General features: G+C 41.9%; 1 protein-coding gene across 1 annotated transcript; it reads right to left on the bottom strand.

Annotated features, from left to right (window-relative positions):
- Positions 1-48,869: 48,869 nt before the first annotated feature.
- basp1 (brain abundant, membrane attached signal protein 1) lies at positions 48,870-122,750 on the bottom strand. Its single transcript, XM_041841463.2, has 2 exons — positions 122,241-122,750; positions 48,870-51,355 (listed from the first exon to the last, which is right to left on the bottom strand). Exon 2 carries the CDS (start codon positions 51,345-51,347, stop codon positions 50,661-50,663), a length of 687 nt encoding a protein of 228 aa, XP_041697397.1. The 5' UTR covers positions 51,348-51,355; positions 122,241-122,750; the 3' UTR covers positions 48,870-50,660.
- Positions 122,751-144,179: the final 21,429 nt, after the last annotated feature.

Genomic DNA, 144,179 nt, shown 5'->3' with positions numbered 1-144,179 from the left:
TCAGTGGCAGGGACTGGGAGATTAGTCAGGATAGAGGGAAAGATGAACGAAGCAAAGTACAGAGAGATCCTTAATGAAAACCTGCTCCAGAGCGCTCAGGACCTCAGACTGGGGCAAAGGTTCACCTTCCAACATGACAACGACCCTAAGCACATAGCCAAGACACCGCAGGAGTGGCTTCGGGACAAGTCTCTGAATGTCCTTGAGTGGCCCAGCCAGAGCCTGGACTTGAACCCGATTGAACATCTCTGGAGAGACCTGAAAATAGCTGTGCAGCGACGCTCCCCATTCAACCTGACAGAGCTTGAGAGGATCAGTAGAGAATGGGAGAACATCCCCAAATACAGGTGTGCCAAGCTTGCAGCGTCATACCCAAGAAGACTCAATACTATAATTGCTGCCAAAGGTGCTTCAGCAAAGTACTGAGTAAAGGGTCTGCATACTTATGTAAATGTGATATCTGTTTTTTACTTTTGATAAATTAGAAAAAAATTCATTGTGTGTAGATTGATGAGGAAAAATAACAATGTAATCCATTTTAGAATAAGGCTGTAACGTAACAAAATGTGGAAAAAGTCAAGGGGTCTGAATACTTTCCGAAGGCACTGTATATATACACTGAAAAAAAATATAAACACAACATGTAATGTTTTGGTCGCAAGTTTCATGAGCTGAAATTAAATATCCCAGAAATCTTCCATACGCACAAAAACCTTATTTTTCTCCAATTATGAGCACATACTTGTTTACATCCCTGTTATTGAGCATTTCTCCTTTGCCAATGTAATCCATCCACCTTGACAGGTGTGGCATATCAAGATGTTGATTAAACAGCATAATCATTATACAGGCTCACCTTGTGCTGGGGACAATTAAAGGCCACTCTAAAAGGTGCAGTTTTGTCACACAACACAATGCCAAGTTTTGAGGGAGTGTGCAATTGGCATGCTGACTGCAGGAATGTCCACCTGAGGTGTTGCCAAAGAATGTAATGTTCATTTCTCTACCATAAGCCGTTGTTTTAGAGAATTTGGCTGTACGTCCAACCGGACTCACAACAGCAGACCACGTGCATGGTGTAGTGTGGCCGAGCAGTTTGCTGATGTCAATGTTGTGAACATAGTGCCCCATGGTGGCTTTGGGGTTATGGTATGGGCAGGCATAAGTTACGGACAACGAACACAATTGCATTTTATAGATGGCCATTTGAATGCACAGAGATACCGTGACGAGATCCTGAGGCCCATTGTCGTGCCATTCATCCGCCGCCATCACCTCATGTGTCAGCAAGGATCTGTACACACTTCCTGGAAAGCTGAAAATGTCCCAGTTCTTCAATGGCCTGCATTCTCACCAGACATGTCACCCATTGAGCATGTTTGGGATGCTCTGGATCGACGAATATGACAGCGTGTTTCAGTTCCTGCCAATATCCTGCTACTTCACACAGCCGTTGAAGAGGAGTGGGACAACATTCCACAGGCCACAATCAACAGCCTGATCAACTCTATGCGAAGGAGATGTGTCGCGCTGCATGAGGCAAATGGTGGTCACTGACTGGTTTTCTGATCCACACCCTTACAGATGCATATCTGTATTCCTAGTCATGTGAAATCCATAGACTGATTAATACATTTCAATTAACTGATTTCCTTATGTGATCTGTAACTCAGTAAAATATTTGAAATTGTTGCATGTTGCATTCATATTTTTGTTCAGTATATATAAAGTACGTCTTTTTTTTAATACATATTTTAACAGGCTACATATAGCCTACCATTTGTATTTTATAGTTATACCTTTGCCTAACATAGGCCTACAGCATTACACCAAATTCTTGTCTCAGGAACCTCTAATTTGTGCTTCAGAAGCATTATGAATCTTGTTCTGGTCACTAGCTGGCACAGCCACAAAGTCATAAAATCTGATTTTAAACCTAACCCTAACTTTAACCCTAACCTGAACCACACTGCTAACCCTTATGCCTAACCCTAACCTTAAATTAAGACCAAAATGCAAATTTTAGTTTTCATGACTTTTTACCAAATGTAGACAATATTGACTTTGCAGCTGGCCTATTTAAGGGGAAATCGCTCAGTTCTGCCTCCATGACAAGACTCATGACAATAAACGTCAACCTCTCTTATCGAAAAAACTGGCTTCTGGTAAACAGTTGTGGCAAGCTCATATTTTCACATGCAAATAAGTTTTGTGGCAAACTGTTGCTGTAAAGTTGCGGCAACTTGTAATCTGGCAAACAATTCCTGGAAACTTGTGGCGAACATTCTACTGTTTACCTGCAAATTTGCGGCAATATCATATTTTCACATGCAAATTGATTTTGTGGCAAACTGTTGCAGTAAATTTGAAGCAACTTGTGAACTTCTGGCAAACAATTCTGGGAAACTTGTGGTGAACATTCTGTTTGCTGCAAACTCAGCATGAATATGCAAATTAGATCATGTTTTTGGTTACTGTGTGTTAAACAACATTGAAATGTATCTACATAAACCAAATAACATAACTTTAAATGAACATACTTCACAGAGAAAAAAACTAAACATAATAAATGTAGTAAAAAAAAAATCCAATACAACTTTAAATCATCAGCATGGTAATGTAGAAAATAGTAAAGACTGGATATTTCCTAAATAAATTATTTAATCTTTTTATGTAGCTACAACATTTACATGAGAGAAATGTGAACACTATGGGGATGTTGACCTTAGGATGTTTAAAGGGAAAACTACATAATTATTTACATGAGCCAAGTGATAACTGAGCAATAGATTAACCAATGGAAGTTTAAAAGATAATTAACAAAAAATGTATAGTTCAAACAAAAACTAAATCAAACCCAGTTCAGAACTATTGCCTTTTTGAGTGAACTTTGGAGATGGCGGCCCTGTGGAAGTCCTTCGTCCAAAGCTTGTTGAATGCATGCACTGAAACAATCAGAAAACTAAATAAAATTAGGATACTGAAAACGACTTCTATTTTGGCATCTTAAAAATATATAAATTGAGTTATGCCTAATATGGCAATTTACTTTATTTTTCCACAAATATTTATTGTTACTCAAAAAAATGCTTTGTTATAAATAACCCAATTTGGGAAATTTCGACAACCCAGTGTGGGTCAATATTGGTCAAACACAGCATTGGGTTAATTCAACCCAGCAGGTTAGGGTTGTGCTTCTATGCTAGTGCCTTGGGTTGAGCGCTTGACCCAACTATACTGCTGGGTTAAAACAACCCAGTGTGTTGGGTTGTGACATAAACCCAGCACATTGGGTTGGGGGATTGACCCAGCAGATGGGAAATTTTTTACGTAATCCTTGGGTTATTTTCAGTGTCATCCTCATTTCAATTTTGCTTGCCTTCTCTACCATCCCACCCCCTCCCTTTCCTACACACACAATCAAGATACAATGTTGAATTTATAATAACTAATTTCCATTGCCTGCATTTCAGAACATAGTGGGGAAAAAAAGTATTTAGTCAGCCACCAATTATGCAAGTTCTCCCACTTAAAAAGATGAGAGAGGCCTGTAATTTTCATCATAGGTACACGTCAACTATGACAGACAAAATGAGGAAAAAAAATCCAGAAAATCACATTGTAGGATTTTTTATGAATTTATTGGCATATGATGATGGAAAATAAGTATTTGGCCAATATCAAAAGTTTCTCAATACTTTGTTATATACCCTTTGTTGGCAATGACACAGGTCAAACGTTTTCTGTAAGTCTTCACAAGGTTTTCACACACTGTTGCTGGTATTTTGGCCCATTCCTCCATGCAGATCTCCTCTAGAGCAGTGATGTTTTGGGGCTGTCGCTGGGCAACACGGACTTTCAACTCCCTCCAAAGATTTTCTATGGGGTTGAGATCTGGAGACTGGCTAGGCCACTCCAGGACCTTGAAATGCTTCTTACGAAGCCACTCCTTCGTTGCCCGGGCGGTGTGTTTGGGATCATTGTCATGCTGAAAGACCCAGCCACGTTTCATCTTCAATGCCCTTGCTGATGGAAGGAGGGTTTCACTCAAAATCTCACGATACATGGCCCCATTCATTCTTTCCTTTACACGGATCAGTCGTCCTGGTCCCTTTGCAGAAAAAACAGCCCCAAAGCATGATGTTTCCAACCCCATGCTTCACAGTAGGTATGGTGTTCTTTGGATGCAACTCAGCATTCTTTGTCCTCCAAACATGACGAGTTGAGTTTTTACCAAAAAGTTATATTTTGGTTTCATCTGACCATATGACATTCTCCCAATCCTCTTCTGGATCATCCAAATGCACTTCAGACGGGCCTGGACATGTACTGGCTTAAGCAGGGGGACACGTCTGGCACTGCAGGATTTGAGTCCCTGGCGGCGTAGTGTGTTACTGATGGTTGGCTTTGTTACTTTGGTCCCAGCTCTCTGCAGGTCATTCACTAGGTCCCCCCGTGTGGTTCTGGGATTTTTGCTCACCGTTCTTGTGATCATTTTGACCCCACGGGGTGAGATCTTGCGTGGAGCCCCAGATCGAGGGAGATTATCAGTGGTCTTGTATGTCTTCCATTTCCTAATAATTGCTCCCACAGTTGATTTCTTCAAACCAAGCTGCTTACCTATTGCAGATTCAGTCTTCCCAGCCTGGTGCAGGTCTACAATTTTGTTTTTGGTGTCCTTTGACAGCTCTTTGGTCTTGGCCATTGTGAAGTTTGGAGTGTGACTGTTTGAGGTTGTGGACAGGTGTATTTTTTTTTCTCAATTTGTCTGTCATTAGTTGACGTGTACCTATGATGAAAATTACAGGCCTCTCTCATCTTTTTAAGTGGGAGAAATTGCACAATTGGTGGCTGACTAAACAATTTTTTTCCCCACTGTACATCACGTCAGAGAATTGTCCACAATGTACAAGAATATATACATTTTTTAAATAGCACATTGAAACAAAGCCCTATTGTCTAAATATGTATTATTTCACAAGATAGGATTGATTATTATAATTTATTTATATTATTTCATGAACCAAACAGTCCAAGCATCAGACTAAAGCCTCAGCTGACCTTGATGTACACACTCAGATTGCAATCTGAGAAAAACAAAGCATGCGTGCGTGTGACATCATTTATAATAGAAAGTCTCACTGCCTCCTCCTCACAAATGATCCAAAAAATATAAAAATAAAATAAAAGTTGGTTCAACACAGTGGCGGGTCATTTTGACCGGAGGACAGCGGGAGTGTTAAGTGGGATTAACACAGATCTGTCTATCAGACAGTGCCAGAGCAAATCAATAGATATTGGCCCTCCAGTAGCTCAGTTGGTAGAGCATGGCGCTTGAAACGCAAGGGTTGTGAGTTTGATTCCCACGGGCGGCCAGTATGAAAAATATATGCACTAACTAATTGTAAGTCGCTCTGGATAAGAGCGTCTGCTAAATGACTAAAATGTCAATTGGATCACTAAAAAATACAACTTTGGGCCCCGTGTAGCTCAGTTGGTAGAGCATGGCGCTTGCAACGCCAGGGTTGTGGGTTTGTTTCCCACGGGGGAATATTCACATTCATTGACACATTTCGGCTATCTTAGATGACAGCACACACACACCATTATGTTTTGCCATACAATATTGGTCTACATTTGGGTCGAGTTAAAACACTGTTACACAGAACAAGTGTAAAATATTACATTTGAAGGTCACTTTACTAAGGACATGGACTAATGACTCATTACTTAATAACTGTAGTTCGTTCATAAAGCACTTTTCACAATCCCCAAAATGTAACATTTGTATATAAAGTAAATTGCTGTGATAGAATGAAAGCGTACCAGAACGCGCTTCAGTAGTTGAACTAAAGGCAAACGAGCCACATACCGTACTGTAGGCAAAAAGCAGGCACAAATGCATTAAAAACCTAAATTAAAGTCAATATAACAGAGCTATAAATAGTGCCTTAAGAGCATATTAGCATTGGAATGAGACACTCATTGCTCATCCATCCATTGATCTATTAATTCACAAGAACACATCAGCCGGAGGGCTGTGCTTCCTCCTGTCACTTCTCACACTACATACAAGAGCAGATACTCATCCACTATTGTTCATTGGATAAAAGACATGCTCGCAACAGTCTTACTGAGGGGGATTTTGTTCCTGGCTGCTGATACACTGTGGTCTGTAGGAATTCCCATGCTGGGGCACAGTGGGAAAGTTAATATCAAACACATAACAGGACTTAAAGTACACATCCAGTGCCACGAGCAGTGTACCTTGCTTCAATGCCGGTCCACTAATGACTGTAAACACCTGTGAGCAGTCCCCAAGAGCCAACACAAATGGGTAGGGTCTGGTCACCTCCGCCTGGTGCAGGTACTCAACCATGTTGGTCCCAACCTGTTAGAGAAATCATATGATATTAGAGTATGAGGACTTGTGCAAAGCATGGAGGCACAATGACAATGCCATCACACACAATTTATTTTGTATATATTATAGCCATTTACATCAATCAACACCAAGTCCCTTTTTGATGCCTACATTTTCCATTCATTTGGGGCTGGAGCTCATAGGTTCATTTAAACACTAACCACGTTTCCATCCAACCATTTCATGTGGCTGAATTAACTGACACATGAAAAAAGTCACGACCGGGCTGATGGAAACAGGAAATGCCGGTACAATTTTATAAATGCCTACAGACAATTTGTTCGTTTGACATGGTGGGATCTTTTTGTGTCGTTAAAATTAATTCTGCGAGAAATAGTAGTGGAAACCCCATTATGCCCAAATACTGATATAATAACCATCATATCGAAGTAAACTTGGAGTCACGCGATAATATGTTTTGTGGTCCTCCCACTACGACTCGGGAAAGTATGCAGTTTATTAGGCTACAGATTAAATAAATGATTATGAACTTCATAGGATGGTGAATGTGCAAGGTGATGAGCTTGATGCTCCTTTCCAATAAATATTGAGGGTCTTATTCTGGTGACATGATGATCGATGCTTGGCTGCCATTTGACAAATACAAATAATATCGCTCTTATCCATAATAATCTCATAATGTAGATAGCCTACCACCACTGTATGTGCTAGCTGTTGGCTAGAGCGTATGTGCCAAGACCACAGTGGGCAAATTTGATATGTAACGCAACAGTTTGTGACAAAACCATCAGTAGAGTAGAGTTACAAGTGAAATGGGTTTCCATCGCGTTTTTTTTATTCGGTACATGGGAATTTAACGGCAAAAGTTATTTTTATGTGCACTACGTCATCACTTACAGCACAGCCTTTTATCCGCAAAAAATATGTCTGCTGGAAACATCTCCTGTGGGAAAATGTGCATATTGTTTTATACAGATTTTAGAATATTCTCATGAAAATCTGGTGCAAATTGGATGGAAACATACCTAATGTCTTGGAGTGTGCAGTTATGCAAAACAGATTATGGAATGCTGTTTCTTTCATTCAAGGTTTACAAAATGCCATCATCTAATTTCCCCATCAATCTCCTTATGCCTATCCACTATTTAAATTTACAGGCTGCAAGTCAATGAAGGACTTTCTGGTCATTGAAGCTGGGTCAGAATGTCTTCCTGCCAATCTTGTAGACTGGTGTTGGGAGGACCACTGGCAGAAGTGCAAAAGCGATGCCACCTTGTTTATCTAGAGAGAAAAATGTTAAGTGAATAACTTGGTTGTTTCAACCTAAACATAAATGAACATCTGAAGCACCACCAGCAGGGTCATTTCAAACTATACCTGCACTTCGAAGAGAAGATCTTGGGCCTGCTTCTCTCTGGGCTCGCGAAGTGAAGTTTTTTGTCCTTGAAGACCACACCACTTATCAGTGAGTTTCCCTGAGCAGTCCGGGTTTAAAATGTAGAAGCCCTGAGTAATCTGTAGTAAAGGAGTCTACTACCAGTCAAAAGTTTGGACACGCCTACTCCATTTAAGGGTTATTCTTTTTTTACATTGTAGAATAATAGTGAAGATATCAAAAGTATGAAATAACACATATGGAATCATATAGTAACCAAAAAAGTGTTAAACAAATCAAAATATATTTGAGATTTGAGATTCTTCAAAGTAACCACCCTTTGCCTTGATGACAGCTTTGCACACTCTTGGCATTCTCTCAACCAGCTTCACCTGGAATGCTTTTCCGACAGTCTTGAAGGAGTTCCCAAATTTTCTGACCACTTGTTGGCTGCTTTTCCTTCACTCTGCGGTCCGACTCATCCCAAACCATCTCAATTGGGTTGAGGTCGGGGGATTGTGGAGACCAGCTCATCTGATGCATCACTCCATCACTCTCCTTCTTGGTCAAATAGCCCTTACACAGCCTGGAGGTGTGTTGGGTCATTGTCCTGTTGAAAAACAAATGATAGTCCCACTAAGCGCAAACCAGATGGGATGGCGTACCACTGCAGAATGCTGTGGTAGCCATGCTGGTTACAGTGAGGGAAAAAAGTGTTTGATCACCTGCTGATTTTGTACGTTTGCCCACTGACAAAGACATGATCAGTCTATAATTTTAATGGTAGGTTTATTTGAACAGTGAGAGACAGAATAACAACAACAAAAATCCAGAAAAACTTATGTCAAAAATGTTATAAATTGATTTGCATTTTAATGAGGGAAATAAGTATTTGACCCCCTCTCAATCAGAAAGATTTCTGGCTCCCAGGTGTCTTTTATACAGGTAACGAGTTGAGATTAGGAGCACACTCTTAAAGGGAGTGCTCCTAATCTCAGCTTGTTACCTGTATAAAAGACACCTGTCCACAGAAGCAATCAATCAATCAGATTCCAAACTCTCCACCATGGCCAAGACAAATGAGCTCTCCAAGGATGTCAGGGACAAGGTTGTAGACCTACACAAGGCTGGAATGGGCTACAAGACCATCACCAAGCAGCTTGGTGAGAAGGTGACAACAGTTGGTGTGAATAGTAAAGCCCCCTTTACTGGCTCAAATAGCCGACCAATCAGCCTGTTACCAACCCTTAGTAAACTTTTGGAAAAAATTGTGTTTGACCAGATACAATGCTATTTTACAGTAAACAAATTGACAACAGACTTTCAGCACGCTTATAGGGAAGGACATTCAACAAGCACTTACACAAATGACTGACGATTGGCTGAGAGAAATTTATGATAAAAATAATGTGGGGGCTGTTTTGTTAGACTTCAGTGACGCTTTTGACATTATCGATCACAGTCTGCTGCTGGAAAAACTCATGTGTTATGGCTTTACACCCCCTGCTATATTACCAGTCTAACAGAGAGGGTGTTTTTTAATGGAAGCCTCTCCAACATAATCCAGGTAGAATCAGGAATTCCCCAGGGCAGCTGTCTATGCCCCTTACTTTTTTCAATCTTTACTAACAACATGCCATTGGCTTTGAGTAAAGCCAGTGTGTCTCTGTACAGTGCATTCAGAAAGTATTTAGACCCCTTGACTTTTTCCACATTTTGTTACTTTACAGCCTTATTCTAAAATTGATTAAATCGTTTTTTTCCCTCATCAGTCTACACACAATAACCCATGATGTTAAAGCAAAAACAGGTATTTCAAAAATTTTGCAATTTACCATTTACATAAGTATTCTGACCCTTTACTCAGTACATTGTTGAAGCACCTTTGGCAGCGATTACAGCCTCGAGTCTTCTTGAGCATGACGCTAAAAGCTTGGCACACCTGTATTTGGGGAGTTTCTCCCATTCCTCTCTGCATATCCTCTCAAGCTCTGTCAGGTTGGATGGGGAGCGTTAATGCACAGCTATTTTCAAGTCTCTCCAGAGATGTTCCATCGGGTTCTTGTCCGGGCTCTGGCTGGGACACTCAAGGACATTCAGAGACATGTCCCGAAGCCACTCCTGCTGTGTCTTGGCTGTGTGCTTAGGGTCGTTGTCCTGTTGGAAGGTGAACCTTCACCCCAGTCTGAAGTCCTGAGTGCTCTGGAGCAGGTTTTCATCAAGGATCTCTATGTACTTTGCTCCATTCATCTTTCCCTCGATCCTGACTAGTCTCCCAGTCTATGCTGCTGAAAAACATCCCCACATCATGATGCTGCCACCATCATGCATCACCGTAGGGATGGTGCCAGGTTTCCTCCAGACGTGACTCTTGGCATTCAGGCCAAAGAGTTCAATCTTGGTTTCATCAGACCAGAGAATCTTGTTTCTTATGGTCTGAGAGTCTTTAGGTGCCTTTTGGCAAACTCCAAGCGGGCTGTCATGTGCCTTTTAACAGAGGAGTGTCTTCCGTCTGGCCACTCTACCATAAAGGCCTGATTGGTGGAGTGCTGCAGAGATGGTTGTCCTTCTGGAAGGTTCTCCAATATCCACAGAGGAACTCTGGAGCTCTGTCAGAGTCACCATCGGGTTCTTGGTCACCTCCCTGACCAAGGCCCTTCTCCCCCGATTGCTCAGTTTGGCCAGGTTGCCAGCTCTAGGAAGAGTCTTGGTGGTTCCAATCATCTTCCAGTTAAGAATAATAGGCACCTTCAATGCTGCAGAAACGTTTTGGGAACACTTCCCCAGATCTGTACCTTGACACAATCCTGTCTCGGAGCTCTACGGACAATTCCTTTGACCTCATGGCTTGTTTTTGCTCTGACATGCACTGTCAAGTGTGGGACCTTATATAGAGAGGTGTGTGCCTTTCCAAATCATGTCCAATCAATTGAATTTACCACAGGTGGACTCCAATTTAAGTTGTAGAAACATCTCAAGGATGATCAATGGAAACAGGATGCACCTGAGCTCAATTTCGAGTCTCATAGCAAAGGGTCTGAATACTTATGTAAATAAGGTATTTCTGTTGTTTAAAAAAAAACATTTGCATAAATGTCTAAAAACCTACTTCTAAAAACCTATTTCCGAATGCACTGTATACACGTCAGCTACTCCAACGACTGAAATGAATGCAACACTTAAAGAGCTGCAGTTAGTTTCAGAATGGGTGGCAAGGAATAAGACTCAACCCATTGAGACCCAGCTTTTGGTAACACAACCTTAACTTGCCCTTAAACCACATTCTCTTCAGCCTGGAGAGACCTGCTCGCCATACCTTGCTCCACGTCTATACTAACCTATGCCACGGAACACTAAATAACATGTCATTACTTAGCAGAGAGCCCCACACTCACCAGTACCTTGTGTATGGTTGCTATGTTAAAAAATTTTGGGCTGAAAGAGCATGGACTTTCTGTGGGTGACAACTATTAACAAACAAAGTGATCTAAATTATGTATTTTCTGACCTTCGCAGGTCTACCACTACCCCAACTATTTAATAATCAATGAAGCATGCCATTCCAGTGTAAAAAAAACCCCAAAAATGTTAGGGATTTTTGGAAGCCTTTTGGGATGCAGCCCCTGACTGTGAAGCACTTTCTAAAAATGTAATTATCCAAAACGTTCTTAGTGAGTCAAATTCATTAACCTACCGATGAAGAAATGTTACCCAATCCGTAAGTGGAACCCGAAAAATTTCTAAACATTGAATTGTTCCGGATGTAGCAGGACGGAGTCAATGATGCCTCCTCTTGTTTCGACAAATCCTGTAAGGAAACCTGCACATTTAACTCAGACACAGGTGCGTGATTTAGAGAATGACACTAAGTGATAATTGAAATGGAACATAGGCTAAGTAATTATATTACATTCAATTCCATTCTACTATGATTATTAATGAACTTTTTCAGTAGCAGTAGGAATACATCCACATTGTTAGAAATAGGAGAACAAAAGCTTTCCAGACAGACATGAAACATCTTGAGTGACAGGCTGCAGGCCAAAGGTAGACCAGAAGGGTGTGCGTCTCCTAAGCTCTTCACTGGCTCTACATGGGCTTGCAGTCCAGAGTGTCCAGAGTTGGAATGTAGCCTGGACACAGAGGAGTGCGAGCCCTAAAAGCACATACACAATTATGAAGGACACTGGCCACTGGAAAGCTTAGATTATTCTCTTCAATGGCTGGTGATATAATATATGGGTCAATGTCAGAGGAGGCTGGTGGGAGGAGCTATAGGAGGACGAGCTCATTGTAATGACTGGAATGGAATAAATGGAACAGTATCAAACATATAGAAACCACATTTTTGACTCCGTTCCATTTATTCCTTTCCAGTAGTCTGTTTCCATATCTGTCTGGGTTTTTGCCAACTTAATTGCTGTGAAGCCAACCCAATTTGTCATTAAAGAAATCAACAAAAGTTAGACATTTTGTAATTGTATAAAAGGTAAGCTAGCACAGTCAAGCTGTCATATGGCATGTCTCTCAATACTACCACAGAGTAGAAATTCAACAATATTTGCCCACACGTCCATTTAAATTACAGGTTGTAATGCAACAAAATAGGAAAAATGCCAAGGGGGATGAATACTTTTGCAAGGCACTGTATGTCAACACACATTCCTGTTAATTTACTCAAATCAGTTTGAAGTTCAGCTAGCTCACTCCTGCACAGGCTAGCCGGCAAAATGGGATTAGATGGTCAACTTTGAGCTAGCATGAGTTAGCCTTGTTTAGTTGCTTGGGTCTACCCTACTGTCATAAAATAGTGCATTATGGGTAGAGTTCTGAAACAAGGTCCAGATGCAGTAGAAAAATATGAGGGACAATCAAAATGTTACCTTTAAAACACAAAAATAAATGTGTACTTTTGGGAACATTCAACTGCTTAGGGGTTCTGTAAATAACTTATGTTGTTACTTTTGTGGATATTTTAGCGTGGAACCTTGTCTTTAAGAGCAAGTTTTAGGCATAATGCAAATAGAAATGTGTCACTTTAAGGCTAAAACGCACCAACCGGACGGTTGACTGACTGCTCCTCACCCCACATAGGATAGAGCAGACCAGAGTTAACCACAAAATCATTATATAAACACGGTGTTCACACAGCCCCAATGTTGAGTTATCACATCATTTGAACAGCTTGTTCTGCGCCTGCACACGAGTGGAGCCAGCTGGCAATTTACATTACTACTACCTATCGGTTTTCCAACACCTTAATTAAGGTTACTCTACACTATAATTTTGGGCCCAAAAGCCCCCTGGCAAAAGCCATATGGCATATTTGATATAGCTTAAAGTATAAAATGAGCAAATTACCTGAGTAGCAATAGTAACTACTTAGTATTAAGTAGCTCAGTTGGTAGAGCATGGCGCTTGCAACACCAGGGTTGTAGGTTCGATTCCCACAGGGGACCAGTATGAAAAAATTTATGCACTCACTAACTGTAAGTCGCTCTGGATAAGAGCGTCTGCTAAATGACTAAAATGTCAAATGTAATTACTAGAGAGTAATAAGGTTATTAATAACATTTTAGTTTTATTGGAATTGCAACTATGTAATTACATGGTAATATTATTTAGAGCCATAGTGGAACAAGGTATGGGGGAGGGAGGACTCAGGGGGAGGCGTCCTGTAATAACATGTGTCAAACTGCAATTACATTGCACTTACTATTTACCCACATTGTTGTTACTAAGAGCATTACTATGTAGTTACTATATAACATCAATTGAAGAATTAGTGTTATCGTGTTTTCTAACTAAACGTGTTTTCTAGCTTAAGCTTTAATTGAGTTTATGGCAGAAGGAACGTTTGGAACGTTTTAAGAAACAAGCATTCTGCAGCGATACGTCATCCCATCTGGTTTGGGCTTAGTGGGACTATCATTAGTTTTTCAACAGGACAATGACAACACAACTCCAGGCTGTGTAAGGGCTATTTTACCAAGAAGGAGAGTGATGGAGTGCTGGATCAGATGACCTGGCCTCCACAATCCCCCAACCTCAACCCAATTGAGATGGTTTGGGAGGAGTCAGACCGCAGAGGGAAGGAAAAGCAGCCAACAAGTGAAGCTGGTTGAGAGAATGCCAAGAGTGTGCAAAGCTGTCATCAAGGCAAAGGGTGGCTATTTGAAGAATCTCAAATTAGTTTAGCACTTTTATGGTTACTACAAGATTCCATTTGTGTTATTTCATAGTTTTGATGTCTTCAATATTATTCTACAATGTAGAAAATAGTACAAATAAAGAAAAACCCTGGAATGAGTCGGTGTTCTAAATCTTTTGACTGGTAGCGTATGTTTAGAATAAATACTGTTGTGTTCAGATTTCAGCAAGCACATTAATAAATTGCTTTATGGTGTATATGTTAACAGCCAAAACCCCGGACGACATATCAAAAAGGTACAAGAAGGTCCTGGCGACCTACAAAAAGAAGGGAAGCATATCCACTGCTTTCCACAGCGTGGGTGTGGATCGCAACACTGTGGCGATGAGTGCCCCTCTGGCAGAGATCATGCTAGTGGTGCCGGAGGTCCTTTGTTTGACAGCTCTAAAGAGACGCTCAACCAATATGCAAGAAGGATCACCAAAAATGCAACAGCAGAGATGAGCGACGCTTTGAAAGAGAAGAGGCGTAATGAACTGCTCCCTATCACTTATAAGTTAAAATAAACACTGATTATGCACACTCATTCACACACACACACACACACACACACACACCACATCACACACACTAGGTAGAGATAATGTGAGAGAAAGTAAGAGTAAGATGCAGTGTGTTCCCCCCCAAAAAAACTTTAGAAATGTGTCAGTCTGTTTTGGAAAATGAGGTGCATGGTACATTTATGTTTAACTGTTAAGGATACAGCATGTTCTGGCTGTAAATGTTTATAAAAAATAAACAAAATATAGTAAGTGGTTGATGCTTGCACCAGATGTGCAGTGGAGAGAGCAGTCTATACACTTCCACAAAAGATAATCACAGAATTTACATTAAGTTGCTTGTGTACAAACATTGTGATTACAATATTTTCTTTATAACGACATTGTAATAACTGACATTTTGATATACCCTGGAAAATATTTAACAATATTGAAAGTACATAGTAATTACACTTAAAGGTGCTGTAACAACGTTTTTCCTAGATTGAGATGCATTCCCATTGATCACAACTACAAGTACTATATTGGGTGTCTGCATATATTGTAACAGTAATAGTTAATACATAGTAATTACATGAGTAATTCATGATGTGTTTCACTTTACATTAAGTTGCTATGTAGAAACATTGTAATTACAATACTTGTCTTTATAAGGACATTGTAATAACACATTTTGATATACCATGCAAAATATTGAAAGTACATAGTAATTACACTTAAAGGTGCTGTAACAACGATTTTCCTAGATTGAGATGCATTCCCATTGATCACAACTACAAGTACTATATTGGGTGTCTGCCTAAATTGTAACATAGTAACTACATTCACTATGCGTTTCACTTTACATCAAGTTGCTTGTTCCTGTGTAGAAACATTGTAGTTACGATACTTTTCTTCATAACAACATTGTAATAACTGTGAAATATGTAATTGCATTGAAAGTACATTATAATTACACGTATAGGTGCTGTAACAAGTTATTCCACATTGAAGTGTATTTTCCCAATGATTGTAATAAAATGGTTTACCGTACTGTTTTTCACTTTACTTGAAGCTATTTGCTCTCGAGTACCTACATTAACAATATACATTATATTATTTTGAACAACATTTCACTTCCATTACACCTTTGAAACCCTTAAATCCCTTTTCAAAGGCAGGTACATAGTATTTACAAAGGTTATGCCATTATGTGTTTCACTTTACATTAAGTTGCTTGCTTCTGGGTAGGTAGATTATAGTTACATACATACAGTGGATATAAAAAGTCTACACACCCCTGTTAAAATGCCAGGTTTTTGTGATGTAAAAGTACGAGACAAAGATAAATCATGTCAGAACTTTTTCCACCTTTAATGTGACCTATAATGTGAGCGATTCAATTGAAAAACAAACTGAAATCTTTGAGGGGGAAAAATAAAAAATAAAAAACTCACAATAACCTGGTTGCATAAGTGTGCACACCCTTAAACTAATACTTTTTGATTTTATTACAGCACTCAGTCTTTTTGGGTAGGAGTCTATTAGCATGGCCTACTTGAAGTGGCAATATTTGCCCACTCTTCTTTGCAAAAGCGCTCCAAATCTGTCAGATTGCGAGGACATCTCCTGTGCACAGCCCTCTTCAGATCACCCCAGAAATGTTCAATTGGATTCAGGTCTGGGCTCTGGCTGGGCCATTCCAAAACGTTAATCTTCTTCTGGTGAAGCCATGCTTTTGTGAATTTGGACGTGTGCTTTGGGTCGTTGTCGTGCTGAAAGGGGAACTTCCTCTTCATCTTCAGCTTTCTAACGGACGCCTGAAGGTTTTGTGCCAAAATTGCCTGGTATTTGGAACTGTTCATAATTCCCTCCACCCTGATTAAGGCCCCGGTTCCAGCTGAAGAAAAACAGCCCCAAAGCATGATGCTGCCACCACCATGCTTCACTGTGGGTATGGTGTTATTTGGGTGATGTGCAGTGTTGTTTTTGCGCCAAACATACCTTTTGGAATTATGGCCAAAAAGTTCAACCTTGGTTTCATCAGACCATAACACATTTTCCCACGTGCTTTTGGGGGACTTGATGTTTGTTTTTGCAAACTTCAGCCGGGCTTGGATGTTTTTCTTTGTAAGAAAAGGCTTCCGTCTTGCCACCCTACCCCATAGCCCATTCAGATGAAGAACACGGGAGATTGTTGTCACATGTAGCACACAGCCAGTACTTGTCAGAAATTCCTGCAGTTCCTTTAATGTTGCTGTAGGCCTCTTGGAAGCCTCCCTGACCAGTTTTCTTCTCGTCTTTTCATAAATTTTGGAGGGACGTCCAGTTCTTGGTAATGTCTCTGCTGTGCCATATTTTCTCCACTTGATGATGACTGTCTTCACTGTGTTCCATGGTATATGTAATGCTTTGGAAATTATTTTGTACCCTTCTCCTGACTGATATCTTTCAACAATGAGATCCCTCTGATGCTTTGGAAGCTCTCTCGGACCATGGTTTTTGCTCTGAGATGCAACTAAGAAAATGTCAGGAAAGTCCTACTAGAACAGCTGAACTTTATTTGTGATTAATCAGAGTCACTTTAAATGATGGCAGGTGCGTAATGACTTCTATTTAACATGAGTTTGAATGTGATTGGTTAATTCTGAACACAGCCACATCCCCAGTTATAAGAGGGTGTGCACACTTATCCAACCAGGTTATTGTAAGGTTTTTATTTTTCATTTTCCCCCCTCTAAGATTTCAGTTAGTTTTTCAATTGAATTGTTCACATTATAGGTCACATTAACAGTGGAAAAAGTTCTGACATGATTTATCTTTGTCTCGTACTTTTACATCACAAAAACCTGGCATTTTAACAGGGGTGTGTAGACTTTTTATATCCACTGTATCCATTGTAAATACATTGCTCTTACATTTAATTCAGTACATCCATTAATTTAGCCAAATAAGATAGAAATAAGATAACTGAAGCTGTAGTTAATGATAGGGTGTGCATTGTTACAACAGCTGACGGAGTCCTAGCCTAGCTTATTTAGGTGGTAGTGACTTATGCAGTTACATGTAACAAGGTTCCATAATAGGATGCATTGTTAACATGATGCTACACAGGAGACTGCAAAAGTCATTACAGAACATGTTAGTTACATTTGGAACAAGACATCTTGTAATTACACGTGGAATAACCTCCGACAAGCTGATTTGGAATTACATATCCTTGTTCCACTTGTGTAATAACCTATACTGCTAAACCCTTATTACAGTGTAATTACATAGTATTTACATATAATTACTATGTTATAAATACATGTGTTACTATTTATGTGACATATTAATGAATGTACACTTAAGGGAAAGGTGCTTTGACAAAGTATTGTCTCTGGGGTGTGAATACTTATGTAAATTAGATATTTCTGTATTTCATTTTCAAGAAATGTGCAAACATTTCTAAAAACATGTTTTCACTTTGTCATTATGGGGTATTGTGTGAGAAAAAATTTTTTTAATCCATTTTGAATTCAGGCTGTAACACAACAACATTTTGAATAAGTCAAGGCGTATGAATACCTTCTAAAGGCACTGTATGTTTCACATGTTTGGCACAGTACAGTAAAAAAAAAAGTAGAGTCTAGTGCAGTACAAGTACAGTACAATACAGTCGAGCACACTAGATACAGCAAAAAAATTGTACTGCACCCTACTTTACTCTAATGTACTCAACTGAACTGAACTGTACTCACTAAGGCTACTGAATAAAACTATTGTCCTGTACCGTACCATATTGTAATGTACTCGTCTGTGTTCTACTGTGCTCTAATGTACTAAACTGTACCGTACTGTACTGTGATGTTCAAATTTGTGAAACATAGCCTAGATGTCTATGATTCGTTCAGATTTGGATCTAGGTCAGTGCTGACTATACTTGTTTGGGGGAGGAGCTCATTAGAATAATACCTAGCATGCTTTGCAAGCGTTTGTTTTTACATTTACATTTTGGTCATTCAGCAGACGCTGCTATCAACTAAGGTAGATAAACAACAACATATCACAGTCATAGCAAGAAATAAAAAAATCTGTAACCGCCACTCAGAATGTTATTGTAGTTGAAGTGGTCTGTTGGTTTGTTCTATAATTTGGACTGTTTTCAACATCATCGCTGTTAGTATTTAAAGATTAATGAAACGCAAACATAAGTAGATGTGATAGATGGGAGCAATAATAAATATTTAGTTGCAATCTTCAGTTGGCACCTCTTTCCTATTAAGAGGTGAAAACAATTATTGTGGCGGAAATTCAACACCAGGGACACCTGGAGTCAATATTAAATGAATTACTCTTTATTATCAGTTAACTGGAGAGGTTACAACAAACACACGTACAAAGTACAAGTCTGCCACAAGCTCTGCCAGGGCGGTCCCTTCAGTCCTCTTATATACTGCTACACAAAAAGCTACATAGGCATGGTTCATAGGGTTGGTTCCTGCAGGTGACTGGCTCTTATCGCGCAGGCTCAGTTTCCCGAGAAACTGAGCAATGTCTCCTATCTTAACTTCCAGAACATATTCTGGGCATTCTGCCAATTGGACTGAGGAGGAGGTCACAGTCACCTGTACGAACCAAGACAGAGTGAGAGAAGATGCATACTATGTACAATTCAAGGCTATCTCTTCAGACAATACCATTTTCCCTTACAATATAATGCTTACTTAATTGATCATGTATAGCAGTTGAAATTTGACCCAAAAATCAATGACCCGAATAAGACGTATTTTCATTGTCTGCAAATGACATTTTCAAAGTCCAGAAAATACTTATTTTTGACGTCCTTCTAACCTTTCATTCAGCACCTGAAATGAACGTGATGTCAACATCTGGAAAAGATGCCTAAAATACATATATTTTCATTATCATTATGCTTAATGGGCAATGTTTCCATTCTTACAAATCACCTCAGTACAACCTACAGTACAATTCGTATACAATCAAAAAACGGATCCCGTTACCCACAGTGACTGGAGATAACTCTTGGATGGATACTTGCTTTGGTGTCAAACACATAACAACCCCATTGAGAAATCAATCGAAATTACATGAGAAACTAAGCAACAGCCACCTCATTGGTGCAAAATCTTCATGCATCATCATAATTGGCTGTATAGGTAGCCACGGTGCAGATTCTTGCCTAGCAACAGCCACTAGTGTAGCCACTGCAGAGCTCCGCCGACTGACTGGAAGAACAGCTGATAGATGAGGCAGAAGGGAGGGCAAGCATGTGGCGAGAGAACAGCACAGACTGACACACATGTACACACAGAGAGAGACCGAGAGAGAGAGAGAGAGAGAGAGAGAGAGAGAGAGAGAGAGAGAGAGAGAGAGAGAGAGAGAGCGAGTGAGAGCAGCAAGGACTGGCATGTACATACACACACAAAGAAAGAGCAAGTGAGAGAGAGAGAGAGAAAGCGAGAGGGGAGGGAGAAGCACAGACAGTGACACACATGTATTTACAGAGTGCACACACAAAAAAGGGGACAAAATTGAGCATAATGTAGCTAATGATACCTCTCGCCAAGTCACCTAACATGTAACCAAGCGCCTAAGAAACCGTCGTGAATTAACATTGACTGTCAATAGAGACACATTTTCTTCTTTCTGCCCACATTAACACGTCAAGACATTACATTTAGAAATTAACACGTCCACATGTTAAAAAGAGATATACAGTCAGGTCCAGAAATATTTGGACATTTACCAATGTTATTATTATTTTAGCTGTCTACCACAGCATATTGGAGTTGAAATTAAATAATGAATATGAGCTGAAAGTGCAGACTTTCAGCTTTAATTTTAGGGTATTTACATCCAAATTGGGTTAACGGTGTAGGAATTACAGCACTTTTTATATGTGGTCCTCCCCCTTTTTAAGGGACCAAAAGTAATTGGACAATTGGCTGCTCAGCTGTTCCATGGCCAGGTGCGTGTTATTCCCTCATTAGTTCATTTACAAGGAAGCAGATAAAAGGTCTAGAGTTGATTTCAAGTGTGGTGTTTGCATTTGGAATCTGTTGCTGTTAACCCTCAATATGAAGTCCAAAGAGCTGTCACTGCCAGGGAAGCAAGCCATCATTAGGCAGAAAAATCTAAACAAACCCGTCAGAGAGATAGCAAAAACATTAGGTGTGGCCAAATCAACTATTTGGTACATTCTTAAAAAGAAAGAACACACTGGTGAGCTCAGGAACACCAAAAGGCCCGGAAGACCACGAAAAACAACTGTGGTGAATGACAGAAGAATTATTTCCCTGGTGGAGAAAAACCCCTTCACAACAGTTGGCCAGATCAAGAACACCCTCCAGGAGGTAGGCGTATCTGTGTTAAAGTCAACAATCAAGAGAAGACTTCACCAGAGTAAATACAGAGGGTTTACCACATGATGTAAACCATTGGTAAGCCTCAAAAACAGGAAGACCAGATTAGAGTTTGCCAAAAAACATCTTAAAAAGCCTGTACAGTTCTAGAACAACATCCTATGGACAGATTAGACAAAGATCAACTTGTACCAGAATGATGGGAAGAGAAGAGTATGGAGAAGGGAAGGAACTGCTCATGATCCGAAGCATACCACCTCATCTCTGAAGCATGGTGGAGGTAGTGTTATGGCGTGGGCATGTATGGCTGCCAATGGAACTGGTTCCCTTGTATTTATTGATGATGTGACTGCTGACAAAAGCAGCAGGATGAATTCTGAAGTGTTTAGGGCTGTATTATCTGCTCAGATTCAGCCAAATGCTTCAAAACTCATTGGACGGCTTTTCATGGTGCAGATGGACAATGACCTGAAGTATACTGCGAAAGCAACCCAATACTTCTTTAAGGCAAAGAAGTGGAATATTCTGCAATGGCCAAGTCAATCACCTGACCTGAATCCAATTGAGCATGCATTTCACTTGCTGAAGGCAAAACTGAAGGCAAAACGCCCCAATAACAAGCAGGAACTGAAGACAGATGCAGTAAAGGAAGAGCATCACCAGGGAAGAAACCCAGCATCTGGTGATGTCTATGGGTTCCAGACTTCAGGCAGTCATTGACTGCAAAGGATTTGCAACCAAGTATTAAAACTCACAATTTAATTTATGATTATGTTAGTTTGTGCAATTACTTTTGAGCCTGTAAAATTGGGGGGCTATGTATAAAAATGGTTGTAATTCCTACACAGTTCATACAATAATTTTGACAAAACCCTTAAATTAAAGATGAAAGTCTACACTTAAAGCACATCTTGATTATTTCCTTTAAAATCCATTGTGGTGGCGTACAGAGCCAAAATGATGCAACTTGTGTCACTGTCCAAATACTTATGGACCGGACTGTATTTAGATATAGAACACTAATGAACACATATACGTGACAGGTACGTGTAAAATATGTGACCATAAATTAAAACATATTTCTGTTAGAATTGCCTCCGGCTTGTGTTTTTCATGTCCCAGTTACCAGGGGCAGGTTAACTCTGTGGTGCTGAATTGACAACACCGCTGTCTAGCCAGCTGTAATTCTTACTGTTTTTGTACAGGCCAGGAGACGGTTTGTGGGCACAGTTCGTTACACACACCCTGATTATGATGTATCCGAAAACACGGTGTTAGAATTGCATTTCTTAGACATTTTGATGGTTTAAATATGGATATTTTGTTAGAACACTTGTAAATATTATTTGTAAATATCTTTATTTATCGTCAAAATGCCCATACATTTTTGTGGAACAGTTACATTTCAATATCGGCATTTTGAATGATAGCGCAATTCAAATCTGCCGCACAAATGGATATGTTGACATCCTGCACGGTCACACTTGCTAGGACACACAAAATGGCTGAAAAATAACACATCACGCACACCAGTATCTACAGCAGGAGTCTGTCCTGTATGTTTGAAATGCATCAGTTCAGCCATTTAGGCTATTAGCCAATCACATATCACACCAGAGCTACTTCTCGCGACTCAAACTTTGCGGCAGTTCATTTCCAACGCTGCAGCCTAGTTTATACTCTGCTTCTCTCCTTGAATATTAGTTTTATTCCTATGACTTGCATTGCGATATAGGCTACTCGTTCGGTACAAGAGCTATTAGCAATAGAGAGAGAAGAGGGGAAGAGAGAGGCCAGTGGAGCTGAGATGCCAGTGGAGCTGATGCCAGCTGAGATATGTGAATTGTGCAAGACGAGAACAGTGAAGACAGAGAGATGTGCCAATTCAAAATTAGGGTAATTTGTATATTAATCTATCATTCGTAGGGCTATGCTGCATTCCACCTGAACATGTGCTATGCAAGATAGTTTTTGTCTCTATCTGCCGGAGACATATTTAGATCAGCCTATCTTACACACTAATTAAAACGTGGTGTCAGCAATCAGCATAACCACACTAAAATGTCTAGTGGTTGTACATTTCATCTTCATCATATGCCTACTATCGCATAGCTGTCTCTCTATCCCCCTTCAAACTTTCCTTGTCAATTAATTTGATAGGCTACATTGTTTTAGCATTATTCTATAGGCCTAAGTTTTTAATAGCCAACGTTTTTAGGAAAGGAGAAATGTGATTTGCTGTTGTGTGTTTGAGATGCGCTGGTGGCTTTGATTGATGGGTTCGCTAATTCTCTCAATGTCCATTCAGAAAGGTTCCTAAAGTAAATTCATTTCTGTTGTTGCATTGTGATGAGACTGTCGTGTTATCAATTTGGCCGAGCCCTCTGCCACTGGCCATGGTCCTGATATTGTCATTCCCCGCCGTGGAGACTCACAAAACAGCCCAGCGCTGGGCCTGCACTTCGTCTGGATAACACAGGTTAGCCTTTACCGTAACAATAGTATTGTTATGCGTTGCAGTGGGGACACTAATGTGAGCAACACTCATTGCTACTGCAGTGACCTGCTGGTCACTGTATTGATGCGGAGATGCTGACCGCAGGTGAAATGCTTTAACCGTCCATTTTGTATAGGGGTATAATCTATAGACAGCATAGATATGAAACATGGTGACAGCGGAGACAATCTTGTCGGCAGAAAAATAACTTTTGCCATTGAGAGACTGAGTAGCAAACATGGAAGTGGCTAGCCAACAGTGAGCTATGTAGCTAGCTAGAAAGAAGGCCACTGAAGCAGCTGACGGCAGAGAGAGAAACCGCGTTGCAAGATGGAGAGCGCACTTGGATTAAAACCACCATCGACGTTATGCTTGATTACAAACAACCTGGCGAAGACATGGAAATCGTGGAAAGAGGAGTTTACAATCTACCTGGATCTTCCATCGTGAAAGTGAAAATGTTCTACTATCTCATTGGAGAGAGTGGTAGGGAGCTGTGTGAGACATTGATGTGTTCAACTTCGGCGAGGAGGACAGTGAACTCAGAGGCATTTGATGCACATTGCAACCCAAAATTGAATGAGACTGTTGAGGTATCTTTTCTTTGTAAGAAATCAATGAACTGATATAGATATTGATAAATATGTGACAGGTCTTAGAGTGCTAGCCAGTGCATGTAATTTCAGTGATATTAATGACTCATTGATCTGTGATAGAACGGTTTGTGGCAGATGCAACTCCCATCTCAGAGAAAGACTGCTAAGAGAAGAAAACTTGACAGACAAATGTATGCAGATATGTATCGGTCTGCCTGGGTGTCCAAGGGGCCAGGGCCGGCTGGTACCCCAGGACGAATTGGAAGGGAGTGAGCCCTGTGGAGGAGTGAACAAAGGAGTTCTGGGCATATTCTGCCCAGGGAAGAAACCTCGCCCCCTCACCCTGCCGGTCCTGACAGTGGCAACGAAGAAACCTTCCCAGCTCCTGGTTCATGCGCTCCACCTGCCCATTTGACTGAGGTCTATACCCGGAAGTGAGGCTGGCCGAGAAGATGTCCTCCGGAAGTCCATAGTGTCGGAAGACCTGTTGGATCAGGACCTCAGCGACCTGGAGATCAGAAGGAAGACCAGTTAGTGGCAAAAAACTGCATGATTTCGAGAACCGATTTATGACCACCATGACTGTGGTGAAGCCGTCAGAACGTGGGAGGTCGGTGACAAAGTCTATGGACAGGTGTGACCAAGGTCGCTGAGGCACTGGTAGAGGAACTAGTTTGCCTGCCGGGGTGTTCCGAGGTGTCTTCGTTTGGGCACATACAGAGCAGGAGTTGACATAGCGAGAGACATCAGTAGCCAAGGTGGGCCACCAGTATTTTTGTGATAGAGAATGCAGGGTGCGCGTAATACCGGAGTGCCCTGCCGTAAGGGTGGTGTGCATCCAGATCAGCAGGCGGTCACGGACACTGGAGGGGCGTTGGCAGGCGCTGGGTCCTCCTGAGCCGCCAGGCAGATGTCTTCGTCCACATCCCAAACAACAGGTGCAACGATGAGAGACGGGGCCAGATCCTTCCTTTCTCCGGTATGGTGCATCCTGGAGAGTGCGTTTCAGCGAGTAAGAAATTGGGCCCACCTGGCTTGACGACAGTTCATCCGTTTCGCTGCCCGTATGTGCACCAAATTCCGGTGGTCAGTAAGAATCCGGAATGGATGGACTGCGCCCTCCAGCCAGTGTCTCCATTCCTCCAGAACGAGGACTACCGCCAACAGCTCCCTGTCTCCAAATCCGTAGTTCCTCTCTGCAGGGGTAAGCTTTTTTGAGAAAAAGGCACAGGGATACATTTGCTCTGGCTTACCTTGCTGCTGGGAGAGGATCGCACCCACGCCCTCCTCAGATGCGTCCACCTCCAGGATGAAAGGACAAGATGGATCTGGGTGTTTTAGGATGGGCGCTGTGGTGAACCTCTCCTTCAGCCTCTTGAAGGCAGCGTCAGTCTCAGGGTTCCAGGCCAGCATCTGAGGCCCACCCTTAATGAGAGAGGTGAGCGGGGCGGCTATGGAGCTGAAGGACCTGATGAAACGCTGGTAGAAATTGGCGAAGCCCAGGAAGCTCTGTAGGCCCTTGATGGTGGTGGGGACTGGCCATGACCTAATGGCGTCCATCTTCTCTCTTTCCATGAATACCCCTGAGGACTGATCCTGTATCCCAGGAAGGAGATGGCCTGTTGGTGGAATTCGCATTTCTCCCCCTTCACCAACAGGCTGTGTTTCCGGAGGCGGAGTAGCCGAGTAGATCAGGATATCGTCGATGTACATCACCACCTGTCTAGTCAGCATGTCTCGGAACACGTCATTGACGAAGGACTGGAACACAGAAGGTGTGACACAGTATTCATAGTGGCCTGAGGTAGTGCTGAATGCAGTCTTCCACTCGTCTCCTTCTCGGATTCTGATCAGGTTGTAGGCACTCCTCAGGTTCAACTTGGTAAAGTACCGGGCCCCTCGTAGCTGCTCGATGGCCGACGGAACCAGAGGGAGGGGGTACCGATACTTGGGGGTGACTGCGTTCAGCCCCTGTAGTCAATGCACGGCCTCAGTCCTCCGTCTTTTTTGGCCACGAAGAAGAAGCTGGCGGAGGCAGGAGAGGTAGAGCGTATGATGAACCCCTGTTTCAGGGTCTCCGCCACATACTTCTCCATGGCCTCAGTCTCCGCCATGGAAAGGGAGTAAATGCGTCTCTTTGGGGGGTGTTGTCCCTCCAGCAGGTCAATGGCACAGTCCCAGGGCCTGTGAGGAGGGAGATACATAGCCTTTGATGAAGAGAAGACATTGGAGAGATCTGCGTACTCACGTGGAATGTTGGGCTGGAGGGTGGAATCCGGACTCTCCACTGATGTGGAACAACAAACCACCGGCAGGCAGGTCTTCCGGCATGAGGTGGACCAGGCTGTGATCCTCTTGGTGATCCAATTGATGGTGGGGTTGTGTAGTCTGAGCCAGGGCAATCCCAAGACGATCCGTTGAAGGGGTGACGTGATGATGTGGAATGACAGCTCCTCGTGGTGCTCCGGTAGTGTGGGAATGGTGATGGTGATGGTGAGGACTTGGAGGCAGGGCGGCTTCCATAGCTCAGATGGGGTGAGCGTTGAGGCTCCGGGAGGTTTTGGGAACGCTGTCTGTCTCTCAACATGTCATCAAGACGGATGGATGTGCGCTATCCTGGCTTGGTCGGATGGATATGCTCCAGGCTGATGCGCCAGCTAAAGTGAAACCTGTAGCAGGAAGCCGCTACATTTAGTAGTTTTACCGTCATAGCGCTCCGGTAGGGCGAGGGGTCCCTCAGAAGTTGGTGAGAGCACGGGAACAGGTGGACTGGGTGCACTCGCCACTCCCTGAGGTGGAACCGGAGCACTGGGCAGATTATGCAGAGTTTGGAGCACTTCCTGCATGCGGCGTTCAACTGGGCAAGCTGCTGTTGGTGCTGGTCGAGGCGCTGGGAAACTCCAAGAGGATTAACTGCTGCATCCATTTTCGTGAGAGGTGTGTAATTCTGTGACGAGTACTGAGGATACAAAGAGGCATGATGCAGACGCAGGAATCAACAAGGTAAAGGTTTACTTAACAATGAGAAAGAGAATAAGAAGGAGCGAGTAAACGACACAACGCTAACAATTACACACAACAATTACTGAACAGTCCAGGGCTATATAGTGGTGGTGATGAGATGATGAGGTGCAGGTGCGCTGGAGGTGCTTTGGGTTTCCATTCCTGTGTTGCCGAGGTGGTGCGCTCAGACCGGTGGCTCAGTAGACCGGCGAATCAGAGCGCCGGAGGGGAGCAACGAGAGGAGACATGACACAATGAAAACAACTTTCTGACAAAATTAGAAACGTATAATATCTGAAAATGTAGCTAGCTAGACTCTTACCCGTATACATGGATGAACGCTTCTCCCTCTCTGTCACGGATGCCATGGTTGCCCTTAGTTTGAAGAGGTAATCTGGAGAAAAGTGTTTTATTCAACAGCCTTCTGTGTTCTCTTTCCAACTCCCTCCGCATATTTGCAATCAAACGCCAGAATTAACTCCATAGCTACCATACTCTGCTTCCACCGGGCATTCCACGGATTTCAAAACTTGGTCAACTTCTTCCGTGACAACAACACTGTTGATCACCGTTTCTTCCCCATCACTGTCATCAGATACCTCTACAATGTCTAGTTCAATGAAAATGATTTTACCTAAACAGGGATTTCCTCATCGTCTGATTATTTTTCAGAGTCAGAGAGTCAGTATTGCACGCTCATCCTCCAGAATGTGGAGAGCAGTGGCAACACCTTTGCAGTTCTTCATGATATCGTTTAAAAAGCTGTGGTAGAAATAATTATCTACACATACTCAGCAGCTCATGTTATAGACAGAAGCACGCTACATGGCAGACCAATCTGAACTAATCTCTCGGCATTCATCTCTTGGCATGTCCAGCCCATCCATTATCTCAGCCAGTCATGGGTAGCGGGAAGGTTCCTATCTTTTTACGTGGCTAAACCAATTAGGCTCGTAATTTTAAGAAAGTATTAGTATTTACAGAGGGCATACACGTTTGTAATTAAGGCACATGAAAGTTCACATGTTCCAGATGGCATTTCTGCCCCAAAATGCATTTTGATAAAAAATTAATGTTTACTTTCAAATGCCTCACCTGTGAAGTAGTGACGTGTGATACGGCTAGTTTCCTGGAACGAGTCACAAATATCCACCTTTACAGTTACCAAACTATGTACGTTAGCTAGCCACTACATCATTTTGGTTCAGTAGTTAGTAGTTTTGAGCAGTTTGATTAAGTGATAGAATTTTCTATCAAAAGTAAGGTGAATATTGCATTTTGAAAAGCGGATACTTATAGTGAATACTTTACCCCAGTCCTCAGCAGTACAATCCCTGTACCTTTTGCAGAATATCAGTCTGTCCCTGATGTCTTTCCTGGAGAGAAGTGGCTTCCTCGCTGCCCTTCTTGACACCAGGCCATCCTCCAAAAGTCTTCGCCTCACTGTGCGTGCAGATGCACTCACACCTGCCTGCTGCCATTCCTGAGCAAGCTCTGCACTGGTGGTGCCCCGATCCCGCAGCTGAATCAACTTTAGGAGACGGTCCTGGCGCTTGCTGGACTTTCTTGGGCGCCCTGAAGCCTTCTTCACAACAATTGAACCTCTCTCCTTGAAGTTCTTGATCCGATAAATGGTTGATTTAGGTGCAATCTTACTAGCAGCAATATCCTTGCCTGTGAAGCCCTTTTTGTGCAAAGCAATGATGACGGCGCGTGTTTCCTTGCAGGTAACCATGGTTAACAGAGGAAGAACAATGATTTCAAGCACCACCCTCCTTTTAAAGCTTCCAGTCTGTTATTCTAACTCAATCAGCATGACAGAGTGATCTCCAGCCTTGTCCTTGTTTGATTAAGTGATAGAATTTTCTATCAAAAGTAAGGTGAATATTGCATTTTGAAAAGCGGATACTTATAGTGAATACTTTACCCCAGTCCTCAGCAGTACAATCCCTGTACCTTTTGCAGAATATCAGTCTGTCCCTGATGTCTTTCCTGGAGAGAAGTGGCTTCCTCGCTGCCCTTCTTGACACCAGGCCATCCTCCAAAAGTCTTCGCCTCACTGTGCGTGCAGATGCACTCACACCTGCCTGCTGCCATTCCTGAGCAAGCTCTGCACTGGTGGTGCCCCGATCCCGCAGCTGAATCAACTTTAGGAGACGGTCCTGGCGCTTGCTGGACTTTCTTGGGCGCCCTGAAGCCTTCTTCACAACAATTGAACCTCTCTCCTTGAAGGTCTCCTGAGTGGCGCAGTGGTCTAAGGCACTGCATCGCAGTGCTAACTGTGCCACTAGATCCTGGTTCGAATCCAGGCTCTGTCGCAGCCGGCCGTGACCGGGAGACTCATGGGCGGCGCACAATTGGCCCAGCGTCGTCCAGGGTAGGGGAGGGAATGGCCGGCAGGGATGTAGCTCAGTTGATAGAGCATGGCGTTTGCAACGCCAGGGTTGTGGGTTTGATTCCCACGGGGGGACAGTATAAAAAAATAAAATATGTATTCACTAACTGTAAGTCGCTCTGGATAAGAGCGTCTGCTAAATGACTAAAAAAATAAAAATAAATTTAAAAAAATAAAAAAAATAAAAAAAAACACTCTCACCTGTGTTAACGAGAGAATCACTGACATGTCAGCTGGTCCTTTTGTGGCAGGGCTGAAATGCAGTGGAAATGTTTTTTGGGGGGGGATTAAGTTAATTTTCATGGCAAAGAGGGATTTTGCAATTAATTGCAATTCATCTGATCACTCTTCATAACATTCTGGAGTATATGCAAATTGCCATCATAAAAACTGAGGCAGCAGACTTTGTGAAAATGTATATTTGTGTCATTCTCAAAACTTTTGACCACGACTGTAGGCTTAGATTGAAGATGTGGCAAATAGGAGTCACAATGTATTCCGCTACCAACCTTTTATCATCCAGGTTTTCGGTTCCAGGTGGTTTGTCCTTATTTATAGATAGCAATATTTTTTTCACCTCTTCCACACTAACTTTGCAGAATTCAAAGCTACTGTGCTTGTCTTTCATTATTTGGTCCGTTATGCATGAATATGAAGGCTCAGCATTTGTTGTTTCATGTCATGCCTAAATTTGCTAATCTTGTCAACAAAAAAGTTATTAAAGTGGTTGGCAATGAACCATCAGCCTCATTGAAGGATGTAGCCGAGTTTGCTTTTCTGCCTAGAATTTCATTTAAGGAACTACAAAGGTTTTAACTATCATTCTTTAAATCATTTATCGTTGTTGCATAGTATAGTTTCTTCTTGTTTAGTTTAGTTACGTGATTTCTCAATTTACTATACATTTGCCAATCTGCTGTGTTGCCAGACTTATTTGCCATGCCCTTAGCCTCATCCCTCTCAGCCATAAAGTTTTCCAACTCACCATCTATCCATGGGGATTTTGAAGTTTTAACAGTCAGTGTCTTTATAGGTGCATGCCTGTCAGTAACCAGAAGAAGCAATTTCATAAATCCTTCAAGTGCAGCATCAGGATGTTCCTCATTACACACATTTGACCAACAAATATTTTTCACATTTTCAACATAGGAATCATTGCAAAACCTCTTGTATGATTGCTTATACATAATTTTTGGTCCATCTTTGGAACTTTGGTTTTCCTAGATATGGCTATTATATTATGATCACTACATCCGATGGGTGTGGATACTGCTTTAGAACAGAATTCTGCAGCGTTAGTAAAAATTTGGTCAATACAGGTGGATGATTTAGTTCCTGTTCTGTTTGTAAATACCCTGGTAGGTTGACTGATATCCTGAACCAGGTTGCAGGCGCTGGTTACAGTTTTAAGCTTTTTCTTGAGTGGACAGCTTGATGAAAGCCAGTCAATATTTAGGTCACCCAGAAAATATACCTCTGTTGATATCACATACTTTAGCAAGCATTTCACACATACAGTGCATTTGGAAAGTATTCAGACCATTTAACTTTTTCCACATTTTGTTACATTACAGCCTTATTCTAAAATTGATTAAATTGTTTTTCCCCCTCATCAATCTACACACAATACCCCATAATGAGAAAGCAAAAACAGGGTTTTAGAAATGTTTGCAAATGTATAAAAAAACTGAAATATTACATTTATATAAGTATTCAGACACTTTACTCAGTACTACAAGTTTGGCACATCTGTATTTCGGGAGTGTCTCCCATTCTTCTCTGCAGATCTTCTCAAGCTCTGTCAGGTTGGATGGGGAGCGTCGCTGCACAGCTATTTTCAGAAATCTCTTCAAGTCCAGGCTCGGGCTGGGCCACTCAAGGACATTCAGAGACTTGTCCCGAAGCCACTCCTGCATTGTCTTGGCTGTGTGCTTAGGGTCGTCGTCCTGTTGGAAGGTGAACCTTCCTCCCAGTCTAAGGTCCTAAGCGCCCCGAGCGCTCTGGAGCAGGTTTTCATCAAGGATCTCTCTGTACTTTGCTCCGTTCATTTTTCCCTCGATCCTGACTAGTCTCCCAGTCCCTGCCGCTGAAAAACATCCCCACAGCATGATGCTGCCACCCCCATGATTCACCGCAGGGATGGTGCCAGGTTTCCTCCAGACGTGAGGCTTGGCATTCAGGCCAAATAGTTCAATTTTGGTTTCATCAGACCGAAAATGTTGTTTCTCGTGGTCTGAGAGTCTTTAGGTGCCTTTTGGCAAACTCCAAGCGGGCTGTCATATGCCTTTTACTGAGGAGTGGCTTCCGTCTGGCAGTGTGTAGGAGGGAGATTCCAAGATGTGGGAAGTGTGCAGGAGGACGTGTCAGAGGATTGTGTAGTTTCGGTGGATAAAGTTGTGTGTGTCAACTGTAGGGGTGCCAATGTTGCTGGGGATTGGAAGTGTCCAGTGCGAGAGGGGCAGGTTGAAGTGGCCAGAGCCAGAGTAGTGCAGAACGTGTCATATACTGAGGCAGTGAATAAAGTAAAGGAGGATGGGTCAAGGGTGAGGGATCCTGAGAGGATTCCAGTGAGTAGTATATTTGTGCCAGCACAGAGGGATAGGCCAACAAGTGATTTATCCTTCAGTAAGGTTGGCTTCTTAGCGTTCATAGCAATGGTTATCATCTGTACCACAGAAATGGAACGTAAATCACCGTAATTAGATGTTGTGGTGGCAGCTGCAGAGAAGTATTTGGGTATACAAGATTTGACTTCAGAAGAGTTACAGGGTGTGTTGAGTGGTGGTGTCCCGTCCTCCCAGGCCGATGGCATGGTGCAGGAGCAGATAGGGTCAGGGTAGTGGGTTTTTAATGAGTGTACTGTAGGTGGCAGCTGCAGAGAAGTACCTGGGTGTACGAGATTTTACTGCAGAAGAGTTATAAGATATTTCTGAGATATTTATTTTATGAAATAGTGGTATATAGGTGTAGGGTTGGTTGCTGGTGCAATTTCTTATTTTTCCCCCTTCCTTTTTATTTTTGTTTCACAAATGTAACGTGATTGAACAAACACTTCCGCACAGTAGGTGGCGGCATGCACAAACAAAATGTATGAATGCCATGATACCAAAGAAGAATGCCATTAGTGAACTTTGATTTTAACAGGTGTATGGAGCCTGCTAGATAGACACCGAGTTATGATTTTTCCAACCGTTCTTTTAACATTCTCTTTACCGTTTAATTTCATCCTTTTTACCTTGATAATTCTTTACCTTTTACCATCAATATCAATTGGAACCTGTCTATGCATACTTGGAAACCATTCTTCCTTTAACCACTCATCAACAAAGAACCGTGACAAACCTCGACATTCTTTTTGTGAGTAGCATACAATAAATTTGATTTTGTTGACACCAATACATTATACAGGTATATCATGCCTTTTCTTGGACATACAGTATAGATAAATAGGTTGGAACCAAACCTGTAAAGTGTCTAAAAGAAATGGTCCTTTTAGAACGTTGGGACATTGTTCGCTGCCACTACAGCCACCGTCGCTCTCCATATAGTGACTTTATGTCCCTTTTCCAGTATTCAACACGTTGCTGAATAAGAACATATGCAAGAAAAGTAACCCAGCAAGTTAATTATATGGGAATGGTAAATGAATATATTCCACACAAGATGTTACTACATATACAATATGTATCATTAACATATCTCTATATCTTATTAAAGGATAAGGATCTCATTAATTACAATTGCAAGGTTCACTACAATTTAAAGACACACACAAACGCTCCTACACCTACCCACCCCCTTAGCGCCCTTTATCCTCCTGCTATGGTATCAGTCATGGATGTGTATGTGTCAACTGTTTCCTTTTTTCTAGTATGGTGGATGTGCATTCACTTTCACAGTGAGAGAATGGGTTAGTGATTGTGATTAAAGCGTCTGCACAGAGCAGTAAATACAGTGGGGAAAAAAGTATTTAGTCAGCCACCAATTGTGCAAGTTCTCCCACTTAAAAAGATGAGAGAGGCCTGTAATTTTCATCATAGGTACACATCAACTATGACAGACAAATTGAGATTTTTTTTCTCCAGAAAATCACATTGTAGGATTTTTAATGAATTTATTTGCAAATTATGGTGGAAAATAAGTATTTGGTCACCTACAAACAAGCAGGATTTCTGGCTCTCACAGACCTGTAACTTCTTCTTTAAGAGGCTCCTCTGTCCTCCACTCGTTACCTGTATTAATGGCACCTGTTTGAACTTGTTATCAGTATAAAAGACACCTGTCCACAACCTCAAAAGTCACACTCCAAACTCCACTATGGCCAAGACCAAAGAGCTGTCAAAAGACACCAGAAACAAAATTGTAGACCTGCACCAGGCTGGGAAGACTGAATCTGCAATAGGTAAGCAGCTTGGTTTGAATAAATCAACTGTGGGAGCAATTATTAGGAAATGGAAGACATACAAGACCACTGATAATCTCCCTCGATCTGGGGCTCCACACAAGAACTCACCCTGTGGGGTCAAAATGATCACAAGAACGGTGAGCAAAAATCCCAGAACCACACGGGGGGACCTAGTGAATGACCTGCAGAGAGCTGAGACCAAAGTAACAAAGCCTACCATCAGTAACACACTACGCCGCCAGGGACTCAAATCCTGCAGTGCCAGTTGTGTCCCCCTGCTTAAGCCAGTACATGTCCAGGCCCGTCTGAAGTTTGCTAGAGTGCATTTGGATGATCCAGAAGAGGATTGGGAGAATGTCATATGGTCAGATGAAACCAAAATATAACTTTTTGGTAAAAACTCAACTCGTCGTGTTTGGAGGACAAAGAATGCTGAGTTGCATCCAAAGAACACCATACCTACTGTGAAGCATGGGGGTGGAAACATCATGCTTTGGGGCTGTTTTTCTGCAAAGGGACCAGGACGACTGATCCGTGTAAAGGAAAGAATGAATGGGGCCATGTATCGTGAGATTTTGAGTGAAAACCTCCTTCCATCAGCAAGGGCATTGAAGATGAAATGTGGCTGGGTCTTTCAGCATGACAATGATCCCAAACACACCGCCCGGGCAATGAAGGAGTGGCTTTGTAAGAAGCATTTCAAGGTCCTGGAGTGGCCTAGCCAGTCTCCAGATCTCAACCCCATAGAAAATCTTTGGAGGGAGTTGAAAGTCCGTGTTGCCCAGCGACAGCCCCAAAACATCACTGCTCTAGAGGAGATCTGCACAGTGTGTGAAAACGTTGTGAAGACTTAGAGAAAACGTTTGACCTGTGTCATTGCCAACAAAGGGTATATAACAAAGTATTGAGAAACTTTTGTTATTGACCAAATACTTATTTTCCACCATAATTTGCAAATAAATTCATAAAAAATCCTACAATGTGATTTTCTGGATTTTTTTTCCTCATTTTGTCTGTCATAGTTGACGTGTACCTATGATGAAAATTACAGGCCTCTCTCATCTTTTTAAGTGGGAGAACTTGCACAATTGGTGGCTGACTAAATACTTTTTTCCCCCACTGTATGTGGAAGTAGCCTAACCCAGTGGTTCTCAAACCTCTCCTCTGAGATCCACAGACGTTTCACAATTTTGTTGGAGCCTTGAACTAGTTCACCTGATTCACCTAGTCATGGGCTTGATGACAAGTTGAATCAGGTGTGCTATCTTTGGACTAGATCAAATACATGGAACGGCTGGGGGTTTCAGCGGAGAGGTTTGAGAACCACTTGCCTAACCTATCGGAACTATTCTGAGTCTCTTCAGAATTTAGTGGGTGACATTATGACAACAAATGAAAAGGCTCAGCTGTTGTCCAAATAGACCTTCAAAAGGTGTTTGGATTGGAATAATTTTGTGATTACATTACGTTTCGGTTTAATTCTAAAGCATAAATGATCCGGTCTGCTAAGTAAACGCTAACATAAGTCCCTTCTGATATTAAAATCAGTGAATATCTATCATACTTTAGTTTTGAAGAGTCCCTATTACTCTATGGGTCGGTTTCCAGGCACAGATTAGGCCTACATTGAGAATTATGTTTAGTCCAGGACTAGGCTTAATCTGCGTCTGGGTTACCGGCCTTATAATGTGAGCATATCTATGTGATTTACCTGGTGTTTCATAGGAAATTGTTTGGTAAGAGCCACTTTCTGGTACTTGAAAGAATTCAACATTGGTAGCTACCTGTTGCCAAAATGGTGCCTAGTGGTGTTTTCAATTAATCAGACTGAAACAAACAAGTAAATCATAGATTATTACTGTATAAATACTATTTTACATTACATTTTTTCAGAAATAAAAGATTATTCCTCAGAAAATACCTAGTAATATATGTTATGTTACATAAAGTACTTCTACAATATGAGAAAGTCTTAATTTATTGTATACAGTTCTCTAGATGGGTGATTAGTGACAGTACAGTTAAGAGCGCCATATGTATCAAATACACATTCAGTGTCTTTAATACAGTAAGTCTTTCCACTCTCATAGATGGTTAGAGAATCTCTATGGCAGTATGGATGTTTAGAGAGAATTTCTCCTCCTTGCAGTACTGCCTCGCAGTGACAGCCTATCACGCCAGTTTACCATCACCACATCACTATGGCAACACCATCTCGCAACAGGCCGAGGGGGGTGAGTGTGTGCTCAGATCAGTTGTCAGGGAATGAACTCACTCACCCCATCAAGTATCCACAGGTCCGTAATAGACCCTAAATGTGGATCCGCATCCACTGATCTCGGATCCGCTCGTTCTGGTAGACAGGATTGGAGGTGCACCTCTGACGCTGGTTCAAAGTCAGTGCTCGGGGTCGTGGATGAATGGGAATTGGCACGGATTCCCGGTCTTCGTGTACGGCTGCACAGCTGGGCCTTACTTTTATGTCAAAGATGGTCTGTCATTACGTGGCTAAGCTTAGGTCATTCCTGTCCATGTAAATAAATCAAATGTATTATGCTTTATGAACACCGGCCCAGGACTTCACTTTCCTCAGTGCGTGTGTTTAGAGATGGAGGTGTATTTCATGTACAGATAGGACACATATGGACGACAAAGGGATCGCTCTATTGTTACGTATCAGGTGTGAAAGACGTGTGTGTGAAAAGCGTTTTAAAGCAGAAAGTCAACGCTCACACACTCTCTCGTCTTTGCTGTTTGCGTCCTTTGACTCCTAAGCAGCCACTGAACACATACACAATTCTTTCTCGGCTGCCATTTTGATCAATAGCCAATTCCAGCTAAGGAGTTTGCCCCAGCTCTGTCAATTTGGGAATTGACCCACTAAATACCAATAAAGTGTGTGTGTGTGTGTGTGTGGCACTGAGGGTATGTTTCATAGGAGGCAGCTGTTGGTGTAGTGGCAAGGCCTTGAGTGAAGTTCAGTGGAGTGCCCTGCAGTTATTGTTTCAGAGACATGTTCAGTACACAAATCCCCCCCACGATAGCACACACACACTCAGATGCCATATCTTGTTGGTGTCTTTGCAGTAGTCAATAATTTAATCTTGTGTATTTTTCATGACCTTATTGTTGTTTTAACATATTATAGATAGCTACATGTATTACAACACATACCCAATTCTTGCCAGGTTGATAAGCTTAGATACAGTATATGGCTGTGGCAATATGAGAGATTCAGTTCCCCACCATAGTCTTCATTCAAACTCATATTTTAACCATGTTCTAAAGCTCATTTGCTTCCTTCAGTGTCATAAAATACTGCTTGGTCAGTGTGAAATGCATCACCTAACTGTGATTGCGCCCAGGTGCGTCTCATTATTGGGGGGATTGGGGTTTGCCTTATAAAATGCCAGTGTTTTACTGTGCCAGCAGATCTCTTTTACATGTGTACAGGTAGGCATGTTTGGGGAGGACGAGAGCGGTAAATGTGACTTTAGTCCAAATTCCAGTGTGGCAGCCTGGTTGCCTAATCGTAAGTATGTGCCGTTCAGCCAGGATTCAAGGGTTGTTCTTTATTTTTACTATTTTCTACATTGTAGAATAATAGTGAAGACATCAAAACTATGAAATAACACATATGGAATCATGTAGTAGCCAAAAAAGTGTTAAACAAATCAAAATATCCTTTGCCTTGATGACAGCTTTGCACACTCTTGGCATTCCCTCAACCAGCTTCACCTGGAATGCATTTCCAACAGTCTTGAAGTAGTTACCACATATGCTGAGGACTGCTTTTCCTTCACTCTGCAGTCCAACTCATCCCAAACCATCTCAATTGGGTTGAGGTCGGGTGATTGTGGAGGCCAGGCCATCTGAGGCAGTACTCTCCTTCTTAGTTAAATAGCCGTTACACAGCCTGGAGGTGTGTTGGGTCATTGTCCTGTTGAAATACAAATGATGGTCCCACTAAGCGCAAACCAGATGGGATGGCGTATTGCTGCAGAATTCTGTGGTAGCCATCCTGGATAAGTGTGCCTTGAATTCTAAATAAATCACTGACAGTGTCACCATCAAAGCACCCCCACACCTCCTCCTCCATGCTTCACGGTGAGAACCACACATGCGGAGATCATCCGTTCACCTACTCTGCGTTTCACAAAGACACGGCGGTTGGAACCAAAAATCTCAAATTTGGACAGATTTCCACCGGTCTAATGTCCATTGCTCGTGTTTCTTGGCCCAAGCAAGTATTTTCTTCTTATTGGTGTCCTTTAGTAGTGGTTTATTTGCAGCAATTAGGCCTGATTCAAGCAGTCTACTCTGAACAGTTGATGTTGAAATGTGTCTGTTACTTGAACTCTGTGAAGCATTTATTTGGGCTGCAATTTCTGAGGTGCAGTTATTCTAATAAACTTATCCTCTGCAGCAGAGGTAACTCTGGGTCTTCCTTTCCTGTGGCGGTCCTCATGAGAGACAGTTTCATCATAGCACTTGATGGTTTTTGTGACTGCACTTGAAGAAAATTTCAAAGTTCTTGAAATTTTCCGGATTGACTGACCTTCCATGTATTAAAGTAATGATGGACTGTCGTTTCTCTTTGCTTATTTGAGCTGTTCTTGACATAATATGGACTTGGTCTTACCAAATAGGGCTATCTTCTGTATACCACCCATACCTTGTCACAACACAACTGATTGGCTCAAACACATTAAGAAGGAAAGAAATTCCACAAAATAACTTTTAAGAAGGCACACCTGTTAATTGAAATGCATTCAAGGTGACTACCTTATGAAGCTGGTTGAGAGAATGCCAAGAGTGTGCAAAGCTGTCATCAAGGCAAAGGGTGGCTACTTTGAAAAATATAAAATATATTTTGATTTGTTTAACACTTTTTTGGTTACTACATGTTTCCATATGTGTTATTTCATAGTGTTGATGTCTTCACTATTACTCTACAATGTAGAAAATAGTACAAATAAAGAAAAACCCTTGAATGAGTAGGTGTGTCCAAACTTTTGACTGGTACTGTATATTATCAAGGCTCAGGATAAGACCCAGATGCAGACAGTTCGAAATAGCAAAAGTTTATTTACAAAAACAGGGGGCAGGCAAATGACAGGTCAGCGGCAGGCAGATGTCAGTAATCCAGAGCAGAGTCTGAAAGGTACAGAAACGGCAAGCAGACTCAGGGTCGGGGCAGGCAGAATGGTCAAAACTGGAAAACATGGACTACAAGAAAAACAGGAGTACGGGCAAACGCTGGTAAGCTTGACGAGACAAGTGAACTGGCAACAGACAAACAGAAAACACTGGTATAAATACACAGGGGATAATGGGAACAAATGGGAGACACCTGGTGGGTGGTGGAGACAAGCACAAGACAGGTGAAACCGATCAGGGTGTGACAGTATATGGGTGTTTTTGGAACCTTTGGTCATGTTTATCAGTGGCGCCATCCTGCAGAACGAACAATGAGGAAGTCTATTGCTGGTGCGGTAAGTTTCCGGTCTAAATCAGTCTGTGATAGGCGGGATGAAAGAACCTTGGGCCATATGTATCAAGCGTCTTATAGTTAGCGAGCTGATCTAGGATCGGCTCCCCGCTGTCCATTTGATCTAAAAGACAAAACTGATCCTAAATCAACACTACTCTGAGATGTTTGATACCCAGGTTTGGGTAGGTTACTTTCTAAATGTAACCTGTTACAGTTACTAGTTACCTGTCTGAAATTGTAACCAGTGAAGTAACTTTTGGATTACCCAAACTCAGTAACGTAAATTACTTTCAGTTACTTTTAGATTACTATCCCCTTAAGAGGCATTAGAAGACAAAAATGAATATTACCAACTGAACGACATCTATTGCAGGATAAATTAGCGTTAGTTTACATAGCTGGCCATAAATAGATGTTGCATTTTACTTCATGGGTTGGTTATGTAGGCTTCTTCTAACCCATTGCTTTCTACTACAGATAATATGATTAGGTTATATATTTACATTAAAAACCAATGTCTTTCAGATTTCCAGTCATTCCAATTCATTTAATATCCCTTGATCTTCAAGAATAGGACTTGGAAATATGGAAGTATAGATTAGCCAAATTGTTTTACCTGAGCATAACCCCAAAACTAAGGATTTATTTGCCTACTCTGTTGTTTATGATTTTGTTATCATGCTTCGAGTTGAAAAATAAATGCTGCCCTCTTGGAATGGCTTACTTTGAGCACTACAGAAAAGTGCTATTTGCATGTGAAAACATGATGCCATATGCTGCATTTGCTATAGGCCTATTTTTTGTTTTTGTTGGTGACACTTTGATATCTCGATAATTTGCAACAGTTGAACAGTTGAAACAATAACAAAGTGGCTTACCCCGCCTCTGTTCTGGTAAAAAGCTGAGGGATGGGCCTGGAGAAATGTAACCACTCTCAGATTAGTAGACAGAGATATGAATGCAAGGACTGAACATCAATGATATCAACATTATTGTTTTAACCGTGATTTGAGGCTATACAGTGTTTGTTTACATTTATAATGTTTACAAACATTGGAGAAAAACAAGCTTATATTTTGCATTCTCATGGGTTGTGACAGTTGAACTATGATCATGAGGAATTTTAAGCTATATTCTTCAAGTTATATTCATCCATGATATCAACAGTAATGTTGCAAGAGCGCATTTATCACTGGCTGTCCACTGGTAGCAAAAACAATGATTGATAGGCAGCTTAAACTTAAAAATACACATGTACACTTGTGAACAGCCATCCACAACAACCACAATCCATAAATCGCAAATTGCTAAATGAGAGAGCAGCAGTGTGATTCACATAAATGCTCTATGTAGCTATCAATAACAAGTGATATCCATATCAGCGTAGGCTACACCATTGCTGTTGTCCTTACCTCCAAGCGTTTATTCAGGTTGGATAATCTTTGGATGCCGACAGCAGTCGCACAATTGGAAGACATCTCTTGGACTGTAGCCTACAAAAGCCTATTCCTGCTCTTTTCCCGCTATCAATTAAACACATTTGGTGTGTCATCATAGTGGTCTCTGACTTGTGGTCAGACTTGCTCAGGCGGAACTTAAACTTGCACCTTTTTTAAATGCTGATTTGAATGTCGTTAAGAAAACAGATTTTTTTTCTGCACACATCCTTTCTGAATTTAAAAGTAATCCTAGAAGTAATGATCTAGTTTTTCAAAAGTATCTGTAATCTGATTGCAATATTTTTGCTGGTAACGTAACAGATTACAGTTAAAGTTTTTTTGTAATCTGTTACCTGTAATCCGTTACTCCCCAACCCTGTTGATACCTATGGCTCTAGAAGTATAGCTGGATTCAAGGGCCAGATTTCAGTAGCCTTAGTAGTCTAGAGTATCCTATAACATCAAGTACCTATACTGATCTCTAGCAGAGCTGTTGCCTGGTGTGTGGGTCTTCCTCTCTGATACTTTCCCCTACGCTTTGAAGCTGAGAGAAAGCCTCAGTAAGGACCTGCTCAGTCAGTCAGTCAGCTAAATGACATGGCTGCTTTGAAACTGCTCTCAACAGTCGCTCACGTTGCCTTCAAAGCACAGACACATCAGGGAGAAAAAAGGAACCAACTCCTCTGTGAACAAGAAAAGAAGAGACTGAAGAAGGGGTCCTCGGGAAGAGAAAGGAGAGAGAAGAAAATAGCCTGTTTCTCCAGCTGGTTTTGAGATCTGTGTATTTGCCGTTCCGTTGAGGTCTTTGATTGCATTTTCAGACACTACAAGGGCTTCTGCCATGGGGGTTTGAGGCTTGTAGTCTGTGTAAAGGTCAATACCCGCTGTCTCGTAGCATTTCGGCATTTGTATTTCTGGCTGTTTATAGTCAGGTTGAGCTGCAGTTATTTTGAACAACGGAATAACTGAACAGGAATTATTTGTATCGTACCATTTGTACCGCAATGAGTCAGGCAGTACTGATGGTTTGGGAAATTATTCTCAAGATTCCTTCAGAAAGTGGGTCAGGATAAGAGGATTCAAACCGCGGCAAACGGAACAGTGTTGAACGGGCAGGTATGGTTTGCAAGTCCACCAGGAGTGATTACAAGAGTGATTCAGACTGGAGAAATTCAGGCATGTGTGGAGGGGTGTAACAGTGCGTGCGTGTGTGCGTGCATATGTTTAGGATCTAGATAAGGATACGCTTCAGCTACAGCCTATAGACAGTGAGTGGCGGAAAATCTGCATACTATCAATGAACATTGTACATTTTGAATCAGACATCACATAGGTTGTCTCCCAAATGGCTCCTTATACCCTATTTAGTGCAGTACTTTTGACCAGGGCTCATAGCCTAAACGGATGTTAACTGCTCCGTGATTAAGACCTTGATTTACTGTCTTCCTTTCCTGAGAGACAGAGGGAGAGAAAGAGATGGAGATGGAGAGAGAGAGAGATGGAGAGAGAGAGATGGCGAGAGAGAGAGGTAGAAAGAGTTGTCAGTAATCTACCTCCTGCTTTTTCGCCATCCCTCCTGCATCCTCTCTTTTATGCGACAAGGAAATAGTCATTATTGCTGGAATGCCTCATGCTAAGAAATGGTTTCTAGGGGCTTGGAATCTCTGGGACTATTTCTGAGAGCCAAGGGGAGTCAAATCTGACCTCCTTCGTAAACTAGGCAACCCGCTCATCCCAGTGCCGATGACATATACGACGGGGGCGAGATGTGTTCCATAACACTAGCAGAGACATAGGGTTTGTTGACACAGACTAGTGTGTTATACAGTGCATTCGGAAAGTATTCACACCCTTTGACTTAAAAAAATATAAATAAATACGTTACAGCCTTATGCTAAAATTGATTAAATTGTTTTTTTCCCCTCATGAATCTACACACGATACCATATAATGACAAAGCAAAAACAGTTGTTTTTATACTGTACCAGTCAAAAGTTTGGACACACCTACTCATTCAAGGGTTTTTCTTTATTTGTACTATTTTCTACATTGTAGAATAATAATGAAGAAATCAAAACCATGAAATAACACAAATGGAATCATGTAGTAACCAAATCAATATATATTTGAGATTTTTCAAATAGCCACCCTTTGCCTTGATGAAAGCTTTGCACACTCTTGGCATTCTCTCAACCAGCTTCACCTGGAACGCTTTTCCAACAGTCTTGAAGGAGTTCCCACATATGCTGAGCACTTGTTGGTTGCTTTTCCTTCACTCTGCCGTCCGACTCATCCCAAACCATATAAATTGGGTTGAGGTCGGGGGATTGTGGAGGCCAGGTCATCTGATGCAGCACTCTATCACTCTCCTTCTTGGTAACATAGCCCTTTCACAGCTTGGAGCCCAAACCAGATGGGATGGCGTATCGCTGCAGAATGCTGTGGTAGCCATGCTGGTTAAGTGTGCCTTGAATTCTAAATAAATCACAGACAGTGTCACCAGCAAAGCACCCCCACACCATAACACCTCCTCCTCCATGCTTTACGGTGGAAACTACACATGCAGAGATCAGCCGTTCATCCACACCGCGTCTCAAAAATCTCAAATTTGGACTCCAGACCAAAGGACAAATTTCCACCAGTCTAATGTCCATTGCGCGTGTTTCTTGGCCCAACAGGACTCTTCTTATTATTGGTGTCCTTTTGTAGTGGTTTCTTTGCAGCAATTCAACCATGAAGGCCTGATTCACACAGTCCCCTCTGAACAGTTGATGTTGAGATGTGTCTGTGACTTGAATTCTGTGAAGCATTTATTTGGGCTGCAATTTCGGAGTGTATTAACTCTAATGAACTTATCCTCTGCAGCAGAGGTAACACTCTGGGTCTTCCATTCCATTCGTTTCCCTTTGCTTATTTGAGCTGTTCTTGCCATAATATGGACTTTACCAAATATAACTATGTCCTGTATAACCCCCCCCCACACACACACACCTTGTCACAACACAACTGATTGGCTCAAACACATTAAGAGGGAAATAAATTCCACAAATTACCTTTTAAGAAGGCACACCTGTTAATTGAAATGCATTCCAGGTGACTACCTCATGAAGCTGGTTGAGAGAATGCCAAGAGTGTGCAAAGTTGTCATCAAGGCAAATTCTGTCTATTTGAAGAAACTCAACTATAAAATATATTTGTTTAACACTTTTTTGGTTACTACATGATTCCATATGTGTTATTTCATAGTTTTGATGTCTAAACTATTATTCTACAATATAGAAAATAGTAAAAAATAAAGAAAAACCCTTGAATGAGTAGGTGTGTCCAAACTTTTGATTGGTAGTGTATATATATATATATATATATATATATATATTTTATATATTTATATACGTATTCAGACCTTTTACTCAGTACTTTATTGAAGCACCTTTGGCAGCGATTACAGCCTCGTGTCTTCTTGGGTATGATGCTACAAGCTTGACACAGCTGTATTTGGGGTTTTTCTCCCATTCTTCTCTGCAGATCCTCTCAAGCTCTGCCAGGTTGGATGGGGAGCGTTGCTGCACAACTATTTTCAGGTCTCTCCAGAGATGTTAGATCGGGTTCAAGTCCGGGCTCTGGATGGGCCACTCAAGGACATTCAGAGACTTGTACCAAAACCACTCCTGCCTTGTCTTGGCTGTGTGCTTAGGGTTGTTGTCCTGTTGGAAGGTGAACCTTCGCCCTTGTCTGAGGACCTGAGCACACTGGAGCAGGTTTTCATCAAGGATCTTTCTGTACTTTGCTCCATTAATCTTTGCCTCGATCCTGACTAGTCTCCTAGTCCCTGCCGCTGAAAAACATCCCCAAAGCATGATGCTGCCACCACCATGCTTCACCGTAGGGATGGTGCCAGGTTTCCTCCAGACGTGACGCTTGGCATTCAGGCCAAAGAGTTCAGTCTTGGTTTCATCTGACCAGATAATCTTGTTTCTCAAGGTCTGAGAGTCCTTTAGGTGCCTTCTGGCAAACTCCAAGCGGGCTGTTATGTGCCTTTTACTGAGGAGTGGCTTCCGTCTGGTTGGTGGAGTGCTGCAGAGATGGTTGTCCTTCTGGAAGGTTATCCCATCTCCACAGAGGAACTCTGGAGCTCTGTCAGAGTGACCATCGGGTTCTTGGTCACCTCCCTGACCAAGGCCCTTCTCCCCGGATTGCTCAGTTTGGCCAGGCGGCCAGCTCTAGGAAGAGTCTTGGTGGTTCCAAACTTCTTCCATTTAAGAATGACGGAGGCCACTGTGTCCTTGGAGACCTTCATTGCTGCAGACATTTTTTTGTACCCTTCCCCAGATCTGTGCCTCGACACAATCCTGTCTCGGAGCTCTACGGACAATTCCATCGACCTCATGGCTTGGTTTTTGCTATGACATGCACTGTCAACTGTGGGACCTTTTACTGTATAGACAGGTGTGTGCCTTTCCAAATCATGTCCAATCAATTGAATTTACCACAGGCGGACTCCAAGTTGTAGAAACATCTCAAGGATGATCAATGGAAACAGGATGCACCTGAGCTCAATTTCCAGTCTCATAGCAAAGGGTCTGAATACTTATGTAAATACGTTTTTTTTTTATACATTTGCAAAACAAAATCAAGAAACCTGTTTTCGCTTTGTCATTATGGAGTATGATGTAGATTGATGAGGAATTTTTTTTATTTAATCCATTTTAGAATAAGGCTAATGTAACAAAATGTGGAAAAAGTCAAGGGGTTTGAATTACTTTCCGAACGTCGAGGCCGATATAGCACTTTCTCACACCACGTGTGAATTCATTGTCACGTGTGAATACCATGGTCCTCTAACATAATTATCGAATTAGTAAAACACTTATTCCCAACCATGTGGATTGATTTAAAATTAAATGTTTTCCGACACTTTTTATTTAATCTTTATTTAACTAGGCAAGTCAGTTAAGAACAAATTCTTATTTTACAATGACAGCCTATCCCGACCAAACCCTCCCCTAACCCGGACAATGCTGGGCCAATTGTGAGCCGCCCTATTGGACTCCCGATCACGGCCGGTTGTGATACAGCCCAGGATTGAACCCGGGTCTGTAGTGACGCCTCTAGAGTCAATTAAATTAGGCTAGCCATTTATGTTCTGAAAATAGTCTACATTTCCCCTTCTACATTTTCTGATATAAAAATGCCTATCATACCAATATTTTAATAACAGACAACGAATACATTGTGAAATATTTTTGTTGATCGATGTTGTCTTGTTACTTAAGGATGACTGTTTCACTATATCCTCCACAACCTTCTATGGTAGAAGCATTCTTCTGAGACAGCATAATATTTTCTTTTCAGATGGCTGTCTATCCTGTCTTTCTTATAAAAATCTGCAGGTTTTGCAGAATATATTGTTGTCTACAAAGAGCGTCCGAGCGGGGTATTGCCCCATTTTTATAACCTTGGATGATCAGGGATAGAGTCTGTTGGAGGATCAGCTTGAGCAAAGTGAGGTGTAGAGTCACTGATCTACAAATAGTATTCACCATCAAATCATAGGCTTTGTGCAATTAAGATTCTCATGCCAAGCCTCCCCTAGTTTAGGCGATCCCCCCACCAAACACTTATGCACAACCAGACATTAATTGACACAAGATGGCTCCAATCAATAATTTAAAGAGCATTTCCTAGGATTTTCTGCCTGCAGCAAACCCAGTGGATAATGCTGGAAATACTGGTCAAAGAACACCCGTCTGGCTCTAGTTATACCTTAATATGGGTCTCTCACAAAGCCACCAGTCAGCAAAAAAATAGATGGTTGTGTTTCGAGTAAAACAATGTGTTGATTGAAATTATTATTATGTTGATGCATCTTAGGCAACATCATCTACCTGGGGGCTGAAGGTTATGACACTCAAATGGTACTTCATAAAAACATAGACCAATTTAAAAGACACACAAGATGGTACGCATTAGCTTGCTCCAAGATGGCAAGTCAAAAGCCTATTTTCATATCTGTAATTAATCAATACATACAGTGCCTAGTGAAAGTCTACACACCTCTTGCAGTCGTCACATTTTGCTGCCTTAAAATGTTATCTAAAAAGGAATTGTATTATTTTCCTATAGATCTACACAACCTAGTCCACATTTTCAAGGTGAACATTATAGAAAATGTTCCTAATTAATACAAAATAAATAAGTATTGATTGTGTATGTCTTCACACCCCAGAGTTAATACTTGGTGGAAGCACTTTTGCAGCCATTACAGCTGTGTATCATTTTGAATAAGATTCTACCAACTTTGCACAACTCCTAGGGCAACATACACTCAGTGGACAGTGTATTAGGTACACCCATCTAGTACCAGGTTGGACCCCCCTTTGTGTCCAGAACAGCCTGAATTCTCTGGGCATGGATTCTACAAGGTGTGGCATTCAAACATTGCTCAATTGTTATCAAGGGACCTAACGTGTGCCAGGAAAATATTCCCCACACCATTACACCACCGCAACGAGCCTGTACCGTTGACACCAGACAGGATGGGGCCATGGATTCATGCTTCTTACACCAAATCCTGACTTTGCCATCAGCATGACACAACATGAACCGGGATTTGTCGGACCAGGCAATGTTTTTCCACTCCTCAATTGTCCAATGTTGGTGATCGCGTGACCAATGGAGCTGCTTCTTCTTGTTTTTAGCTGATAGGAGTGGAACCCGGTGTGGGCGTCTGCTGCAATAGCCCATCCGTGACAAGGACAGACGAGTTGTGCGTTCCGAGCTGCCGTTCTGCACACCACAGTTGTACTGCGCCGTTATTTGCTTGTGGCCCGCCTGTTAGCTTGCACGATTCTTGCCATTCTCCTAGGACCTCTCTCATCAACGAGCTGTTTTCGCCCACAGGACTGCCGCTGACTGAATGTTTGTTGTTTGTCGCACAATTCTTGGTAAACCCTAGACTCTGTCATGCATGATAAGCCCAGGAGGCCGGACGTTTCTGAGATACTTGAACCGGCTTATTGATAGAAAGCAATATTCAAACCTAAGTCAAATTGAAGTCAGGACTGAAACTGGACCACTCAGGAACACTTAACACCTCTTGGAAAGCCATTATGGTGTGTCTTTGGCATGAAACTTTTTGTAATTGTCCCGGTGAAAAGTATAAACTCTATCCCACACTCAAAAAAAAAGGTGCTAGTTAGTACCAAAAAAGGGTTCTTAATTTTGTCCCTGGAAGGGAACACTTTTTTGGGCTGTGGAGAACCTTTTAATATTGGTTCTTCGAATAACCATCCGTGTAGGGTTCTTCATTACACTCTAAAACATTTCCCGGCAACTGGTTGCAGTGAATATGTGACTCGTTTCAGGAAACTAGCCCTATGTCGCGCATCACTACTTCACAGGAGATCCATTTGAACGTAAACTTTTTTTTAATCATCTGCCATCTGTAAATACGAATACAATTGTTAAATTATGAGCCTAGTTGGTTTAGCCACGGAAAAAGACAGCAACCTTCCCGATAGCCATGATTGGCTGAGATAATGAATGGGCTGGAAATGTCGAGAGATGAGTTCGGATTGGTCTGCCATGTAGCACGCTTCTGCCTATAACATGAGCTGGTCAGTATGTGTAGGTAATCCTTTCTAACGCAGCTTTTTTGAAAGATATCACGTAGTATAACTGCATAAGTGTTGCTCTCCACTTTCTGGAGGTCCGAGTTTTGAAATCAGTGGAATTAGAGTATGATAGCTAAGGAGATGGAGAAAATTCTGGCATTTGATAATTTTTCTGCTGATGTCTACCAATGTACACCTAGACAAGGGAACGTTTTTAATGTTTTGGCAATTGAATGTTCACCATTTCTGGCTTTGGAATTTCCATGGAAAAAGCTCATAATGCATTTCATGTTTTAAAAAATTATCGAAGACCATGCTTATTTTTTTTAGGACCGAACCGAAACCGAACCAACCTCAAAAAGCACTAATCGCTCAGCATTAAAGGACAGTGTACCCAGATAGGGAAGGAAGCAAAGCTGCTAAGCAAACACAGTGACGTCAGTCATATCTACAGCACTTGAGCTTGAATGCAGGTCTCGAGCTCTCTCTTTCCAAGCCCAATGCCAAATGCTGTTCAGACAGAGACAGTTCAAAAGGTGAAGGCAGGCCTGATAGTTTTTTGATGTGTGTGACAAAGCTGGAAAACAAAATATGGTCTTGCTAGAGGCCTGAAGTTTCAATCAATTTCTTAAATTTTATTACTGTTGCACCATTTATACAAGTACATATAATTTGAATGCTTACATTTTTATTTTATTTTGTTTGAATGAGAGGTGGTGTGGAGATAGCGGTAAGACATGGAATGAAATATCAACTGTAATTGCCATGAATGCAGACTTGAAAAAAGCTATTTTCCACTTCACCGAAAGACAGGACTACACAGGTTTACCCAACCACGGACATGCAATTACTTTGTCAAGAGAGGAAGAGACAATCCCCCAAGTGACACACAACATTCCTCGCAACGTTTCTACATTGTTGGGCAAAAATAAATGTTGTGTGTCAACTGGGAGAAACTGACCGAAAGGTACTCAATGAACGAATGACAATGAATGAATGGGGTGAATAAATCTACATATATACCTACATATATTTTCATATATGTAACATATATGAGCAGAAAGTAGAGGAAAATGCATGGTAGGTGGAGATGACAAGATTAGAGGCTCCCTTCCTTGTGCGAGTTTCTTCCATCTTACTACTCGAACATGTCACATGGTAGCCATGGTTACAAGGACCATGGCAGCTTGAGTAGGCTGCAGATGCCTCATGCAGTACCATTCATTTAGAACCCCCATCCCCAGACAACACTACTACTGTTGTCAGCTGGGCACTATCCCTTTTTTGAGTGTAAATGTATTGCACCTTTGTGCTATAGGCTGAGAGCCATTGAGCTAAATTGATTAAAACACAGTAGATATGTCTTACTTTTCAACTGAAATAAGATAACAACCACCCCCCCACTGTAAGGAAGAGAAACAGACTATGCTGCAGTCAGAATGGCCCAGAAGAACTGAGAATTCCCGATGTCTACGAATTCAGAGCTGGAACGTCTGAGAACAATCTACAAAGCTTTTCAGGATTTCTAGGAACATTTAAGAAATGCTTCAAAAACCATCCAGATCATCTACAACTACTGTTTTTCTTAGAAAAACTAAGAAGGTATAAGAGTGTTGTAAAAAAAACTTCTTAGGACATCTTCATATGCCTAAGAATGCGTAGACAGATATTGTACCTCTGGGAAAGTCTCAGAATTTCAAAGTACCTCCTCTCAACTCAGAGTCTGAGCGAGGTGGCATGAACCTGTCGGGAAACAGGCGGCAAGAAACTGAGTGACCACATATAGCGCGAACAACCCAAAAATACCAAATAAGCTGCAGACTATGAGGACAGCAAAGGGAACTCACTTGGCGCCAAAACAGAGGTGACAGGTACGGTAGCAGAGAACACGGCACTCTGGAGAGGAGCGAGTTTGGGGAATGGGGGAGGGGGTGAGTCGAGGATGGGACAGACAGAGTGCATGTCCAGCTGGTAAACCCCTTTTTTTCCACTTCGTTTTAAGACATCCGCAGCACACTGTCCAGGGGAATGTACGTGTATGGTCCCAGACCACAGAGGTCTCTGAGAGGACTGTGAGCGAGATGAAGGCGGAGAATGCTGAATCCCAGAAATGGATGGAGGAAGGATGGTGTGAAATGGAGGGGCATATGGTTGACACAGACTTGTATCAAAGTTCAAATACTACAGCAGAAAAAATAGAATAACCATAACAATAATAATCGGCAGCAGCAGCATCATCCTTCTCAAGGTTGTTGTCACAATCCTCCTCCTCCAACAAATCATTATTATTATTATAATTATTATAATATTAATATGGGTGGGCTATTTAATTTCATTTTTTCTCTCTTTTACTTCATTTTTGTTGTTTAACGTAATTTATTTTCTTAAAAGAAGCGTCCATTAATCTTGAACTGCTACGGTTTGATCCTTGCTTGGAACTGGTGCCTCTGTTGCATTGGCCTCCTTGACCAGTGCGGCGGGCTCAGCGGAAGCCGGCGGTGCTGCTGATGAACTAGGGGCTGGGGCCTCCTTGGCCGGGGCTGCCACTGCTGCTTCTGTGGGCTTGGCTTGGGGGACAGCGGCAACAGGGGCCACCTCGGCTTTAGCTGCTGGTGTTGCGGGGTCCTCAGTCTTTTTAGCGTCGGCCTCGTCTTTGTTTTCAGCCTGGGCTGCGGGTGGTGCAGGTGCCTGGGCCTTGACCTCTGGAGCTTGGGCGGCTTCCTTAGCGGCGGGGGCTGGCTCTTTCGCAGGGTCGGCTGGTTTCTCCTTGGCTTTGGGGGCAGGGTCGGCGACTTCCGCAGCCTTAGACACCTCCGCTTTGGGCTCCGCTGCAGGTTTTTCCGGCTCCTTGGCGGGAGGGGAGGCACCCTTTTCTTCCTCCTTGGTCGTCGTGGCATCGGCTGCGGGCGCGTCCTTTGCGTCGTTGGCTACCTCGGTGGTCTCGGCGGGAGCAGGGGCCTCATCCTTTTTGTCGCTCTGGGCTTCGCTCTCCTCGGCTGACGCGCCCTCTGGTTTGGCATCCTTGTCTTTGGCCTTCTCATCGTTTACATTGTATCCCTTCTTCTTTTTGCTGAGCTTGCCTCCCATTTTAGCCTCTGAAAGATAAAAAAGAGAGGAATTAATTTAGACTTTGGAAAAGCTGGTGGTGATATATCCCCAGTGGATACTGATGCACTGCACTCTGGTAATCAACATTGATATACCAAGGAGGATGTACAGTGGGGAAAAAAAGTATTTAGTCAGCCACCAATTGTGCAAGTTCTCCCACTTAAAAAGATGAGAGGCGCCTGTAAATTTCATCATCAACTATGACTGACAAAATGAGATTTTTTTTCTCCAGAAAATCACATTGTAGGATTTTTAATGAATGTATTTGCAAATTATGGTGGAAAATAAGTATTTGGTCAATAACAAAAGTTTCTCAATACTTTGTTATATACCCTTTGTTGGCAATGACACAGGTCAAACGTTTTCTGTAAGTCTTCACAAGGTTTTCACACACTGTTGCTGGTATTTTGGCCCATTCCTCCATGCAGATCTCCTCTAGAGCAGTGATGTTTTGGGGCTGTCGCTGGGCAACACGGACTTTCAACTCCCTCCAAAGATTTTCTATGGGGTTGAGATCTGGAGACTGGCTAGGCCACTGCAGGACCTTGAAATGCTTCTTACGAAGCCACTCCTTCATTGCCCGGGCGGTGTGTTTGGGATCATTGTCATGCTGAAAGACCCAGCCACGTTTCATCTTCAATGCCCTTGCTGATGGAAGGAGGTTTTCACTCAAAATCTCACGATACATGGCCCCATTCATTCTTTCCTTTACACGGATCAGTCGTCCTGGTCCCTTTGCAGAAAAACAGCCCCAAAGCATGATGTTTCCACCCCCATGCTTCACAGTAGGTATGGTGTTCTTTGGATGCAACTCAGCATTCTTTGTCCTCCAAACACGACTGAGTTGAGTTTTTACCAAAAAGTTATATTTTGGTTTCATCTGACCATATGACATTCTCCCAATCCTCTTCTGGATCATCCAAATGCATTCTAGCAAACTTCAGACGGGCCTGGACATGTACTGGCTTAAGCAGGGGGACACGTCTGGCACTGCAGGATTTGAGTCCCTTGCGGCGTAGTGTGTTACTGATGGTAGGCTTTGTTACTTTGGTCCCAGCTCTCTGCAGGTCATTCACTAGGTCCCCCCGTGTGGATCTGGGATATTTGCTCACCGTTCTTGTGATCATTTTGACCCCACGGGGTCAGATCTTGCGTGGAGCCCCAGATCGAGGGAGATTATCAGTGGTCTTGTATGTCTTCCATTTCCTAATAATTGCTCCCACAGCTGATTTCTTCAAACCAAGCTGCTTACCTATTGCAGATTCAGTCTTCCCAGCCTGGTGCAGGTCTACAATTTTGTTTCTGGTGTCCTTTGACAGCTCTTTGGTCTTGGCCATAGTGGAGTTTGGAGTGTGACTGTTTGAGGTTGTGGACAGGTGTCTTTTATACTGATAACAAGTTCAAACAGGTGCCATTAATACAGGTAATGAATGGAGGACAGAGGAGCCTCTTAAAGAAGAAGTTACAGGTCTGTGAGAGCCAGAAATCTTGCTTGTTTTGTAGGTGACCAAATACTTATTTTCCACCATAATTTGCAAATAAATTCATAAAAAATCCTACAATGTGATTTTCTGGATTTTTTTCCTCAATTTGTCTGTCATAGTTGACGTGTACCTATGATGAAAATTACAGGCCTCTCTCATCTTTTTAAGTGGGAGAACTTGCACAATTGGTGGCTGACTAAATACTTTTTTCCCCACTGTATGCTACTGCCTATAAACACAAAGGTCGTTTAGTGTCGACTGTTGATCTAGGATCAGGTCCCCCCAGTCCCGGTCATCTTATTTATTGAGATCTGAAAGGCAAAACTGATCTTAAAATCAGCACTCTTACTCTGAGACCCTTGATAAATATACGCCCCCCCTCGTGTGCTAGTTACTTCCCTCTCAAAAGATCGCTGTCCCTTCATTGAGTATGCAATAAGCACTCCCACTGCTCAGACGCCAAGAGCGAGTGGAAATTAAAATATCTGTTACTCCTATCAACATGCACTCCTATCAATTAGCCTCTTAAAGTCCCTCTGAAGATTATTGCAGCCAGCTAATGGAATTCTCAGCAACAAGAGATGATGCAAAGCTATACATTCCTCATGCACACATTCAACCCTTCGTTCATATTGGTGAAACACTGATTCAGATGACTGGGGAGCGAGGGAGACATTTCTACTACAAATATTAATACAAATCTTGCCAAGGTGTCAAGTTGATGACCAACCTTCTGTAGTACCAATGGACTTGAAACTCCTGTCATAAAACTGCAATTACACTGTAATAAGCATGATGTAATAGTTGTCATGAGCAGCCACGGAGGCTTAAGTCTATATTTTTTAAATAATATTGTACAATATTGCATGTGGCTTCCATGGCAACTTCATCAGCTAACAACCTTGCTAGACTTAGTGATGAGTGACATTGGCATGACTGTTTGAAGCCAGTTGTCATATCTTGACTAGGAATATTTCTGACGTCATGCTAACGGCTTTATGGTGGATGGTCCAAATAAAGGGTTATTAATAACTTTCCATTGAACAATGAGTCTGATTTGGGATCAGTGACAGGGATAGGAGGGCGCTTCAGGTATCTCCTCTTCCAACAATTGAATTATATAGTGTCTGACTTGGCTTCTGCTGAACACATACCTGCAGGCTCTTGGCTCTCGTCATCTGCTATAACTCAATTGAACCTGAGTGACCATCTGCCTTCGCTATGGGGAAGAGGATTTTCAATACCTAAAACTGATCCAAATAGTGTACATCCATATGCACATCTAATAGACCTTACAGGTGCCGAGTACTATATATGACAGCATATTATATATACAGCAGAGTATTACATATTCTCCACATTGTCAAATTTCACGTAGCGAGAAACTAAGACACTTTATGATGAAGTCAAAATGTTTAAAAGCCAGAAGGTTGCTGAGAATCAATCGATATATCAATCAATATATTTTTCATCTCAGTAGGGCACTTCATTGTGCAGCCAAGAGGTTTCAAACACTATACATACTCTTGACTTTGTAACGTATTTCATAGTGTATTTGTGGGAAATTCAATTGAATGGACCCAAAACAAGTATGTGCATTGTGCTTTACATAAAAACTGAAGACGTTGAGAGGTGCAGACAGATGTTTAAGATATTTGTGGCCCATTCGTTAAAGGCCCATGAATTGTGATGTAACCTCATGTTGATCAATACTCCTATCCACCTGGCATCCGTAATATTCCACTGTCATGTGAATTGCTCTGAATGTCTACAAACTCCATACCGTTCCTATCACGGGTTATTACAGATGACAATAGGGACTCTTTTCTACCCTGTACCATTTGACTGGCAGCCTGTGTGGCCACAATCCCTGACAAACATCCTCACACACAATGAGTTCTCTTCACAAAGACACAGTGTCTTTCTCTGCAGTACATGTGGTTTAGTGTATGCAGGGACTGGAGCCGGACCAAGGGAACCTGGAGGAAACGCTCCAATTCAAACACAAAAGAGTCCATTTAACCTGCAAACAGCAGCCAAAACATACAGATCCAAGAGAGATCGGACTTGTTCTGATATGAAGTCACTGTACATGACTGTTCCTTTATTTTGTCATGGAGCCATAGAAAATGCAAGCTTCGTCTTTAAACTACAGGACTCTGCCCATTCTATTTCCTTTGAAATGAAAACAGTATTTATATAATAATAATAATAATGCCATTTAGCAGACGCTTTTATCCAAAGCGACTTACAGTCATGCGTGCATACATTTTTGTGTATGGGTGGTCCCGGGGATCGAACCCACTACCTTGGCGTTACAAGCGCCGTGCTCTACCAGCAGAGCTACAGAGGACCACAGAGTCACCATTGGCCTCATGGTGAAATCCCTGAGCGGTTTCCTTCCTTTCCGGCAACTGAGTTAGCCTGTATCTTTGTAGTGACTGGGTGTATTGATACACCATCCAAAGTGTAATTAATAACTTCACCATGCGCAAAGGGATATTCAATGTCAGCTTCTTCTTTTTTTACCCATCTACCAATAGGTGCCCTTCTTTGATGGTTATTTTTTCTTGAAAGCATACTACTTTGTACTACATACATTGCCCTGATATATATATACAGTACCTTTGGAAAGTATTCAGACCCCTTGACTTTTTCCACATTTTGTTACAGCCTTAACCTGAAATTGATTAATTTGCTTTTTTTCCTCATCAATCTACACACAATACCCAATAATGAGAAAGCAAAAATAGTTTTGCAAATGTATTAAAAATAGAAAACTGAAATATAACATTTACATAAGTATTCAGACCCTTTACTCAGTACTTTGTTGAAGCACCTTTGGCAGCAATTACCGCAACGACTCTTCTTGGGTATGACGCTACAAGCTTGGAACACCTGTATTTGGGGAGTTTCTCCCATTCTTCTCTGCAGATCCTCTCAAGCTCTGCCAGGTTGGATGGGGAGCGTTGCTGCACAGCTTTTTTCAGGTCTCTCCAGAGTTGTTCGTTTGGGTTCAAGTCCGGGCTCTGGCTGGGCCACTCAAGGACATACAGAGACTTGTCCCGTAGCCACTCCTGCGTTGGCTTGGCTGTGTGCTTAGTGTTGTTGTCCTGTTGGAAGGTGAACCTTCGCCCCAGTCTGAGGTCCTGAGCAGGTTTTCATCAAGGATCTCTCTGTACTTTCCTCCGTTCATCTTTCCCTCGATCCTGACGAGTCTCCCAGTCCTTGCCGCTGAAAAACAAACCCACAGAATGATGCTGCCACCACCATGCTTCACCGTAGGGATGGTGGCAAGTTTCCTCCAGACATGACGCTTGGCATTCAGGCCAAAGAGTTCAGTCTTGGTTTCATCATGGTCAGAGTATTTAGGTTCTCCCCCGATTGCTCAGTTTGGCCGGGTGGCCAGCTCTAGAAAGAGTCTTGGTGGTTCCAAAATTCTTCCATTTAAGAATGATGGAGGTCACTGTGTTCTTGGGGACCTTCAATGCTGCAGAAATGTTTTGGTACCCTTCCCCCAGATCTCTGCCTCGACACAATCCTGTCTCAGAGCTCTACGGACAATTCCTTTGACTTCATGGCTTGGATTTTGCTCTGACATGTACTGTCAACTGTGGGAACTTATATAGACAGGTGTGTGCCTTTCCAAATCATGTCCAATCAATTAAATGTACCACAGCTGGACTCCAATCAAGTTGTAGAAACGTCACAAGGACGATCAATAGAAACAGGATGCACCTGAGCTCTATTTCGAGTCTCATAGCAAAGGGTATTTACTTATGTAAATAAGGGGATTTCTTTTTTTTTTACATTTTCGCAAATTTCTAAAAAACCTGTTTTTGCTTTGTCATTATGGGGTTTTGTGTGTAGATTGCTGAGAATTTTTATTTATTTATTCCATTTTAGAATAAGGCTGTAACGTAACAAAATGTGGAAAAAGTCAAGGGGTCTGAATACTTTCCGAAGCCACTGTATGTATCTCTCTCTCTCTCACACACACACACACACACACACACACACAGTTCCAGTCAGAAGTTTGGACACACCTACTCATTCAAGGGTTTTTCTTTATTTTTACTATTTTCTACATTGTAGAATAATAGTTTAGACATCAAAACTATGAAATAACACATATGGAATCATGTAGTAACCAAAAAAGTGTTAAACAAATCAAAATATATTTTGCACACTCTTGGCATTCTGTCAACCAGCTTCATGAGGTAGTCACCTGGAATGCATTTCAATTAACAGGTGTGCCTTCTTAAAAGTTAATTTATGGAATTTCTTTCCTTCTTAATGTGTTTGAGCCAATCAGTTGTGTTGTGACAAGGTAGGGGTGGTATACAGAAGATAGCCCTATTTGATAAGTCCATATAAAGTCAAGAACAGCTCAAATAAGCAAAGAGAAATGACTGTCCATCATTACTTTAATACATGGAGGTCAGTCAATCCATAACATTTCAAGAACTTTTAAAGTATCTTCAAGTGCAGTCACAAAAACCATCAAGTGCTATGATGAAACTGGCTCTCATGAGGACCGCCACAGGAAAGGAAGACCAAGAGTTACCTCTGCTGCAGAGGATAAGTTCATTAGAATAACTGCCCCTCAGATTGCAGCCCAAATAAATGCTTCACAGAGTTCAAGTAACAGACACATCTCAACATCAACTGTTCAGAGGAGACTGCTTGAATCAGGCCTTCATGGTCGAATTGCTGCAAAGAAACCACTACTAAAGGACACCAATAAGAAGAAAATACTTGCTTGGGCCAAGAAACACGAGCAATGGACATTAGACCGGTGGAAATCTGTCCTTTGGTCTGATAAGTCAAAATTTGAGATTTTTGGTTCCAACCGCCGTGTCTTTGTGAGACGTAGAGTAGGTGAATGGATGATCTACGCATGTGTTGTTCCCCCCGTGAAGCATAGAGGAGGAGGTGTGATGGTGTGTGGGTGCTTTGCTGGTGACACTGAATTCAAGGTACACTTAACCATAATGGCTACCAGCATTCTGCAGCGATACGCTATCCCATCTGGTTTGCGCTTAGTGGGACTATCACTTGTTTTTCAACAGGACAATCACCCAAAACACACCTCCAATCTGTGTAAGGGCTATTGGACTAAGGTGAGTGATGGAGTGCTGCATCAGATGACCTGGCCTCCACAATCACCCGACCTCAACCCAATTGAGATGGTTTGGGATGAGTTGGACCGCAGAGTGAAGGAAAAGCAGCCAACAAGTGCTCAGCATATGTGGGAACTCCTTCAAGACTGTTGGAAAAGCATTCCTCATGAATCTGGTTGAGAGAATACCAAGAGTGTGCAAAGCTGTCATCAAGGCAAAGGGTGGCGACTTTGAAGAATCTAAAATCTCAAATATATTTTGATTTGTTTAACACTTTTATGGTTACTACATGATTCCATATGTGTTATTTCATAGTTTTGATGTCTTCACTATTACTCTACAATGTAGAAAATAGTAAAAATAAAGAAAAACCCTTGAATGAGTAGGTGTGTCCAATCTTTTGACTGGTACTGTAGCTAGTTGTGCACTTAACTGTTGTATTCCAAACGTGTATTGAAAATAAATGCAGTGCCGAGTACTTGGAAGTGAGTTGATGTGTTTCGACATAGCGTCCTGTTTCATGCTATCACAGGGAACTTGAAAAGATTGCATACTTTATAGCAAGAACTAAAATGTTGACAATAAAACATTTCCTAATGGATATTAACATATTTACTTTTTATTATATCCTTCTCAATGTCAAACCTGAAAAGTCATTTATACATGACAAGTAACTTCTTACACTTATTAATTCCTTATTAATGTCTTGTTAATGCCTTATAATGCATTATAAACCTTTTTTTTTATTAAGGAATAAATGCATTGTTGGTTAAGGGCTGTAAGTAAGCATTTCACGGTAATGTTGTATTCGGTGCATCTTGCAAATAAAATTTGATTTGATTTGTTGGCATGGAACCATGCCTTGTACTGTGCCTTTCGCTGTTTTTAACTGGTAACTTCTTAACACTCATAAATACCTTGTTAATGGATTATTATGGGCTTATTAAAGCTTATAAAGATCTTATAAACCCTTGTTAGCATGGAACCTTATAGTGCCTCTTTGTGTCTGTGCCTATTGTATTTCCCACAGCACTGCAACATGGCTGGCTCGTGGTCATGACAGTAGTGAAGCCAGACAGGGAGGGCGTCTCAGGATGGCACCTAGACCACCGGTGAAAGGAGGAGCCGCCCCAGCCTGCCACGGCCGCCGGATTACTGAGACCTCGGGGCCTCCTGGAGAGAAGTCCATCTGCCCCGAGCGAGAGAGCGAGAGAGAGAGCGAGCGAGAGAGCGAGAGAGCGAGAGAGCGAGAGCGCGAGAGCGAGAGAGGACAAGAAAAAGAGAGGCGGTGGAGAGCGAGGGAGAGAGAAGCAACTAGGGAGACTGAATGGAAGAAAGACAAAGGGGTGACAGAGAGGGCGAGCAGAGAGGCAGAGGGAAGCAATGAGGGAGATGACAAGGAAGAAAGAGAAAGAGATGAGAGAGAGAAAAATAAGCAAAGACAGAGGAAACAAGGAAGAGGTAGAAGGGCGATGAAGAGACCAAGCAGTTAAAAGAGATACAGGTAAACGAGATGACAGAAACAGTGTGAAAGATGGACATTGTGAAAGGACATGACAAGAGGGAAAGGAGGCAAGAGAGATAGGAGAGAGAGAGAGGTTGATATGATTGGAAGGGAGAGCGGGACAAGAGAAGAAAAGATTGTCCTAATCAAGGCACCACACTGTCCAACCCTAAATGATGAATCGCCATCCCTTGAGTCTTCTGCATTTCAAATGTTAATTTAGACTGACAACGTCAGAGCAGATATTTAATCAAACATCATCTAGGAGAAGAGAGCCATAGGTGGTGGATCCTGGATCATCAATCATGCTGCTGCTAACTCGGCTCTAAAAGCAACTCAGTGTCGGCATCCCAAATGGCACCCTGTTCCCTACAAAGTGCACTACTTTTGGCAAGAGTCCTGGTCAGAACTAGTGTACTATAGAGGGAATAGAGTGCCATTTGGGATGCATCCAGTATACCAAGAGGGAAGGGGTTAGGGATGTGGCTTGTCCCAGCAACTGCTGAGCGCAGGAAAGAACCAGGGAAAAATATTGCAGGTGATGATCATCTTACCACAAGAAAAAACACTATAGTATACTAAATTATAAATAATATAGTATTCACTGTAGTTTTTGGACTTTACTGTAGTATTCACTGTAGTGTTTTTGTTGACTAAAGTCCGCAAAAACACTCTTCCTCTTCAGTGAATACTTTAGTATTTACTGTAATATTTACTGTAGTATACTGTATTATACTGTAGTACACTGTAGTATTTACAGTTGACTATAGTATCGATACTGTAGTAAAAGAAAACTGTAGTATTTACTATAGTGTTTTTGTTTTATTATCTTTGATAGAAGTGGAAGCTTACTCCTACAGGAAACCTACTGGAGAAATACTAATAGAGCAAATTTTCCATTACCTGTAGGTAAGTAGGACTGGGGTCTGAACGGATAGTTCAGCGCTTCTGCTCTTTTCTATATACTGTATGGAACACAATATAGTCTATACTTGGCATGTAGGGTTCTCACTTATGGGTGGCACAAATTGCGATAAATTCTATAGTAAGTACTGTAGTATTCTATAGTAAACAGTAGTATTTTCTCATGTGTGTTGTCCTAGCCAGGTGTGTGTGTTAGGGTATCCAGATTTTCATATTGTTTCTGGTCCATACCGGGGTATACGGTATTACCGAAAGTGCACACAAGGGGCGCTAATAAAAAAATAAGAAGTACCAGTGACTCGCTCAATACGGAAGTGGTCAGATGACGCAGATGCTAAGCTACAGGACTGTTTTGCTAGCACAGATGGGAATAGGTTCAGGGATTCATCCGATTGCATTGAGGAGTATACCACATCAGTCACCGGCTTCATCAATAAGTGCATTGATGACGTCGTCCCCACAGTGACCGTACGTACATACCCCAACCAGAAGCCATGGATTACAGGCAGCATCTGCACTGAGCTAAAGGGTAGAGCTGCCGCTTTCAAGGAGCGGGACTCTAACCCGGACGCTTATAAGAAATTCCGCTATGCCCTCCGACAAACATCAATATAGGACTAAGATTGAATCCTACTACACCCGCTTTGACGCTCGTCGGATGTGGCAGGGCTTGCAAACTATTACGAACTACAAAGGGAAGCACAGCCGCGAGCTGCCCAGTGACATGAGCCTACCAGACCAGTTAAAATGACTTCTATGCGTGCTTCGAGGCAAGAAACACTGAAGCATGCATGAGAGCACCAGCTGTTCCGGACGACTGTGTGATCACGCTCTCAGTAGCCGATGTGAGTAAGACCTTTAAACAGGTCAACATTCACAAGGCACCAGGACCAGACGGATTACCAGGACGTGTACTCAGAGCATGCGCTAACCAACTGGCAAGTGTCTTCACTGACATTTTCAATCTTTCCCTGACCGAGTCTGTAATACCTATATGTTTCAAGCAGACCACCATAGTTTGTGTGCCCAAGAACACAAGGTAACCTGGCTAAATGACTACCAACCCGTAGCACTCACGTCTGTAGCCATGAAGTGCTTTGAAAGGCTGGTCATGGCTCACATCAACACCATCATCCCAGAAACCCTAGACCCACTCCAATTCGCATACCGCCCCAACAGATCCACAGATGACACAATCTCTATTGCACTCCACACCGCCCTTTCCCACCTGAACAAAAGGAACACCTACGTGAGAATGCTGTTCATTGACTACAGCTCAGCATTCAACACCATAGTGCCTTCAAAGCTCATCACTAAGCTAAGGACCCTGGGACTAAACACATCCCTCTGCAACTGGATCCTGTACTTCCTGGCGGGCCGCCCCCAGTTGGTAAGGGTAGGCAACAACACATCTGCCACGCTGATCCTCAACACAGGGGCCCCTCAGGGGTGCGTGCATCGTCCCGTACTCCCTGTTCACCCACGACTGCATGGCCAAGCACGATTCCAACACCATCATTACATTTGCCGACGACACAAAGGTGGTAGGCCTGAACACCGACAACGATGAGACAGCCTATAGGGAGGAGGTCAAAGACCTGGCAGTGTGGTGCCAGGACAACAACCTCTCCCTCAACGTGATCAAGACAAAGGAGATGATTGCGGACTATAGGAAAAGGAGGGCCGAGCACGCCCCCATTCTCCTCGACGGGGCTGTAGTGGAGCAGGTCGAGAGCTTCAAGTTCTTTGGTGTCCACATCACCAACAAACTATCATGGTCCAAACACACCAAGAAATGTTGTGAAGAGGGCACGACAATGCCTATTCCCCCTCAGGAGCCTGAAAAGATTTGGCACGGGTCCTCAGATCCTGAAAAAGTTATACAGCTGCACCATCGAGAGCATCCTGACTGGTTGCATCTCTGCCTGGTATGGCAACTACTTGGCATCCGACCGCAATGCGCTACAGAGGGTAGTGTGTACAGCCCAGTACATCCCTGGGGCCAAGCTTCCTGCCATCCAGGACCTCTATATCAGGCGGTGTCAGAGGAAGGCCCTAAAAAGTGGTACCGGAGCGCCAAGTCTAGGTCCAAAAGGTTCCTTAACAGCTTCTACCCCCAAGCCTTAAGACTGCTGAACAGTTAATCAAATGGCTGTCCGGACTATTTGCATTGACCCTCCCTTTTTTTACGCTTCTGCTACTCGCTGTTTATTAGCTATGCATAGTCACTTTACCCCTACCTATGTGTACATACTACCTAAATTACCTCGACTAAGGGGTGCACATTGACTCAGTACCGGTACCCCCTGTATATATAGCCTCGTTATTGTAATTTTATTGTGTTACTTTTTTACTTTAGTTTATTTAGTAAATACTCTCTTAACTCTTATTTTTCTTAAAACTGCATTGTTGGTTACGGGCTTCTAAGTAAGCATTTCACAATAAGGTACCTGTTGTATACGGTGCATGTGACGAATTTGATTTGATTTTAACCGTTTAGCTAGCTAGCTAGCTAATGTAAGCAAGCTAAATACATGGCTCTGAGTCTGGCTGGCACTGGCAGGAGTATTTTGTTTTATTTTTATTTAACCTTTATTTAACTAGGCAAGTCAGTTAAGAACAAATGTCCTATTTACAATCACAGTCTATGGGATAATGTTAGTTACAGCATGGTGACGGTGAATTAAATTCTTAAACTTCTTGCTAGCTAGCTAGCAACATTAGCGAAGCCAGCTGCACAGTCACATATTGGATTGGCTACCTAGCAACATCACATAATTTCACATTTCTGGAGGCAGTGGTGGAAAAGCAATCGAGTCATAATACCCATAAAACCTAGTGCTCAAACAGGGAAATGGTTTCAATCGTTTTTCTACTGTTCATTTTTCCCACAGGGGATTTTAGAAACACTTAACATAAGGGCTGTGTTTCGTATAGGCTTACCCTAGCGGGATGTTTCGGACAAGGTGACTTTTATCAATATGTTCACCTGTATTTAAAAAAATGAAACGCTAATTAGCTGCTAATGTGGCTATCATAATGAACTACAAAATGCCATGATGATCTGGATGAGACTGTCAAATCGAGGCAAAGGTAAGAATCTCTGGATTAACTATTTAATGTTAGCTAAATGTAGTAATGAATAAATTGGCTACATTTATTTAAATGTACCTGTTAGCAAAGGTGCCAGCTACAGATGACGTGCAAGAGCTTTCAGGGATTTGTAGTCTTGAATAATGTCTACTTTGATGTTAATTAGCATTTTAGAATCTGAGAGTAAATGGAACCGAATATATTGATAAAAGTCACCTTGTCCGTGTAACAAGGTGAGTAGGACGGAGCCAGGTGCAGGAGGTTTATTTGGCCAATACAGCAGTCCACAGCAATGCGTAAACCAAATACAGTGCGACTTAAATGCGTACTGGGAAAACAAAAGACGATAAAAGTAACAATGCTCAACACGAGCTAGTGACACCTCCACATGGAACAATAACACACAAAGACATGGGGAGCAGAGGGAATAATTATACAGAGACTGATGAGGGGATGTGTACCAGGTGTGTGTTAAAAACAAGACAAAACAAATGGAATGATGAAAAGAGGAGCGGCAGTGGCTAGAAGGCTGGTGACGATGAACGCCGAAGCCTGCCCGAACAAGGAGATGAGGCAGCTTCGGAGGGAGGAGATGAGGCAGCTTCGGAAGGAGTCGTGACAGTCCGAGAGATTTACATGGTTATCAAAAAGGCACGCCAGGGTAAGCCTACGCAAAACACAGCCCTTCTAAAATCCCCTACGGGAAAAGTTAATGGTGGAAAAATTATTAGAACCATTTCCCTGTTTGACCGCTGGGTTTTATGGGTATTTTATACAACGGGTGGGTCTATTCCACAAGTTACCACCGGCTAAATCTATGACGTTAAAATGCCTATTTACTCTGTTCCATCTGACTGCGCAATCCACTGTCTCATCAGCCCAGCCAGGCACTTTATGAACTTGATCTCCACTATAAAAAGCATCTAGACATTCTCACATTTCTTTTAGACTAACATTTAGTTTTCAACAGCGGAAATTTGTATAAACCTTGCTGTCTGTCTCTCCAACATTTGCAACATTGTTTCAATATTCAAATTCGATCTCCAGCTGTCCCATAGTAATGAACGTGTCGGGAGTCGGGACGAGACAGACAGGCAGCGTTTCTCAACCAGTCGAAATCATGAATCAGCTGGCATCATTTTTATGGATATACAAAGAAATGTCAATTGAAAAAAGGTCTAACGAAACGAAGTGCAGCTAGTTTGCAGTCTTTCCAGCTTCAGTTTGAAGTGATTCTGTTAGCTGAACAACAGTGTTCTGACGAGTGAGCACATTTTCTATGACAGGCGAAATCGCGCCTCATTAGCTCATTGTTATGGATGTATCCAAAGAAATGTCACTAGAAAAGAGCTTGAACAAATGCAAATGCAAATGCAGCTACTTGTTATTCTGGCTTATTCTGGCTTTTTGACGTGACTGTAAGTTAGCCATAGTTGGCTAGCTAACAAGCAAGGGATAAGAACGTTGCCAGCCAGTATGGCAATGGAACATTTAGAACGAACGACTGGGTCGCGTCCATAGATACAGAACAAAATTTTACTACTGAACTTATTTTGGCTTGCCATAACAAAGGGGTTTAATAATTATTGACTCAAGAAATTAAGTTTTCATTTTTAATTAATTTGTAAAAAAATTGAAAAACATTATTCCACTTTTACATTATGGGCTATTGAGTGTAGGCCAGTGACAAAAAAAAACTCAATTTAATAAATTTTTCATTCAGGCTGTAACACAACAAAATGTGAAGGGGTGTGAATACTTTCTGAATACACTAACATTCATATTTTCCATGAAGCCTCAAATATAATTAGAATGATAACAAAGTCAAAAACAAACAATTAGCTGTTAGCTAGGCAAGTTGTTGTAATTTGAGTCTTAAAATCAAAGCAAATAGGTTTTGTGGTTGGAATTGCAGTATGTATTTAGTTTGAGAATTTTAACATGAGCTAGCAACTTTTGACAGACTGGTTTCGTTTGGACAAACAAAAAATGGTTGCTTAGCAACCGGAAACCAACTTGTTCTGTGAAGAGAAAAAAGTGATAGTTCCAATATTTGGATAATGTTGTGATTGGTGGATAGCTGTGAGGGTTATCGAATCAGGATCAACTCCTCTGTTCTCCTTGAGCTCAATAATGATAGAATGTTCATATTTGAAGATGGCCAGTCTCTTTGTCTTTGACAAAGAGTGGCAAGGAGTAAAATGTTAGCTAAATAATGGCTAGAATGTCCCTGCTGTAACCAAGAAGCTTGATCTTGACATCTAGCCACTTAGCTAGCAAGTTAGCAAACCAAATGCAAAGCTGAGCAGGATATAATTTATTTAACACATTAGATTTCTTATAGATATACTTAACGTATAGTTATAAGCAGTGGCGTTCTATAGTAAGTATTGCACATGATTGAGGTATACTACAGTGTGATAGTATAGTATACTACAGTTTACCACATAATTCTATAGTAAGTACTGTAGTATTCTATAGTAAACTGTAGTATTTTTGTATGTGGGGGACACTGGTTTTCATATTTTTACCCCCATTGCTAGTTTTGACACAGTGCCTGAAAAAAACAACTAATAACCAGGTAGATACTTTTTTTTACTTAAAAGTTAATCATTTCTAGTGACATGGCATTTAATTAACTAACAAGATGTTGGATTTGTGTGATCATTTCTTTTGTAATGTCTTTTTTTTTTTTTATAGGCGTGTATTTCTAAAAAGAAGCTATAGAAATACCTGGACAAATGTGTAAACTGTAGTGATGTGCAGTTCGAACGATTCGTTCTTTTTGAACGACTCTTTTTACTGACTCGAGAGTCATGACTCATTTTTCTGAGTGACTTGTTCATTATAGTCATTCGTTGGACCTGCTAGTGCTGGCCGCATTGAGACCTACAGCAGGATTAATACACGCCCCTCCGGCTCAGCGGCTCCAGAGATGTGCTCCGACCACCAACTGTCTGTCATATTCACGCAGGAAAATAGATCATGAGCATAGAGAAGAGAAAGACATGTTTAGAGCTGATAATTGATCGCATGGTGCAAGAATGACTGCAATTAATTGATTATTGAATGTTATGGACACAGCTTTATAGAACCAAAACATGAACAGCATCTGCCCAACAAACTCGAACTCGAGAACAAATCGTTTGAAACAGCAGTCAAGCAATGCATTCTGTCAAGAGTCGTTCACAATCTAGTCCGGTTGCGGCCACAACTGGACCTTGTTTCAAATGTATCAAGAAATAATCGTATTTGTATGCCTAGCAATCAACAAATCTACACTGTTTAAAGCTCTAATAAGCCCCCTATGGTGAACGACATGTGAACGAGAGGCTCGTAGAATCATGACTCTTTCGAGTTTGGCTACAGCGCCATCTATTGGAGGTTGTTTGTATATCATGGAATGAGTAATTTTAGGCTAAAAATCGTAACTCAAATATAATAATATTTAATACATTTAAAAAATGTATTGCGGGCCGGATTGAAGTGCCCGGTGGGCCGGATATGGCCCGCGGGCTGTACTTTGCCGCCCCCTCCCCTCTTGGCTTAGACATTGAAAAAAGGAGAGTCATTTTCCATACTGTGCATTTAGGAGGTGTGAACTGCTTGTTTTGGCCCAAGGCTGTACACACACACACACACACACACACACACACACACACGCACGCACCCACATTCAAACAAATGCGCAAACACACAGACATACACACACAATTTGTTGGTGTTTACTGAATCAATTCCCAAATTGACCGAGCAGGGGCAAACCCCTTAGCTGGAATTGGCTATTGATCAAAATGGCAGCCGAGAAAGAATTGTGTATGTGTTCAGTGGCTGCTTAGGAGTCAAAGGACGCACTCAGCAAAGACGAGAGTGAGTGAGTGAGCGAGCTTTGAATTTTCGTTCAATGCGCTTTGAGAGCTTCGGTTTGAATGCGAATTCACCCAAAATGCCAGAAATAAATGGCAAACAACAAACAGGAAAGCAAGCAACAGAAGGGTATTTAAATACACGGACACAAATCTCGGTCCCTCAAGATACGGTGGCATTTCAGTTTGAAAATCCTTTCCCACTAGACTTGTCAGCGTCATAACGTCCGTCCTCACCAAGCTGGCATAACCTCGCACGACCACCATAGGAAAAGATCAGTCATACCACAGATCCACTACTATGCTTACTACCATTACAAGAATGCCGGTGCAGTAGGTGATAGCCTAAAAGAGAATCAGGTTGCTGTAATCTACAATGTTTGTCATTAATAGTTCAGTTCCTTTGTATTCCAGGAATGATAGAGTAATTTCAATGTGCATTTTCTAATACTTTTTACATCTTATTCGGTGTGCTGTTCACAGGTTTGACATAGAGGCTAACACTTTACATTGAATAGTACAGATATTCCAACCTAACATAACCGATATTCAGAACACACACACAAATATGTCTTAACACTTTGACAAAGTGAGCACTTCAGCGTACCTCTTTTGACGTCCCATCTTGGGTTATTGTGAATTTAAGCGAGCACTCCTGGTTTCCCCTTTAAGTGGGGGAAAGATTTCAGTGTCACGCTGTCTGACACATCCAGGTCAGGCTTTCAGGGCATGTAAACTAATGGACAGGTGTAATCAAAACTCAGTGGCAGGATAACAGCATATACAAAATATTCACTAGACCCTGTAAGGGCTTGAATCCACAACAATACAGATATTTGTTGCACTATTATCACTTCAAGATATAGAGGTAATAGTTGATAATCATGTGAACAACGGTAGAGCAATTTCTGGGCACCTTGAATGGCTGAATAGGGCAGACGTTTAGAAGAACTAAGTTAGCTGTTGATGCAAAGTCGGTTATGGTTAGGGTTAAGCACAGAGTTAGCCATGAAATAGAGCAGGGCCATGTATGTGCAATTAGCCACAACGTACAAACATTACAATGTAACAACAATGTATCAACATTGTAACAACAACAAGTAGCCCCAATGTGCAGCAACCACATACCAACATAGACCCAAAAGCCAAATACTGTAAATAGAGCATAATCACACAGTAACGGTAGCATCCGTAATGTATTGTATTCCGTATCAAAGTGTCCAGTGACACCCAGAGAGGGCCACGACTGATCAGTCGTCAGCGACGTCTCCTTTAGCCTTTACTGCAGTGACACTTTAGCACCTCTCCTGTTCGACGCTCCTGAAGCTGCCAACACATCCGAGGGCTATTTGGCATTTACAACCCCCACATGCCACACCACAGCGCCATCCACTACCGTTCCAACCTGGACTAAACAGCTGTGTCTGACCAATCTGACTATGACAGCGAGTCTTCAAGAACTCAATCGGAGATGGGTTGGTTTTCACACGTCTGATTTATTTCTTACAGCAGACAATGCGGTGGGTTTGGAAGTAAGGCTGGTTAATGTATTGTGATTTGATAAGGACATGTTGGATGGAGGAAACACTGCTAGTTCCCATTAATGTTTTTTTTCTCTTGAATTTGTAATGCCACAGATATAGGATCTCAATTTGACCAGTTTCTCACAGCAGGAAAAAAAATCGTGAAGCACACGGAAATGGGAATTATTGTGTGGATTATAATTAACTGACATTTTTGTAGGGGATGATGCATGTTTTGTTAGGGCAAATCAAGTCTGACATTTTAAAGTGGAAATTACAAACTTTAGAAGCCTTTTAAAACCTTGAACAGAAGCAACTGGCAACACTGGTTGGCCATATTCTTAGATAGGGTTGCAAAGTTTCCAGAATGTTTACAACCCTAATCTGAAAGGTTCTTGCTTTTTTGGTGGGTAGTTACAGAGACTATAGTATCTCTAAACCAATTCTCTCATTTAAACCTGTGTTTCTATTTATTTATTTATTTATTTATTTATTTATATACAGCTTTGGAAAAAATTAAGAGACCACTGCACATTTTTCTTAAATCAGCATCTCTACATGTATGACAGCCATTCCATTCCAGTGTCTGTTGAATTCCAACACAGGCACACCTCATTCTACTGAATGAGGTACTGATTAGGTGATCACCTGAACCAAATCTTATTTAACAAGGAAAAGTATAAAAACCACTGCTGTGGTCATCACTATCCTCTTGCAATAGGACCAGCAGGATGGCAAAAACAGTGCTAATAGTACCTCAAAAGTAATATTAATTTTTTTTTTTAACTATTGACCATGCCAAAAGAGTTGAAAAGGAAAGTTTTGAGTGAGGAAAAGAAGGGTTCAATTCTGGCTTTACTGGTAGAGGGATACAGTGAGCGTCAGGTTGCTTCCATCCTTAAAATGTCAATGACGGCGGTTCATAAGAACAAGTTCAAGCAGCAGACATTGGGGACAACAAAGCTACAGACCGGCAGAGGGCGAAAACGACTCTCTACTGACCCGGATGACCGCCAACTCATTCGAATGTCACTCAACAGCTGTAGGATGACATCAAGTGACCTACAAAAAGAATGGCAAACGTCAGCTGGGGTGAAGTGCACGGCGAGGACGGTTTGAAACAGGCTCCTAGGGGCAGGGCTGAAGTCATGCAAAGCTAGAAAAAAGCCCTTCATCAATGAGAAGCAAAGAACAGCCAGGCTGAGGTTTGCAAAAGACCATAAGGATTGGACCGTGGAGGACTGGAGTAAGGTCATCTTCTCTGATGAGTCCAATTTTCAGCTTTGCCCAACACCTGGTCATCTAATGGTTAGACAGAGACCTGGAGAGGCCTATAAGCCACAGTGTCTCGCACCTACTGTGAAATTTGGTGGAGGATCGGTGATGATCTGGGGGTGCTTCAACAAGGCTGGAATCGGGCAGATTTGTCTTTGTGAAGGACGCATGAATCAAGCCATGTAGAAGGTTGTCTTGGAAGGAAACGTGCTTCCTTTTGCTCTGACATTGTTCCCCAACTGTGAGGATTGGTTTTTCCAGCAGGACAATGCGCCATGCCACACAGCCAGGTCAATCAAGGTGTGGATGGAGGACCACCAGATCAAGACCCTGTCATGGCCAGCCCAATCTCCAGACCTGAACCCCATTGAAAACTTCTGGAATGTGATCAAGAGGAAGATGGATGGTCACAAGCCATCAAACAAAGCCGAGCTGCTTTGAATTTTTGCGCCAGGAGTGGCATAAATGACTAAAATGTAAAAATGTTAATGTAATAAAGTCACCCAACATCAATGTGAAAGACTGGTGGAGAGCATGCCAAGGGTTATTACACCAAATATTGACTTCTGAACTCTTCCTAAGTTAAAACATTAGTATTGTGTTGTTTAAAAATGAACATGAACTTATTTTCTTGGTATTATTCGAGGTCTGACAACACTGCATATTTTTTGTTATTTTGACCAGTTGTCATTTTTCTGCAAATAAATGCTCTAAATGACAATATTTTTATTTGGAATTTGGGAGAAATGTTGTCAATAGTTTATAGAATAAAACAAAAATGTTATTTTTACCCAAACACATACCTATAAATAGTAAAACCGGAGAAACTAAATTTTTTCCAGAGCTGTATATATACAAACATATACACAGTTGAAGTCGGAAGTTTACATACAGTTAGGTTGGAGTCATTAAAACTTGTTTTCAACCACTCCAAAAATGTCTTGTTAACAAACTATAGTTTTGGCAAGTCGGTTAGGACATCTACTTTGTGCATGACACAAGTAATTTTTCCAACAATTGTTTATAGACAGATTATTTCACTTATTATTCACTGTATCACAATTCCAGTGGGTCAGAAGTTTACATACAATAAGTTGACTGTGCCTTTAAACAGCTTTTAAATTCCAGAAAATTATGTCATGGCTTTAGAAGCTTCTGATAGGATAATTGACATCATTTGAGTCAATTGGAGGTGTACCTGTGGATGTATTTCAAGGCCTACCTTCAAACTCGGTGACTCTTTGCTTGACATCATGGGAAAATCAAAAGAAATCAGCCAAGACCTCAGAAAAGAAATTGTAGACCTCCACAAGTCTGGTTCATCCTTGGGAGCAATTTCCAAACGCCTGAAGGTACCACGTTCATCTGTACAAACAATAGTACGGAAGTATAAACACCATGGGACCACGCAGCCGTCATACCACTCAGGAAGGAGACGCGTTCTGTCTCCTAGAGATGAACGTACTTTGGTGTGAAAAGTGCAAATCAATCCCAGAACAACAGCAAAGGACCTTGTGAAGATGCTGGAGGAAACAGGTACAAAAGTATCTATATCCACAGTAAAACGAGTCCTATATCGACATAACCTGAAAGGCCGCTCAGCAAGGAAGAAGCCACTGCTCCAAAACCGCCATAAAAAAGACAGACTATGGTTTGCAACTGCACATGGGGACAAAGATCATACCTTTTGGAGAAATGTCCTCTGGTCTGATGAAACAAAAATAGAACTGTTTGGCCATAATGACCATCGTCATGTTTGGAGGAAAAAGGGGGTTGCTTGCAAGCCGAAGAACACCATCCCAACCGTGAAGCACGGGGGTGGCAGCATCATGCTGTGGGGGTGCTTTGCTGCAGGAGGGACTGGTGCACTTCACAAAATAGATGGCATCAAATTATGTGGATATATTGAAGCAACATCTCAAGACATCAGTCAGGAGGTTAAAGCTTGGTCGCAAATGTGTCTTCCAAATGGACAATGACCCCAAGCATACTTCCAAAGTTGTGGCAAAATGGCTTAAGGACAACAAAGTCAAGGTATTGGAGTGGCCATCACAAAGCCCTGACCTCAATCCTATAGGAAATTTGTGGACAGAACTGAAAAAGCATGTGCGAGCAAGGAGGCCTACAAACCTGACTCAGTTACACCAGCTCTGTCAGGAGGAATGGGCCAAAATTCACCCAACTTATTGTGGGAAGCTTGTGGGAGGCTACCCGAAACGTTTGACCCAAGTTAAACAATTTAAAGGCAATGCTACCAAATACTAATTGAGTGTATGTAAACTTCTGACTCACTGGGAATGTGATGAAATAAATAAATTCTCTCTAGTATTATTCTGACATTTCACATTCTTAAAATAAAGTGGTGATCCTAACTGACCTAAGACGGGGAATTTTTACTAGGATTAAATGTCAGGAATTGTGAAAAACTGAGTTTAAATGTATTTGGCTAAGCTGTATGAAACCTTCCAACTTTATATATATATATTAAACACACTCATGTGTAACAAAAGCCATAGACCATATCCGCATGATTATTATTTCACATAGGAATTTATTCACATCCTCTGACACATTATTGCACCCTTAGCGCTACTGAGCCATTGCACATTCAAGGCTGTTTTTGGCACCTTGTAAAACTGGCATCACATGTAACTGCGCTAAGAAAGCCAAAATGGCCGCCCCTAGGGAGCCATCACCTGTTCAAATGACAGGCCTCAGATTGCGCATCTTCCGTGTAATGGTCGAGCTCCAGGATACAAAAGGGACTGATACTTTGTACCATGATCCAACTTGCCTACTGGGTCTCCTGGGGGTGGTGCAATGTTAATGATGTCAAAGAGTTGAGGCATCAGGATGGTCCTTCACAGTTTAACTGTGTCAGTTATATGTATGTTTTTGTATCTTCCTACACCTTTAAACTGAAATGACACATCCGTTCTATTTAAGCTCATTTCAATTCAGGAAATCAATTGGCATATAGTTTGTTAATTGAAAAAAAAACTGTTCTGGAGATATCTGAATAAACTTGAGTCGAGATGTAATCGCTCATTCAATCAAAACTCTGAACACCACCATGTCAAATAGTACCGCCAATCGATTCCAGATGTCAGCCATTAAGAAAAGAATGTATGCAGGCTAGAAAATAAAATAGCTCCTGTAGGACCAACTATGAGCAGAGCTAGGGGAAAGAAAAACCATATGAGTTGCTGGCTAGCCCTCTGTGTATGTCAACTCAATAAGCCGTTTGATCCATCTCTTAGGCTTGGCACAAAGCATAAGTGGGTTGAATGATCCACAAAGAGCTGTCAACAGAGACCAATGATCAGGTGTCCATTTTGAACAAGTTTAAGTGCTGGAGTGAGCTTACTGCTGTGCTCATGGTCCAAATCATATTGACTTATTTTCAATGCAACACGCACATTGAGCAACACATTGACATGTTTTGAAATGTCATGTAACTCCATTTTATTCTGTACGTCCCCACAGGTCGAAGCATCACTTTTTTTCAGGGCATCGGGTGCACAGTGGATCACATCTAGAACCCAACTGAGGCCAACTAAATTGACCTATGATATTAAAATGTTATTTTATAATTACAATGTCTATTAAACAAATATTTTCTTTGCAACTTTGCCATTAGTATTAGACATAATTTGACATGTTTGACCCAAGTCTGACCCCTCACCCATACACAGCCCTTTCTCTTAGCTTTATTGTATCTTCTCTGCATTTGTTCTATAGGTAATAGATAAATCTAATATTGACCGTCTTAGTCCTCTCCTTCCAGCCCAATGAATCTCTATCTCAACTCTACAATGGGTGGTCGATATAAGAGCCTATAAGACACTCTTTGAACAATGAAATCCAAGTTCACTTTGTGAAAATCCTGAATGCCTTGAACTGTGTTTTAAATGTAAAAACACTCCTCTGTGCATTCCAACTCAAACATTTCAGAAATGCTTCAGAAAAGAGCTCCACATGGCTGGTGGTGAATGGAATAGATAGTAGTAGTAGTACATAGTCAAACATCATCATGTTTGTCATCCCCTCATGACAATGACTTTGACCTCCAGAACACAATCAAGAGATCACGCGGGGGGCGCAAATAAGAACGCACTTAACGCAAACATGAGCTGTTAAGAAATGAATGTCACTTTACTGTATGGAGCAGATGTTCAATCTGCCAGAGTCAATAGAAAACGTACACTTGAGATCAGAGGTGGAGCGCAGAGCAGCTAACTATTATCTTAAATACACACTGTACATTGTACTGCAGGAGCAGAACTGCCTGTCCATGGCTCTCTGACTGTATTGATCAAATGGAAGGCTGAAATGCGTTGCCTTCTCCCGAAATGGCACCAAATTCCCTATATAGTGCAGTACTTTTGACGAGGGCCCATAGGGCTCTGGACAAAAGTAGTGCACTATGTAGGGGATAGGGTGGTTGAAAGTTGAAATCACCCAGGGGTTTATCGATCTTTGCTGATGCTGCTCCACTGATTAGATGCTTCTTTAACAATGTTGAAGTAGTTCTCTGTGCGATTGTTTTTTATTAATGTAGCTGGTCGTTTATTAAATTTGAGTTTATTTTATGGTTGGGTAAGCATAGCTATGTTGTGGATCTCAAAGATAGATTTTGTTAAAGATTTTGCTCAAATGGTGCTGTGCACCAAGTGCACTGTAAGGGATTGTTAGAAATGTACAGAACAGGTACCTGGAGGGAAATCAGGGAGGTTCATGCTTTTTCAATTTCAGTCAGGGGGATGGTTAAGTATTTATTTTTATCTAGTCCAGGGGAGGGTAATGTAATTTGTAATTGATGAAATTTTTTAGAATTAGTTGCTTATTAGGCTATATATATTGACGTGTGCCCAATGCCACGCATCATCTCTGCTGGGCGCACACTTGATATTGCGTCTATAGGCTATTTAGTGTGGTCTCAATCAAATTATAGTCTATAGGCTATATGAAGTGCATGCTCGGTGAAGCACAGAGCAAAGTTATATTTCAAATAAAATTAACTTCCTTCCCGAGTCTTTTGTGCTGCTGGGATGGTGTAAATAAAACCAGGCTGCATTATGGTATGCTTTAACTGCTGGCTACTCTTCTTCCATGGCTTAATCCAACGAGAGAAGGTCACAAGTGTTTCCCTAAAAGCTGTCTGGGTTTAAACATCTTCTATTGTACAGAAAGTGAATAGCTTATTCAATTGATAGTGGCACAATTAGATCACTTCCCAAGCAAAGTACATGTTTTGTCGCCTCGGCTACAGAAGGTTGCAGCTCAGCCTCTGAATGTCTCTGTGTATCTTTCTTAACAACAGCTAGTGCGCAATCTCTAAAATTAAAGAAGTCTTGTGGTTCTGCTCACCTGAGTTAGAATGCCTCATGATAAATTGTAGACCATACTATTTAGCAAGAGAGTTTATCTACATTTCATTCGGAAAGTATTCATACTCCTTGACTTTTTCCACATTTTGTTACGTTACAGCCTTATTCTAAAATCGATTAAATTGTTTGTTTTTTCCCTCTTCAATCCACACACAATACCCCATAACGAAAACGCAAAAACAGGTTTTTAGAAATTGTATTTCTTATTCTAAACTGTATTAATAAAAAAAGGAAATATCACATCTACATAAGTATTCAGACCCTTTACTACTTTGTTGAAGCACCTTTGGCAGCGATTACAGCCTCGAGTCTCCCGAGTGGCGCAGTGGTCTAAGGCACTGCACCGCAGTGCTAGCTGTGCCACTAGAGATCCTGGTTCGAATCCAGGCTCTGTCGTAGCCGGCCGCGACCGGGAGACCCATGGGGCGGCGCACAATTGGACCAGCGTCGTCCAGGGTAGGGGAGGGAATGGCCGGCAGGGGATGTAGCTCAGTTGGTAGAGCATGGCGTTTGCAACGCCAGGGTTGTGGGTTCGATAAAATAATGTATGTGCTAACTGTAAGTCGCTCTGGATAAGAGCGTCTGCTAAATGACGTAAATGTAAATGTAAATGAGTCTTCTTGGGTATGATGCTACAAGCTTGGCACACCTGTATTTGGGGAGTTTCTCCCATTCCTCTCTGCAGATCCTCTCAAGCTCTGTCAGGTTGGATGGGGAGCGTCGCTGCACAGCTATTTTCAGGTCTCTCCAGAGATGTTCGATTGGGTTCAAGTCTGGGCTCTGGCTGGGCCACTCAAAGACATTCAGAGACTTGTCCCGAAGCCACTCATGTGTTGTCTTGGCTGTGTGTTTAGGGTTGTTGTCCTGTTGGAAGGTGAACCTTCGACCCAGTCTGAGGTCCTGAGCGCTATGGAGCAGGTTTTCATCAAGGACCTCTGTACTTTGCTCCATTCATCTTTCCATCGATCCTGACTAGTCTCCCAATGCCTGCTGCTGAAAAACATCCCCACAGCATGATGCTGCCACCACCATGCTTCACCGTATAGATGGTGCCAGGTTTCCTTCAGATGTGACGCTTGGCATTCAGGCCAAAGAGTTCAATCTTGGTTTAATCAGACCAGAGAATCTTGTTTCTCATAGTCAGAGTCCTTTAAGTGCCTTTTGGCAAACTCCAAGCGGGCTGTCATGTGCCTTTTACTGAGGAGTTGCTTCCGTCTGGCCACTCTACCATAAAGCCCTGATTGGTGGAGTGCTGCAGAGATGGTTGTCCTTCTGGAAGGTTCTCCCATCTCCACAGTGGAACTCTGGAGCTCTGTCAGAGTGACCATCGGGTTCTTGGTCACCTCCCTGACGGGCGGGCAACTCTAGGAAGAGACTTGGTGGTTCCAAACTTCTTCCATTTAAGAACGATGGAGGCCACTGTGTTCTTGGGGACCTTCAATGCCGCAGAACATTTTTGGTACCCTTCCCCAGATCTGTGCCTCGACACAATCCTGTCTCGGCACTCTACGAACAATTCCTTCGACCTCATGGCTTGGTTTTTGCTCTGACATACACTTATATAGACAAGTGTGCCTTTCCAAATCAGGTCCAATCAATTGAATTTACCACAGGTGGACTCCAATCAAGTTGTAGAAACATCTCAAGGATGATCAATGGAAACAGGATGCACCTGAGCTCAATTTCGAGTCTCATAGCAAAGGGTCTGAATACTTATGTAAATAAGGTATTTGTGTTTTATTTTTAATACTCTTGCAAACATTTCAAAAAATTTGTTTTCCCTTTGTCATTATGGTGTATTGTGTGTTTAAAAAATAATGTAATCCATTGTAGAATAAGGCTGTAACATAAGGCTCCTAGTGGCTGGTGATTTTAATACAGGAAAACTGAAATCGGTTTGACCTAATTTCTACCAGCATGTCACCTGTGCAACTAGATCACCTTTACTCCACTCACAGAAATGCATACAAAGCTTTCCCTCGCCCTCCATTTGCCAAATCTGACCATAATTCTATCCTCCTGATTCCTGCTTACAAGTAAAAAATTCAAACAGGAAGTACCAGTGACACGCTCAATATGGAAGTGGTCCGATGAAGCCAATGCTAAGCTACAGGACTGTTTCGCTAACACAGACTGGAATACGCTCTGGGATTTATTCGATGGCATTGAGGAGTTTACCACATCAGTCACCGGCTTCATTAATAAATGCATTGACGACGTCGTCCCCACAGTGACCGTACATACATACATACCCAACCAGAAGCCATGAATTACCTTCAGACAAGTCCTGTGACACTTGTGGGGGTCATAGATCAAAACGGAGTCTCCCCTTTACATAGAGTGGTCATTTTTTTGTAGGCCAAACCATTCGGACGCTTCAGACGTTTTCGTGAGAAGACCGATTTTCGAGAGGTCTCATGGTCTGACAAACACGGCTGTAGCTTGGCCACCTTCCACCGCAGATGCGGAAGGCTAACATAGGCGGATGCTGTGGATGCAAAAAACCTTATATCTCTAGCTAAACTGATGGATTTTGATGGGGATTTTTGTATTATATTACTTTGATTGATGCATGGGTGCGTTAATAGACTCTTAAGGATTAATAAGTGCATTGACGACGTCGTCCCCAGAGTGACCGTACAGTGCTGCTAATGGAGGTGCCACAAGCTATTGACTGAAGGGTTTCACATATTTTTGCACACATCAAATCTGAGTTTTGTTTTAAATAAACCACTTTTGTTAAATAAACAATTAAAATATCATATTTTTTGTTTCTGTCATTTACTTGGAATGTCTTTATTACAAATTGGGGTTTAGATAAGGATTTTATATATGTTTATTTTTATATTTTATAGCAAAATAATGACCAGCCCTGTAGGGTTCACATACTTTCAAGCAGCACTGTATATACAGAAGCCATGGATTACAGGCAACCAGAAGCCATGGATTACAGGCAACATCCGCATTGAGCTAATCCGGACGCTTATAAGAAATCCTGCTACGCTCTCCGACAAACCATCACAGTCAAAACATCAATACAGGACTAAGATCGAATCCTACTACACCGGCTCTTACGCACGTCAGATGTGGCAGGGCTTGCAAACTATTACGAATTAGAAAGGGAAACCCAGCCCTGAGCTGCCCAGTGACGCAAGCCTACCAGACGAGCTAAATACCTTCTATGCTCACTTTGAGGCAAGCAACACTGAACGGATTACCAGGACGCGTACTCCCAGCATGCGCTGACCAGCTGGCAAGTGTCTTCATTGACATTTTCAACCTCTCCCTGACTGAGTCTGTAATACCTACATGTTTCAAGCAGACCACCATAGTCCCTGTGCCCAAGAATGCCAAGGTAACCTGTCTAAATGACTATCGCTCCGTAGCACTCACATCTGTAGCCATTAAATGCTTTGAAAGGCTGGTAATGGCTCACATCAACACCATCATCCCAGACACCCTGTACCCACTCCAATTCGCATACCGCCCCAACAGATCCACAGATGACACAATCTATATTGCACTCTACAGTGTCCTTTCCCACCTGGACAAGAGGAATACCTACGTGAGAATGCTCATTGACTGCAGCTCAGCATTTAACACCATAGTGCCCTCCAAGCTCATCCCTCTACAACTGGATCCTGGACTTCCTGACCCCCAGATGGTGAGGGTAGACAACAACACAACTGCCATGCTGACCCTCAACACGGGGGTACCTCAGGCGCTACAGAGGGTAGTGCGTACGGCCCACTACATCGCTAGGGCCGAGCTTCCTGCCATCCAGGACCTCTATATCAGGCAGTGTCAGAGAAAGGCCCTAAAAATTGCCTGCTGCCGCACGGCAAGTAGTACCGATGTACTCAAGTCTGGAATCAACAGAATCCTGAACTTCTTCTACCCTCATGCCATAAGACTGCTAAATAGTGAAATAGTTAACCAAATAGCTACCCGGACTATCTGCATTGACCCTTTTTGTACAAACCTTTTTGACTCATCACATACGCTGCTGCTCTTGCTTATTATCTGTCACTTTATTCCTAGTTATATGTACATATCTACTTCAATTACCTCGTACCCATGCACATCGACTCGGTACTGGTACCCCTTGTATACAGCCAAGTTATTGTTCCTCATTGTGTATCTATTACTATGTGTTTTACTTTTCTATTATTTCTCTATTTTCTTTCTCTCTGCATTGTTGGGAAGGGCCCGTATGTAAGCATTTTACTGTTAGCCTACACCGGTTGTTTACGAAGCATGTGACGAATAAACATTTGATTTGACTTGAGATTCATGCAATGCTTTTACTATAAAGGAATTCTTCACACCCCTACTCTTGTCCACGGTGGTCTGCAAACCTGCAGCATTCTGGCCCGCAGCCCTGTCCGCTATCAAAATTCCTGTGTTGCCATGTAATGCTTACAGGATGGAGAAAAGTTTCTAAAACTGCCTAACTAAGTCTCGGGTCTGTTAGTGAAGGTAAACAGTAGGCATGTTCGGGTCTGTTAGTGAAGGTAAACAGTAGGCATGTTCTCTGCTATCCACTTTGTTTTATTCATGTGTGGTGCTGTGTGGCTCTGTTAGTAGAGCATGGTGAATGCAACACCAGGGTTATGGGCTCGATAGCCATGGGGGACTAGTGCGAAAAAGTACGAAAACGTATGAACTACTACTGTAAGTCGCTCTGGATAAGAGGGTGCTCTGGATACGAGGGCTGGCCCTAGCCTTTTGGGGGCCCTAAGCGAAATTTGGTTGGGGAAAACATTTTAGTGGCCCCCCTCTTCACAGCAGAGTGAAAAATAAAAGTAAGTTAATTTCCTGTAATATTGTGTCGAGAAAATGTGGTTGTTTTAAAGCAAGCTTTCTGCAATTCTATACATTTTGCCATGTTTGCCATTTTAAAGCTAATATCCTGCAGTTCTACACATTTTTCCATGACTTATGCCATGTTAACATAATATCTGAGTGAGAGTGAATAACAAAATCAATGGGGGCCCCCTGGACGTCAGGGTCTCTGGGCACATGCCCTGCGTTTGTGCAAAGAGGGTCAATGCAGATAGTCCGGTAGCTATTTGGTTAACTATTTAACTAATTAGCATTCTCATGGCTTGGGGGTAGAAGCTGTTCAGGGTCCTGTTGGTTCCAGACTTGGTGCATGTACCGCTTGCAGTGTGGTAGCAAAGATAACTTGGGTGGCTAGAGTCTTTGACCATTTTTAGGGCCTTTCTCTCACACCACCTGGTATAGAGGTCCTGGATGGCAGGAAGCATGGTATTAGGCCATGATTACTACAAGCTTAGATAACTGGCTAGACTAATTTACCAATCTAAAAATTGTTAACTGACATGGCTAACTGAGTGACTGTCAGTGACTGACATAACAAGTAGGGATGTAACGATTCATCGTTCCCCCATTCAAATGTTTAAGATATGAGTGCATTGGTCTGTGGGTGACCAAACCGATCCAAATTAAGCATGCATTACGAATCGCTGGTTCACTAATGTTTTTTACTCATATTGTTTTATTCCGAAAATAACTCATCTGTTGTGACTGAATTGATGCGTCCTCTCCTTCAGTTCAGGAACCTATCGAACAGCTACTCACGCCAACGCAAGGCAGGCCTATCCCTGTTCTAATAAGCTATTCGTACATCTGGCAGCATTCAGATTCTTGTAAAATGGCTTTCACAATGTCAAATGTCTATGAGTTAAGTGACACCAATGTAATTTGCTGGGTCATTGTTATCAAATGCGCTGTAGGAAATAACGTTTGGCCGGAGCAAGGATTTGGGGTAGCCAGGCAACAGAGCCAGGCAATACTATAGTCTAAATACTGTAATATTACAATATTTATATACTATAATATTTACTGTAGTGTTTTTTACAGACATTTCTAGTATACTATAGCATTTACTATTAGTGTTTTGTGGAAATGACTGTAGTACACCGCAGTATTTACTGTAGTGTTTTTGTATACAGTAAATGACTAGTATATTGTAGTAACACCTGCCGACTAGGGTTAGCTAAAATGGCACAACTACCAGACTACGCCAGTTACAGTTTAATGAGAGGAACAGCTACAGTTGAAGTCAGAAGTTTACATACACCTTAGCCAAATACATTTAAACTCATTTTTTCACAGTTCCTGACATTTAATCCTAGTAAAAATTTGGTAGCATTGCCTTTATATTGTTTAACTTGGGTCAAACATTTCGGGTAGCCTTCCAGAAGCTTCCCACAATAAGTTGGGTGAATTTTGGCCCATTCCTCCTGACAGAGCTGGTGTAACTGAGTCAGGTTTGTAGACCTCCTTGCTCGCACACGCTTTTTCAGTTCTGCAAAAAAAATTATGCAGCATTGAAGGTCCCCAAGAACATAGTGGCCTCCATCATTTTTAAATGGAAGAAGTTTGGAACCACCAAGACTCTTCCTAGAGCTAGCCGCATGGCCAAACTGAGCAATCGGGGGAGAATGACCTTGGTCAGGGAGGTGACCAAGAACCCAATGGTCACTCTGACAGAGCTCCAGAGTTCCTCTGTGGAAGAAGCTTCAAGAAGGACAATCATCTCTGCAGCACTCCACCAATAAGACCTTTATGGTAGAGTGGCCAGATGGATGCCGCACTTCAGTAAAAGGCACATGACAGCTCGCTTGGAGTTTGCCAAAAGGCACCTAAAGGACTCTGACCATAAGAAACAAGATTATCTGGTCTGATGAAACCAAGATTGAACTCTTTGGCCTGAATGCCAAGCGTCATGTCTGGAGGAAACCTGGCACCAACCCTTACAGAGAAGCATGGTGGTGGCAGCATCATGCTGTGGGGATGTTTTTCAGCGGCAGGGACTGGGAGACTAGTTAGGATCAAGGTAAAGATGAATGGAGCAAAGTAGAGATCCTTGATGAAAACCTGCTCCATAGCGCTCAGGACCTCAGACTGGGTCGAAGGTTCACCTTCCAACAGGACAACGACCCTAAGCACACAGCCAAGACAACGCAGGAGTGGCTTCGGGTCAAGTCTCTGTATGTCCTTGAGTGGCCCAGCCAGGGCCCAGACTTGAACATCTCTGGAGAGACCTGAAAATAGCTTTGCAGCGACGCTCCCCATCAAACCTGACAGAGATTGGGAGGATCTGCGGAGAAGAATGGGAGAAACTCCCCAAATACAGGTGTGCCAAGCTTGTAGCGTCATACCCAAGAAGACTCGAGGCTGTAATAGCTGCCAAAGGTGCTTCAACAAAGTACTGAGTAAAGGGTCTGAACAATTATGTAAATGTTATTTTCAATTTTTTATACATTTGCAAAAATGTCTAAAAACCTGTTTTTGCTTTGTCATTTTGGGGTATTGTGTGTAGATTGAAGAGGGAAAAAAAGCTAATAATCTATTTTAGAGTAAGGCTACAACGTAACAAAATGTGGAAAAAGTCAAGGGGTCTGAATACTTTCCGAATTTGTATTTATTAGAGATCCCCATTAGCTGCTGCCATATTGGTGAATCAAATATAGTGGTTTGATTCATCCTGAAAGTTGCCATATTCAAATTGTTCAATCCATGAAATATTGAAAGGTGAGAAAAGTGTACAATAGAGGTTGAACAGTGGTCCTATAAATCTACCATAATAATCCTCTAATCATGGAACTGTGATGACAACGGTCCAGTCGTCCGTGAACCGTGCGCCAGGTTTAAACTGCTACATATGGTCTGCGTTCCATAATGATTCAAATAGGCTACATGTCCCAAATGATTGCACAATTTGTAATACGTTAGCCTAATATGATCCACTATTGCTAGCGATCCTCAGGAGCAACCACAAGAACGTGACAGAGGAAAGAAAGGTAAACTAACAATGTAATGGAATGATGCAAAATGTAAGGAAACAAACACTAAAGTCACAGTTATAAATGTATGTGGGTATAACTGACGTTGGCTACTGATAGTGGCTAATATTTAACACAATATAAATTGTAAAAAATACAGTGAAAAGTCTGGGGATTCTAAAATCATAAATCAACTCTTGTAGTTTTGCTTACGTTTGATGCCATATTACTGGTTTCACATTTGTCTCCAGTGATCATAAGGTAATAACGATAACAGCTGTGAGTCTTTCTGGGTAAGTCTAAGAGCTTTCCACACCTGGATTGTGCAACATTTGCCCAATATTATTTTCAAAATTCTTCAAGCTCTGTCAAATTGGTTGTTGATCAATGCTAGACAACCAGTTTCAGGTCTTGCCATAGATTTTCAAGTAGATATAAGTCAAAACTGTAACTCGGACACTCAGGAACATTCACTGTCTTCTTGGAAAGCAACTCCAGTGTAGATGTGGCCTTGTGTTTCAAGTTATTTTCCTGCTGAAAGGTGAATTCATCTCCCAGTGTCTGGTGTGAAGCAGACAACCAGGTTTTCCTCTAGGATTTTGCCTGTGCTTAGCTCCACTCCATTCCTTTTTATCCTGAAAAACTCCCCAGTCCTTAACGATTACAAGCATACACAACATGATGCAGCCACCACTATGCTTGAAAATATGGAGAGTTGTACTCATTAATGTGCTGTATTGGATTTGCCCTAAACAAAACACTTTGTATTCAGGACAAAACGTTAAATCGCTTTGCCACATTTTTTGCAGTATTACTTTAGTACCTGGTTGCAAACTTGATGCATGTTTTTGGAATATTTATATTCTGTACAGGCTTCCTTCTTTTCACTCTGTCAATTAGGTTAATATTGTGGAGTAAAACTACAATGTTGTTGATCCATCCTCAGTTTTCTCCTATCACATCCATTAAACTATGTAACTGTTTTAAAGTCATCATTGGCCTCATGGTGAAATCCCTGAGCAGTTTCCTTCCTCTCCAGCAACTGAGTTAGGAAGGATGCCTGTATCTTTGTAGTGATTGGGTGTATTGATACACCACCGAAAGTGTAATTAATAACTTCATGCTCGACGGGATATTCAATGTCTGCTTTTTTTTTTTAACCCATCTACCAATAGGTGCACCTCTTTGCGGGGCATTGGAAAACCTCCCTGTCTTTGTGGTTTAATCTGTTTTTGAAATTCACTGCTCGACTGACGGACCTTACAGATAATTGTATGTGTGGCGTACAGAGATGAGGTAGTCATTTGAAAATCATGTTAAACACTATTATTGTACACAGAGCGAGTCCATGCAACTTATTATGTGACTTGATAAGCAAATTTTTACTCCTGAATTTATTTAAGCTTGCCATAACAAAGGGGTTGAATACTTATTGACTCAAAAGATTTGAGCTTTTCATTTTTAATGAATTTGTAAACATTTCTAAAAACCTAATTACAATTTGACATGATGGGGTACTGACAAAACATAAAAATGTAAACCATTTTCAAATGCAGGATGTAACAACAAAATATGGAAAATGTCAAGCGGCGTGAATACTTTAAGGCACTGTACTACACATGATCAAGGGATAGTACAGTGTGTAGTATAGTATTCTACAGTATACTACAGTTTACTACAGTTAACAGAATTATATAGTAAACTGTCATATTTTTTTATGTGGGTAGTCCAGTTGTGGCTGGAACTAGATCTAGTTTCAAAGGTATCAAGAAATAATCTTATTTGTATGTCTAGCGATCGCAAATGTACAATGTAAACATTGTTTTAAGCACACTTTTGTAAGTCTCAGTCACAAATGACTGCTCCAATAAGCCCTCTATGGTGAACGAGAAACGTGTAAAATAAGGAGTCTTTCGAGTTTTTAGTTCATCGTTTGCCAAAAGGGGGTCCTGCTTTGGGCATTACAGAATCAAATGGACAAAATGAGTCAAGATTTGTTATTTTGACTAATCGAGTTGAAAAGGTCTGAGTCAGTAAAAAGAGTTGAACTTCCGATCACTATTATCTACACATACTGTTCATATGATGCATGCAAGTGTATGAGTATATGTGTTGCATATCATTTGTGTATATGTGTATTTATCCATGTGTTTGCACATGGAACTGCATTTGTGTGTGTGTGTCGGTGTTTGCACATGCATGTACATGTGCACACATCATATGGTGGATTTGATAAAATACGAATCATCTTAGCCCAGTGTCGTCTATAGGCACCAAATCAAAACCAACCCACCCATATTCTCAATTTCACTTCACTGCATGTCTAATGTTTCTATACAAATTCTATATACTGAACCAAAATATAAACGCAACATGCAACAATTTAAAAGATATTACTGAGTTACAGTTCATAGAAGGAAATCAGTCAATTTAAATACATTCATTAGGCCCTAATCTATGGATTTCATATAACTGGGCAGGGGTGCAGCCATGGGTGGGCCTGGGAGGGCATAGGCCAATCAGAATGAGTTTTTCCCCACAAAAAGGCTTTATTACAGACAGAAATACTCCTCAGCAACCCCCGCACCACCGCACCTCCGCCCCCCTCAGACGATCCTGCAGGTGAAGAAGCCGGATGTGGAGGTCCTGGGCTGGCGTCGTTACATGTGGTCTGTGGTTGTGAGGCAAGTTGGATGTAATTCTCTAAAACAACGTTGGAGGTGGCTTATGGTAGAGAAATTAACATTTAATTATCTGGAAACTGCTCTGTTGGATATTCCTTTAGTCAGTATGCCAATTGTATGCTCCCTCAACATTTTTGACATCTGTGGCATTGTGTTGTGTGACAAAACTGTACATTTTAGAGTGGTCTTTTATTGTCCCCAGCACAAGGTGCACCTGTGTAATGATCATGCTGTTTAATCAGCTTATTGATATGCCACACCTGTCAGGTGGATGGGTTATCTTGGCAAAGGAGAAATGCTCACTAACAGGGATGTAAACAAATTTGTGGCAACAAAAATTTGATAAATACGTTTTTTGTGCATCTGGAAAATTTCTGGGATCTTTTATTTCAGCTCATGAAACATGGGACCTACACTTTACATGTTGTGTTTATATTTTTGTTCAGTTTATATAGAATCAGATCTGTCTTCGGAGGCCTTAAGCAATGTTAAGTGGAATGAAGAGTTCCGTTCCAAAATGCTATATCCATACATTTTTCACGTGTTTTTTTTAAAATCAGAAATAATTGCTTATGGGTACCTTCATCTGTGTGTAAAATATTACCGGTCATATTTTTTATTAATACATTTTAGAATAAGAAATGCAATTTCTAAAAACCAGTTTTTGCTTTGTCATTATGGGGTATTGTGTGTAGATTGATGAGGGGGAAAAATTATTTAATCCATTTTAGAATAAGGCTGTAACGTAACAAGATGTGGGAAAAGTCAAGGGGTCTGAATACTTTCCGAATACACTGTAAAAGAGTTTTGTTGCAAAACACTAAATATCCATTGTTTAACTGGAATGGAATGTTTATCCTGTATATTTGACTGTGATATGTGGTTACCTCACCTAGCGACTGTAAGTCGCTCTGGATAAGAGCATCTGCTAAATATTTCACATTCAGATCTCATATTACTGTATTGATTCATTAAAAAAATAAAACATAATTTTGATGTCACAAATGTATTAGTTGTTCAGTTCTTTATAAACTGTGTAAAATTATTTATCTCTTTGAAATGAAACTATCAAGTGATAAGATTTCAAACAAATACGTCTGTCATTGAACAACCCCATGTCTTGATTAGGTGGTGAAAAAACATCTCTTTCATAAGTTCTTTAAACAATAAAAGCTAATTTACTAAAATGTCAGAAAATGTGTATATAAAGCATTTTGGAATGAAACTTTATTGAACACTCTCCCAATATCTTTCCCGTGAGATACAGTATAGGCTAGGCTACAGTGTGCTAGCTAGCGTGTTGATGAGAAGAAATATTCTATATATAGCTATTTCTATCACAGCAGGTTGGTGGCACCTTAATTGGCGAGAACGGGCTCATGGTAATGATTGGAGCAGAATCAGTGGAATGGTATCAAACACATGGTTTTCAGGTGTTTGATGCCATTCCATTTGCCCTGTTCCATCCATTATTATGAGCCGTTCTCCCCTCCGCAGCCTCCTCTGATTTCTATAGAATCAAAGCCATCAATGTTAACAGAATTAATCACTCTTTTTCCCCTTTATTTCTCCCTGTCTTTCTTGCGAGATGTACAGTCAGTGCGCTAGATAGCGCTTTGACAGGAAGACAATGAGTCATCCGGCACATAAACAAACAGAGATAGTCTGCGTCCCAAATTCTACCCTATTGCCTTTATAGTGGACTACTTTTGACCAGAGACCTATGATACCCATAGTGTGTACAGAGATAGCTTAGTGGGTTCATGCCCCCCCCCACGGGATGTGTGATAAATTGAGATTGTGGCACTTTGGGATAATTTACAGAGGATCAAACCATTTTACTGGCTTATTCTGGATCAGTGCGAGTGTAGTCGGTCATCTGAACCCCATGGCCACAGGCTGTTCCGACTGATCTGGGTGCAGTGGAAGTGCAATCCGCCATTCATGGTTTGTGAGTGAGTGAGGGGGGAAATTAGGAATGAGTGAGTGTTTGTCTTATGTGTGTCGAAGCTTTGTGTGTATGTGTGTGTGTGTGCTTGTGCTGCGCATGTGTGTGTGTTGCGCATGTGTGCGTGTCAGTGTGTGTTCTTTGTATGTATGCTTGCAGGGCCGGCGTTATGGGTGGGCCTTAGGGGGCCTGGCCCGCCCTATCGTACCTCCTTGCCCGTCCAAATAAAACATTGAAATATTTAGAATTTATTTGACCGAGACGCGTGCCAACAGAAAGACTCATCAATTTCAGTTAAAGCATCCGAGCGAGCGAAACAGCGCCCCTCTGTCTCAGTATTTGTAGACCATGTATCTGATGCGGTCTGGACGAAAAGAGTATGGCATGTCATACTATTTCTGGCCAGACAGCATCAGACACATGGGCTACATATAGAGGGTCGCTGTTTTGCTTGCTCGGATGCTTTCTCCAGTGATATAGTTTCAACAGAGAAGTCAGCCACATTTTTCTAAAACAGGCTATAGGCTACATGTGCACCACCAAGTCAGAACAGTAGGCTAAGTTATGAGGAGGAAAGGGACCAAATTATTATGGTGTGGTACATGGGCTACTAACAGCTTACTACACAACATTCACTTAGTATTACTTTCTTAGCTACAGTATACATATCTCCCTGGCATATTACATCATTTATGCAGCAGCATACAATACATTTTTGGACTCAACTTGCTGTGTTGTGCTCACTTGAACAGGAAGGTGGCGCGGCGGTCCTTCTTGTGAGCAAATTTGTCATCACACTGTCATCAAAGTCTGGATTTATGGTGCTTTCAAGACAACAGGGAACTCGGAAAAAAAACAAGGTTGAATCATAACGTCAGTGATCTTCAGGTCGGAGCTCTAGAAAGGGGCTTGAGTTTCCGACTTGGAATTCCGAGTTGGATGACCGTTCAAAAAGTATTTTCCCAGTCGGAGCTAATTTTTTTCAGAGTTTCCAGTCGTCTTGACCTCACTGAAGTCTGAGATTTCCCAGTTCCGTGTTTCCAGTTGTTTTGAACGTGGCAGAAGTCGTGCTGGATTGACAGCATGGCCAATGTATCCTTATAAGCTTGGAAAAGAGACCCTTGGACCACACACCCTCTCCACTGAATAGCAGGCTAGTGATTGCTTTGCAACACGTGCAGTTAGCCACTGATTCGTTCCAAACCACTTATTGTTGAATTTGGGATTTCCAACTTGTTGTGTAATGTTTATGTCCAATGGACGATGAGCACCGATATGTTTTATCTATAACTTCTCTTCATATGACAAGGATTGAAAAGGATTTGCCAGTAGATTGTCGACTTGATTCATGATGATGACTGCTTGTCTAGCTTGCTAGCTAAGGTTTTGAAAGTATGATGTTGACACAATCAGTCCAATCAAAGTTACGGTAGATTTAACGTGATTTGACGTCATTTTATCTGTAGATTTTGCGGTGACGTAGTGTCCCCATGAGTGACAGAACACTGAGCCAATCACGGCGCAACTAGAGAACATTACCAACCCCTACGCTCCATATTTTCCACTGGCTGCCCCACCACCACAGAAAGCACTGAGCTAGACTGAAACACCTGCATTTTGGAGATGCCTTACTCAAGAAAGAAAGAAAAAAAGACAGTTTGCATGAGGCTTTATTAACTCAGTTGTTTTTTTTTTACATTGTTTGCAAACTGATGTGTGACACGTATTAATGCCAAAATAACATGCAAAACAGCCAACAAAAATATACAGTACCAGTCAAAATTTGACACACACCTACTCATTCAAGGGTTTTTCTTTATTTTGTACTATTTTCTACATTGTAGAATAATAGTGAAGACATCAAAACTATGAAATAACACACATGGAATCATGTAGTAAACTAAAAAGTGTTAAACAAATCAAAATATATTTTATATTTGAGATTCTTCAAAGTAGCCACCCTTTGCCTTGATGACAGCTTTGCACACTCTTGGCATTCTCTCAACCAGCTTCATGAGGGGCATTTCAATTAATAGGTGTGCCTTAAAAGTTAATTTGTGGAATTTCTTTCCTTCTTAATGCATTTGAGCCAATCAGTTGTGTTGTGACAAGGTAGGGGGGGATATACAGAAGATAGCCCTATATGGTAAAAGACCAAGTCCATATTATGGCAAGAACAGCTCAAATAAGCAAAGCGAAACGACAGTCCATCATTACTTTAAGACATGAAGGTCAGTCAATACGGAACATTTCAAGAACTTTTAAAGTTTCTTCAAGTGCAGTCGCAAAAACCATCAAGCGCTATGATGAAACTAGCTCTCATGAGGACCGCCACAGGAAAGGAACACCCAGAGTTACCTCTGCTGCAGAGGATAAGTTCCTTAGAGTTACCAGCCTCAGAAATCGGCAATTAACTGCACCTCAGATTGCAGCCCAAATAAATGCTTCACAGAGTTCAAGTAACAGACACATCTCAACATCAACTGTTGCAAAGAAACCACTACTAAAGGACACCAATAAGAAGAAGAGACTTGCTTGGGCCAAGAAACACAAGCAATAGACATTAGACCGGTGAAATCTGTCCTTTGGTATGATGAGTCCAGATGTGAGATTTTTGGTTCCAACCGCCGTGTCTTTGTGAGACGCAGAGTAGGTGAACGGATGATCTCTGCATGTGTGGTTCCCAACGTGAAGCATGGAGGTGGTGGTGTGATGGTGCTTTGCTGCTGACACTGTCAGTGATTTATTTAGAATTCAAGGCACACTTAACCAGCATGGCTACCACAGCATTCTGTAGCGATACGCCATCCCATCTGGTTTGCGCTTAGTGGGACTATCATTTGTTTTTCAACCGGACAATAACCCAAAACACACCTCCAGGCTGTGTAAGGGCTATTTGACCAAGAAGGAGAGTGATGGAGTGTTGCATCAGATGACCTGGCCTCCACAATCACCCGACCTCAACCCAATTGAGATGTTTTGGGATGAGTTGGACCACAGAGTGAAGGAAAAGCAGCCAACAAGTGCTCAGCATATGTGGGAACTCCAAGATTGCCAAGAGTGTGCAAAGCTGTCATCAAGGCAAAGGGTGGCTACTTTGAAGAATCTAAAATATATTTTGATTTGTTAAACACTTTTTTGGTTACTACATGATTCCATATGTGTTATTTCATCGTTTTGATGTCTTCACTATTAGTCTACAATGTAGAAAATAGTACAAATAAAGAAAAACCCTTGAATGAGTAGGTGTGTCCAAATTTTTTGACTGGTACTGTATATTACTAGTATTACTTTGTTTTATCATGCCCAGCTCATGAGGCCCCTTAATGATGTGAAGCCTGAGGCAATTGCACCTTCTGCCTAATGGTAAGTCTGCTGAAAGACATGTCTTCTGAGCATTATGATCTACTTTTACATAATGATGTTATACAGTAGGTGGCTAAGCAAGGGTAATGCTCTCAAGAGAGTATGTGTATGCGATTGCCGCCACAAGAAAGCCAACATATATTCATAGCAGAGGTTTGTTTTTTGAGTGACATCTTCAATCACTTGGAGACTACAAGGGAAGGGATAAAACAGTTATTGACATGATTGAAGAACTGACTGCTTTACAAAACAAATTGGTTATTTTGTACTCTGATTTGAGCTCAAACAAAAGGCTCCATTTCCCTAAACCGCACAACTATATCCAGTCATCATCAGCACAGATCACTCCTGTGATGTTGGAGTTTTTAGATAAACTGAAAGCTAACTTTGCAACAAGATTTGATGAGTTCTCCCCACGGTGGTGATGCAGTTTGTTGACAGGAAAGAATGAAATTAAATAGATATAGAACAGAATGTGATGCTTGTCAACTGAGATATGCCATGCATAAAATGTTTCATATGTGTAAAAAAACAAAAAGAAAAACGAAATAATGAAATCATAAAGTAATAAATAGAACAGAATGTGATGTAGTACCCTATAAAATCTGTTTAATTTTTTGCCTGATTCTTTTTTTCCCCAAATTCCGTTTTCGAAGTTTAGTTTTCCAGTTTTTTTATTTGTATTTATTTTTTAGGTTTCTGCTTTAAAAATAACATGTATTTATTTTTTTACAATAAAATTGGATCTTGTAAGTCTACAACAATGCTTAAACCACATCAGGAGACAACTTTTGAGGTTTGTGAAAAATAGAAGAAATTTAGATTTTTAGGTGTAGATACCCTTTAATGTAAGTGTGCACCAGCTAGAGACCATTGTTTGGTTAGCGATGTTTGTTTCTGCTCATGTGATTGCAGAGTTCGCAAAACAAATGTCCTCTGGATTGATGCAAATAATCATGATATCATTCTACCAGGTAGGCATAGGCTACTTTGTAGTTAACATTTCATTGAGTAGGTTTTGGGGAAAGCCTTTCCATCTCTACCAGAAGGACATTATCACTAGCATCATCACTAATGGCTACACAAAGTGTAGACATACGAGCACACCGCACCAGAGCATCAAGGTACACCATGTAGTGCACCCTATCACCATATAGTGCACTACTTTTGACCAGACCCCTATGGCCCTGGTCAAAAGTAGTGCACTATATAGGGAGCCATTTGAGACGTAGCCCCTGACTGTGGAGGATCCCTCTACCCTTGCAGTATACAGTACAGCCCCATTTCCCAATGGCTTAATGTCCGTAAACAATCTGAGCTCACGCTTGTCTCGAGCATCTCTGGCGAAGACATCAATGGCGATGTTAGTTGCGATTTAGATTAATGATCCTATATCGGCATAGACTCATATCTGCTCATGAGCACTACATAAGCGTGATATAATGTCGATAGAGGGCGATATTAAATCTTTGTGATATATTCAGTATAGTATTTTTTACATTAGGGATACAGAGGTATATTGTATCAGATGTATTCATTTTGTGGTTAAGTGTTGAACATGGCATGGCCAAGGCCCCTAGCACCGTGTCTAATGTCTCTGATAAGCACAGATCTAGGATCAACTGTCCCTACCATCCCTTACAAGCATCTTCAACCTTCTACAGAGTAGGTGATTTGATGAAGACATGAGCTATAAAATGAATTATGCATGTCATAAACAGAAATTAGACATGAAGTAGGCATGTACTACACAGGAATGACACAGGCTTAGGAAACTATTCAAATCAAATCAAATTTGATTGGTCACATACACATATTTAGCAGATGTTATTGCGGGTGTAGCAAAATGCTTGTGTTCCTAGCTCCAACAGTGCAATAGTATCTAAAACAGTGCAGTAGTATCTAAAAAAAAGTTGTATTTCTGGTCGCAATGCTGGTGAGTTACCACCCCTCTGATATCCAAAAGTTATTTCCGGCTATTATTCATCCCATGGACATATTACCAAAGATGTTGTGGCCTTCAACCAGATTGACTCAGAATTGGGTAATACAGAGGCATGTTCATTTGTTAGTTTTTTGTTGTTATTTAAAGGAGTGGGGCAATCCCACTCCTCACATATTTTTGGGTTTATTGGATAGGACAGAGGAAAGAGTGGCTGAAATAGCAGTGTGCGGGATTGGAACCCATGCTGCAGCGGTATATGTGATTCAGAGGTAGCGGCTTAGACCACTAGACCACCCCAGGCCGCAGCAGGTTCATTTGTATGAGCAGCAGCGAGACAGATTCACTCAAACAGCTCCACTCGGTAAAAGCTAAAAGGCTAATAGCGATCATCATAGATAAAAGCCAAGGAATTACATTCATCCTGGAGCCAAAATTCTAGTTTCTCCCCCTCTAGTGTGCAATACATCCACTCCACTTCCACTGTGTTTCGCTCATACAGACAAACTTAAATACAATCTGAATTATGGATGAATCGGCCGCGTGCATATCATTCATTCTTCTCTCCCACAGATTATACCTCAGTTATTATTAATTATTTTAGGATTTGCTGTTGAGAGAGTGCTGTTGGCAACTGCGAAGCAGATGGATTCTCAGATTTACACAAAGGCGAAGAGAGGAGATGCACATATAGGATTGAGTGATATGAGGAACAAGAACAGATCACACTATAACTGTTTGTCTGGACCAATCACATATATATCTATATTTGTAATTCATTTGAAGAACTGTAGTTCTGTAGCTAACACACACACACACACACAGAGAGAGAGAGAGAGAGAGAGAGAGAACAACTTGGCTCCATAGACTAGTGTACGTGTGATCTTTTATGGCGTCTTTAACATGTCTGCTCAAGCAGAATTCAAGACATGAGCAAAGGAGTTACGCAGTAAATCATTCAGCCTATGTGTCTGACAGTATTACAATCGGTAACGACGCTAACAGCTCTAAAATAAACACAGCGCAAGGACAGGTCCGCATCGGGATCAGCATGGGTGTCAGTAACAGTGGCTGAATAGAACGCTCCTCATTGTGTGGTTGTCGATGGCCCTGGCCTGTTCCAACGGGTGTCTATGACAGTGGCCGACTAGAACGCTCCTCACTGAGCGGTTGTCTGTCTATGGTCCTGTTCCATTCGAAATTATCCCTTTCACTTTTACCTTCACTTGAGTGATCCTTAGCTTCCTTGACGTTTCAGCGAGGCAGCCCTTCATGAGCAAGTGGGGTGAATGAGGGAGGGGGTTGTAGTCATTTGGATTGGAACAACCAACAACCCCTTACGACACAGATGGTGTTCTTAGGCGTGACCCACCTCTGTCAAATCCTGCTTACATATCATCTCGTAAACATCAAGGTGTAGCCTCCACATATCAACAAAAGCCAACTGTGTCATCATACTGTAAATTTTTTGTCATCAAGTGGTTGATGGTTTTAAATCATTCTTAACAAGCTTGGATCTAAACCTTCTCCCTTGGCAGAGCCTCGACTCTTTTCTGGACAAAACTTTATTTCCAAATAACATTATTTTGCCTTTGGTACCCCTGCACATTGAATAAGGTACTGTGGCACTGACCTGTATATACATTAGCATTCTCGTGTTGTTTAATTCTCATCGTAGTTCTTGTGTGGTTTTTATTCTTACTTTTAATTTTTACTCTATTTTCTATTATTATCTATATTATTATCACAGCATTGATGGGAAAGAGCTCTCAAGGTAAAGCATTTCCCTATACTGTTTTACACCTGTTGTATCCTGTGCACGTGGAGAATAAACTTTGAAACTTGAAACTAATATGTTTTCCAAATAATCAAGGTCAAGTGTAGGGACGCCTAAAATATTAGGTCGATCACTACATCTATGAAATTTTCGGCCCAGACGGCATCCCAAGCCGCGTCCTCAGAGCATGTGCAGACTGGAGTGTTTATGGACATATTCAATCTCTCTATCCCAGTCTGTTGTCCCTACTTCTTTCAAGATGTCCACCATTGTTCCTCTACCCAAGAAAGTGAAAGTAACTGAACTAAATGAATATCGTCCTGTAGAACTCACTTCTGTCATCATGAAGTGCTTTTAGAAGCTAGTTAAAGTGGAACTGAAACGCTTAAAATCAACCTACAACATTGTTTTACATGTCAATGTTAGGTAACATTGTTGAACATAAAAAAATGTTTTAGTGCCTTTCACAATCTTAGCGAGATGTGGCCATATTGAAACAATGTCATGGGAATGGTAAAGTGTCCGCGCGTCTATTTTACTAATGGATTTTTTTATCAAGACTGATCAAGAAGTGAATAAACCAGCGGTTCCCAAACTAGGGGTCGCGACCCCATGTGTCACCTGATATGAAAATGGGGTCACGTGAGAATTTCAAAAATTATATACAGTACCAGTCAAAAGTTTGGACACACAAATCAAATCAAATGTATTGGTCACATACACATGGTTAGCAGATGTTATTGCGAGTGTAGCGAAATGCTTGTGCTTCTAGTTCCGACAGTGCAGCAATATCTAGCAAGTAATATCTAACAGTTCCACAACAAAAACCTAATACACATAAATCTAAGTAAAGGAATGCAATAAGAATATATAAATATATGGATGAGCAATGTCATTATCAGAGTGGCACAGGCTAAGATGCAATAGATAGTATAGAATACAGTATATACATAAGAGATGGGTAATGCAAGATATGTAAACATTATTAAAGTGGCATTATTAAAGTGACCATTTTTCCATTTATTAAAGTGGCCAGTGATTTTTAAGTCTGTATGTAGGCAGCAGCCTCTCTGTGCTAGTGATGGCTGTTTAACAGTCTGATGGCCTTGAGATAGAAGCTGTTTTTCAGTCTCTCTGTCCCAGCTTTGATGCACCTGTACTGACCTCGCCTTCTGGATGATAACGGGGTGAACAGGCAGTGGCTCGGGTGGTAGTTGTCCTTGATGATCTTTTTGGCCTTCCTGTGACATCGGATGCTGTAGGTGTCCTGGAGGGCAGGTAGTTTGCCCCCGGTGATGCGTTGTGCAGACCGCACCACCCTCTGGAGAGCCCTGCGGTTGTGGGCGGTGCAGTTGCCATACCAGGCGGTGACACAGCCCGACAGGATGCTCTCAATTGTGCATCTGTAAAGGTTTGTGAGGGTTTTAGGTGACAGGCCTAATTTCTTCAGCCTCCTGAGGTTGAAGAGATGCTGTTGTGCCTTCTTCACCACACTGTCTGTGTGGGTGGACCATTTCAGTTTGTCAGTGATATGTATGCCGAGGACCTTAAAATGTTCAACCTTCTCCACTGCTGTCCCGGCGATGTTGATAGGAGGGGTACCCCCTCTGCTGTTTCCTGAAGTCCACGATCATCTCCTTTGTTTTTTTGACGTTGAGTGAGAGGTTATTTTCCTGACACCACACTCAAAGAGCCCTCACCTCCTCCCTGTAGGCTGTCTCATCGTTGTTTGTAATCAAGCCTACTACTGTTGAGTCGTCTGCAAACTTGAAGACTACACCTACTCATTCAAGGGTTTTACTTAATTTTTTACTATTTTCTACATTGTTGAATAATAGTGAAGACATCAAAACTATGAAATAACACACATGGAATCATGTAGTAACCCAAAAAGTGTTAAACAAATCAAAATATATGTTAGATTCTTCAAAGTAGCCACCCTTTGCCTTGATGACAGCTTTGCACATTCTCTCAACCAGCTTCACCTGGAATGCTTTTCCAACAATCTTGAAGGAGCTCCCACATATGCTGAGCACTTGTTGGCTGCTTTTCCTTCAGTCTGCGGTCCAACTCGTCCCAAACCATCTCAATTGGGTTGAGGTCGGGTGATTGTGGAGGCCAGGTCATCTGTTGAAAAACAAATGATAGTCTCACTAAGCCCAAACCAGATGGGATGGCGTATCGCTGCAGAATGCTGTGGTAGCCATGCTGGTTAAGTGTGCCTTGAATTCTAAATAAAATCACTAACAGTGTCACCAGCAAAGCACCCCCATACCATCACACCTCCTCCTCCATGCTTCATGGTGGGAACTACACATGTAATCAGTTCACCCACACTGCGTCTCACAAAGACACGGCGGTTGGAACCAGAAATCTCCAATTTGGACTCCAGACTAAAGGACACATTTCCCCCTGTCTAATGTCCATTGCTCGTGTTTCTTGGCCCAAGCAGGTCTCTTCTTCGCCCATTCTCATCGACGGGGCTGTAGCGGAACAGGTTGAAAGCTTCAAGTTCCTTGGTGTCCACATCAGGAGACTGAAAAGATTTGTCATGGATCCTCAAAAAGTTAGTTATCCAGCTGCACCATCGAGCGCATCCTGACTGGTTGCATCACTGCCTGGTATGGCAACTGCTCGGCCTCCGACCGCAAGGCACTACAGAGGGTAGTTTGTACGGTCCAGTACATCACTGGGGCCAAGCTTCCTGCCATCCAGGACCTCTATACCAGGCGGTGTCAGAGGAAGGCCCTAAAAATTGTCAAAGACTCCAGCCACCCTAGTCATAGACCGTTCTCTCTGCTACTGCACGGCAAGTGGTACCGGAGCGCCAAGTCTAGGTACAAAAGGCTTCTTAACAGCTTCTACCCCCAAGCCATAAGACTCCTGAACAGCTAATCATGGCTACCTGGACTATTTGCATTGTCCCCCCTCCTCCACCCCACCCCACCCCCTCTTTTACGCTGCTGCTACTCTTGTTTATTTATACATAGGCACTAACTCTACCCACACTAACCGCTGGCCCCGCACATTGACTCTGTACAGGTACCCCCGTACATAGCCTCTCTACTGTTATTTTATTTTACTGCTGCTCTTTAATTACTTGCTCTTTTAATTTTTTACTTAACACTTTTTTTTTTTCTCTTTAAACTGCCTTGTTGGTTAAGGGCTTGTAAGTAAGCATTTCACCGGTTTTATTCGGTGCATGTTGCAAATTAAATTTGATTTGAATGTATTCTTATTGGTGTCCTTTAGTAGTGGTTTCTTTGCAGCAATTCGACCATGAAGGCCTGATTCATACAGTCCCCTTTGAACAGTTGATGTTGAGATGTGTCTGTGACTTGAACTCTGTGAAGCATTTATTTGGGCTGCAATTTCTGAGGCTGGAAACTCTAATAAACGTATCCTCTGCAGCAGAGGTAACTCTGGTTCTTCCATTCCTGTGGCGGTCCTCATGAGAGCCAGTTTCATCATAGCGCTTGATGGTTTTTGCGACTGCACTTGAAGAAACGTTCAAAGTTCTTGAAATTTTCCGGATTGACTGACCTTCATGTCTTAATATAATGATGGACTGTCGTTTCTCTTTGCTTATTGGAACTGTTCTTGCCATAATATGGGCTGGGTCTTTTATCAAATAGGGCTATCTTCTGTATACCCCACCTACCTTGTCACAACACAACTGATTGACTCAAACGCATTAAGAGGGAAATAAATTCCACAAATTAACATTTAAGAATGCACACCTGTTAATTGAAATGCATTCCAGGTGACTACCTCATGAAGCTGGTTGAGAGAATGCCAAGAGTTTGCAAAGCTGTCATCAAGGCAAAGGGTGGCTATTTGAAGGATCTCAAATATAAAAGAGATTTATTTGTTTAACACTTTTTTCATTACTACATGATTCCATATGTTTTATTCCATAGTTTTGATGTCTTCACTATTATTCTACAATGTGAAAAATAGTAAAAATATAGAAAAATCCTGGAATGAGTAGGTGTGTCCAAACTTTTGAATGGTGCATTCGGAAAGTATTCCGACCCCTTGAAAATGTCCACATTTTGTTACGTTGGTTTTTGCTCTGACATGCACTGTCAACTGTGAGACCTCATATAGACAGGCGTGTGCCTTTCCAAATCATGTCCAGTCAATTGAATTTACCACAGGTGGACTCCAATCAAGTTGTAGAAACATCTCAAGGATTATCAATATAAACAGGATGCAACTGAGCTCAATTTCGAGTTTCATAGCAAAGGGTCTGAATACTTATGTAAATAAGGTATCGGTTTTATTTCTTTTATAAATTTGCTAACATTTCTGAAAACCTGTTTTCGCTTTGTCATTATGGGGAATTGTGTGTAGATTGCTGAGGATTTCTATTTATTTAATCAATTTTAGAATAAGGCTGTAACATAACAAAATGTGAGTGGTTTCTGGAAACTAGGCGTATGTTGCGTGTCACTATTTCACAGGAGAGCCATTTGAACGTAAACATTTTTTTTATCAAAATGCTTTTTTTTGCAGAAAAAGTGTTTGGTCTCCACTTTCTGAAGGACCGAGTTTTGATATCAGTAGAATTCGAGTATGATAGCTAAGGAGATGGAGATAAGTCTGGCGTTTGATTGCAAATATGCAGACGGAGTCGAAAAGAGAACACACTGTTGTATAAAACACCGGTCTCCGGATTACATCTTCAAACTAAGGGCAACCATGGCATCCGTGACAGAGAGGGAGAAGCGTCCATCCACGTATACGAGTAAGATAGTCTAGCTAGCTACATTTTTCAGATATTACACGTTTCTAATTTTGTCAGAAAGTCGTTTTCATTTCAAGTTAAAGTGTACTATTAGCTAGCTAGCTAACGTTAGCTGGCTGGCTCGCAAGCTAACATTACGTGTATGATCTGTGTAGTAATACTATTCGTATCTCAGACCATTTACATTGCTAGTTATAGCCTAATGTTAGCTAGCTAACATTAAGCCTGGTTGGTTAGCTACCTGCAGATTCATACATGGTAGTAACGTTATGAGTTGTGATTATGGTTCATTGTTTAGCTAGCTAGCTAGCTACATGTCTAAACAAAAGACTCCACTATGCAAGTAACCATTTTCATAGAATGTGCATAACATCACTGCGACAATTGTCGATAGACGTAGCTGGTAAATTCGCTCTGGCTATCTACTCCGATTTCAGAGCACTCTCGTCTGAGTGTACCAGAGCGCACAATAACTGACAAATTTACGAACGCTCAACATCCGTTGAATATGGCCGGTGTCAGTAAACGCTGGCAAAAAAGCTTAATTAAATTGTTGCCAGCAGCACAGTTGCAGTCACCAACGCTCTGGATAACATAAAAACAGCCTAACCAGCTCTGCTAGGGCGAGTAAAATGGGCAGAGTTAGCTGTTCTCTCATTTGTGTCTGGAAGTAGCTAGCAAGCTAGCCAATGTTTTTGGTTGCTTGACTGCTGATGTTAGGTCAAAACGCTCAAATCAACCCTACTCCTCGGCCAGAGCGTCCGGTGTGCGCTCTGAACGCTCCGAGAGCAAAACACTCTGAATTTATGAACGGACAATCTGACAACGCTCTGAGTTTACGAACACCTAGAAAACACTCTGGCACTCCAGATTAAATTCACGAACACTACCGTAGTATAAACCAGCCTTTAGTCTTGAAATCTTTGGTTGTTTAGTACATGGCCTCACATGTGAATCCTTAAAGAGATGGGTGGGGCTAAAGCTTAAGAGGGTGTGAACGATGCTGAATGGGTGTAGACAAAGAAGAGCCCTCCAGTATGTGTACCAAAACATTCAAGGGCCATTTTCTCAAAAGTGATTTTACAAGTTGATCAACTTTCAATGCAGAATTACTTTCCCAATGTTCCTCAACTGTGGCTCTGAGTCAATTTTTTTGCATTTCACCTATTCTTTCTCCCCAATTGGTAGTTACAGTCTTGTCCCATCGCTGCAACTCCCCTACGGACTCAGGAGAGGCAAAGGTCGAGAGCCATGCATCCTCCGAAACACGACCCTGCATCCTCCGAAACACGACCCTGCCAAGCCGCACTGCTTCTTGACACACTGCTCGCTTAACCCGGAAGCCAACCGCACCAATGTATCGGAGGAAACACTGTATAGCTGGTGACCCGAAGTCAGCGTGCATGCGCCCGGAGTCGCTAGAGCGCAATGGAACAAGGACATCTCAGCCAGCCAAACCCTCCCCTAACCCGGACGACGCTGGGCCTCCCGGTCACGGCCGGCTGTGACACAGCCCGGGATCGAACCCGGATCTGTAGTGACGCCTCTAGCACTGCGATGCAGTGCCTTAGACCGCTGTGCCACTCGGGAGGCCCCAGAGTGTCTACTTTTATCCAATGTAAAAACACAATTTCAAATTTTGCTACATAGGACCAAATCGAGCTGGTCGGTCACAAATGTAGAAAAGGTAAAGGGGTCTGAATACTTTCCGAATGCACTGTATATTCTCACAGAAACTACCGGTAGTTCGAAAAACTTGGTATCATATTTCTGTCATGCTGCTTTGTAGACAACTCCAACCACCTCACGCCCCGGGTTTTCAGCCAATCAGTGGCCGCCACTAAGCGGAGCGCAGACCAAGCCATAACAGTTTGAACCCGATGGTTAGTGCTGGCAAGTGCAGACATAGACGAGGGTATAGCCTACTATTGTACATTATTCTCCCAATTATAATTATATGTACACTAATCTTCCAACATTACCATGGGTTGAAGAACTGAATATGGCAACTTTCAGGATGAATCAAACCACTGAATTTTTTATTCATCAATATATTTAGTGCGTAAAGGCGCTCCAAACCAGTTTTCTAGGATTCATAAATACTTTCCTAACCCTAAATAATCTACAAGATCTGAGTATTTTTTTTATCTACCAATTGGTGCTGAAACGGAGATGAATATGCATATATTTAGATGTCTTTCATTCATCCCTAATATTCTGAACCCGTTCTCTCTATATTCTACACTCTTAGAAAAAAGGTGCTATCTAGAACCTTAAAGGGTTCTTCGGCTGTCCCCATAGGTGAACCCTTTCTACAGAGGGTTCTACCTGGAACCCAAAAGGGTTCTACCTGGAACCCAAAAGGGTTCTACTTGGAACCAAAAAGGGTTCTACTTGGAACCAAAAAGGGTTCTACTTGGAACCAAAAAGGGTTCTACTTGGAACCAAAAAGGGTTCTCCTTTGGGGACACCCGAAGAACCATTTTGGAACACTTTTTCTAAGAGTGTAGTGAGTCTGTTGACAAAATTCTAACAAAAAATGTACACCGCATATAAAGGGATGGCTTAAGATAAATATACTGAAAACCCTATTGAATGAAAACTCCACGAGAAAAATCTGTTGGCCAGCAAGTGGGAGGGGTTTTCAACAGTTGAATGACATTTATTCAGAGTGTCCAAGGCAGCGACACCTGCAGAGCGAGTTACGCGACTGAATAAGGCAAGTCTGGACACCAAATACAGAGAAGTGCGTAGGAAAGCCGTAAATTGTCTTAGAGTAGGAGTGCGATTGTGACAGTCAGACTTATCTTCTTCTCCATCATACTCTCCTGTCAATAAAACTCTCCAAGCCTCACATCTCCAACCCCAAGATACATGTATCTCCCTATGTGTGTGTGTGTGTGTGTGGTTGCTGCTGCGTACGAACGGGCATGTGTGTGACTTGCATATGTTTATGTTATACCCCCTGCACACGATACATTCTGCTCCCTCTGTCAAATCCCTCGAGATACCCAGTAAAATCCCGTCAGGGAACTCTACCATTTGCATTCATCGCCAAGCAACAGTTGACCTGTGTCACCAACACAACCCCAAGAGAGAAAGAACAAACTGGTTATGCAACTGTTGTGTTACGACCTCAGAAAGTCTCTTCAGGAGCTACAAGTATGCATAACATGATGGTATATATATATATATATATATATATATATATATATATATATATATGGTAATATAATATGTTATCATGAGTTTTGGTATGGACTAATTTCACATCTTACAATAGAAGTCCAAGGGATGTTCTTGTTTGGGCTACCTCCTTGTATGCATGATATGATCTTGTGGGCTTTATTCTGATCAATATTTGAATACCACTTTGCCCTCATATGTTATTATACACTGAGTGTACAAAACATCAACAACACCATGACATAGAGACACCAGGTGAATCCATGTGAAAGCTATGATCCCTTATTGATGTCACTAGTTAAATCCACTTCAAATCAGTGTAGATGAAGGGGAGGAGACAGATTAAATAATACTTTTTAAGCCTTGAGACTATTGAGACATGGATTGTGCATGTGTTCCATTCAGAGGGTGAATAGGCAAGGCAAAATATTTAAGTGACTTTGAACGGGGTATGGTAGTAGATGCCAGGCACACCAGTTTGTTTCAAGAACTGCAACGCTGCTGGGTTTTTCACGCTCAACAGTTTCCCATGTGTATCAAGAATGGTCCACCACCCAATGGACATCCAGCCAACTTGACAACTGTGGGAAGCATTGGAGTCAACATGGGCCAGCATCCCTGCGGAACGCTTTCGACACCTTGTAGAGTCCATGCCCTGACGAATTGAGGCTGTTCTGAGGGCAATAGGGGGGAGGGGGGTGCAACTCAATATTAGGAAGGTGTTCCTAATGTTTGGTATACTCAGTCACAGGAGGTTAGTGGCTACATAATTGGGAAGGACGGGCTCGTGGTAATGGCTGGAGTGGAATGGTATAAAATACATCAAACACATGGCTTGACGCCATTCCATTCACGCCGTTCCAACCATTAATATGAGCCATCCTCCCCTCAATCGCCTCTACTGTACTCAATGTATATTAAATCAGAAATTATGTATACAATAAAACAATACAATTACGTAGTTTAAACAGGTGCTCATACTTTATAACAAGTAGTCTACCAAAGGTATTATAATGGTGACATACAAATCCCATTCAAACTAATACTGAAGAAGACATAACGTTTCAGTCAATGATGGACGTAGTTGTTATAACTTAATATTTAATCTTGAAATCTAAAACACATCAATAAGCAGGATAGGGGAGGGATGTAGCTCAGTTGGTTGAGCATGGCGTTTGCAACGCCAGGGTTGTGGGTTCGATTGCAATGCCAGGGTTGTGGGTTCGATATAGATTTTTTTTTATATAGATTTTTTTTAATGATGTATGCACTCACTAACTGTAAGTCGCTCTGGATAAGAGCGTCTGCTAAATGACTAAAACGTAAATGTAAAAGTACAGGAAGAGTAAGTAGACTGAGGAAATTACTATTCAGAGATCACCCAGCCAACAATAGCCAGGCAACAAGTAGCACAGCAGTCCTACAAACAATAATATCCTACATATCCCATAGATAATCCCAAATCCTTGGTTTAGTCTAGGCGTCCAGTGGCAGAAGGCTGTATTTCCACTGTCAATCAATACTACTCCGACTGGATCCCACAGCTGCCACCAACGCGCCACTCTCATGCACACCTACAGTTGAAGTCGGAGGTTTACATACACCTTAGCCAAATACATTTAAACTCAGTTTTTCACAATTCCTGACATTTAATCCTAGTAAAAATGTCCTGACTTAGGTCAGTTAGGAACACCACTTTATTTTAAGAATGTGAAATGTCATGGATTGAGGTCAGGGATTTGTGATGGCCACTCCAATACCTTGACTTTGTTGTCCTTAAGCCATTTTGCCACAACTTTGGAAGTATGCTTGGGGTCATTGTCCATTTGGAAGACCCATTTGTGACCAAGCTTTAACTTCCTGACTGATGTCTAGAGATGTTGTTTCAATATATCCACAATTTTCCTTCCTCATGATGCCATCTATTTTGTGAAGTGCACCAGTCCCTCCTGCAGCAAAGCACCCCCACAGCATGATTCTGCCACCCCCCGTGCTTCACGCTTGGGATGGTGTTCTTCGGCTTGCAAGCAACGTCCTTTTTCCTCCAAACATAATGATGGTCATTATGGCCAAACAGTTCTATTTTTGTTTCATCAGACCAGAGGACATTTCTCCAAAAAGTACGATCTTTGTCCCCATGTGCAGTTGCAAATCATAGTCTGTCTTTTTTATGGCGGTTTTGGAGCAGTGGCTTCGTCCTTGCTGAGTGGCCTTTCAGGTTATGTCGATATAGGACTTGTTTTACTGTGGATATAGGTACTTTTGTACCTGTTTCCTCCAGCATCTTCACAAGGTCTTTTGCTGTTGTTCTGGGATTGATTTGCACTTTTCGCACCAAAGTACATTCATCTCTAGGAGACAGAACGTGTCTCCTTCCTGAGCGGTATGACGGCTGCATGGTCCCATGGTGTTTATACTTGCGTACTATTGTTTGTACAGATGAACGTGGTACCTTCAGGCATTTGGAAATTGCTCCCAAAGGACGAACCAGACTTGTGGAGGTCTACAATTTTTTTCTGAGGTCTTGGCTGATTTAGTTTGGTTTTCCTATGATGTCAAGCAGAGAGGCGCTGAGTTTGAAAGGTAGGCCTTGAAATATATCCACAGGTACACCTCCAATTGACTCAATTTATGTCAATTAGCCTATCAGAAGCTTCTAAATCCATGACATAATTTTCTGGAATTTTCCAAGCTGTTTAAAGGCACAGTCAACTTAGTGTATGTAAACTTCTGACCCACTGGAATTGTGATACAGTGAATTATAAGTGAAATCATCTGTCTATAAACAATTGTTGGAAAAATTACTTGTGTCATGTCATGCACAAAGTAGATGTCCTAACCGACTTGCCAAAACTATAGTTTGTTAACAAGAAATTTGTGGTGGTTGAAAAACGAGTTTTAATGACTCCAACCTAAGTGTACGTAAACTTCCGACTTCAACTGTACATCCCAGTGTCTCATACACTAATTTTATGTCTGCCTGCTGTGTCCCTTAAGACTCATTTATACATTACTCAAGTACGCAATGCAAAAAATGCAATTAGCTACGCAGAATGGCGATCCTAATTGCATTCTTGCATTGCGTTTCTACATTTTCCTTTAGGCCTACTGCTTTTATCCACTAAATATTTGACCCAACATCAATCAATAGGATCTAGAGAAGGAAAATATAGTTGTAAGGTACGTTTGCAATGTTTGTCAATGTTTTTAAAAAAAAATTCTTAGAACATTCCCACAACATCTTAAGAATGATGCATAGATACATCCTTTGTGAAATTCAGAATGATCTCTAATCGTTACTTAAGATCCAAAATACTTTTTATTGACAATGCTGGAATTATTGAACTCTACTCCCTTCTCGAATAACATTCTTGAAACACATTTCATTGCTTATTTGGTTTAGAAACCTTCACCTTCACATTGACTGTTTTCCTGACAACATAATGAAAATGTTCCATAACTTAGACTTCCTTTTAATCAACATTCCCAGAAACTTCAACAAACCAAATGTTGTCAGCAAATGTCGGTAACTATCCCACCGCTGCCACCACTTGCTATACAGACTCAGGGTTGGATTAAATCTGTGCCACTGAAGTTCGGCGTTACAGCGTGAAATTTAAAGGCAATGTTCCCGCTTTGGCGGAGACTGCATTCACGGTAAACGATGCATATGTCGGCTCAATCGGAAATTACCTTTACATTTCGATCGCACAATCTGTAACGCTTCAGCGATACAGATTGAATCGAGCCCTCACTCTTAAGATAGCACATCCTGCACTACCCTCTTTTCTGATCCCTTAGGCCTGTTGCCTTTTTACCCAGACTGAAGCTTTGTTTATACCTGGCGCTAACATGCATCCTTTGTCCTGATCTTGTCCACATTCTGGTTGTGCCCACATGTTCAGATACGCATCTACAGCTATTAAAATGTCTCTTATCCATCCACTGTGTCCGCATTGTGAATAGATGTCCTGGTCCCTCCCTGTATGCAAATCATTTGATGGATATTCTTAAAAATGATATTTATTTATTTATTTTAAAACACATAGTGAGGGAAAAAAGTATTTGATCCACTGCTGATTTTGTACGTTTGCCCACTCACAGAGAAATTATCAGTCTATAATTTTAATGGTAGGTTTATTTGAACAGTGAGAGACAGAATAACAACAAAAAAATCCAGAAAAACGCATGTCAAAAATGTTATAAATGGATTTGCATTTTAATGAGGGAAATAAGTATTTGACCCCTCTGCAAAACATGACTTAGTACTTGGTGGCAAAACCCTTGTTGGCAATCACAGAAGTCAGACGTTTCTTGTAGTTGGCCACCAGGTTTGCACACATCTCAGGAGGGATTTTGTCCCACTCCTCTTTGCAGATCTTCTCCAAGTCATTAAGGTTTCGAGGCTGACGTTTGGCAACTCGAACCTTCAGCTCCCTCCACATATTCTCTATGGGATTAAGGTCTAGGCCACTCCAGGACCTTAATGTGCTTCTTCTTGAGCCACTCCTTTGTTGCCTTGGCCGTGTGTTTTGGGTCATTGTCATGCTGGAATACCCATCCACGACCCATTTTCAATGCCCTGACTGAGGGAAGGAGGTTCTCACCCAAGATTTGACGGTACATGGCCCCGTCCATCGTCCCTTTGATGCGGTGATGTTGTCCTGTCCCCTTAGCAGAAAAACACCCCCAAAGCATAATGTTTTCACCTCCATGTTTGACGGTGGGGATGGTGTTCTTGGGGTCATAGGCAGCATTCCTCCTCCTCCAAACACGGCGAGTTGAGTTGATGCCAAAGAGCTCCATTTCGGTCTCATCTGACTACAACACTTTCACCCAGTTCTCCTCTGAATCATTCAGATGTTCATTGGCAAACTTCAGATGGGCCTGTATATGTGCTTTTTTGAGCAGGGGGACCTTTGGGCGCTGCAGGATTTCAGTCCTTCACGGTGTAGTGTGTTACCAATTGTTTTCTTGGTGACTATGGTCCCAGCTGCCTTGAGATCATTGACAAGATCCTCCCGTGTAGTTCTGGGCTGATTCCTCACCATTCTCATGATCATTGCAACTCCACGAGGTGAGATCTTAAATTGAGCCCCAGGCCGAGGGAGATTGACAGTTATTTTGTGTTTCTTCCATTTGCGAATAATCGCACCAACTGTTGTCACCTTCTCACCAAGCTGCTTGGCGATGGTCTTGTAGCCCATTCCAGCCTTGTGTAGGTCTACAATCTTGTCCCTGACATCCTTGGAGAGCTATTTGGTCTTGATTGATTGCTTCTGTGGACATGTGTCTTTTATACAGGTAACAAGCTGAGATTAGGAGCACTCCCTTTAAGAGTGTGCTCCTAATCTCAGCTCGTTACCTGTATAAAAGACACCTGGGAGCCAGAAATCTTTCTGATTGAGAGTGGGTCAAATACTTATTTCCCTCATTAAAATGCAAATAAATAAATAAAATAAATAAATTGGTCATTTAGCAGACGCTCTTATCCAGAGTGATTTACAGGAGCAATTAGGGTTAAGTGCCTTGCTCAAGGGCACATCGACAGATTTTTCACCTAGTCGGCTCTGGGATTAGAACCAGTGACCTTTCGGTTACTGGTACAACGCTCTTAACCACTAAGCTACCTGCCGCCCCGTGGTTTATAACATTTTTGACATGCGTTTCTCTGGATTTTTTTGTTTTGTTATTCTGTCTCTCACTGTTCAAATAAACCTACCATTAAAATTATAGACTGATCATTTCAGTCTATCCAGAGCGACTTACAGTTAAGTGAGTGCATACATTATTATTTTATTTTTTATTTTTTTCATACTGGCCCCCCATGGGAATCGAACCCACAACCCTGGTATTGCAAACGCCATCCCTGCCGGCCATTCCCTCCCCTACCCTGGACGACGCTGGGCCAATTGTGCGCCGCCCCATGGGTCTCCCGGTCGCGGCCGGCTACGACAGAGCCTGGATGGAAATGTGCTGCTTTGTTTGTGGACCTGTACAGAGCTTTTGATACTGTTGATCATGCTATTTTATTGAATACGTTTTCCTCAATTGAGCTGGTTAAGAAACTTCGATTTAAAGTGGGCTTTATTTACAGAAACAGATCTTGTCTCTCTCTAGTCAGCAGGAAGCAGTCAACCTTTCTACCCGTTCTTGATTATGGTGATACTATTTATCAAAGTGCAGCTGCTACTACTCTTAAACCCCTGGATGCCGTTCTTCATAGCGCCCATTGTTTTATCACAGGAGACAGTAGTATTACTCATCACAGTGTTCTTTACCAAAAGGTTGGCTGGACCTCTTTGAAGTCACGTATTTCACATCATTACGCTCTTTTTGTTTACAAAGCCCTGCTCCACAAACTTCCGACTTACCTAACATCACTGTTAAGATTTAAAATGACATGTTATCAAACCCGTTCACAGGGTTGGTTAACTCTGGAGACTCTTCTGGTGTCTAGAGAGTTATGTAAATCAGCCTTTAAATTTCCTAGCACCTTACGTGTGGAATGATCTACAATACACTTTAAAATGATTGCCTCTAGGGTATTTCAGACGGCTGTTAGGGGACCTTTTTACTGTTTTTTTATGATTGTGTTTTGCTTTTCATGTATTGTTGTGTATAATAACGTGTATTCAGAACCACATTCCTGTAAAGCTTAGAGAAGATCTCATGTTAAATACTGTTGAAGTAATATGGCTACAGGTTCATCTGCCTCACCTAAAGCCCATCAATTGTGGGAAGCTGCTATAGACCACGAAGTGCTAACAGTCAGTATCTGGATAATGTATGTGATATCAACAGAGAGGTATATTTTCTGGTTGATTTAAATATTGACTGGCTTTTATCAAGCTGCCCACTCAAGAAAAATCTTCAAACTGTAACCAGTGCCTGCAACCTGTTTCAGGTTATCAGTTAGGGAAGTTACAAACAGCACAGGAATGAAATCATCAACATGTATTGATCACATCTTTACTAATGCTGCAGAAATTTGCTTTAAAGCAGTATCCAAATCCATCAAATGCAGTGATCACAATATAGTTGCCATATCTAGGAAAATAAAAGTTTCAAAAGCTGGGCCTAATATAGTGTATGAGAGGTCATAGAATAAGTTTTGTAGTGATTCCTATGTTGATGATGTAAAGAATATTTGCTGGTCTGTGGTGTGTAGTAAGGAGCAACCTTAGCCACTGCACTTGACACATTTCTGAAATTGCTAATTCTAGTTACTAATACGCATGCACCCATTAAGAAAATGACTGTAAAAACAGTTAAATCCCTTTGGATTGATGAGGAACTGAAAAATGGTATGGATGAGAGGGATGAGGAAAAAGGAATGGCAAATAGGTCTGGCTGCACAACCGATTGGCAAATGTACTGCAAATTGAGAAATTATGTGACTAAACTCAATTTTAAAAAGAAGAAACTATACTATGAAACAAATATATATTTAATAAAGAATGATAGTAAAAAGCGTTGGAGCACATTAAATGATATGTTGGGCAAAAAGGCAAACTCAGCTCATTGAATCAGATGGTTCATTCATCACAAAACCCACAGATATTGCCAACTACTTTAATGATTTTTTTATTGCCAAGATTAGCAAACTTAGGCATGACATGCCAGCAACAAATGCTGACACTACACATCCAAGTATAACTGATCAAATTATGAAAAACAAGCATTGTAATTTTGAATTCCGTAAAGTGAATGTGGAAGAGGTGAAAAAAGTATTGTTGTCTATCAACAATGACAAGCCACCTGGGTCTGACAACTTGGATGGAAAATTAATGAGGATAATAGCGGACGATATTGCCACTCCTATTTGCCATATCTTCAATCTAAGCCTACTAGAAAGTGTGTGCCCTCAGGCCTGGAGGGAAGCAAAAGTCATTCCCCTACCCAAGAATAGTAAAGCCCCCTTTGCTGGCTCAAATAGCTGACCAATCAGCCTGTTACCAACCCTTAGTACATTTTTGGAAAAATTATGTTTGACCAGATACAATGCTAATCTACAGAAACAAATTGACAACAGTCTTTCAGCACGCTTATAGGGTAGGACATTAAACAAGCATGGCACTTACACAAATGACTGATGATTGGCTGACAGAAATGATGATAAAAAGATTGTGGGAGCTGTTTTGTTAGACTTCACTGCGGCTTTTGACATTATCAATCATAGTCTGCTGATGGAAAAACTTGTGTTATGACTTTATGCCCCCTGCTATATTGTGGATAAAGAGTTACCTGTCTAACAGAACACAGAGGGTGTTTTTTAATGGAAGCCTCGCCAACATAATACAGGTAGAATCAGGAATTCCACAGGGCAGCTGTCTAGGCCCCTTACTTTTTTCAATCTTTACTAATGACATGGCTTTGAGTAAACCAGTGTGTATATGTACACGGATGACAACACTATACACGTCAGCGACTACAGTGAGTGAAATCACTGCAACACTTAACAGAGAGCTGCAGTTAGTTTCAGAATTGGTGGCAAGGAATAAGTTAGTCCTAAATATTTCAAAAACTAAAAGCATTGTATTTTGGACAAATCAGTCGCAAAAAAAACTAAACCTCAACTTAATCTTGTAATAAATAATGTAGAAGTTGAGCAAGTTGAGGGGACTAAACTGCTTGGAGTAACCCTGGATTGTAAACTGTCATGGTCAAAACATGTTGATACAACAGTAGCTAAGATTGGGAGAGGTCTGTCCATAATAAAGCACTGCTCCTTAAAAACACTATCAACAAGGCAGATCCTACAGGCTCTAGTTTTGTCGCACCTGGACTACTGTTCAGTCGTATGGTCAGGTGCCACGAGGAGGGACCTCGGAAAACTATAAATGGCTCAGAACAGGACAGCACGGCTGCCGCTTAAATGTACACGGAGAGCTAACATTAATAATATGCATGTAAATCGCTCATGGCTCAAAGTGGAGGAGAGATTGATTTCATCACTACTTGTTTTGAAAGAAGTGTTGACATGCTGAATGCACCGAGGTGTCTGTTTAAACTACTAGCACACAGCTCGGACACCCATGCATACCCCACAAGACATGCCACCAGTCAAGAACAGACTATGGGAGGCGCACAGTACTACATAGAGCCATGACTACATGGAACTCTATTCCACATCAGGTAACTGATGCAAGCAGTAGAATCTGATTTTAAAAAACAGATGAAAATACACCTTATGGAACAGCTGGGACTGTGAATAGATACACACACACACAGGAACAGACATACGCTAGCACATGCACTCTACACACACGTACATTGTAATATTGTTCTATGGTGGTATTATACATTTTCGTATTGTAGATATGTAGTGGTGTAATAATGTTTTATGATTTATTGTTTTATCTTTTGTTTTATTAGCAGCAGCTAATGGGGTTCCCTAATAAATATGAATACTTTACTGTGTATTTGAATGTGTAGTTTAATGTGTTTATTGTATATTGATGTGTTTGTGGTGCTATACAGGGTTCATCTGGAAAAGAGACCTTGGTCTCAGCATTGATTTCCTGTCAAAATAAAGGTTAAATTAAATAAAACATGTCTGTCTGACTGACTGGCTAACCAGGCTGGTCCTATCAAGACAGCATCTCATTGACCCTTTCACTGTGTGCTTGAGTGGGCAGCGCCAGGGCAGACGTGGGCAAAGCGAATCGGACGTGACGGACGTCCGCTTGCCCCAGCCACAACACAGAACAGAGGGAGCGCCCTGCGGTCTGCACAGAGTGGCCGGGCAGATAGGGGAGGTGCTGGGAGACCGGGTACTGTCCTCTGAACCCCCTGCTAGAGAGGGGTCCGGACACACACACACACACTTTCTTAGAAACACACAGATACATTCTCTCTCTGCAATACACACTCAAACCACACAATGCTCACTCACCCCAACATGCACATCTATACCCCCCCCCACCACCCACACAAAATTGAATGGTTTTGACAAGCCTTTGAGTCCACTCTTGCCCTATAAAAATTAGAAAATTACTGTAATATTCTCTTCAGCACCCACTCTTGAACACTCGCACACTAGATGAAAGCTGACATAACTAGGACTCACAACAATGTTATCCCATCATATCTTACATGATTTCAGCCCGTCATCTCTCTCTACCTCTAAACTAGGACCAGATTTGCTAAGCTTTCTACCAAGCATTTGCACCTTGTATTTTCAGAAGGGAATAAGACATTTGGTAACACTTGATTTGGATAGTCCATCTGTAGATGCTCTACAGACTATCAGTAACATTTCAACTAACTACATACTAACCCTAGCTCTAACCCTAACCTAACCTAACCCTAAACTTAAACCTAACCTTAACCCTTACCCTAACCCTTATGCTAAACCTAGCCATAACCTTAGCAAGCAGTTGCTTATCAACATATAGTTTGTTGATAGTATGAGAGCTACAGATGGAAAATCTGGAATATCCAGTGTGACCGCGAATTTTAACCATTAAACTACCTTACATTGATTAAATGTTGGATGAAAGCATCAGCTAAATTTCAAATATGACATGACATAATAATAATATTACATTTATAGAGCGCATTTCCCACGCTCAATGTGCATAGAGGGCTCTATTTTAACAAACCTAATGCAATAGTAAATATTGTGGGTGTGTCAAGGCTTGGCCCCTCACTAGCCAATCAGAATGTGCTCCATGACGAAATACACTGAACAAAACTATAAAACGCAACATGCAACAATTTCAAAGATTTTACTGAGTTACAGTTCAAATAAGGAAATCAGTCAATTGAAATAAATTACTTAGGCCCTAATCTATTGATTTCACATGACTGGGCAGGGCCTCAGCCATGGGTGGGCCTGGAAGGGCATAGGCCTACCCACATGGGAGTCAGGCCCAGCCAATCAGAATTAGTTGTTTCCCACAAAAGGGCTTTATTAGACAGAAATACTCCTCAGCACCCCCCGATCCCGCAGGTGAAGAAGTTGGATGTGGTGGTCCTGGGCTGGCGTGGTTACACGTGGTCTGCGGTTGTGAGGCCGGTTGGATATACTGCCAAATTTGACATTTGAGGCGGCTTATGGTAGAGAAATTAACATTAAATTATCTGGCAACAGCTCTGGTGGACATTCCTGCAGTCAGCATGCCAATTGCAAACTCCCTCAAAACTTGAGACATCCGTTGCATTGTGTTGTGTGACAAAATGTTACATTTTAGAGTGGTTTTTTATTGTCCCCAGCACAAGGTGCACCTGTGTAATGATCACACTGTTTAATCAGCTTCTTGATATGTCACACCTGTCAGGTTGATGGATTATCTTGGCAAAGGAGAAATGCTCACTAACAGGGATGTAAACACATTTCTGGGATCTTTTATTTCAGCTCATGAAACATGGGACAGACACTTTACATGTTGCGTTTATATTTTTGTTCAGTATATGTGGTTGCTTCAGGTTGTGTATTTACGGCCTTTTATGTATTGCCTTGGAATCAACTCCAATTCCAATGTTAGTCCATAATAGTTTGTTAAATGTGACAGACCTGCTCAAATGTAGCAACATTTGAAATTGTGTTTTTTACATTGGATAAAAGTAGAGACTGAGCTAGAAAATGGTATATCATACACTACAGTTGAGGAACAATGGGAAAGTAATTCTGCTTTGCAGGTTGATAAACTTGCAACCTCACTTTTGCGAAAATGGCCTTTGAATGTTTTGGCACTACTACTGGAGAACCCTTCTTTGTCTACACCCATTAAGCATCGTTTACACCCTCTTAAGCTTTAGCCCCACTCATGTCTTTAAGGGTTGATCCAAGCGTTCTTTCCTAACATCAGCAGTCAACCACCCAAGGTAACTGGCTAATGTTGGCTAGCTTGCTAGCTACTTCCAGACACAAATGAGAGAACAGCTCACTGACCATTTTATTTGCCCTAGTCAAGCTGGTTAGGCTGTTTTCATGTTATCCAGAGTGTTGGTGACGGAAACTGTGCTGCTGGCAACAATTTACACTTTTTTGGGCAACGTTTACTGACACCGGCCATATTCAACGGGTGTTGAGCGTTCGTAAAATTCATCAGTTATTCTGCGCTCTGGCACACTCAGACAAGAGTGCTCTGAAATCGGAGTAGATAGCCAGAGCGAATTTACCAGCTACGTTTATCAACTGTTTTCGCAGTGACATCAACATTCTATTGAAATGGTTACTTGCATAGTGGAGTCTTTTGTTAAGACATGTAGCTAGCTAGCTAAACGATAATCCCAACTCATGACGTTACTACCCTGCATGAATTTGCAGGTAGCTAACCAACCAGGTTCAATGTTAGTTAGCTAACATTCGGCTATAACTAGCAAAGCAAATGGCTCTGAGATACAAATAATATTACTACACAGATCATACACGTAACATTAGCTAGTGAGCCAGCCAGCTAACGTAAGCTAGCTAGCTAACAGTACACTTTAACTTTAAATGAAATCTACTTTCTGACAAAATTAGAAACATGTAATAAACTCAGCAAAAAAAAAGAAACCTCCCTTTTTCAGGACCCTGTCTTTCAAAGATAATTCGTAAAAATCAAAATAACTTCATAGTATTGCGGGACAGGTACAGGATGGCAACAACAACTGCCCGAGTTACACCAGGAACGCACAATCCCTCCATCAGTGCTCAGACTGTCCGAAATAGGCTGAACTGAGGGCTTGTAGGCCTGTTGTAAGGCAGGTCCTCACCAGACATCACCGGCAACAACGTCGCCTATGGGCACAAACCCACCGTCGCTGGACCAGACAAGACTGGCAAAAAGTGTTCTTCACTGAAGAGTCGCGGTTTTGTCTCAACAGGGGTGATGGTCAGATTCGCATTTATCGTCGAAGGAATGAGCGTTACACCGAGGCCTGTACTCTGGAGCGGGATCAATTTGGAGGTGGAGGGTCCGTCATGGTCTGGGGCGGTGTGTCACAGCATCATCGGACTGAGCTTGTTGTCATTGCAGGCAATCTCAACGCTGTGCATTACAGGGAAGACATCCTCCTCCCTCATGTGGTACCCTTCCTGCAGGCTCATCCTGACATGACCTTCCAGCATGACAATGCCACCAGCCATACTGCTCGTTCTGTGCGTGATGTCCTGCAAGACAGGAATGTCAGTGTTCTGCCATGGCCAGCGAAGAGCCCGGATCTCAATCCCATTGAGCACGTCTGGGACCTGTTGGATAGGAGGGTGAGAGCTAGGGCCATTCCCCCCAGAAATGTCTGGGAACTTGCAGGTGCCTTGGTGGAAGAGTGGGGTAACACCTCACAGCAAGAACTGGCAAATCTGGTGCATCCATGAGGAAGAGATGCACTGCAGTACTTAATACAGCTGGTGGCCACACCAGATACTGACTGTTACTTTTGATTTTGACCCCACCTTTGTTCAGGGACACATTATTCAATTTCTGTTAGTCACTTGTCTGTGGAACTTGTTCAGTTTATGTCTCAGTTGTTGAATCTTGTTATGTTCGTACAAATATTTACACATGTTAAGTTTACTGAAAATAAACGCTGTTGACAGTGACAGGACGTTTCTTTTTTTGCTGAGTTTATATGAAAATGTAGCTAGCTAGACTATCTTACCCGTATATATGGACGGACGCTTCTCACTCTCTGTCACGGATGCCATGGTTGCCTTTTGTTTGAAGATATAATCCGGAGACAGGTGTTTTCTCCATCTCCTTAGCTATCATACTCTAATTCCACTGATTTCAAAACTCGGTCCTCCAGAAAGTGGAGAGCAACACTTATGCAGTTCTACTATGCTATATATTTAAAATATATATATATATATATTATTATTCGTATTTACAGATGGCATACACGTTTGTTATTAGGGCACATGAAAGTTCACATGTTCCAGAAGGCATTTCTGCCAACAAACGCATTTTGATTAAAAAAGAAAGTTTACGTTCAAATGGCTCTCCTGTGAAGTAGTGACATATGCCTAGTTTCCTGAAATGAGTCACAAATGGCTTACAGAAACGAAATAACAAAATGTAGACATATCACTAAATAGGTTAACTTGAACCAATTTGCAGTCCACATTGTTCTAAGTAATTGCATGGCTTCAATAGCATTCACACTGATATAAGGGCTAGGCCTACTGTAAATTGCATCATGGCTGAGCATGGACTTGCCAAACATTGTCAATAAGCAAGATTAAATTCATTATTGATAAGGCCTAAGAAGAGAATGAATAATTATAATCAAATTATTTTTATATTTCTACCCGTGGGCATATAGAACAACGCAGACTATGGAGGGTTTTATGCACATCCAAAATGGGACCTGCATGGCTAAAATTATGTGGGCCTGCCTAAAATGCATACATAAAAAGGGAATGTCAGCTCACTGTTTTACTGTCAAACTTGATATTTGAAGCTTTGGTGATTAAGATGTATTTCCAAGCGGTCTCAGGAGCCAAACCCTTTATCGACAGTCTTGACTACTTCGTGATTGCATTGGGCAGACAAAAAAAAGCCTTCATTGAGGGGAGGTAAGGCTATGCTTGGTTTTAAAGAAAATAAAACGAAATGTGAAAAAAACATGAGTTTTTTATGTTTCTAAATATGAAGTATACAGGCACCGAAAGCACATTAGGTTACTCTTGTTCCATGCACATTTGGGCACTGTGCGTCACGGCTGGATAGGCTACGTTTCCACTGTCAAAATCCATCCCATAACCACCTGCGTTACCGCTAAAACCAGCTTTTGGTTGGTCTTAAATATCAGCGCTGCCTGAAATTAGCACTTTGGATCATGTTTTTAAGGGCACACTTCAAATATTTCCACCCCATCCGAGCTGAGCGCAAGCAAGCTGATATAAGACAGGTAAATTACCGAACCTGGCGTTAGGGCTGGAAAATGCCAGTGTGGCAGTTTTTACATGACAATTGCAAAGTAACGTGCATTTGATACTGGTGCCGCCTTAATGATAAACTTGTCACCAAATGCTGAGCAAAATTGGCCAAAAGTTAGGCTCTGTCTTGGATATGGCCACATCAAGGTATATTGAATTGGTTTGACAGTATGCTAATTCTGGCTGCATTAAATAGCATTGTCAGTTTGTATTGGAGTCATGATTTCTTGGCAGACGGGGTGTTGTGCGACAGATGGTGCTCACAGTATAGAGAGCTGTTATATCTCAAGCATCGCTGGGCATAAAAATAAATAATTGTGTACTTTTCATTTAGACATCTTGCAGGAGAAGGGAATCATATTGCCTATAGGCTACCATAAGTGCGGGACACAATTTGTTCAATTCTATTTTTTTTCTAGATCAAGGAACATTTTTATAAAAGTTATGATTAAACCCTCCCTACGATTCTTAGTAAATTCTAAGGAACCCATCCTATTAACTGTAAAAAGGTCCAATGTAGTATTCAAAAGGCCATTTTATATTATTTCAACATTGGTTTGGGGCTTTTGTTTGTCCTTTATTTCATCAAAAGACTCGCACTTAGAATATCTATCTGCTATCTAAATGGCTATACCTGCATTCTGCCTATTAGCATAAATCCCAGCCAAAAGCTTATCAGAGGTTTGGTGGGTGTGGCTAGAGTTAATGGTAAGGGCAATGTCCTGTGCACCTGTCTGTGTTCCTACTACATTATCTGTACCCTCTGTCCAAGTGTGCTAAAAGCTCTGTTTTTAATTAAAACAGAAAAGGTATTATGTGAACGTGATACACATAATCCCATTCATTGGCAGTTCAACAAAGAAGACATTTGTGTTAAATTTTTTGCTTCCACCTGTGGAGTTGAATCCCCTAAATAAGACATACCATAGCACCCATCAAAACCCCAAAAATGTATCAATAAGATCATATGCAGCTAGCCATAAGCTTACATCAACACCATTCCTGTATTAGTAATTCTTTAGTTTGCTTTGCAACGGTTTCACAAATTCTCAGTAACGTTCTCCGTAACAGTTACAGAAATGTTTTTCTTGCTATGAATATGATATGTGGCTGTTTATCTACCTTAGTTGAATGCACTGACTAAGTCGCTCTGGATAAATGTCTGCTAAAAACCTAAAATGTAAACGTTCAAAGCATGCTGTGTATTATTCTAATGAGATCCACCCCCAAAACAAGACCAAATTTGGTCGGCCCGGACTGGGCCAAATCTGAACCAATCATAGATGAAGTACAATACAGCACAGTACAGCACAGAAGAGAACAGTAGTGTTTAGTTCAGTACAATACAGTAGAGTAGGCCTACAGTAGAGTTTAGTTCAGTAAAGTACAGTCAAGTACACTGGTGTACAGTACATTATACTGTACTTTACTATTCTCTACTACTGTATTGTAATGAACTGAACTATACTCCCACTTACTTTACTGTATGAACATTACTGTACTGTACAGGGCCCGGTTTCCCGATAGCGATGGAACTTAGCTTTACGAGTGTTTTAACGATGCATCTTTCCTACAATGACTGAATATGTAACATGCATTTCCCAAAACACCACGCAGATAGAATGGTCGCTAAGTGCATCGTTGGAACATATGTCGATACTGATAGGATCTCGGTTCAGCTTTCTCAATTCAAATCTTACCTTAACATTAGAATTATTTCACAATACTGATGACAGATCAGCTCCTAGAGAAATATGACCACCTACGGCTGCAAATATTGACGTGGCTTATCCTAATGCTTACCCAATAAAAATGCATTAAATCACCGATTTGGCACATTATTGCGCACGTTAGTCAACACATCATTAAATATATCGAGACAAATTACAGACAGTAGCCTAGCCTACAAGTAGAAAAATAGAACTCAATTGATTGAACATGAAATGTATTTCAATATAAGCCTACTGTTTATATTTTAATATAGTCATCTCTTTCATTTAAAGCATATTTGTATTCATCACTTGTTTGTATCAATTGCAAAGACATTGGCAACTTTGTATTTGTAGTCAACTTTGTTCTGAAGTTATCGGCAGTCACGGATAAACCATGTGACATGGGAGGGTAAAAAAATCGTCAAGTGGTCTGAGGCAGGCATAAGATTACGAGCATTTTCAAGTGCAACGTTAATAACGCTGGTTTTGAGAAACACCTCGGAGATTTAACGATGCGCCTACGAAGGTTCTAATGATGAATTTAGCCTTAAGATGCTTTTGGGAAACCGGGCCCTGAACTATAATCTACTATAATGTACTGTACCGTAATCTGCTGTGATCTACTGTACGGTGCTGTCCAAACTTGTGAAACATAGACGTCTATGTTTGGCCCAAATCAAGCCCATGTTCAGATTTGGTCTGGTCCAGACCAGATGTCTGTGGACTTTGAAATCAAGGCCGGTCCCAACCGGAAGAAAATGACGTCTGTGGAAGTTGAAATCAAAGCCAGGGATGACGGACCGAATTCCAAAGTCTTTTCAAAGTCCATGGACGTTGGATGGTGCTCACTGGACTATTTCTTAGCCTATAGGATGAGTGTCGCTCAGTTGCTAGAGCATGGCGCTTGCAACGCCAGGGTTGTGGGTTCGATTCCCATGGGGGACCAGTATGAAAAAAATAATGTATGCACTCACTAACTGTAAGTAGCTCTGGATAAGAGCATCTGCTAAATGACTAAAATGTAAAAATGTGATTCAGCCATGATTTCATAGCAGCATTGAATAGACATCAGGTTGCCTCCAATTTATAGCCAATTCCCCTCCTGCAGATGTAATGGTGATGCGTTAAAAGTATATGCATCCATAGGAGAGCAGTTCTTGAAATGCATTATGCTGCTTCTTGACAGGTGGCTTAAGTATAGGCGACTGTGTAGCTTGATGCAGAAACCAAAAATGCATAGCCTACAAACATGCATTAAAGCAAACCGAAACCTAGCTATTTTTATTGTCATTGAATAATAGCCAAATGTTTAGGTCATACATTTGATAATATAGGCTATGTCACCTGTTTAAATTAAAAATAAATTAAATTAATTTTAAAAAGAGATCCCGTGCACATTATCACATCTCTCGATTATTTTCTAGGCATCAGCCCCGTCATGATAAGTCTGTGTATGCTATTTATTTCGCTAAACGATTAGGTCCTACCATAATATTGCATTTTCGAAATAAAGTAGTCTTTTAGGCTATCGATAAGGTTACCGTTTGCCTGTTTGGTGAACTACGGGACACGCGACAGGCAATTGATAAGCAAGGTAGAATAATATCGCATCCAGCCATCCACACCCTAAAAGCAATGCGCATGCGTCCCAGCCAAACAAAGGACTTGGCATTCCTAATCGAAGTTTCACTCCAACCCAATAGTATTTGAGATTTAATTGCAACGATGGACACTAAAAATGATAAGGATATTTTACTTATTATTGCACCCTATCAGATATGATTTTAATGATGCCAAAGAGTCTTGCAAACGGATAGGCACTCTGTTAGCCTACTCCCCCTTCTCATCACACATGCCATAAAAGAACTGAGCATCTCCTATTAGTGCACATTCAGATGGAATTCAAATGGAATATGATATTAATGAGTCAGTCATCCATGACATAATTTGGTCACGTTCAGATCCGATGATAAGACTGTGTGTGTGTGTGTGTGTGTGTGTGTGTGTGTTACATATAGCGCAGCCAATGTGTCACACCTCCATACACAAAGATGTGGGGCGAAGAATCTTATTTCTGGAATTACTATAATTTCCATTTGGAGAGATGTTCCACAATCTCTATAAAATGTGGAGTTTCTGTCCAATTGGTCAGCCTAAATTGTGATATTTGTGCTTCATTAGCACACAATGTTTGTAATCAGTCATATTTACTTTTAAAGAGCTCATACATTAATAAACTACACTATCATCAAGACATGTCAAATACTTGTATGGTGGAAAAGGTCCATACTCCACCAGACACTGTGCACGAGAAAGAGAACACACCCCTTTATCTTGACATTTTTGTCGGTAGAATTGCATAGAAGGGAAAACTGACTAATTATGACATTTCCATTGCAAACAAGGTTATTCATAAATTTTTAAGGTTTGTCCACATAATCATTGTCAAGTCAATTTGCTCAGAAGTGCTCATTTTTTTGTCAAAAACACTCCATTGTCTAACGTGCGCTCTAGCTATCCAAAGGGATAGGTGAAAAGCAAAAATCTACACACCCAGAAAATACAACTGTTTGAAAACGCGTACTAGAGTAATTGTTAATGATTTAAAAAAAAAAAATATTCAATGGAATGATTCTTACCGTTGGCAGTGAAGTTACAAAGCCCTCCTTGAAGTAAGTGTATTTTATCAAGCGGCTTCGCCTGTGCGCGTGGTAGCTTGTGCCTATTATGGTAGTGTTCTGCGTGGCTCACTCTGCATTTCTCTGGCGCCACGCGCACGTACACTCACGCACACACACGGTTCACTCCATTCTGGCGCTCATTTGGGCGCGCGACGCTGCTGAGACGTGGAGGGCTGATCTCCAACTACCTAAAGGGGCTTACACACAGTAACACGGTACACACGGTAAACAGCAATTGAACCGCGAGAAAATCCTCCTACCATGTGTAGAGACCAGCGGTCCCGGTTGTTATCAGCTCGAATGTTGTCATTAAAACATTGGTTGACAAGATTAACTCTGCTCATTGGTCAAACATGCACAGCACCTGCTCTAGACTTCAGCTAATTTCATATTTTGGAGCCTAGACTGCTGTGCCATCAGCCGCTGCTCATAGGCATGAGCACGACAAACCACACCGCTCGCAAAACTGCTTGCCGCCCTCTGCCCTACTCCCAATGAAGTCTATGAAACCGTTGCCCTTACCACTGCCCATCTGTAAACGCCTTAAGGGGGAGTTTACACATCCTGTACAATTATCATCTTTCATTCATCAAGATTTCCCCACAATAATTAAAAAAAAAACATATTATTTCCACAAACATCCACCTGTTTGACATAATTATTCAAGGAGTCATGGTTAATTGTATTTTATCAGAAAGGTAGTAGGGATGTTTTAGTCTCTTTCCAATTTACAAGCACTGGTTGCCAATAATAAGAACATTCATCATTATAATGCAATGGTGCTAGTGTAACAGGGTTGGTTATGTTTCCACTTGCCTCTAAAGAAATGTGTATTTAATGTTCAAGCATTCTTATTGGTTGGTTCAACTCTGATGACAATAAGGCGTGTTGTGATTGGCCCCGCTTGCAGCTAGGGGGAGATCGTGAACGTCAGGTCTTCCCAGTATGAAAATGTGATGCAAGGGGGTAGGTCATGTTCTGAATACTGTTTTATATTTTACAATGTGTACAAGGTTGCTGTACGTTACTGGTTTATACATGTGTGGGTATATGGTACCTGTTAGGGATTGAGGGGCTTTCTGGGATGTGCTTTGACATATGATTGCTGTAGATAAGTGTGTTAGCTAGCATACACCGACGTAATGGTCACATGAGCCCAGTGCTAACACAGTTGCCTTCATGCTACAGATTTTGCCATCGACAGCCATCAATATCGTTAAGCTCTGCACAACTAACGTGCTGTTTCCCATTTAACAACAGGTATTTACACATGTTATATTTTGTATTGTTTTTTTGTATTTTGTTCGCCCAGTATGAAAATGTGATGCAAGGGATTTTGCCATCGACAGCCATCAATATCGTTAAACTCTGCACAACTAACGTGCTGTTTCCCATTTAACAACAGAAATAAATTATACTCAACTGGGACCACTGGCTGATGTAATTTATTAGGAGAAAACAACGCAAGGAGAGTACGATATACATCTGTTACACTGGTGCCGAGACCCGGCTTCAAGAAGTACTGTGGTTGCTGATGCACGCCAGAGTGGAATTCTCAGGGAGCTCCTGGTAGCATGAGTGAGTGGGGGAAATATAATGTACTGTTTATTACTTGTATGTGGTGATGCTATGATTATTTAGTGATGTAATTGTGCTGTAACCTTCCGAAGCCAATTAACGTGAGGGCGATGCCATTTTCTACCACACGGTGGCGACAACTATTTATTAAGGCGTTTCTTGTTACTTTTCTGTGTTGATTCTTGGTCTTGTTAGACAACTACTACTGAACTGTTATTTTGAGTGCGTTATGTTCAAGCTGATTTTTTGATTTATTGTGATTTAAAAAAAATTGGACTTAATTTTTACATACAAAACATATATATATATATTACATTTTATTTAAAAAATGGAACGTTTTGGAGAGGTAGGGGAGTTTTCATGTTTAACCCTTCACCGCCAGTGGGTAGGGGGGCAGCTATTTCTCAAGTTACTTCCACACCTCTGGCCAGGCCAACTGCACAGGCAAGTGTGCACTTTCCACATGATTTAAAGCTACCTCAACTCAGTGCATTCGAGCCAGTTTCATCTAGTCCTAGGATGGAGGATGTGTCTGGATTTCCTGGTGGGCATTGTTAAGCAGATAGGTCACTCCATAGGTGAAAATATTGCCTCTTGTTTGGAATCAAAGGCTATGGGAGATGGGGTGGGACAGAAGGTTGATAATGTTGGTGGTACCAAGGCTGGGGCCAGCTCTAGTCTAAATGTAGTGGTGAAAAATGATGTCAGGGAACCAGTCTGTTTCAGGGGGGATGGTTCAGAGGAATGCACAGTGCATGAGTGGGAGGAGACCATGTTAGTGTACATTTAGAAGAAGGGCTATGGTGGGCAGGAGAGTTCAGATGAAGTTTTGGGTAAGCTGTCAGGGCGGGCACATGACGTGGTAAGAGTAAGCCTACGCAGTAACCCAGTTGACTTAAGCCAGGGCCCTAGACCAGTTTTTGACATTCTGAAGCATCACTTTAGCGACACAATCAACTCCGACATGCCCCTAGCTGATGTTTATTCTACGTTGCCAATGGAAGGGGAGACTCCATTTGATTACTGGATCAGACTGAACAGGGCCATAGAGGTGGCAGAGGACTGTTTGAAGAGGCAGAACAAGGAGCTAGATAATCCATCACGTGTTCTGACTGTCATGTTCATTAAGCACTGTCCGAACCCAGAGCTGTCATTGATATTCATGTGCAAACCATTGCATGAGTGGACGGCTGCGGAGGTCCATGGCAGGCTGGAGGAGTACCAGAGGAAGTGCAAGGCTCCACGTCCCTTGCGGCTGGCCCCACTGGTCACCACACTGACGCAGGAAGTAAGTAGGCCAGTGTCGGCTGTTGCAAACTGCCCGGACCCCTTGCAGCAGCCCACAAATGGCTCATCCGAGGCATTGGATCGTGTGATTGGCATGCTTGAACGGGTCTTGGAGCAGAGGCCACAGCAACCTGTAGGCGGCTATGATAACCGTTTCCAGAGGAGGCCCAGGAGAAGGGAGAACCCGTCTTTGCAATGCAAAGTGTGTGGGGATGCGAATCACAGCACAATGGATCATTGTTTTTCTAACCACCTATGCTTCCTCTGTTATGCAGCAGGGCACACACGTCAAGAATGTCCTCGCACTTCATCGGTAACTCCCGTCACTCCATCAGACAGCAACACGACACAGCGGCAGGAAAACTATCTGGCCCACACGGGATGGGGGGAAGTGCTGGGCCTTGTGAGGTGCCCCAATCAGATAGTGGTGTAGATTTAGAGTCAATATATTCAAGTGTTTGTGATGAAGTCAAGTCGAACAAAAAAGTCATTATGCAAAATACACAGAGAGTGCTCCACAACGATGAACTCTTCTATACTAGGGTGTTACTGGGGGATGTTATAGAGGTGAACGCTATGATTGACAGCGGTTCTATGGCATGCACATTGAGCTCAACAGTGGTGCCACGCCTTGAGAAAGCAGGTGTGCTCAAGAATGGCTCCCTCAGTCCGACTGAAGTGGTGTTGGTTGGCTGTGGAGGGTTGAAGACCAAGCCTGTAGGTGTTTGTGAATTGAATCTGTCTGTGTATGGCAGCAGTGTCTCTGTCCCTGTTCTAGTAGTGGATGGCCAACGTGATGAGCTCATCCTAGGCAGCAACGTGATAAAACACCTCATCAGGGAGCTGAAGACGACTGGTGACTTCTGGGAGAAGATGTCATCGTCTGAACACAATGGAGATGACAAACTGTTCCGTCTGCTGGCTAATGTAGAGAGATGGAAAGGGACCGAAGGGCCAGAAAGAGTGGGCACAGTAAGGCTGAAGCGGGCGGTCACATTGGAGCCTATGCAGGAACATTTAGTCTGGGGCCGGCTGTGTACGCCTCAAAATGTATCCGTGGGCAGTGCTGTCGTTATTGAGCCTACGAGGGCACGCTCAAGACCAAAAAAACATTATAGTGGGGAGAACAGTAGGGACATTGTGGAGCGATGGCTGGGTCCCTGTCAAAGTTATCAATCCCTCACCAAAGCCAGTAACAGTGAGATGCAATGCCAAGATAGTGGACGTTTTTCCTTGCATGGCATTAGAGGACTTTGAAACGGACTATATGGATGGGCCCACTGTCGAACCGGTCCCCCTGGTGCAGCAGGTACACAAAATGGAGGACAATCCAGACTTTGACAATGGTAGTGGAGATAGCTTGACCGTTGACAGTACCGTCAAACCGCACAGAGTGACAAATGAGGTGTTGCACGAGTTAGGGCTAGGTGACATTGACATTGAGTCCACTCAGTCAAGAAATGCCATTTCATGAAGAGGTCAGTGCGGTTCTTGGGGCATGTCATCAGTGAAGGAGGTGTGGCCACAGACCCAGAAAAAGTGAAGGCTATTGCAGGGATGACAGAGAAGGATCTCATGGAGGATAACACGGACGTGCCCTCCCAGGGGAAGATTCGGTCCTTTCTCGGAATGATAGTCTATTACCAGCAGTTCATTGAGGGGTGCTCCACCATCGCTAAGCCGCTGCATGGGCTGACAATGGGGACGAAGGCACCACGCCATGGGAAAGGCAAGAGGAAAAGAGGAATACATAGGAAACTCACAGCAGCAGACTGGACTGGTGAATGCAAACAGGCCTTTAGTCAGTTGAAACAAGCTCTCCTCGATCAGGTCATGCTAGCCCACCCTGATTTTAGTAGACCTTTCTTGCTGTCTGTAGACGCATCTAGTAATGGATTAGGTGCTGTCCTCTCCCAGATGCCAGAGGATGGGTCTGCAGCCAGACCCGTAGCATTCGCTAACAAATCACTTACTTATGCACAGTCAAAGTATCCTGCCCATAGGTTAGAGTTTTTTGCTTTACGCTGGGCCGTCTGTGAGAAGTTTAGTCATTGGTTAAGGGGCAAGCCTTTTACTGTATGGACAGACAACAACCCATTAAGCCCAAATTGGACGCCTGTGAACAGAGATGGGTTGCTAAACTCGCTACATTCGAGTTTGACATCAAGTACATCCCCGGTCCCAAAAATATCATTGCTGATGCACTCAGTAAACAGCCATTTGTGCAGCCGAGCGCTCTCCACCGCATCACAAGGGTTCCATACAAGGCCTTGCTGGAAGAAGCTGCGGGAGTACGTGCTGAGAAGGTGCAAGATGTGTTCCGCTGGTCGAACCACCCATTCGACCTCGAAAGCTGCTCACCGTCAATTGAGGCAGATGCCTGTGAAATTGTCATGGACTGCCAAACTACCTCCTATCCCTCTCCTTGTTCTCTGTCAAAGGAAGCGGTGTCAGCAGTCCTGAGGTAGCAAGAAGAGGCTGGTCTACAGAACTGTGCGCTGCTACTGCCACAGCTCACTCAGTCACTGGTGCCATCTGAGATGTCAGATGTGAGAGTGCTATCCCGTGACGACCTGATATCAAAGCAGCGCCAGGATGACGCACTCGCCAGAGTTGTCTTCTACGTGGACAGGGGCCGTAGACCTTCTAGGAGGGAACGTGGCCATGAACCACTTCGAGGCTCTGCGGATTCTGAAGACCTGGGAGAAGCTCACACTGAAAATGGGTGTACTATATCGCGTTACCAAAAGTTTGCTGTCAAAGAAGAAGACGTACCAGTATGTAGTACCCACCTCAATGAGGGCAACAGTTTTGAAGGGTGTCCACGATGAAGCCGGTCATCTGGGGCAACAGCGAACGTTGTACTTGACGAGACGGAGGTTCTTCTGGCATGGTCTGGAGTCGGATGTGAGAGAGTATGTCAAGACCTGCAAGAGGTGTGTGTTCAGTAAGGCCCCCGAGCCAGAGGCCAGAGCTCCACTGGAGAACATCATCACAACTGAGCCCCTCGAGTTGGTGTGTGTGGACTTCTGGTCTGCTGAAGACTCCAACAACAAGTCCTTGGATGTTCTGGTCGTCACTGATCATGTTACTAAGAGATACATCTGTTACACTAGTGTGTGCTGAGGACTACACTAATTTTGCCTTGGGGGGGTGTCAATACAAACAGTCTGGTTGGCCATTTGATTAATAGTTCAGCAGTCTTATGGCTTGGGGGTAGAAGCTGTTAAGGAGCCTTTTGGACCTAGACATGGCGCTCCGGTACCACTTGCCGTGTGGTAGCAGAGAGAACAGTCTATGACGGGTGACTAGAGTCTTAGACAATTTTTTGGGCCTTCCTCTGATGCCGCCTAGTATATAGGTCCTGGATGGCAGGAATCTTGGCCCCAGGGATGTACTAGCCTGTACGCACTACCCTCTGTAGCGCCTTATGGTCCGATGCCGAGCAGTTGCCAAACCAGGCGGTGATGCAACCGGTAAGGATGCTCTCGATGGCGCAGCTGTAGAACTTTTGGAGGATCTGGGGACCCATGCCAAATCTTTTCAGTCTCCTGAGAGGGAAAAGGCATTGTCGTGCCCTCTTCATGACTTTCTTGGTGTGTTTGGACCATGATAGTTTGTTGGTGATGTGGACACCAAGGAACTTGAAACTCTCTACCCGCTCCACTACAGCCCCCTCGATGTGAATGGGGGTGTGTTCGGCCCTCCCTTTCCTGTAGTCCACGATCATCTCCTTTGTCTTGCTCACGTTGAGGGAGAGGTTGTTGTCCTGGCACCACACTGCCAGGTTTCTGACCTCCTCCCTATAGGCTGTCTCATCATTGTCGGTGATCAGGCCTACCACCGTTATGTCGACAGCAAACTTAATGATGGTGTTTGAGACGTGCTTGGCCACGCTGTTGTGGGTGAACAGGGAATACAGTAGGGGACTAAGCACGAACCCCTGAGGGGCCCCTGTGTTGTTGCCTACCCTCACCACCTGGGGGTGGCCCGTCAGGATGTCCAGGATCCAGTTGCAAAGGGAGGTGTTTAGTCCCAGTGTCCTTAGCTTAGTGATGAGCTTGGAGGGCACTATGGCGTTGAACACTGAGCTGTAGTCAATGAACAGCATTCTCACATAGGTGTTCCTTTTGTCCAGGTGGGAAAGGGCAGTATGGAGTGCGATTGAGATTGCGTCATCTGTGGATCTGTTGGGTCGGTATGCGGATTGGAGTGGGTCTAGGGTTTCCGGGATGATGGTGTTGATGTGAGCCATGACCAGCCTTTCAAAGCACTTCATGGCTACCGACGTGAGTGCTACGGGGCGGTAGTCATTTAGGCAGGTTACCTTTGCTTTCTTGGGCACAGGGACTATAGTGGTCTGCTTGAAACATGTAGGTATTACAGACTCGGTCAGGGAGAGGTTGAAAATGTCAGTGAAGACACTTGCCAGTTGGTCCGCGCATGCTCTGAGTACACATCCTGGTAATCCATCTGGCCCCACGGTCTTATGAATGTTGATCTGTTTAAAGGTCTTGCTCACATCGGCTATGGAGAGCGTGATATCACAGTCGTCCGGAACTGCTTCAGAATTGCTTGTCTCGAAGCGAGCATAAAAGGCATTTATCTCGTCTGGTAGGCTCGCATCACTGGGCAGCTCGTGGCTGGGCTTCCCTTTGTAGTCTGTAATAGTTTGCAAGCCCTGCCACATCCGACGAGCGTCAGAGCTGGTGTAGTAGGATTCAATCTTAGTCCTGTATTGACATTTTGCCTGTTTGATGGTTTGTCATAGGGCATAGCAGGATTTCTTATAAGTGTCCGGATTAGTGTCCCGCTTCTTGAAAGCTGCAGCTCTAGCCTTTAGCTCATTGCGGATGTTGCCTGTAATCCATGGTTTCTGGTTGGGATATGTACATACAGTCACTGTGGGGATGACGTCGTCGATGCACTTATTGATGAAGCCGGTGACTGAGGTGGTATACTCCTCAATGCCATTGGATGAATCCCGGAACATATTCCAGTCTGTGCTAGCAAAACAGTCCTGTAGCGTAGCATCCGCGTCATCTGACCACTTCCGTATTGAGCAAGTCACTGGTACTTCCTGCTTTAGTTTTTGCTTGTAAGCAGGAATCACGAGGATAGAATTATGGTCAGATTTTCCAAATGGAGGGCGAGGAAGAGCTTTGTACGCGTCTCTGTGTGTGGAGTAAAGGTGGTCTAGAGTTTTTTCCCTCTGGTTGCACATGTGACATGCTGGTAGAAATTAGGTAAAACAGATTTACGTTTTCCTGCATTAAAGTCCCCGGCCACTAGGAGCGCCACTTGTGGATGAGCATTTTCTTGTTTGCTTATGGCCGTATACAGCTTGTTGAGTGCGGTCTTAGTGCCCACGTCGGTTTGTGTTGGTAAATAGATGGCTACGAAAAATATAGATGAAAACTCTCTTGGTAGACAGTGTGGTCTACATCTTATCATGAGGTACTATAATAAATACATATTAGTATAGTATTGTATTAATTATCTTATTTGACATTTTGCAGGATGAAATCTCTTGAGATGCACCATCTTGTTTTCAAGTGTCCAAATACATTTTTACAAAATAAAATACTTAGTAACAATAATAATATGGCAACTACTGTTTAATAATAACAGCAATGAAATAGTAATAAAAAATGTACATTAACAGCATACAAATATTTGGTACTACTACTAATAGGCCTACAACAAATAAAAACTACTGCTACAACTACTAATACAACTGATAAAACTAAGTACATATAATATAAACATACATACATATTTACAAATATCTTCACATGGGGAAGATTCTATTAGTTAAAACAGTTTGATCTTAACATTTGAAAAAGGGCTTTCTTAAATTCACGGTGTGATTTTAATGCCCTGATTTCTATAGGTAAATTATTCCAGTCAGTTGGGTCTTTGTATCTGAAAGATCTTAGTCCAACCTCATGATGTACCCTTGGAATTTGTAATTGCTGCTGCTGTTGAAAGGTATAGTGTTAGTCTAGTAAAGTTAGGTGTTCCTTAATATAGAGAGGAAAATGTAAGTTGATCCAATTTAACAATAAATTGGTACCTATGCAGTTATCTTGTAAGTCGCTCTGGATAAGAGCGTCTGCTAAATTACCTAAATGTAAATGTAAATCTTCTGTTTGGGAGTGACAGCCAATTTAGTGATTCATACATTGTGCAATGATGAGTCTTATAATGGCATCCAATAATTAATCTGCAAAGGTTTGAATAACAGCATAAATACACTATTTTTACTTTTGCATGACAAATCTGTTTTGAACAGATTATATTATATTATTTAGAACGAGCAGCCAGCTCACGAACGAAAGAGTGCACCAGGGAGAACGCAACATGAAGTATTCAGATGCAATAAGTGAAAATGCATGATCTAACTGGGGATAGCTAGCTAACATAATGTCACAAACCATGATGCGCTAGCCAGTTAACCTTCATTCTGAAATAACTTCATATTTCAGAGTTAGTCAGATATTAGTTTAGAAAGACTTGAAATTGGCATGGGAGCTAACCACTTGACTTTTTCCACATTTCTTTCTGTTACAGCCTGAATTTAAAATAGATTAAATTGAGATTTTGTGTCACTGCCCTGCACACAATACCCCATAATGTCAAGGGGAATAATGTTTTTATAAATGTTTACACATTTATTAAACAATGAAAAGCTGAAATGTCTTGAGTCAATAAGTATTCAACCCCTTTGTTATTGCAAGCCTAAATAAGTTAATGAGTCACATAAGTTGCATGGACAGACTCTGTGTGCAATAATAATGTTTAACATGATTTTGAATGACTACATCATTTCTGTACTCTGCACATTTATCTGTAAGGTCCTGCAGCCGAACAGTGAATTTAAAACACTGATTCAACCACAAAGACCAGGGAGGTTTTCCAATGCCTCACAAAGAAGGGCACCTATTGGTAGGTAGATGGGTAAAATAATTTTTCAATATCCCTTTGAGCATGGTGAAGCTATTAATTACACTTTGGATGTTTTATCAATACACCCAGTCACTACAAAGATACATGCATCCTTCCTATCTCAGTTGCCAGAGAGGAAGGAAACCGCTCAGGGATTTCACCATGAGGCCAATGGTGACTTTAAAACAGTTACAGAGTTTAATGGATGTGATAGGAGACAACTGAGGATGAATCAACAACATTGTAGTTTTACTCCACAATATTAACCTAACTGACAGAGTGAAAATATTGACGCCTGTACAGAATAAAACTAAAGTAAAACTACAAATAATAACCTAAAACACAAGGCCAAATATACACTGGAGTTGATTACCAAGAGGACATTGAATGTTCCTGAGTGGCCTAGTTACAGTTTTGACTGAAATCGTCTTGAAGATATACAGTGGGGGAAAAAAGTATTTAGTCAGCCACCAATTGTGCAAGTTCTCCCACTTAAAAAGATGAGAGAGGCCTGTAATTTTCATCATAGGTACACGTCAACTATGACAGACAAATTGAGGAGAAAAAAATCCAGAAAATCACATTGTAGGATTTTTAATGAATTTATTTGCAAATTATGGTGGAAAATAAGTATTTGGTCACCTACAAACAAGCAAGATTTCTGGCTCTCACAGACCTGTAACTTCTTCTTTAAGAGGCTCCTCTGTCCTCCACTCGTTACCTGTATTAATGGCACCTGTTTGAACTTGTTATCAGTATAAAAGACACCTGTCCACAACCTCAAACAGTCACACTCCAAACTCCACTATGGCCAAGACCAAAGAGCTGTCAAAGGACACCAGAAGCAAAATTGTAGACCTGCACCAGGCTGGGAAGACTGAATCTGCAATAGGTAAGCAGCTTGGTTTGAAGAAATCAACTGTGGGAGCAATTATTAGGAAATGGAAGACATACAAGACCACTGATAATCTCCCTCGATCTGGGGCTCCACGCAAGATCTCACCCCGTGGGGTCAAAATGATCACAAGAACGGTGAGCAAAAATCCCAGAACCACACAGGGTGACTTAGTGAATGACCTGCAGAGAGCTGGGACCAAAGTAACAAAGCCTACCATCAGTAACACACTACGCCGCCAGGGACTCAAATCCTGCAGTGACAGACGTGTCCCCCTGCTTAAGCCAGTACATGTCCAGGCCCGTCTGAAGTTTGCTAGAGTGCATTTGGATGATCCAGAAGAGGATTGGGAGAATGTCATATGGTCAGATGAAACCAAAATATAACTTTTTGGTAAAAACTCAACTCGTCGTGTTTGGAGGACAAAGAATGCTGAGTTGCATCCAAAGAACACCATACCTACTGTGAAGCATGGGGGTGGAAACATCATGCTTTGGGGCTTTTTTCTGCAAAGGGACCAGGACGACTGATCCGTGTAAAGGAAAGAATGAATGGGGCCATGTGTCGTGAGATTTTGAGTGAAAACCTCCTTCCATCAGCAAGGGCATTGAAGATGAAACGTGGCTGGGTCTTTCAGCATGACAATGATCCCAAACACACCGCCCGGGCAACGAAGGAGTGGCTTCGTAAGAAGCATTTCAAGGTCCTGGAGTGGCCTAGCCAGTCTCCAGATCTCAACCCCATAGAAAATCTTTGGAGGGAGTTGAAAGTCTGTGTTGCCCAGCGACAGCCCCAAAACATCACTGCTCTAGAGGAGATCTGCATGGAGGAATGGGCCAAAATACCAGCAACAGTGTGTGAAAACCTTGTGAAGACTTACAGAAAACGTTTGACATGTGTTATTGCCAACAAAGGGTATATAACAAAGTATTGAGAAACTTTTGTTATTGACCAAATACTTATTTTCCACCATAATTTGCAAATAAATTCATAAAAAATCCTACAATGTGATTTTCTGGGAAAAAAATCTCATTTTGTCTGTCATAGTTGACGTGTACCTATGATGAAAATTACAGGCCTCTCTCATCTTTTTAAGTGGGAGAACTTGCACAATTGGTGGCTGACTAAATACTTTTCCCCCCCACTGTATGGCAAGATATGAAAATGTCTGTCTAGCAATGATCATCCAACCAACTTGACAGAGCTTGAAGAATTCTAAAAAGAATAACGTACAAATGTTGTACATTCCAGGTGTGCAAAGCGCTTAGAGACTTACCCAGGAAGACACACAATTGTAATCACTGCCAAAGGTGATTCTAACTCAGGGGGTTGAATACTTATGTAATCAAGATATATGAGTGTTATTTTTTTTATTTTTTTATTTTTTTTTACAAATGTTAGAATTCTCTTCCACTTTGACATTACAGAGTATTTTGTGTAGATCGTTGACAAAAAATGACAATTTAAACCATTTTAGTCCCACCTTGTAAATACAACAAAATGTGGAAAAGGTCAAGGGGTATAGCTAGCTAGCTGCTTATCAAAGGTAGATAACTGGTTAATTATACAAAAAAATCGACCAAACTATTTCTCAATGTTTCTCAAAATTACTGTAGCTGGCTAATTAATTTGATCATGTTTTGTGATAGACAGGGTTTTATGCTTTAGCGCCATCTGTACCTGATAGAGCAGATCTAGTCTCACGTGCGGAAGTAAGTCGTTTGGTGCGAGAGACTAGGAGATCAGAGCAGACCCAGATGATCTGAATGAACGCACATTTGAGCCCCCCAGGACGGTCCATTTACTTTGTGCTGTTAACATGTATGCTATGAAATCCTGCAATTTCATTGGGGCAGTTCCCCCTCATAGCAAAAAGCTGGCAAAGCAATCCAAGCAATGTTCGCATGGCCTATGAGCCCATGGAGGTGGAGCTGCCTGGCAGTCACTGATGGGCAGAGTAGTAACTAACTAAACAGCTTGTTCTGAACAATATATCTTTGAAACAGGAACATTTACCAGACTTTTATTAGCATTTCAAACATAATCCATGAATTATATAATAACTATATATGTTTAATAAAAATAGTTTTACCTTACCAATCACAAGTGGAGTGCCTTAATGGTCGGTCCACCTCTGGGTCTTGGTTGTGATAGATGATGTCACCATAGTCTAGGAAGCAGCAGTTGGGTTACTAAGGTCTTTCTAATGGATACAGTAAAACAATTCTTAGATCTGTATAGTAACCTAAGCTTATAGTTAGTAGTTTTTCTGATATAATCTATATCTTTTCCAAAAGATAATTCAAAATCTATCCTCAAACACAATCAAACAATCAGCATTGTTCCATCACTTGTATGAGTTTTGAAATTGCCAGCAGTGGAGTTGATTCTTTGCTGTGTACCAAACAGCATGATATAGGACTTTGCTTTATTTAAAACTAAATTATTTGTGAGAAAACATTTTTTTAAAGCGTTAAAATCATCTTGGAGAGTTGCTTGTATCTGCAAAAATATTTGAACCTGACTGTATAAGTGAACAATTTGAGGTATTTCATTAATGACTATTAGGTTCCAAGATGGCGTAGCAGTGCGGTCGTGTTCTCTTGTGTGTCCATGTAAATAGCCTGTTTTTTGTATTTTTTTGTATTTTACGTATATATTTCCCTATCACACTTTTCATCCTTCTACTAAATATACTTTCCTGCAACCCGCCTCACTCAATGTAGAACGGATTCTATTATTTACTCACCTTTATCTAGAATCTCAAGTTGAAACTAGCCAGCCAGCCAACTAGCTAACTAGCTACTTGCTATTAGCCACCGTTAGCGGTTTTTACCCAGAACATCGGATTTTCTGCCTTAATAACTGAATCACTGGACCTTAACACCGGATCGCAACTAGCTAGCCGCAACCGAATGGATGTCGAATGGATGTTGCTGTAGGCTAATCACCACTGCCCCCGAAGCAAGCATCAGTTAGCCTTGAGCTAGCCTCGAGCAGGCCCATATCCCAGCTATCTACCTCTCTGTCTACCGGACGGGAGTAACCAGCTAACTAGCTACTTGCTATTAGCCACCGTTAGCGGTTTTTCACCATTGTCCGTGGCCTGCACTACCTACCAGCCAGCTCTAGCCTGGACTCTAGCCTCGGCCAGTCGCGGTATCGACCCAGAACCTATCGGATTTTCTGCTGGAATCACTGAACCACTGGACCTTTAACACTAGATAATCGCAACTAGCTAGCTGCAACCAAATGAACGTTGTTGTTGGCTAATCAGCCTTGAGCTAGCCTTGAGTCAGGCACATCTCCCGGCTATCTACCTCTCTGTCAACCGGACGGGACCTCTAGAGTCGACACGGAGCCCCGCCGATCCATCACGACTGGTCTGCCGACGTAATCGTCTGTGGTTTCAAAAGGCTTCCCATTGCGACGACCACGAAGATACATCTGCTAGCCCCGGCCCGCTAGCACACGCAAAAGACAGCCATGCTTCCTGACCGCTGTGCTGTAGTACCAATTCGAACTGCTCTCGGACTCACATATTGCTGTTCACTGGACCTTATGATCACTCAGCTGCACAGCTGATGCCTGCTGGACTGTTCCTTTACACGGTACCCTGTCCTGTTTATCTGTTTAGCCTCAGCCCAAACTTTCATCGCCACTACCAGTTGTTGTCTTAGCTCTCTCTAATAACACCTGTGATTGCTTTATGCCTCTCTCACATGTCAATATGCCTTGCCTATTGCTGTTCCAGTTAGTTCTTATTATACAATTTCACTGTAGAACCCCAAGTCCCTCTCAAACTGCCTCAAATAGTTCCTTTGTTCCACCCCCCATACACGCCAAGACCGGCTCAATCGGTGCCTCCAGTGATGCTAGCTCTTTCATTGTTACCCAACGCTTAGGTTTACCTCCACTGTACTCATATCCTTCCATATCCTTGTCTTTACATAATGCCCTGAATCTATTCTACAACGCCGGAAATCTGCCCTCTTTATTCTCTGTACCCAACGCACTAGAAGACCAGTTCTTAAAGCCTTTAGCCGTATCCTTATTCTAGTCCTCCTCTGTTCCTCTGGTGATGTAGAGGCTAACCCAGGCCCTGCAGCCCCCAGTATCACTCCTACTCCCCAGGAGCTATCATTTGTTGACTTCTGTAACCGTAAAAGCCTTGGTTTTCTGCACGTTAACATCAGAAGCCTCCTTCCTAAGTTTGAGTTATTCACTGCGTTAGCACACTCCGCCAACCCTGATGTTCTATCAGTGTCTGAATCCTGGCTTAGGAAGGCCACCAAAAATGCTGAAATTTCCATCCCCAACTACAACATTTTCCGTCTAGATAATACTGCCAAAGGGGGTGGAGTTGGTGTGATTATTTGCAAATGGAAGAAACACAAAAGACCTGTCAATCTCCCTCGGCCTGGGGCTCCATGCAAGATCTTTTTTTTTTTTTTTTTGTCATTTTAGCAGACTCTCTTATCCAGAGCGACTTACAGGAGCAATTAGGGTTAAGTGCCTTGCTTAAGGGCACATCGACAGATTTTTCACCTAGTCGGCTCAGGGATTAGAACCAGCGACCTTTCGGTTACTGGCACAACGCTCTTACCCACTAAGCTACCTGCCGCCCCAGATCTCACCTCGCGGAGTTGCAATGATGAAGGAATCAGCCCAGAACTACACGGGAGGATCTTGTCAATGATCTCAAGGCAGCTGGGACCATAGTCACCAAGAAAACAATTGGTAACACACTACGCCGTGAAGCACTGAAATCCTGCAGCGCCCGCAAGGTTCCCCTACTCAAGAAAGCACATATACAGGCCCTTCTGAAGTTTGCCAATGAACATCTGAATGATTCAGGAGAACAGGGTGAAAGTGTTGTGGTCAGATGAGACCAAAATCGAGCCCTTTGGCATCAACTCAACTCACCGTGTTTGGAGGAGGAGGAATGCTGCCTATGACCCCAAGAACACCATCCCCACCGTCAAACATGGAGGTGGAAACATTATGCTTTTGGGGGTGTTTTTCTGCTAAGGGGACAGGACAACTTCACTGCATCAAAGGGACGATGGACGGGGCCATGTACCGTCAAATCTTGGGTGAGAACCTCCTTCCCTCAGCCAGGGCATTGAAAATGGGTCGTGGATGGGTATTCCAGCATGACAATGACCCAAGACACACGGCCAAAGCAACAAAGGAGTGGCTCAAGAAGAAGCACATAAAGGTCCTGGAGTGGCCTAGCCAGTCTCCAGACCTTAATCCCATAGAAAATCTGTGGAGGGAGCTGAAGGTTTGAGTTGCCAAACGTCAGGCTCGAAACCTTAATGACTTGGAGAAGATCTGCAAAGAGGAGTGGGACAAAATCCCTCCTGAGATGTGTGCAAACCTGGTGGCCAACTACAAGAAACATCTGACCTCTGTGATTGCCAACAAGGGTTTTGCCACCAAGTACTAAGTCATGTTTTGCAGAGGGGTCAAATACTTATTTCCCTCATTAAAATGAAAAACAATTTGTAACATTTTTGACATGCGTTTTTCTGGATTTTTTAGTTGTTATTCTGTCTCTCACTGTTCAAATAAACCTACCATTAAAATTATAGACTGATCATGTCTTTGTCAGTGGGTAAATGTACAAAATCAGCAGGGGATCAAATAATTTTTACCCTCACTGTATATCCATCCTGCCCTGCCTTTCGAACGTTTTTGAAAGCCAAGTTAATAAACAGATCACCGACCATTTCGAATCCCACCGTACCTTCTCCGCTATGCAATCCGATTTCCGAGCTGGTCATGGGTGCACCTCAGCCACGCTCAAGGTCCTAAACGATATTATAACCGCGATCGATAATAGACAGTACTGTGCAGCCGTCTTCATCGACTTGGCCAAGGCTTTCGACTCTTTCAACCACCGCATTCTTATTGGCAGACTAAATAGCCTTGGTTTCTCAAATGACTGCCTCGCCTGGTTCACCAACTACTTCTCAGATAGAGTTCAATGTGTCAAATCGAAGTGCCTGTTGTATGGACCTATGGCAGTCTCTATGGGGGTGCCACAGAGTTCAATTCTTGGGCTGACTCTTTTCTCCGTGTATATCAATGATGTCGCTCTTGCTGCTGGTGACTCTCAGATCCACCTCTACGCAGACGACACCATTTTGTATACATCTGGCCCTTCATTGGACACTGTGTTAACAAACCTCCAAATGAGCTTCAATGCCATACAACACTCCTTCAGTAGCCTCCAACTGCTCTTAAACACTAGTAAAACTAAATGCATGCTCTTCAATCGAACGCTGCTGGCACCCGCCCACCCGACTAGAATCGCTACTCTCGACGGGTCTGACCTAGAGTATGTGGACAACTACAAATACCTAGGTGTCTGGTTAGACTGTAAACTCTCCTTCCAGACTCACATTAAGCATCTCCAATCCAAAGTTAAATCTAGAATTGGCTTCCTATTTCGCAACAAAACCTCCTTCACTCATGCTGCCAAACATGCCCTCGTAAAACGGACTATCCTACTGATCCTTGACTTCGGCGATATCATTTACAAAATAGCCTTCAACACTCTACTCAGCAAATTGGATGTAGTCTATCACAGTGCCATCCGTTTTGTCACCAAAGCCCCATATACTACCCACCACTGTGACCTGTACGCTCTTGTTTGCTGGTTCTCACTACATATTCGTCACCAAACCCACTGGCTCCAGGCCATCTATAAATCACTGCTAGGCAAATCCCCGCCTTATCTTAGCTCATTTGTCACCATAGCAACACCCACCCGTAGTATGCGCTCCAGCAGGTATATCTCACTGGTCATCCCCAAAGCCAACACCTCCTTTGGCCGCCATTCCTTCCAGTTCTCTGCTGCCAATGACTGGAACGAATTGCAAAAATCTCTGAAGCTGGAGACTCTTATCTCCCTCACTAACTTTAAGCATCAGTTGTCAAAGCACCTTACCGATCACTGCACCTGTACACAGCCCATCTGAAATTAGCCCACCCAACTACCTCATCCCCATATTGTTATTTATTTTGCTCATTTGTACCCCAGTATCTCTATTTGCACATCATCTCTTGCACATCTATCATTCCAGTGTTAATACTAATTGTAATTATTTTGCTCTAAGGCCTATTTATTGCCTTACCTCCATAACTTGCTACATTTGAACACACTGTATATATATTTTCTGTTGTATTTTTGACTTTATGTTTTGTTTTACCCCATATGTAACCCTGTGTTGTTGTTTTTATCGCACTGCTTTGCTTTATCTTGGCCAGGTCGCAGTTGTAAATGAGAACTTGTTCTCAATTTTTATTTTTTTATTTTTCACCTTTATTTAACCAGGTAAGCCAGTTGAAAACAACTGCGACCTGGCAGTTAAATAAAGGTTAAATAAAAATAAAATAAATAAAACTATAGAGAAAAGAAGGGGGGCCAATACTGAGCCTTGAGGTACTCCTCTACTGAGTCCAAGAAGCTGTGATTTGTGTCCTTCTATGAAAAAACGTTGTTTTCTGTTGCTAACATATGCATGGAACTGGTTTAGTGATTTGTTAGTGAAACCAACGTTTTGATGTTTTCCTAGTAAGATAGAATGATCAACTAAGATGGCACCAGTTAGTTTGCCTTGGTCAGATGAATAATTCATATCAATAGTAAGTTTCACTAATGAATTAATTTCTCAAAGATTACTGATATAGGTCTATAGTTATGTGGGTTTCCACCTTTATGAAAAGTGGTCACTTGTGTGCATTTCCATAGAAAAGGTATTTCAACAATCGTTAAATACATGTTGAATAGATCTGCTAGAGGATACATTATAATATTAGCGGACGACTTTATACATTTGGGTTACAGTCCATCTAGGCCAGCTCCTTTGTCGATATTTATTTCATTGAGGAGAGGCAGTATATCAGTTGGTTTGATCTTTCTAAAGTTAAAGATGCACTATTGTCACGGATCCCCCCGGTACTGCTGCTCATTCCGTTCACCAGCTCCGGAGGTCTACGTCACCGGCCTTGTAGAGGTCACTGACCTGGTTCATTGCCACCAACCCCGGACTGTCTTGTCTCATTACGCACACCTGGTTCCCATTCCCCCTGATTAGTATGTGTATATATATGCCCTCTGTTCCCCATTGTCCTTGTCAATTATTGTCCCATGTCCGTTGGTCTCATGAGTACGGGGTATTGTGCTCTTATTATTACTGGTCTCGTCCCGTGTATTGTTTGGAGGTTTACACCTCTCTCTTTTGTTTGGGTTACATCCCTGTGTTATATATATATACACGTGTTTGTTTTTGGGCTTCGTCCCCGTCGTTTTTCATGACGTACAGTGGCTTGCGAAAGTATTCACCCCCTTGGCATTTTTTCTATTTTGTTGCCTTATAACCTGGAATTAAAATGGATTTTGGGGGGGGTTGTATCATTTGATTTACACAACATGCCTACCAGTTTGAAGATGCAAAATATTTTCTATTGTGAAACAAACAAGAAATAACACAAAAAAACAGAACTTGAGCGTGCATAACTATTCACCCCCCTAAAAGTCAATACTTTGTAGAGCCACCTTTTGCAGAAATTACAGCTGCAAGTCTCTTGGGGTATAAGCTTGGCACATCTAGCCACTGGGATTTTTGGCCATTCTTCAAGGCATACCACAGATTCTCAATTGGATTGAGGTCTGGGCTTTGACAAGGCCATTCCAAGACATTTAAATGTTTCCCCTTAAACCACTCGAGTGTTGCTTTAGCAGTATGCTTAGGGTCATTGTCCTGCTGGAAGGTGAACCTCCGTCCCAGTCTCAAATCTCTGGAAGACTGAAACAGGTTTCCCTCAAGAATTTCCCTGTATTTAGCGCCATCCATCATTCCTTCAATTCTGACCAGTTTCCCAGTCCCTGCCGATGAAAAACATCCCCACAGCATGATGCTGCCACCACCGGATGGTGTTCTCAGGTGATGAGAGGTGTTGGGTTTGCGCCAGACATAGCGTTTTCCTTGATGGCCAAAAAGCTCAATTTTAGTCTCATCTGACCAGAGTACCTTCTTCCATATGTTTGGGAAGTCTCCCACATGACTTTTGGCGAACACCAAACTTGTTTGCTTATTCTTTTCTTTAAGCAACGGCTTTTTTCTGGCCACTCATCCGTAAAGCCCAGCTCTGTGGAGTGTACGGCTTAAAGTGGTCCTATGGACAGATACTCCAATCTCCGCTGTGGAGCTTTGCAGCTCCTTCAGGGTTATCTTTTGTCTCTTTGTTGCCTCTCTGATTAATGCCCTCCTTCCCTGGTATTTAGGGTCTTCATAGCAAAGGGGGTGAATACATATGCATGCACCACTTTTCCGTAATGTATTTTTTTGAATTTTTTTGAAACAAGTAATTTTTTTCATTTCACTTCACCAATTTGGACTATTTTGTGTATGTCCATTACATGAAATCCACATAAAAATCAATTTAAATGACAGGTTGTAATGCAACAAAAGAGGAAAAACTTGTGCAATGCACTGTACCTTGTGTTGAGTAGAGTAATAAAAAACCCTAATACGTATTCCTGCGCCTGTCTACAATGTGACAACTATGCAGATGTCACTCAGCCATTTCCTGGTTGCAAAAATTTTAATAGTTGGCCTGATTTCAGTTTGTGACAAAACAAGCAACTATAGTGTAGAAAATCATTTCCATGTTAATTCTATGTGAAACAGAAAATTTGTCGGTTTACAAAACAAAATACGCTAGACAAGGTGGGATTTTTTTGTGCAAGTAAAATGAATTATGTGAGAAATGGCGGTGGAAATATACAGTACCAGTCAAAAGTTTGGACACCTACTCATTCAAGGGTTTTTTGTAATTTTTACTAATTTCTACATTGTAGAACAATATTGAAGACATCAAAACTATGAAATAACACATATGGAATCATGTAGTAACCAAAAAAGTGTTAAACAAATCAAAATATATTTTATAAGTAATAATAATAATAATATGCCATTTAGCAGACGCTTTTATCCAAAGCGACTTACAGTCATAAGTAGACTTACAGTAGCCACCCTTTGCCTTGATGACAGCTTTGCACACTCTTCACATTCTCTCAACCAGCTTCATGAGGTAGTCACCTGGAATGCATTTCAATTAACAGGTGTGCCTTGTTAAAAGTTAATTTGTGGAATTTCTTTCCTTCTTAATGCGTTTGAGCCAGTCAGTTGTGTTGTGACAAGGTAGGGGTGGTATACAGAAGACAGCCCTATTTTGTAAAAGACCAAGTCCATATTATGGCAAGAACAGCTCAAATAAGCAAAGAGAAACTACTGTCCATCATTACTTTAAGACATGAAGGTCAGTCGATCTGGAACATTTCAAGAACTGAAAGTTTCTTAAAGTGCAGTCGCAAAAACCATCAAGCGCTATGATGAAACTGGCTCTCATGAGGACCGCCACAGGAAAGGAAGACCCAGAGTTACCTCTGCTGCAGAGGATGTTCATTAGAGTTAACTGCACCTCAGAAATTGCTGCCCAAATAAATGTTTCACAGAGTTCAAGTAATAGACACATCTCGACATCAACTGTTCAGAGGAGACTGCGTGAATCAGGCCTTCATGGTCGAATTGCTGCAAAGAAACCACTACTAAAGGACACCAATAAGAAGAAGAGACTTGCTTGGCCCAAGAAACATGAGCAATGGACATTAGACCGGTGAAAATCTGTCCTTTGGTCTGATGAGTCCACATTTTTGGTTCCAACCACTGTGTCTTTGTGAGATGCAGAGTAGGTGAACGTATGATCTCTGCATGTGTAGTTCCCACCATGAAGCATGGAGGAGGCGGTGTGATGGTATGGGGGTGCTTTGCTGGTTTGGGATGAGATGGTTTGGGACTGCAGAGTGAAGCAAAAGCAGCCGACAAGTGCTCAGCATATGTGGGAACTCCTTCAAGACTGTTGGAAAAGCATTCCTCATGAAGCTGATTGAGAGAATGCCAAGTGCGTAAAACTGTCATCAAGGCAAAGGGTGGCTACTTTGAAGAATCTAAAATCTAAAATATATTTTGATTTGTTTAAAACTTTTTTGGTTACTACATGATTTCATATGTGTTTTTTCATGGTGTTGATGTCTTCACTATTATTCTGCAATGTAGAAGATATTAAAAATAAAGAAAAACCCTTGAATGAGTAGGTGTCCAAACTTTTGACTG

The sequence above is a fragment of the Coregonus clupeaformis genome, chromosome 21 (genome assembly GCF_020615455.1).
Source record: "Coregonus clupeaformis isolate EN_2021a chromosome 21, ASM2061545v1, whole genome shotgun sequence".
NCBI classification, from domain to species: domain Eukaryota; kingdom Metazoa; phylum Chordata; class Actinopteri; order Salmoniformes; family Salmonidae; genus Coregonus; species Coregonus clupeaformis.
Note: the sequence above shows the minus strand (reverse complement) of the source record. Positions and strands in the feature narration are given on the sequence as shown.

Coding starts and splice junctions, on each gene's coding strand:
- basp1 (XM_041841463.2), bottom strand. CDS start 51,347: ATGGGAGGCAAGCTCAGCAAAAAGAAGAAGGGATACAATGTAAACGAT.